This window comes from Amblyomma americanum, chromosome 8 (assembly GCF_052857255.1).
Source record: "Amblyomma americanum isolate KBUSLIRL-KWMA chromosome 8, ASM5285725v1, whole genome shotgun sequence".
In the NCBI taxonomy this organism is placed as follows: domain Eukaryota; kingdom Metazoa; phylum Arthropoda; class Arachnida; order Ixodida; family Ixodidae; genus Amblyomma; species Amblyomma americanum.
In genome coordinates this window covers 42,511,197-42,655,375 of record NC_135504.1, presented here as the reverse complement: position 1 = coordinate 42,655,375, position 144,179 = coordinate 42,511,197, and the positions used below count along the sequence as shown (strand labels likewise).

General features: G+C 47.9%; 1 protein-coding gene and 1 long non-coding RNA gene across 3 annotated transcripts; one reads left to right on the top strand and one right to left on the bottom strand.

Annotated features, from left to right (window-relative positions):
• Positions 1-28,224: 28,224 nt before the first annotated feature.
• On the top strand, positions 28,225-41,840 carry LOC144100251 (uncharacterized). 2 transcript variants are annotated; one of them, XR_013307572.1, is made up of 6 exons: positions 28,225-28,377; positions 30,676-30,781; positions 35,272-35,412; positions 37,892-38,011; positions 40,262-40,415; positions 41,256-41,840. It is a non-coding gene; the product is annotated as an uncharacterized LOC144100251 (long non-coding RNA). The 2 variants fall into 2 exon arrangements; XR_013307571.1 differs by having other exon boundaries at positions 40,262-40,445.
• Positions 41,841-54,471: 12,631 nt separating this feature from the next.
• LOC144100250 (protein 5NUC-like) lies at positions 54,472-139,661 on the bottom strand. The gene is made up of 9 exons (XM_077633259.1): positions 139,426-139,661; positions 119,051-119,188; positions 103,756-103,981; positions 72,007-72,192; positions 69,331-69,531; positions 68,183-68,443; positions 63,264-63,422; positions 60,260-60,457; positions 54,472-54,725 (listed from the first exon to the last, which is right to left on the bottom strand). Exons 1-9 carry the CDS (start codon positions 139,642-139,644, stop codon positions 54,523-54,525), a joined length of 1,791 nt encoding a protein of 596 aa, XP_077489385.1. The 5' UTR covers positions 139,645-139,661; the 3' UTR covers positions 54,472-54,522.
• Positions 139,662-144,179: the final 4,518 nt, after the last annotated feature.

Here is a 144,179-nt window from a genome sequence, read left to right as displayed (position 1 = left end):
ACGCACGGCCCCACTGCGCCCCGAACGAGAAATGCGGCAGACGCGTCACTTCCTTTCCCTAAAATCAATAAAATGAGACGAAAATCAATTTTCGTCTGATTTTCGCTCCCTTGCGGCGCGGTCCGGCTTGTCCTCCGAAACATTTGACAGGCGTCCCTTCCTTTCCTTGCGCTGCCATCGCGCGCTATCTGTTACAGTGGCGTATATTGCGTGGAGGAGGAGGAGAAATTTTCCGCTCACGGCCGAAGCCGACGACACTGGCTTTTCTGTGACACGAGCTCCTTAACGCTGTGGCGTTAAAATAAATTGGTTTTGGGGAAAACGAAATGACGCAGTGTCTGTCACTTATCGGTGGACACCTGAAACGCGCCTGAAGGGAAGGGATAAAGGAGAAAATAAGAGAAGAAAGGAAGAAAGAGGTACCGCAGTTGAGGGCTCCGGAAAAATTGTGACCACCAGGGGATCTTTAACGTGCACTGACATCGCACAGCACACGGACGCCTTAGCGTTTTTCCTCCATAAAAACGCAGCTGCCGCTGTGGTAGTTTTTTTTATTAAAGTAATAGAAGGAAGAAAAAAATGGCCTGGCTTAGCTTATGGTTAAGCCTAGGATGCGAAGCATACGTTGCATGGCAAGCCGTACTTCTCGTTCTTCTCCCGTTTCCGTGGCTCTTTGTAACTTGCGCTTTGCGGTCTGGCGAGCCGCCCTCTCCCTGGCCGACATCTCGCTGCTCAACTGACTCAACGAGTGCGTCGCCTTTTATTGCGTGACGTCAGTATCTCCTAGCGGTAGGAGCGGGAGTTAGGCCGCCGGCGGAGGCTGCGCGTCCGCAAGCGAGTGCACGAGTTGAGCCCCAGCTTTCACAGCTGTTGTGACGTCATATCACGTGGTGCGCCGATGTAGGTCAAGTGGTAGCTACGCGACCGCGCGCGGCGCAGCAAGAAAGAGCTCGATTGTGCGGCTAGTATGCTTCGCATAAAAGACTTGCTAGCCCCGGCATCTGCCATCGATACTGAAGCACCTGAGCTGGGGCAGAGGAAGTAAAGGATAGCAGGCAGAATAAAGAAATGAAATGAAAGAAGTGCGGACACAGGATGAGAGGATAGAGGGAGAAGTAATATGTACAAACTATAGGGTTCGAACCCGGGAACACCGGATCAGTAGCCGAGCGCCCTCACCACTGAGCCACCGCGGCGGGGTACACGATAAATTTAATAATAATAATAGTTGGTTTTGGGAGGAAAGGAAATGGCGCAGTATTTGTCTCATATATTTGTTGGACACCTGGACCGCGCCGTAAAGAAAAAGATAAAGGAGGGATTGAAAAAGAAAGGAAGAGAGAGGTGCCATAGTGGAGGGCTAGGGAATAATTTCGACCACCTGGGGATCTTTAACGTGCGCTGACATCGCGCAGAACACGAGCGCCTTAGCGTTTTTCCTCCATAAAAACGCAGCCGCCACGGTCGGGTTCGAACCCGAGAACTCCGGATCAGTAGTGGAGCGCCCTAACCACTGTGCCACCGCGGAGGGTAACACGATAAATTTAAAAATTGGTTTTGATGAACGGAAAACGGCGCAGTAACCGTCTAACGCATCTCGGTGGACACCCGATCTACGATGTAAGGAAGGAATAAACGAGGGAGTGAAAGAAGAAAGAGGTGCTGTAGTGGAGGGCTGCGGAATAATTTTGACCACCTGCGGATCTTTAGCGTGAGCAGACATCAGACATCGCAGAAAAGATCCACAGGTGGTCGAAGTCATTCCGGAGCCCTCCACTACGGCACCTCTTTTTCTTTCACTCCTTCGTTCATCCTCTCCTTACAGCGTGGATCGGGTGTCCACTGAGATGCATGAGACAGTTACTGCGCTATTTTCCTTCCCTCTAACATCGCAGAGTACACGAAAAATTGTGTTTATGGGAAAGGAAATGGTGTCTGCCTTACACCTCGGCCGACACCTGAACCACGCCGTAAAGAAGGAATAAAGAAGGGACTAAGAGAAGGAGGGAAGAAAGATATGCGGTGGTGGAGCTCTCCAGAATATTTGCTGGGGAAAATTTGGGCGACATCTTGTAAGGGTTCACCTTCAATCCCCAGCGTGTCGAGTATTCTCCTGCCAGCGGGAGTGCTGCCAGGCGTCTTATTTCCTCTCCTCCGATATATGAACACACACGCGCACCGATGCCGAGGAGAAGCAAGAGCGAAGAGCCTGCACAAGACCCTGAGCCAGCTGCAGGATGTCCTCTCCTTCGACGCCGCAGAAGGCGCAGAGAACCAGAAAAAGTACTCTGAATTCGAAGTAACACACCCCGGCAATCAATCAGAAAGACTGGCTATGGCAGGGACGGTTTTAACCTCTATACCGCTAGTCACGGAAGAGGCCGCCATCGCCACGGCCATCGTCTTTATAGACGCTACTACGACCGAAAACGACTCGAAGTTGGCGATCAGCAACTTCGCTAGAGGTAGGGTCTCTTGTCCCGCCGCGGAAATACTCACAGAAATAAGAGACTCGTCTCTTGAGAGATATTGAACTCATATGAACCCTAACTCACGCGGGGAATCCGGGAAATGGTGTGCCCACCAACGCGCTCCAGAATTAGCCGGCCGAGCAGTGGCGCAAAATCAGGAACCATAACATTTCGGTGAGCCACTCATATCATACCACGAGCTCACAGCACATTACAAATAAGAATACTCCCACCACCCGAGAAAACACTGCCCAGACAACAACAGGTCATGTGGAGACAACTAGAGGCGGGGACCTTCCCTAAACCAAACTTCATGTCTAAATTCATAAAAAGATATCAATTGTTCCTGCCACTTTTGTGGTGAGAAAAATAACTTCGACCACGATCTGGGCGGACCAAGTCCGTCTGCTTCCCCCAGAATTCTTGCCTGTTCCCTCCAAAGATGCATGGGATCAGCTGAGGTGCAGCGATGACCCCGACGTTCAGTCCAAGGACGCCGAATGGTCGGCGTCGCCAAAGGTCTCCACGGCCTGCGGCGAGCCAGCTAACGTACCCTAATCCCCTACGCGTATCAGCAAGGTAGGTAGATGAAAACTTTGTTGATGAGCCTTATGGATGAGTTACTGCCTACGGCTGGCCTGGCTCTTGATCCCGGGTGGTGGCCAACGGTCCATAACGTGCAGCGACCTGTCCATCCCAGTCTACCAGCCGCCTGTGTGAGGCCGGTTTGGAGCTGGAGACCGCAATCTCCCAACCCTCTTTGTCCGTGAGGTTCCAGCGATGCGGTGGTTGGAATTCTCGGCAGAGATATAAAATGTAGTCAAAGCTGGCTCTCGGAGCCCCACAAAGAGAGCATTCGGGTGAGTACTGGCCTGGTTGGATTAGAGCTTACAAAGCCGGTGAAGGGAATGTGCGAGCCTGGAGCTGTCTCCGGGTAGTTAGTTGTTTTTTTGAGAGGCAGATGTCTGGTTGGGGACAGTCTAGTCTTTGGTCCCTGTAATAGGGGGTTATTTCATGATAAGTGACGAGCCGCCGCCTAGCGCTACCCTGGTCTGCGGAGTGCCCTCCTCGGTTGACGTACGCTCGAGCAAGAGTGTTGGCCACTTTATTGCCGAAGTTACCTGCGTGTACTGGCACCTAAACATTTTGAACTGGTAAGGGTTCTGTTGAGCAAGAATTGAGAATTTTTCGCGTGGTAGAATGAATCTGTCCCCGTGCACAATTCGTGATTGCTGTTTTAGAGTCACTCAGAATGAGTGTGGCAGCTGAAGAGGAAATGGCAAGCGCTACGGCTTCTTCTTCGGCTTCAAGTGAGGTTGTTGTCTTGATCGAGCATGAGGCTATGTGTTTGAGGTCATGTAATGCTACAATCATGGCGTATGCCGAATTGTGGATGTACTCTGCCGCGTCCACGTAGGCCGCGTCTTTGTCGTATGCATGAGCCTTATGTAAAGCCTTGGCACGAGCTTCGCTTCTGGCCTGGTTGTTAACTGTGTGTACATTTTTGGGTAAAGGGTGAACAATGAGTCTGTCCCTGATGTGTGTTTGGATAGCGTGAGTGTTGTTGGGGGTGGACCTGTTGGCTGAATCTTTAGAGAGGCGATAATGTGTCTACCTGTATTTGTGGATGAGAGTCTGTAAATCTGAGCCGTGCGATGAGCTTCAGTTCTTGTAGTGCATTGTGTACTCCCAAACTTAGTAGATGGGAGGTGGAAACTCGTTGTGGGAGATTGAAGGCTGACTTGTATGACTGTCTTATTAGTGCATCTACCATCTCCTCTTCCACCTTTGTGAGGTAGAGGTAGAGAAGGGAGTAAACCATCCGACTAATCATGAAAGCCTGCACCAGCCGCCTCAAGACATGTTCACGCATGCCTCGGTGCTTGTTGGATATTCTTCTAATCAGTCGCAAGGTTTGATATGTCGTCATTGTAAGTTCAGAGATGGTCTCCGTGTTGCGTCATTGTTTTTTAAGAACATGCTGTTGCAAATGGGTCGCAAGCCCGAAGGGTAGCGTTGGCTTGGCGGCCTGGGGCACAGCTGGAAACATCCGAAGGTCCTGGCAAAGGATGAGTCGACTGCCAACAGAACAACTTGTTTATTCTAGCATCGCAAAAGAGAAGCCGGTCAGGTCGACCGAAGTGGAGAAATGGTTGACCACGTTACTCGACTGAAGAAATCGAAGCCTCTGTCTTGGAGTCCGGGGCAGCTGCCTTTATACTCTCGGAGTCGACAGCAAGAAGGAACGGCTCGGGATGAGGCGCACGAGACGGCGACGCACGGACACGTTGAGACGAGAAGTGACGCGTCCGCCGGGCTGGCGCCGGTCAGACCTCCTCGCCTCCGAGTTGGGGAGCTCCTCTCCCCGGCTGACGCGCTTTGACAAGCGTGGGCACCAACATGCACACACACACACGCACACAAGAAGACACGTGGCATTGAAACCTGCCTGGACGCGCTTGGCGGGAGGCGTTGCGGCAGCACTGAACGGGCCAAAATGACCCCACTTTGAACGAAGCCCCGGCGTCCGTTGCATCCGCGCCGGCTATACCGCGCGTCGTAGGCGAAACGTAACAATGCGCAGGTTGAGTATCTTTTCAACCTGTGGCACTCGTAGACCTTCACCTCGACGTGTATGGAGGGGTTTTCTTTCCTGTTGCGGTTCGGGGTCGGGTGGAGTAGCCAGAATTCAGACTTAGCAGCGGAGCACGCGAGGCCTATAGAGGCTGCGCACTGCACTACCGCGTTCGCACCTGCTTGAAGGGTTTCTTCCATGGTCCCAACATTTCTCATTGTCGTACATAAGTTAATGTTTTCTGCATAGAACGAGTGGGAGAGGTTTGAGATGCGCTCTATCTTGCAACCCATGGAAATGAGAGTGATGTTGAAGAGTAGGGGAGATAAGACTTACCCCTGGGGTGTCCCCCTGCAGCTTTGTCAGCCCCAGCTGGAATAATTTCGACCACCTGGGGATTTTTAACGTGCACTGACATCGTAAAGCACTCGGGTGCCTATGCGTTTCGCGTCCATCGAAACGCGGCCGCCGCGTTCGGGTTCGAACCCGAGTACTCTGGCTCAGTAACCGAGTGCCCTACTGATCCGGAGTGCCCGGGTTCGAACCCGACCGCGGCGGCCGCATTTCGATAGAGTTGAAACGCAAAGGCACCCACAGTACACCAGAAGTTTAAAAATTGGTTTTGAGGACAGAAAATTTAGCATTAACAACCTCACATACCTCTGTGGACACCTGATACACGCTGTAAGAAACGAGTGAAGGAGGGAGTAAAGAAAAAAAGAGGTGCCGCAGTGGAGGGCTCAGGAATAATTTCGGCCACCTGGGGATCATCGCACCGCACACGTGCATCTTTTTGCGTTTTGCCCCCACCGAAACGTGGCCGCCGCTGTCGGGTTCGAAACCGGGTACTCCGGCTCAGTAGGTGTGTAGGCCGCCACGGTGTCTCAGTGGTTATGGCACACGGCTGCTGACCCAAAAGACGCGGGTTCAATCTCGGCGGCGGTGGTTCAATTTCGAAGAAGTCGAAATTCAAGAAGCCCATGTACTGTTCTATATCAGTGCACGTTAAAGAACCTCAGTTTGTTGTCACAATTTCCGGAGCCCTTCCCTATGGCCCAGTCCTCATAGCCTGACTCACTTTGGGACGTTAAACAAAAAAAAATGAAAATTGGTTTTGGGAGGAAGAAAGTGGCGCAGCATCTATCTCACAACTCGGTGGACACCTTTATAGCGCCGCGAGTTGGACGATGTTTACTTAGCTGAGGCTAGCGTAAGTAAAATGACAGGGAAAAGAGAGCGAAGGGAAAAGAATCAGGCGAGTCATAGACTGAAATGATAGCAGGTGGGCGGCAAAAAACACAATTTTAAAGTCGAAAATATGACAAAATAACCTGCCGTAAGGAAACGGGCGCCATTTTTTTCGCCACCAGGGGGAGCGTGCAGCCTGGCGTCGATAGCCAAAGGGGTCAATGAGAGAGGGAAGGCTGCTCACGTGTCCAATGCGCCTTGAGCTAATGAGAGTACAGGTGGCTTGGCGTGAGCGCGTGCCTCGAGACGAGCCGGACAAAACCTTTCGATGCTGACGTGTGCGAGCAGTGTTCGAAGAGATCTGGAGGCGAACGTTAGGTTGCGGCAGCGCCGCGCTGTGCTCTGGTGGTAGGACGTTTTCACCCTACCGAAGCTGAGGTTTTTACCACGGAAAATCCTGCTCCGCACCGGACCTGGGAATCTCCTCTCTTAAGTACGTTTTACCTGCGGACCGTAGGCTCCGGCCACAACGCACCAGGCAGGTCGTCCGTCTTCATCGACTTCGAGGCTTGGCCGTGGCTCAACCCATCGGGCCGGGAGCAACGCTGCACTCCAGGTTCGACCTCTTTTTTGTGCATTTAATTCCCTGTTACTGCGCCCGTAATCATGCAAACGGCCATTACGCCGATTCTCTTAAGGCCCCAACAAAGGTATTTTTACAGCGTAAACTCAGTCCTGGGTTTTTCCTCGCGGCGTCCCTACCATCGTTCTGTGCTACCTCCTACACCACGTAGCCGCGCGTCGACAAGGCAGCTGGCCTTCTTGTTTTCGGTCAATAACACAGCTGCGGTCGTGGCGTTCGCAGTCAGAAGACAGTACAGAATGATCCTGCCTTTTTATGAACTTGCGCCGACCCCGTGGTGCAGAGAAGGTTGCTTCCATGACTGACCCTAGCCTGTCCCCGATATCCCACAAGGATGAGGTGGATTTGGGATGAGAGAGACACGAATCGGAGCCAACGCACGTGACCGTGCAAGCGAGGGCTCATTCTGCGTTCGATGCGAGGTAATGCACGTGATGGCGTCTCGCATTTGAGCGTTCGGTGCTGTCGCGGACGTTGCACCAGTCGCCTGTTTTCTGGTTCGGCACTTCCAGCTGGGCGTTCGTGGCCGGCTTGCGAGCTGCGGCTAAATATTTACGCCCAGGAATCATCGAGCTATTAACACTGGCCACAGAGGACCACCCTCTTCTTTTGAGGCTGCACCACCAGCCAGCGTCCCTGTTCCAGAGCCGCACTTCTCCTGCATCGTCAGAGCGAGGCAAGCCGCTAGTCGAGCCAGCAGTTTAACCCCGTACCGGCCGCAACCGAAATATAGGACGTGTTTTCCTGCGAAAGCTATATTGTTTTCGTTATAAGCCACCTAAGAGCTACGACGCAGCCGTAGCGCATAACGTTACGCGGGCTGCTTTTGCATTTTTTAGCCGCCGCGGTGGCTCATTGATTTTGACGCTCTGCCGCTCACCCAAAAGACGCGGGTTCGATCGCAGCTGCGGTGGTCGAATTTCTATCGAGGCGAAATTCTAGAGCCCCGTGCAATGCGCGATATCGGCGCAGTTTAAAGGACTCCAGGTGGTAGAAATTTCCGGAGCCCTTCACTACGTCGGCCTCATAGCCTGGGTCGGATTGGGACGTTAAACAAAAAAAAAGGATATTTGGTTTTGAGGGAAAGAAAATGGTGCAGTATCAGTCTCACGTCTCCGCTGACACATTTACAACGCCACGAGTAAGATGTTTCCTTAGCTCAGGCTAGATTAACTAAAAGAACAGGGAAAAGAGAGCGGAAGGAAAACAAAATAGGCGAGCGATAGATAGAAAGGATAGGAGGAGGGCGGCAAAATACGCTATTTGCAAGAAGAAAATATGATAAAAGAAGTCGCCGTAAGGGAAGAGGCGCCATTTGAGTTTCGCCTTCATGGGGAACGTGCAGCTTGGCGTCGATACTCGTCATCAATGAGAGAGGGAAGGCTGCTCACATGTCCAATTTACCTTGAGCCAATGAGAGCATAGGTGGCTTGGCGTGAACGCGTGCCTCGAGACGAGCAGGACAAAACCTTTCGATGCTGACGTGTGCGAGCAGTGTTCGAAGAGATCTGGAGGCGAACAGGTAGCTTGCGGCAGCGCCGCGCTGTGCTCTGTGGTAGTTTTGACCCTACCGATGCTGATGTTTTACCAGGGAAAATCCTGCTTCACAGCGGACCTGAGAATCTTCTCTCTTAAGTACCTTTTACCTGCGGACCGTAGGCTCCGACCACAACGCGCCAGGCCAGGCGTTCTGTCTTCATCGATTTCGAGGCTTGGCCGTGGTTCAACCCACCGGTCCGGGAGCAATGCTGCACTCCAGGTACGACCTCTTTTTTGTGCATTTAATTCCATGTTACTGCGCCCGTAATCATGCAAACGGCCATTACGCCGATTCTCTTAAGGACCCAACAAAGGTATTTTTACAGCGTAGACTCAGCCTTGGGTTTTCCTCGCGGCGTCCCTACCGTCGTTCTGTGCTACCTCCTACACCTCGTAGTCGCGCGTCGAAAAGGCAGCTGACCTTGTTTTCGGTCAATAACACAGCTACGGTCGTGGCGTTCGCAGTCAGAGGAGAGTACGGAATGATCCTGCCTTTTCTATGATCTTGCGCCGACCCCGTGGTGCAGAGAAGAGTGTTTCCATGACTGACCCTAGCATGTCCCCGATATCCCACTAGGATGAGGTGGATTGGGGATGAGGCAGGCACGAAGCGGAGCCAGCATACGTGACCGTGCAAGCGTGGGCGCATTCGGCGTTCTATGCGATGTAATGCATCTGATGGCGTCTCGCATTTGAGCGTTCGGTGCTGTCGCGGACGTTGCACCGGTCGCTTCTTTTTCGTTGCGGCATTTCAAGCTGGGCGCACGTAGCCGGCGTGCGAGATTCGGCTTAATATTGAGTTCCTAGGATCATCGAGGTCTTTAGAGTGGCCAAAGAGGACCACCCTCTTCTTTTGACGCTGCACCACCAGCCAGCGTCCCTCTTACAGACCAGCACTTCTGCATCGTGACAGCGAGGCACGCCGCCAGTCGAACCAGCAGTCTATCCCCGTACCGGCCGCAACCGAAATGTAGGACGCGTTTTCCAGTGAAAGCAGTATGTTTTCATCATAAGTTACTTAGGATCTACGACACAACCGTAATGCGCAATGTTACGTGGGCTGCTTTTGCATTTTTTAGCCGCCGCAGTGGCTCAGTTATTATGGCCCTCGGCTGCTGACCTGAAAAACACGGGTTCCCAGCCGCGCTGGTCAAATTTCGATGGAGGTGAAATTCTAAAGACCCGTGTACTGTGCGATATCCGCTCACATTAAAGAACCCCAGTTGGTCGAAATTTCCGGTCCCCTTCACTGCCGCGCCCCTCCACTCCCCACCTTCATTGAAGTGACATTAGAGATAGACTGAGTCGCATTGGGACTATAATTCCCATAATCATTTTTTCTCACTGCGTGGATCAATTCTCCCTCCAAAGAGTGAGTCATCAGTGCGCCTTTGATCAAAACCAAGGGAGTGATTCCCAGTCAAGCTCATTTCCAATCTAAACGTTCTAGATTTGAGTAAAGGCGAAACGCTCAGGTGCCCTCGTGGTCTGCGACGTGTGTGCCCGTCAGATATCACCATGTTGTCAAAATTATTGCGGAGCCCTCCTCTACGGCACATCAGCTTCTCTTTCTTGCTCCCTCATCCTTCCCTTACCTCAGTTAGGTATCAACCGATATGTGAGACATTTACTGCGCCTTTTAAAGCGAAATGTTTACTACGCCTTGTTCCCTGAGTTTCGCCAACTCTGGCTTTGAGCGTCAACTCTCACCCGCTCTCGAGCTGTGCCGAAACCACCCAAGAGCAGCCCTTCGAAAGCAAAGGAAAGGAGCATAACTGGGCCCCTGGTACTGTAGACACCTCAAGCGCGCTTTAAGCTATGTGGCGGCAGTGACAGATGTGCGCTGCATGCGTTGGCACTGACTGCGTTGTGATAGAAACGCGGCACTGAAGCTATAGGCTTCGGCGTTCATTGGTGTTGGCGTTGACAACGATCTAGACTCCGACGGCTTCTAGGAAAGGAAGGGCGCATAACTGTCTCCCTGGATCAGTGGACAACTCAATCGCGCTTTGAGGTACGTGGCGATGGTGACAGATGTGCGCTGTATGCGTTAGCGGTGAAACCGTTGTGGCAGACACACGGCTCTGCACCAGTAGGCCGTAGCGTTCATTGGGTTAACAACCTCCGGCGATCAACCATTCAATTGCCACCTTCCAAATTTTCAGGGTGAGCGCGCTGCCTATCCAGTATCCGAAACGCACTCAACGTTACAGACGCCAGAACTCTTTGGGAGAGCGACGCCGCCTCATTAAGTGAACGCAGTCACGGGCATAATCACATGACCACATCTGGAGAAGCGGCGGTCGTCGGCGCTCGTGATAAACTTTATAAAGCCAATGGTTTCCACTTTCGAAAAAATTTCTAGAATTTTAGTCGGAATTCAAACATTGACCCCCTGAGCTTCAAGACACACTACCCTGCGCCATGCAGGCATGCTTGCACGGCTGCTGTACAAGCGGAGATTTGAATGTGTCATGTAGTCTTTCACTTAAAGTGGTATTATAAACTGTATTCTAATGAGTGTGGGTATAGGTAGAAATAAGACTCTATTTTAATGAGTGAGCGTAAAGTTAGAGGGGTTCTAATTGAGGAAGTAGAAATAAGGCCAATAGCAAAGTGTATGTTGGCGCACCATATTGGCGCCGGCATGCCTCAGCAATCAAAATACCCCTCAATCTATTATGCCCCGCTCCCCCAGAAGATGGTGAGCGAGCAGTACGAAGTCTTCGTCTGTGGAACTTTTGTCGCAAAGAAGTGTTCGTGTTTGTAAAGTGATACATAAAGGGGACCGCAGGCCACTGAAAGGAAATTTGTTTTTGAGGAAAGGAAACTGCGCAGTCAGTCTCGCATATCTCGGTGGACACCCGGACCGCGCCGTAAGAGAAGGGATAGAGGAGAGGGTTAAATAAGGAAGAGAGACACTGAACCATTAAAGCTATTACGCCCTACCTTTTTTTTTCTCTCGGCGTGACTAAGGTGTCCACCGAGAAACAAACCATTTACTAAGCATTTTCTACCCTGAAACCAAGCAGAGCCTCGACTGCCAGTATGACTGTACAGGTAACTAGGTGGCCGATTTTGCTTCATCAAGCCGGCCCTGCAGCAGATCTCGATAATCACTCTTACAACTAGTTGCTGCACGAAAGCCTGGTACAGCAGATATGCTGAAGGTACCACGAGTGACGTTGGGGTCGCCATTTCGGCTTGTCTCGGCTTTTGCGGCTCAGCAGCAGAATGTTCAGCCATTGGTGACTGACTGCAGATCATCTGCCTGAAGTAAAGACGTACAGTCTAATGCAATTTGAAGGTGATCGCTTCATTCTTAGCCTACTGGAATTAAACTTCTTTAACAGGGTTTTGCACGAACGCTGAAATGAATACGTGAGCGTTAGCGAAGCATTCCATTAATCTGTTTGTTACCGACTAAATTACTGTCGTGTAAAGAAATAATTCGTGGTCCGTTTCAGGGGAAATGAATGGGATTAACTTAAAATCGCGTTAGACTATACGTGTTTCGCCCATCAATTGGGTACACTTTTGAGCAGCGCAATCAAAACTTCTCAAAGAGCAGACAGCCGTATTTCAAAAGATCCCCAGTGGGCCGAAATTATTCCGGAGCCCTCCACTACGGCACCTATTTCTTATTTCACTCTCTCCTTCCCTCCGTCTCTTACGGCGTGGTCTCCGGCATTTCCAATTCCAATTACTCCGCCATTTCCTTTCCCAAAAAAATTCAATGTATGCGAAATTCAAAAACCTGGTACGTATCCTGTGCGACCGCAAAGTCCCTTAACGAAGAGCGGTTGCTGAAAATATTTCTCAAATACTCCACATCATCCTCCCTCTTAATCCACATGCACCTCTGTAATGTGAAACCCGGCACTCCGCAACGAATGCCAACAGGGTTTCTGCCCAAGTGCTTTATTGGCCACAGGCAGGACGACAATGCCGGCACCCTCCCTTTGAAATTCTAGAAGACAGGGAAAGCTGTGCTAGCCTATCGGCGTACGCTTGTGACGTATGAAAATTCGTCGTTCAACGCCCGCCGAGTTCATAAGCACAGATGGGACTTCCGTAAACTCCGGAAGATCGGTGGATAAGAGCTAGGTCTTGCTATGCGTTGCCGACGTCATGTCCCAGGTTTAGAGTGGTCTGAAGCTCAAAATTCAAACTTTACCACAAGCTCTTGGCCAGGACACCAGCTTGGCCATGTTGGTTATTCATTTGTCACGGAACATCGCAGTACAACGCGACAAAACACAAGCACTGACTTGCAACTCATTCTATTTTGAACGACACAAGGCTTCTTCGAATAAAAAGAGTTGCCAGTCAACGCTTGTCTTTTCTGCCATTGTTCTGGGCTTTTCCGTCACAAACAAGCGCGCTGCGATGGTGCAAAGTTCATGCCTTCTAGCGAGGAGCTGTGTCTGCTGCCTTAGCACCAAGGTCTTCACGCCCAACAATTCTGGACAGAAGCATTTTTCAGCAAAAAATAGTTTATGAGCGCAGTTTTTTTTTCATATATTGCAAGATTTCACTGTAAGAATGAACATATCCGCAGATCTCTCGTCGGCAGGCTTGAATTTTTGCTATTAACGCTTTTGCTGTCAAAAGCGTTCCCCATTAGTTTTGCAAGAGATGCGAGAGATGAGTGCAATACGAAGGAAACATTTTGCTGCATATCAGTAAAATGGACGATTACTTACAAACTTCTGCACCTCTAGCTTACAGTTTTCGAATATTCAAAAAGTTTCACCAAGAATTTTGGACATGCTCGCGCTTTTACTATAGGTTTCGCGCCGGTTTTCTTTCAACTCAACATTGGCGCTGGTGTCGAGATGACGGCGCGACATTTTTTTTCTTTTCAGGCCAATAGCGAGCACCAATCAGCACCGCAGCCTTTCGGCCAACAGCACCTGCTCCTGAAAATGACTGTGGGTTCACGGCTGCACCTGCGCCAATAGAGCCTCAAGCCTTAAAAGGGTAAGTAATCTATTTCGGATCAAACAGCTTTTGTCTCGTCTACTTGCTTTAGAATAAGTTCGGAAAAGTTATCTCTGAAAAGGAAAGGGACGTGAATTCTGATGTGCCGGTGTATTTTATAAATGCGTCGATGTGCTGCAAGACATTCCGTACTTCGGGACATCTTTAATCAACAGACACCACGCCTCGTAAATTTTCAGCTGCGCCGTACTTCTGTTTTTTGCCCAATTTGTACACGCTCGGCAGCCACAGATGTTCAAATTCCACTCACTTTAGGTAAGCACTGAATGAGGTGTTTTCAGAGGTTAGTCTCAGCCAGTGTTTAGACAACAACGTGGAGCAACCGGAGGAGGCCATGAGGAGATGACAGACGCCCTTGCCAGATAAGAACAAGTCGTTTTTCTATCTTCATAGTCTGTAGAGACTAACGCTAGAATCATCCGCGACATGTGTGTAAGATCGCAACCCGTCGCTTAATTTCTTCAGGCTACAATTAGCGTACAGTGTCAACGCAACTGTACCCATTTTGCAAATTTGTAATCTTGGATTCCGCAGGCAGCATTCGGCGCCTTGGATGTGGATGGATGTCTTCATTGTGGTCTACTTCAAGGCTGTATACTTGAATAAACGCCCAGGGCACGGCATACGCCGACCAAGTGCCCTGGGCGGAAGAAGAGGAGGCGCGGGGAGCGCGCGGATGAAGAAAAAGATTCGGGGCCACCGGCTGTGTTCCTTGGAATCTCTCCGACTTTGTGTGGTTTTCTTTGGGGGGAACCGCCGTCCCATTGCAATGTGTCGTCTTTCCTGTCCTGAGCTTGCCAAGCACTACACTCCGTGTTGACCCTGAAGCAAGCTGGCGTGAGAGGCGACCTGCTTCTTCTGGCGACACGGGTTAGTATTCATGCGGACTTCTGTACTGAGTGCCTGCTTAATGTGACATAATATAACTACGTAGTCTGTGTGGCACCTCCGGCCGCTTTAGTAATTGTTGAACAAACGGACATCGAACTTTGATTCGCTACCGTCGTTAGACGCGGACTTTGGGCAAGCGCCCCTACTTAATTCACTAAGTTATCTACAAACGCGCCTGGCAGTGATGAACACTGTCGCACCTTATCTCCTGAACAGGCAAGAAGAACGAAAAACTCCGGATACCCAGCACTATACAGACCATATACTATAGACAGAATAAAATATTTTACTTTCAATAAAAAGTGAGTGAGTGAAACCATGCTTCCGTGAAGTAGTGGCTTTTAGGCCCATAAGCAGAAGGGCGGAACAAGGTGGGTTAAATGTGGTGCTGAGGGTCAAAAGGCAAAAGGCATCACTGGGACTCAGCAGTCCTAAAAATAAAAATTGGCTCCAATGTGACTTCAAGCCTGAGTCCAACAATTCCTTTCTGAAATGAGGCATTAGTTACAGTCTTCGGGCTTCGAGATGGTTCACTGTCATCGACTTCGTCTTTGACTCAGCTCCAACTAGTTGCCTAATTGCTGTTTCATGTGAACAATCTTACATCTCCAATTTGGCAGTGCTGTCAAAAATATCGAAATATCTTTTGAAAGCGCTTACGATGTTTAGTGTGGAGGTACTGAATTTTTCATCACTTCCTTTGTAATGCAAGCATTAAAAGGCTACGACGCGCTAAACAAGCAGGGAAGAAAAAATTCAGAGTGAATGTTAAATTCGTTACATTTAAGAGCACATGAAGCCAGCACCTGATGTTGTAGGAGGCCAGGTTACAAACTGCACGAAATGCTCAGAGATGTTTTCGTAGCCAACACTATTAGTGAAAAAAACTCTCCTTTTTTGAATAAATTCTTTTAAGTACCACTATTCTCTTTCCTCGGCTGGCTTACGTCAGCAATGGGGAAGCACCCGGCTCATTCGATACATTTCATGGGAGGCAGATTCCACTGACGCATGATGTGCAACACAGCTTTTACCTGACAGGCAGCTTTTTTTTCAGCATTGGTTAGTAAAACACCAGAGCGTAGCGGTGTTGCATGAGCCATAGATTACGCTCAACGCCATGAACACCCAACGATGCAGACGGCTGGGTCAAGTATGAAAAGCATGTCCCTGCATCAAAGCGGAGCAGTTGGGCTCCGACAGCAGTGGCCCTGTGCGACGGGCAGTCGGCGTCACCCATCACGTGCGTGGTCTGGCAGCAGGTTACGGCTTCGTGACACTGGCTGCCCTGCAGGCCCCACGTGGCGGCGGCGATCGAGGTTCGAGTGCAAGATTCTCGTCGGGCTCGGCACCAAAGGTACGCATGCGTGTCAACTACTCACTAAGGCAATGCACAGTTCCTCCGGCACTTGCATTAAGCCATCATGAGGTTTTGCATATATTGGCATGCATTGTGCGAGAGCAGTTGTGTTACTGGCCTACCTGGAATTCTCTACAGCACGCCTGTAGTCTGGATGAAGTGGAAATCGACTAATGCGTTCTGCCAATGCCACTCGGGGCATTTGTGATCCCCAGGAAGTCGACACGGCCCAGAGTGCGACAAACCGCAACGTAAACACTCCGCAAAGATTGAGGAAATCGGAGTTTTATCAGTTCCTTTTGCCACAGGAGTTCCCAAGGCGTTGATTGCAGGCAAAAAAAAGCGACCCAGCCAGCGTAGAATATATTGTAACGGTACCCATCAGTATGATGTTATCTTCACAGGGCTCGTTGTGACGGTTGGAAAATAAATATTCAGGCAGGCGTATATTTTGTTTCTCAGAACTTGGAAGTGCATATTTTGGGTTTCATTGATCGTGCACATTCGCGAATGCTTCCACCCGTGGCTCTCGCAGAAATCTCGACGTGTACCCTGATTCTCGACGAAAGCATTTTTATGCAGCAAAGAATATGGTCAATTTTTTTTCAAATATTACAAGATTTAAGAATTACCAATACCTCTGCAGACTTCCCGACGGCAGCATCAATATTTTTATACTAACGTTACTGCTATCATCCGAAGCGTTCCCTTTTCCTTTTTTATAGGAGTATTGAATGGCTTGAAGGGGTTTTTTTGGTTTCAGCTGTTAACCATTTTCCTATCGCCAAACGCGTTCTCATTTGGTTTTCTACAGCAGTCTTCACCGCTGTATGCGAGCGATGGAAACACTGTAACAGGAATATTTAACTACATATATGAAGAATTGACCATTACATATAATATTTTCGTACCACTACACACAGTTAATCAATACTGAAAATTTTTGCCCAAGAATGTCGAATAAGCTCGCATTTTTAGTTTCGTTTCGCACCGGCTCGGATTATTTTTTTCGGCTATATTTGGCGAAGGTGTCACAATAAGGGCGTTTTTTTTTTTTTTTCAGACCATTCGCCAGCACCGGTAGGCACCGCGGCCTTAAGAGCAAGAGCACTTTCCTTTCCTCATGCAGATGACTGTGGGATGACGAAAGCACCTGCAGCAATCCAAGCTCAAGTCCAAGCTAGGTAAGTGATGTGTGCTGAAGCAAAGAGTTAAAGAAGAGAGATTCGGGTGTCGTCTAGTTACTTTACAATGAAGTTTGCAAAAGTTATCTCTGAAAATATATAGAACATGAAGTGTGATGCGCAGCTCTGATATATCGAAGCGACGATCTGCTGAGAAACATTTCGTAATTAAGGACCAACTTAAGCGACAGACACAATGCGTCACAAATTTTCAGCTGCGTCATACCTCTGTTTCCTGCACAATTTATACACGCGCCGCAGTCACAGACATCATTGAAATTCCAAATACTGGAGATAAGCTTTCTATGAGATGTTTTCAGAGGTGAGTCACAGCCAGTGCAGCAGTTAACCATGTGGAGCAACCGGAGACCATGAGGACATAAACAACGCACATGCCAGATAAGAACTAGTCATTTTTCTATCTTCCAACAGTGCACAAACTTAAAATGGTAGAATAATCCGTGACATGGGTGTTAGTAAGGTCGCAACCTATCGCTTAATATCTTCAGGCTACCATCAGCGTAAAATGTTACCACAACTGTACCCTTATTACAAACTTGTAATCTTATTGTCCGCAGGCACCTTTCGGCGCTTTGGATGTGGATGGATGCCTTCATTGTGATCCCCTTCATGGCGCTATATGTCGTCTTCCGTGCCCTGAACTTGGCAAACAGCCTCCGTGTTCACTGAGAAGTAAGTTGGCTAGAAATGCGACCTGCTACAGTTCAAATTTATTCTATTGGCGACCCGAGTGAATGGCCACGCTTTATTTTGAGTGCCTGCTTTGTGTGACATAATATAAGTAGGCAGTCTCTTTGGCACCTCCGGCCGCTTTAGTAGTTGTTGAACAAACGAACATTGAACTCTGATTCACTAGTGTCGTACACGCAGTCTTTCGACAACCGCCCCCGTTAACTTATCTACAAATGCGTCGACAATGTTGAACCCTGTATCACCTTATCTCCTGAGCAGGCAAGAGGAACAGAAAACTCCGAACATACCCACCACCATATATAGAATATACTATAAATAACAGAACAAAATATTTTACTTTGAAGCTACCTTTATGTAAAGTGCTGGCTTCTAGGCGTGAAGGCAGAAAGATGGGAAGAGGTGGCTTAAAGCTGGTGCAAAAGGCCCGATTCCGTGGCGGAAGTCTGAAGCGAGTCTAGCAGCGTCCTTGAAGAGTTAGACAGTCCGCCCGGTGACCGAATCAAGGCCTGTTGGTGCGGTCGAGGTGGGTCTTCCTAGGTCTGGCGTCCGACTTTCAGAGGCTTCGTATCGCTTCCTGTTTAACCCTTTACAGCCACGCTTTGTCAATTCTCGACATACGTGTTGTATGCGGTGTACTCGTCAATATGTGGCACTTGTTTACTAAGTTTCATGTCAAAATATTCTCAGCAGCTAGTGTTTCCGGTCAAAATCTTTGGCATTACTGCCAATAAGCTGTACGAAGAAAGAAAACGGCGCCAGTGTTCGACTTAAAGCCCGAGTGCAACAATTCCTTTCTAAAATGAGGCATTTTTTGGACAACAAATAATTACTCCCTTTTGGGTTTTGCAGTGGTTCATTGCCTGCGACTTGGTCATTCACTTAGCATGATCTAGTTGCGCAATTGCTTCTTAATGTGAACATTCTTTCTTCTCTACTTTGGCAGCGCTATCCAAAATAATATTTATCTTTTCTGAGCGGGCACTATGGGAAGCCTATTGTGGAGGTAGTGATTTTTTCGTCACTTCCTTTCTAATGCAGGCATTAAAAGGCTAAGACGCACGAAGCAAGCTGGGACGAAAAAATTCAGAGTGAATGTTAAATTTAAGAGCACATCAAGACAGCACCTGGTGGTGCTGTAGAAGACCAGCTTGCAAACTACACAAAATGGAGTCGCAACTTTTTGTTGCCATCATTATGAGTCAACTAACTATGCTTTTTTTAACAAACTCCTTTTAATACTACAATTCCCTTGGCTAGGCTGGCTTACAGTAGCAGTGGGCAAGCTCCAGGCTCATTCCATACATTGAATTAATGAAGATGCCATTGATGCATGATGCGCAAAACAGCTTTTCTCTGAAAGGCAGCTTTTTTTACAGCATTAGTTCGTAAAACACCAGAGCGCGGCGGTGTCTCAAGAGTCATTGATTATGCTCAATGCTGTGAACAACCAACGATCTGTTTCTGCAGACGGCTGGGCCGAATATGAGAAGCATGTCCCCGCATCGAAGTGATCACAAGGAATCCCCCAGCGAGACTCCGCGCCTCGGGCAGTCGGCGTCACCCACCACGTGCGTGGTCTGGCAGCGCTCGGCTACCATGAAGGCACTACGTGGTGGCCGCATTTCGACTGGAATGTAGCGGTCGGACTTAACACGCGAGGTATACATGCGTGTGAATTTCTCGCCAAGCCAATGCATAGTTACTCCCGCACGTGCATTAAACCGGTGTCAGGCTGTGCGTATTATTCTCCCGCGCTATGCGAAACTAGTTGGGTCACTCCCTTTCCACCTGGCCTTGAATTTGCGACCGCGTTTCGGCCGCTCCTGTATGCAATGAAAATCTACCATGGGTTCGCTGGCCATTTTCGGGCCCTGTGAAGTCGACACGTAATTGCAACGGGAACACTCCGGACAGCTTCAGGAAATCGGAGTTGTACAAATTCATTTTTCCTCAGGATTTGCAAGTCGCAGATTGCCTGCAGAAAAAGCCCACCAAGCCATTGTAATGTTAACCAGCAGTATGATATCTCCACGAGGCGCGTTGTTCTTTCGAGAAAGCAAAATTTCCAGTCATGTGCATATTCTGTTCCTCAGATCTTGGGAGTGCATATTCTTAGTTTCATAGATCGAACAGAATCGCAAACACTTCCGCGCATGGCTCTCACAGGAATCTTTCGCCAGTTTGGAATTAGACCCTTAATCTGGACGAAAAATTTTTTTAAACGGAAGATTGAAGTATAGCAGTCAGTATATCCGCAGATCACCCGACGGCAGTCTTGTAGTTTTTTTTTGTTATTAATGTTATCCCTATCGTCCAAAGCGTTCTTCCCATTTGGATTTTTTTAGGAGTCTTAACTTCTGGATGCGGTCGATGGAAACACGTCAAAAAAGAAATCTTGTGCGACACACCTGAAGAATGCCTTGAATTTTTTTATGCTGTTTACCTTTTTTGCTATCGCCAAAAACGTTCCCTATTGCTTTATTACGCCAGTCTTAAACGCACGATGCGAGCGATGGAAATACTCTAACACAGTGAATTAGCTAAATGTACGAAGAATTGGCCATTACCTACAATCATCTTACACAATTACCTCACAGGCTTTCAATATTCATAATGTTTTTCCAAAATTAGGATATGCTCACGTTTTTGGCTTAGGTTTGTCGCCGGTTCGGTTTCGGTTCAGCTCAACTGAGCGTCGGTATCACAATGACGGCATGATATTTTTTTTAATTTTAGGACGTTGGCGAGCACCGGTCGGCACCGCCGCCTTCCCAGCAAGAACACCTTCCTCCTGGATATAACTGTGGGATGATGGCTCCACCTGCGCCAATCCAAGCTCAAGCCCAAGCCGAGTAAGTTATGTGTGTTTAAGAAAACAGTTAAAGGAAAGAGATTCGAGTGTCGTCTAGTTGCTTAAGATCGAAGTTCACGAAAGTTATCTGAGAATAGATATGGATTATGAAAATTAATGCGCCGGTTTGTGATAACAAAGCGTCTATCTGCTGCAAGACATATTCGTACTTCGGGACTGTGTCATAACTCTGTTTTCTGGAGAATTAATGCACGTACCGCCAGTCGCAGATGTCGTTGTATATCCGATTACGGCACGAAAGCATTCTATGAGGTGTTTTCAGAGCTGAGTCACAGCCAGTGCAGCACTTACTCACGTGGAGTAACCAGAGACCATGAGGACATGACCGACGCACGTATCAGATAAAAGCGACTCGTCTTTTTTTCTGTCTTCCTACTGTGTACTGGCCGAAATGCTAGAATAATCCGTGACATGGGTGTATGTAAGATCGCAACCCAACCCTTAGTATCTTCAGGCTACCATCAGCATGCAAAGTCACCGAGACTGAACTCATGTTGCAAATTTTTATTCTTGGTTTTCGCAGGTAGCATTCTGCGTCTTGGATGTGGATGCTTGCGCTGTGAAGCACTTCATGCCTGTATTTGTCGTCTTCCCTGTTCTGAACTTGGCAAGCAGCCTCCGTGTTGTCCCACAAGCACGCTGGCATGAGAGGCGACCTGCTTCTTGAGGCGAACCGGGTGAATATTCATGCAGAGTTCTGCATTGGGTGCCTGCTTATTCTTACATAATATAACTAGGTAGTTTGTCCGGCACCTCCGGCTGCTTTAGTAATTGTTGATCAAACGGACATCGAACTATGATTCGCTACCGTCGTTAGACGCAGACTTTGGACAAATGCTCCTACTTAATACAATATCTTATCTACAAACGCGTCTGTCAGGGATGAATGCTATGGCGCGTTATCTCCTCAACATGATTTCGACCATGATTATGGATTTTTATGGCGCAAGGGCATCTTAGTCCAAAGAACGCCATGGCAAAGGTATTTTGATTTCAAAGACTCATTTCCCAAGCATTTTAACCTAAAGCAGCCGAGCACCAGGCAGGGGAAAGCTTGTACCCATTGTATCACCGGTGGGTACCCGGTGGCACTGGGGATCGAACCCCGCACCTCCCGCATGTGAGGCCGATGCTACACCAGTTGGCCACCGCTGCAGTCCTTAAATCCTGAAAAGGCAAGAAGTACGGAAAACTCGAACGTACCGAGCTCTACACGGATCATATATTATAGATAGATGAATAAAACATTTTACTTAATAACAAAACATAATAAAAAGTGAGTGAGTGAAGCTATGCTTTTGTAAAGTGGTGGCTTCTAGGCCTAAAGGCGGAAGGATGGGAAGACATGGGTTAAAGGTGGTGTAAAAGGTCAAAAGGCGAAGGGCATCATTAAAAGTAAGCTGTCCGAAAAACACAAATTGGTGCCAATGTGCGACTTCGTCTGATTTCAACAATTCCTTTCTAAAATTTGTTGTACAGAAATTAGTCTTTTGGGCTTCGAGGTGGTTCATTGAATTCCACTTGGTCTTTGACTCATCTCTAACTCGTTTGGTAATTGCTGCTTAATGTGAATACTCTTGCATCTCAAACTTGGCAGCGCTTTCAAAAATTTTTAATTGTCGTTATGAAAGTGGGCACGATGGAAAGCTAAGTGTGGAGATGCTGATTTTGTTCATGACTTCCTTTCTAATGCAGGCATTAAAAGGCTACAACGCGCCAAGCAAGCGTTGACGAAAAAATTAATATTGAATGTTTAATTTAAGAGCGTATGAAGCCAGCACCTGATGCTTAAGGAGACCAGCTTGCAAACTGCACAAATTATACAGAGTTGTTTTCTGTGCCATTATTATTAGTCGATAAGCTCTATTATTTTCATAATCTCTTCAAGTGCCACTATTCCCTTTGCTAGGCTGGCTTACGTCAGCAATGTGCAAACACCGGGCTCATTCCATACATGGAATGGAAGGGATATGCCACTGACGCATGATGTGCAACACAGCTTTTGTCTGACAGTTTTTTTGCAGCTTTGGTTAGTAAAGCACCGGAGTGCAGCGGTGTTTCAAGAATAATTGATTATGCTCAAAGCCATGAACACGCAACGATCTCTCTCTGCAGACGGCTGGGCCAAGTATGAAAAGCATGTCCCTGCATCAAAGCAGAGCCGATGAAACCCGACAGCGCCGACTCCGTGCGACGGGCAGTCGGCGTCACTCATCACGTGCGTGGTCTGGCAGCAGGTTACGGCTTCGTGACACTGGCTGCCCTGCAGGCCCCACGTGGTGGCGGCGATCGAGATTCGAGTGCAAGATTCTCGTCGGGCTCGGCACCAAAGGTACGCATGCGTGTCAACTACTCACTAAGCCATTGCAAAGTTCCTCCGGCACTTGCGAAAATGTAGGATGAGGTTTTGCGTATAATAGCACGCATTATGCGAAAGCAGTTGTGTCACTGAACTGCCGCCTGGAATAGAATCCGCTACCGCACGCCGGACGCGTCTGGATGGAGTGGAAATCGACTGAAGCGTTCTATCAACGCTACTCGGTGCATTTGTGATCCCCTGGATGTCGACACGGCCCAGAGTGCGACAAACCGCAACGTAAACACTCCGGATATTTTGAGGAAATCGGAGTTTATCAGTTCATTTCGCCACAGGAGTTTCCAAGGCGCTGATTGCAGGCAAAAAAAAAGTGACGCAGCCAATGTAGAATATATTGTAACGGTACCCAGCAGTATGATGTTATCCTCACAGGGCTTGTTGTTATGGTTAGAAACAAAATATTCAGGCATACGTAATTTTGTTTCTCAGAGCTTGGAAGTGCATATTTTGGGTTTCATTGATCGTGCACATTCGCGAATGCTTCCGCCCGTGGCACTCGTAGAAATTTGAACGTGTACCCTGATTCTCCACAAAAGCATTTATATGAGGAAAAATGTTTATGGTGTCAATTTTATTTTTCATATAAAACATGATTTAAAAAATTACCAAAACCTCTCCAGGCCACCCGACTGCAGTCTTACAATATTTTTCTATTAACGTTACTGCTATGATCAAAAGCGTTTCCTTTTGATTTTTAATAGGCGCCTTAATTGCTCGATGCTGTCGATGGAAACCCTTTAAAAGAAAGGCTGCATTACACACCTGAAGAATGGCATGTTTTCTTTTTTTCTGTTAACTATTTTTCTATCGCCAAAAGCGATAGAAAAGCCAGTCTTAACGGCTTGATGTGAGCGATGGAAACACTAACAGAAAGATTTAGCTACATATCAGAAGAATTGACCGTAACTTACAACAATTTTATACCACTACCGTACAGTTTTTCAACATTCTAAATTTTGACCAAGAATCTCGAAAAAGCTCGCGTTTTTAGTTCAGTTTCACGCCGGTTCGGTTTTGTTTCAGCGTAACTTGGCGCCGATGTCACAATGAGTGCGCAAACTTTTTTTTTTCAGACCGATCATGCGCAGCGGTAGGCACCGTAACCTTCCCTTCAAGAGCACCTTCCTCCTTCAGAAGACTGTAGGATGATGGGAACACCTGCACCAATCCAAGCTCAAGCCCAAGCTAGGTAAGTGATGTGTGTTGAAGCAAAGAGTAAAAGCAAAGAGATTCGGGCGTCGTCTAGTTAATTTTGAATGAAGATAGCAAAAGTTATCTCTCAAAACAAATAGAACATGAAGTGTGATGCGCAGGTCTGATATATCGATGCGTCGATCTGCTCCAAGACATTCCGAAATTCAGGACATCTTTAGGCAACAGACACCACGCCTCACAAATTTTGAGCTCCGTCATACCTCTGTTTTCTGCACTACTTATACAACCGCAGCAGTTACACACGTCGTTGAAATTCAACTTACTGGAAATAAGCATTCTATTAGATGTTTTCAGAGGTCAGTCACAGCCAGTGTATTAGACAGCTACGTGGAGAAACCAAAGACCATGACGAGATTAACGGCGCACAAGCCAGATTATAACTAGTCGTTTTTCTATCTACCCACCGTGTACAGACTAAAACAGCTAGTATAATCCGCGACATGGGTGTAAGCAAGATCGCTACCCATCGCTTAAATTCTTCAGCCTACCATTAGCGTACAGTGTCACCAGAACTGTACCCATATTACAAGTTTGTAATTTTGGTTTCTGCAGGCAGCATTCGGCGCCTTGGATGTGGATGCTAGTGCTGTGAACCACTTCATGGCGCTATATGTCGTCTTCCGGGCCCTGAACTTGGCAAACAGCCTCCGTGTTGACTCAGAAGTAAGTTGGCGAGAAATGCGATCTGCTACAGTTCAAATTTATTCTTTGGGCGACGCGGGTTAATAGCCATGCTTTCTTTTGTGTGCCTGCTTATTGTGGCATAATATAACTAGGTAATCTGTTTGGCACCTCCGGCTGCTTTATTAATTGTTGAACAATCGGACATCGAACTCTGATCGACAAACGTCGTTAGACGCAGACTTTCGACAACCGCCCCCATTAACTTACCTACAAACGCGTCGACAATGTTGAAAGCTGTAGCACCTTATCTCCTGAACAGGCAAAAGGAACAGAAAACTCCGAACATATCCACCACTATATGGAGAATATATTATAGGTAACACAATAAAATATTTTACTTCAAATAAAAAGTGAGTGAGTGAAGCTATGTTTATGTAAAGTGCTGGCCTCTAGGCGTGAAAGCAGAGGGACGGGAAGAGGTGGGTTAAAGGTGGTGTAAAAAACACGATTCCTTGGCGGAAGTCTGAAGTGAGTCGAGCAGCGCCCTTGAATGCTAAGGTGGTCCGCCCGGTGGTCAAATCCAGGCCTCGTTTGTGCTGTCGAGGTAGGTCTTCCTAGGTCTGGCGTCCGACTTTGAGAGGCTTCGTATCGATTACTGTTTAACCATTTACAGGGAACTTATGTCAATCAGCGACATTCTTGTTCCGCGCCTTGTAGTAATCAATATGTGCCACTTCGTCGCTATATTTCATGTCACTATGTTCTCAGCACCCAGAGGTTTCCAGTAAAAATCTTTGGAGTAACTGTGAATAAGCTCTAAAAAGAAACAGGCGGCTAGAATGTATTGCTTGAAGCCCGAGTCTAAAAACTCCTTTCTAAAATGACGCATGACATTTGTTGGACAAGAAATAATTACTGCTTGGGCTTTGAGGGGCATCATTGCCTTTGACATGGTCTTTCACTCAGCTCCAACTAGTTGCGTAACTGCTGTTTATTTTGAACACACTTGCTTCTCTAATTTGGCAGCACTGTCAAAAATTTCTAAAAATCTTTTAAAACAGACACGATAGGAAGCTTAGTGTGCAGGTACTGACTTTGTCACTACCTTTGTAATGCAGGCATCAAAAGGCTACGATGCGCGAAGCAAGCTGGGATGAAAAAATTTGGCGTGAATGTAATTGAGAGCACATCAAGCCAGCACCTCGTGCTGCAGGCGACCAGGTTACAAACTACACAAACTATACTGACCTCTTTTAGGTGCCATTATTTTGATGTAATGAACACTTCTTTTATTCGTCAACTCCTTTCAGTACTACAATTCCCATGGCTAGGCTGGCTTCCGTTAGCAATGGCAAGCACTGGGCTCATTCCATATATTGAACTGAAGGGAGATGCTATTGACCCATGATGTGCAAACAGCTCTTGTGTCACAGGCAGCTGTTTTACGTCATTGGATCCTAAAATACCTTAGCGCTGCGGTATTTCAAGAAGCGTTGATTATGGTCAACGCCATGAACGTCCAACGATATTTCTGCAGAACGCTGGGCCAAGTGTGAGAAGCATGTCCCCGCATCGCACTGGCGTAACACGAATCCCCCAGCGGAGAATTCTTGCCTCGGGCAGTAGGCGTCACTGATCATGTGCACGGTGTGGCTGCGATTGGCTGCCATGAAGGCCCCACCAGGTGGTCGCCTTCGAGTGGAGGCCTCTGGTCCGACTCGACACCCAAGGTACGCATGCGTGTCAACATCTCGCTGAGTTAATGCACAAGTCCTCTCACTCGTGCAGCAAGCCAGTATGAAGTTGTGCCTATATTGGCCCGCAATAAGCGAAAGCAGTTGTGTCACTGCCATGCCTCGTTGCTTTTAATTCCCTACCGCATGCCGGCAGCGTGTTGATGCGGGGCAAATCGACCAATGCGTTCTTCCAAGGGTTCGCGATGCATTTGACAGCTCGAGGAAGTCGACACGGCACGCAGTGCGACCAACCGCACCGTAAACACTCCGCAGAGATTAAGGAAATTGGAGTTGTCTCAATTTGTTTTGCCACAGAAGATCCTAAGGCGCTCATTTCAGTCATAATAGACGCGATCCAGCCAACGTAGAAGCCATTGTAACGGTACCAAGCAGTATGATATTATCTTCACTTGGGCGTGTTTTTATTGCTAAAAAGTACATTTTTCAGGGATGAGTGCATATATTGTTTCTCAGAACTTGGAAGTGCATATTCAGTTTCAATGATCGTACACATATGCGAATACTCCCGCTCGTGGCTTTCGCAGAAATCTTTCGGCTATTTGGATGTGTACCCCGATTCTGGACAAAAGCATTTGAGCCCGAAAGAGTTTATGAAAGCAATATTTTAAGTAATGTAAAGTAAGATTTAGGTATAGCAATTAACATATCCACAAACCAACCAACGGCAGTCTTCCAATTTTTTTGCTATTACCGTTACTCCTATCGTCAAAAGCGCCCCCCTTTGTTTTTTAAGCAGTCTTAAGTGCAGGATGCGATCACTAGAAACAAGTTAAAAGGAAGATTGTGTTAGAACTAAAGAACTGTAAGTTCTTTTGTTGTTGTTGTTGACCTTTTTGGTATGGCCGAAAGCATTCCCCATTGGTTTTTTAGGCAGTCTTACCGCACGATTCGAGCGACTGAAACACTATAACAGAAAGATTTAGCCCCATATCAGAAGAATTGACCATTGCCGTCTACATTTTTATGCCAATACCTTACAGTTTTTCAGTATTCAAAATTTTTGTTCAAAAATGTCGCACATGTCCACGTTCTTAGTTTCATGCCAGTTCGCTTTTGTTTCAGCACAACTTGGTGCCGGTGTCACAAAGAGGTCGCGACATTTTTTTTCTTTTTCAGACCAATCGCGACCACCAGCCAGCACTGCAGACTTCCAAGCAAGAAAAGTTTCCTCCTACTGAAGATGACTCTGGGATAATGGCTGCACCTGCACCACAGCTCAAGCTGAAGTCCAGAGCAAGTAGGTGAAGTGTGTTGAAGCACAGAGTTAAAGCAAACACATTCGATTGCCGTCTAGTTGCTTTATAGTGAAGTTCGCAAATGTTATCCGTGAAAACGTATGGCACATGTAGTGTGATGCGCCGGTTTGTTAAATCGAAGCTTCGATCTGCTGCAAGACATTCCGTACTTTGGGACATCTTTCAGTGACAGACACCACACGTCATAAATATTCACCTGCGTCATACCTCTATTTCTGCACAATTTATAAACGCGCGCCAGTCACAGATGTCGTTGAAATTCCGCTTACTGGAGACAAGTACTCAATGAGGTGTTTTCATAGGGAAATCACTGCCAGTGCATTAGACAGCCACGTGGAGCAACCGGAGGAGGCCATGACCAGACGAGCGAAGTGCAGGCCAGATAACGAATTGTTTTTCTACCTTCATACTGTGTACAGACTTCAATCATCCACTACATGGGTGTAAGAAAAATCGAAACCAATCGCTTAATTTCTTCAGACTGCCATCAGCGTACAAAATCAGTGAAATTGTTCCCAATTTACAAATCCGTCTTCTTGGTTTTCGCAGGCAGCATTCGGCGTCTTGGATGTGGATGGATGCTTTCATTCGGATCTTCTTCATGGCAGTAGATGTCGTCTTCCATGACCTGAACTTGGCAAACAGCCTCCGTGTTGACCCAGAAGCAAGTTGGAGAGAAAGGCGACGTGCTTCTTGAGGCGGCACGGGTGAATAGTCATGCAGAGTTCTTTCGTGTGCCTCATTAATGTGGCATAATATGAGTAGGTAGTCTCACTAGCACCTCCGGCAGTTTTTGTAAATATTGAACAAAAGGACATTGAAATCTGATTAACCAGTGTCGTTCAACGCAGACTTTCGACAACCGCCCCTATTAACTCATCTATAAACACGCCTGACAATGATGAACGCTGTCGCACCTTGTATGCTGAACTGGCAAGGGGAACAGAAAACTCTGAACATATCCAGCATTTTACAGAGCGTATATTGTAGATAGGAGAATAAAAAAATTATATTAAAGAAAAAGTGAGTGAGTGAAGCTATGTTTACGTATGGGGGTCACTTCTTGGCTTAAAGGCAGAAGGTTGGTAAGAGGTCGGTTAAAGATGGCGCAAAAGGCCTGGTTCTTCGCAGAAGTCTGAAGCGAGCCTAGCAGCGCCCTTGAAGAGTTAGACGTTGAGCCCGGTGTCCGAATCCAGGTATCGTAGGTGCGGTAGAGGAGGCGCTTCAAAGGTGCGGCGCCGATCAGAGAGAGGCTTCGTATCGCACGCTGTTTAACCCTTTCCAGCTAAGTTACACCAGCTCGCGACATACTTGTTGGACGCCATGTACTCGTCAGTATGTGGTGCCTGGTCACAGAGCTTCATGTAAATGTGTTCTGAACACCAATTGCTTTCCAGTCAAAACCTTTAGCATCGCTGGGAGTGAGCGGTGGGGTAAAAAAAGCCGGCGATAATGTGCGACTTGAAGCCCGGGTCCTACATTTGGCGCATTTTTTGAACAAAAATAATTACTCTCTTTTGCGCTTGGAGGTGGTTCACTGCCTTCGACTTGGTCTTTATATCAGCTCGATCTAATTGCCTAAACTTGACCATAGGCTTATTGCTTCTTGGCTAAAAGGCAGAAGGTTGGTAAGAGGTAGGTTAAAGCTAGGTTACACACATGTGGCAGATGATTCTCTGTAATCTGGCAGCGCTATCACAAAATTTCAACTTATCTTTTGAATGCGGGCACGATAGGAAGCATAAAGTGGAGGTACTGATTTTTCATCCCTTCCTTTCTAATCCAAGCATTAAAAGGCTAAGATGCAAGAAGCAAAATGGGACCACAAAATTCATAGTGAATGCTAACTGCGGAGGTCAACATTCGTGAGGGGAACACGGTTGTATGTAAGGTTTCATAAGCATGGGCGCCAAAGAGTCCCCTGTTGCAAAAAAAGCAGAAATCTAGTTCCCTTTGAATCATTCACTCTTGTCATTTTCTCTAAAGAACGAAATATTGAAATTTGCTTTTAAAGTTCCCTTTTCTGACTGAAAAAAACCTCTACACTCGCGATTTCCTTGACCACACAAAGCAAACCACGAGGTGATAACTGAATAATGTGTCGGGTTATTCTTTTCCACCAACAGAAGTCAAATCATTCAGACCCAGGGTACTTTTAGAGAGAGAGCTTTGCACAGGGTGCAACTTGCGATTTCGATGTGAATGAGAATATGATCTTCAATGCCTCACAACGACAAACCAAGCTTCACTTTGTGTTGGTATGACACTAGCTATGGTAGTATGACCACGTGTTTATGACTATGAGCATTAAGTACCTGACCTTGACATTTGACCCTGACATTTGAGACAATGGGCACTACATCCACAGTGACCTCCAACGCCTCACAAGGTCCAACCGTACTGAACTGCGTGGCGTTACGGCCCGTACCAAGTGTCCATGTATTGGTCCGTACCAAGTGTCGAAATAAGCTCGTTTTGCGCACGTCCTGTAATGCCAGTGACTGGTCAGGCAGATTGGAACACATTTTGGTTGAATGTGTCACCTTTCCTCCCCAGCACAAGATGGAGGATTCGTTTACCGAATGGCAGAAACATTTTACTACAGGTTAGATTAAGCATTTTAAGAGTGCCGAGTGTTCGCAGTGCGTTAGGGAGCCAACGTGTGCCTCCCTGAAGATTTATTTATTCTGAAAAGGAGGCAACAATCTGTTGTCAGCCCTGTGGGGAGTGAAGTAGTTTAGCCGTTACCCACACCATGCGACTAAGAAATTAACATCAGCGAGGAGGTGCAGCAGCTGTTTCCAACATAATTTTAAAGTGAAAATTTTACTACTCCCCGCCCTAGCTTCGCCGCGTGCGCGCCACTCAATGTTATAAAGGCAAAGCCGCGCCTACTTGCCCGATACACCACAGCTTTCGCTCTCTAACCACGTTCAGCAGCAGTTGAAGCGCAACAAATTTTTTTTCACTCCACGAAAGGTCATGTCTATGCATGGTCTTTGCAGGAAGCTGTTGGCAGTAGAGGTGTGCAACATTACACGGAGTCAGTTGTGTCGCCTCGTCTGCTCTGAACTTGGCGAGCTTTGAGGTGCTTCATCTGCTGGCAGCCCAGTAAGTGATAGAAAAAGTTACGTTCATGATTGACTGAGCTAGAAAATTCTTTCATTGCTTAATGGCTTTCTGTGCGGCTTGTTCCCGAATACACGTCATATTTTTTGCCACACTTTTTTGCTGGCAGACAGCCTTTCCTGGACAACAAACAAAATCACACAAAGGTTACCGCTCTGTACCGCTTGATCCAGCGAAGACCACTTGAGCTGATGAATGCAATATCGTTTACTTCTAATTATTAATGCGAAAGCATTATATGCCACATGCAAAGAAAAATTCGTCGCCAGAAGTCTGCAGAAGGCGTCCACAAAATGTATATGCAGGATGTCGTACCTCCCACGTGACGTCATTCCAAAAATGAAATTCGAAGCATTGGGGTTCGAACTCAGGCTCCTCTGAGTTCCAGGTACCCATGCAACACACATGACATGATGATGCTTTTTATTCTGTATTGCATGGAAATCAATCCCGCTGTGCCACCAAATTCTTTACGTACACACACAGTATTTCGCAATGCAGACATACATTCTCACGTGTTCGCACACTGCACTCGGATCCACCTGCACATCAAAATTCACACACACCCATGCGTAAAGAGCCGGCAACCATTCAGGCGGTTCGTCCTGCGCAGAATAAACAACCCGCACCAAGGCGCACTGTTTACTGAACAGAGACTTAAATGAATGAGGAGGTTCTGCATGTCGATCCATCATGCGGCTCTGGACTCCTTTTGGAGAGGCAAGAACCTTATGGTGTACGGCACTATCTCAATGTCCTTTTTGATTGTCTGCAGAAGAATGTCGGGAAAAACAGTGCATCACGGCACCTTACAAAGAAATGATGGATAGTCTCTTGTTTGCCGCACATGCGACAGTTCACCGTCCATGGCACAAAGTTCCCTTTGGTGCGAAGCTAGGCCCTTAAGGGTAGTGTCAAAGCATGGAGCACAAAAAACAAAGATTTTTCCAGCTGACTCAACATATATTCGCTGAAATCGAAACGAATGGAAGGCTGCCAATTCACAGGCACAGGGAATAGAAATTCTGTTATTACTTTTGTTATCTGTTTTCTTGACAGGTCGAATAAATACTGGCAATCGAATTATGATTGAGGTGGAATTCTAGAGGCCCGTGTACTTTGCGACGTCAGTGCACGTTTAAAACGTCAGGTGGTCGAAATTTCTGGAGCCCGTCACTACGGTGTCCCTCATAGCCTGAATCACTTTGGCACGTTAAACGCCCATAAACCCAACTAAAGGTATCAGCAACTTTTTTCGGTAAACCCCACAAAGCACCCTTACAACCATGACCAGTCAAAGCAAACAGTTAAGCAGGTGACAACTCCGTCGCCTTCTAAGCACCGCTAGTAGAAAGGGATGGTTTGCAGCTTGGAATAAGGAACACCGTGAAACGAGCTGCTGAACAATCAAATGAACAAGGCCAACACCTTGAGCCTGGAGAAAAAGAAAAAAAAAGTGTCTTTATCCATAGGCTCCCACTGAGAGTGCCAAAGGTCGCGAATAGTCTGCGCAGCGGTTGTACCTTCTTCCTCGTACAGTGCATTACTTGCAACCCGTAGACATGATTTGTAACCAGGAAGGTATTTTAAATTTGTGCCCGAGCAAAAATCAAGAGCTCCAGACCCATCCGTGCCGACGTTTTTGCGCATCACAAATAGAATTTGTGACTCTCAATAAAGCCCTTTAATTCCTGACCTGATGAATGGGAACTCCAAGCTAGTGTAGGGAATCAGAGTTCCATATTATGCCGCCAAAACGATTCGGTTTTGTACCCCAGTAGCCCAACGAGAATTCTTTAGGTTTTTTAAAATTTACAGCCGCGACGGGGACGTCACAGAACTGCACTCCTAAATGCAAAGCTTCAAGAGCACCCTCAAGTGCACTCTTTGGAACATTGAAATATTGGGGATGTCTTGCTTAAGGGCATTAGACTATGCTACATAAAATCCCGTACAAGGATGAGCGTAAATCATCAACTTAAAAACTGATTCCACTGATCACGTCGGTCCGGCAGAGTTGCCCGTTATCACCTTTGTTATTAAGGCGCAAGCCTGTTTTGTCTCATAAGTGGCGTGGATGGATGTTGCAGGCGGAAGTTATAGACGGACGTTGCAGACGAACGTTGTAGATGGAAGTTTGTGGTCATAAGTTTGTGGATGGAAGTTGTCTGCACGAACTGTCCATAAACAGTTGATCAGCGGCATATATATTATAAAACATAATCAAAATCAATGAAAAATAATAAATTTGAAATGAATAATGAGCAAAATAAATAAAAATTGCAGTAAGGAATTAAACATGTAAAACAAATTTATTAAAATATAAAATAAAAAATACAATAAAAACAACGAACGCAAATAAAATTTTCAAAAAAGGGTGGAGAAATAGAGGACAGAGAAAAGCTTTCGCATTTCCGCTCATAAGCAGACGAGTGTGAACGTTTGCTTTGTACCTCGAACCTTTTTGCCTTAGTATCATCAGATCCCAAGTTATTCGACTATTCTCACTTAATCAAACGGAAATTATGATTTCAGCCTATGCCGACAACGTCGCCCTTTCCAGTTCTGCGATTTTTATGTTTCGCGAGGTTCTTATGAGCCCGGTAAGAATCTTGCTCGGCCCAGGTGAAGAATATTTGCAAAGTGTGATTTACATCTGCGATTTTGTCGTGAAGAAATGAATACAGCTGATTACAGTGGTATGGTCACTTCGCCCACAGCCGATATTCTTACAGGAAAACTCTGCTTAGTATCACACAATGCTACGGTGAGCATGTCTAACAATAATGACATGCGAAGCACAGATCTGGCAACAGAAACGCCACAAACAAGTCATGCAGCACCAACCTATTCAGCATATTTTTGCAGAACGAAGGATTTCCATATGCTTATATACTGAAAATCTAAGACCATCCTTTTGAAGACAGATCTCTTTCACGTTAAGCAATATTATTTCATTCAGTTCTGAATCTGTGAAGACCCAATGAAATGAAAATGAGCGGACCATATTGCAGATAAAGATTCCACCTTGAAATCTTCGTCGCGAACTTTATGTAGACCTAATGAGACGTGATAGAACTAAATGCTTGTAATATCATCCAAACGGTATATTCAAGAGATGCTGGACACCTCTAGAGAAAGAATATGCATACCAAGTTAATGTTCGTACTATATCACTCAAACAGTATTTCCACCGGATAACGTATCAGGACGTCTAAAACAAGGATTCGCCATGAACATCTCTCGAAAGTACTCAAAGGTATTAAGATATATGGCTATGATTTGGATATCCCTGGTACCTGGTGTTGTCACTGAGCCGCCAAAAAAATGAATAAGGCAAGAACTGCATTGATTCAATAGATATGAAGGTTACAGTAGAACTGTACAGAAAATAGAAAAGGCATATCAGGATGGAATGTTCCTATGATAACTGAAGAGACAGCGCTCCACTATTTGATGCTAGTTCACGGTGGCTGGAACGTAAAGCAACAGGACGAAATTTAAGCAAGAAGATCACACATGTGAAGAAGTGGTAAATGTCAGAAAAATATCTGACATCTTATACTAGAACGTGGCGGCATCCATCTGGATGTTGTTGCAGGCGCAGTCGCTCTCCCTGTGTTCCTAGGGTTTAGAGAAAACAAATCCCTCTTCCCCAGTGCAGGGTAGGGCACCAGGACACACTTCTGGTTAACATCCCTGCATTCCCTCTTAACCTTCATCTCCCTTTAGAGGTCATGTGAATGAATTTGCTCTAGAACTCAGCAAAAACCGATAGGAGGATTGGTGGCTCAAACACATGGCGATGACGAAGCTCACAAGTTCAAGATTAGCAAATCCAATTTTAGAGAACATTTCGAATTTGTAAATAGCACCGTTATGTCTGACAGATTGTTTAAGAATTATAAAGAGTAAAAAAGCAGTGTATGGAGGCAACTGGCACCACCCCGTTTCAAAGGAGGCGCTCCTATCTCACATCGAGCGTGACGACTCGCTGCCCAGCGGTACGACACCCTTATTTTCTCCTGTCTTTCCTCCTAAGACGTCCGGATGCGAAATTTGGAGGTCGTGGGTTGTGATTCCAAAGACTCCGTGTGCTTGTTTTTTTTCTTGTAATTCTAATCAGCCGTCTGTAAGCGAGAAAATAACTGCACTATTAATCTTCCATTCATCAACACCCCAAATTTATAAAACAATCATCCCCCTAGCTGTGCTCCTTGGTTTCAGTGACTGATGGTTTCCATCATGCATGTCATAACGAGCTACTCTTACCCCTTCCCTTGACTGGTCAGCATCACGCACATGCCAGTTATCTTGACAGCGCTCATGTGCACTCTTCTGCCTCATGTTTCTACAGAAATTCACAGTAGGCTCCTATGAGACTAGGCACGGCTTAGAGCGTGCCGTTCAGCTCATGCGCAGCTCTAGTCACCACGGCGTAATGGCGATCACTATTGGCCTCTATCTTGCAGACCGATCAACCTCGCCACGATTCTAGAAGGAGACAAAGCAGCCAGTCCACAGCGCCGTCGTGTGAAATACTTGCGTCGCGTTCTCCAAGTTGCTGCTACGCTTCAGCAGCGTCACTGTCCTCATCACACTACAAAAGCCAGGTGAGTGATTGCTGATCTATGAGATGGCTTTCATGGCCAAGGCAACGCTGAGCCCACACTTTCATTCACCACTTTTGTTGTACTGTGCGAAACGAGTATTCTTCGCCTCATTATCCTGACCATGCCTTTCAAATTGATTAGCTAGGTTGGCGATTCTCAGCAGGAAACGTCTCATCCTCTTCCTGTATGTACAAGTGAAAGTGAAGCAAAACAGCACATCTGTTCTTCCCTAAAGTATCGAATTTTTGTTATTTATATGCTCAATTAACCTGGGTTTCATCCCCCGGTTGGAAAGTTCCTTACAAAAATTTTAAATGGGCAACTTACCTCGCTTGCGGTGCGATGACTGAAGTAATCATTATCAACATAAATTGCAGCACATGGTTAAGGGAGTAGGCACTCATTAGCATTAATCCAGGCACAGCCATATAGCTAAAAAAATGCCATACAGCTTTCATATATAATTCATAGTTGAATAAAAGTTAGTCTTTATCCGGGCGCGGGCTTTCGGACCCAGAACGAATATTCTTTCAAATACGAGCTTCCTGTGAGTGCTGCACAGCATTCCTTTGTAGCCGAATGCCTACCCTTGGGTGGATTCTAGTAAAAAATTGTACCTTCAGGCAAATTTACACCCCATTTGAGTGTTCCCCAAAACATTGCGCCTCCATTCGAGCACATAGGAAACCTCCTTGATTTTTACGCCACCTATGCCAAAGAGCTTAGTGCTATAAATATAACAGATGCCAAGGCAGGCCGTGTAGAGAGGTTATGGAGAGAATCTCTGTCGTTCAGCAATGTGATTTCAATAGCCATACAATAGCCAGTAACATGCATTGGTCGTGTCGTCATAGAGTGCCGCGGCATATTTTTAATCCCTGGCTAAAGTTAGCTGGGACGCCCTGTATTGGGTTTAACGTCCCAAAGCGGCTCAGGCTATGAGATACGCCGTAGTGAAGGGCTCCGGAAGTTTCGACCACCTGAGGCTCTTCAACGTGCACAGACATCGCATAGCACAAGGGCCTCTAGAATTTCGCCTCCATCGAAATTCAGCCGCCGCGGCCAGGTTCAAACCCGGGAACTACTGCTCACTGGTCGGGTGCTCTAACCTCTGAGTTACCGCGGTATATATATATATATATATATATATATATATATATATATATATATATATATATATATATATATATATATATATATATATATATATATATACCAAAAGTGATTTGTGGCAGCTGATTTGGTCAATATAATATAAAATCACCAAAAATTGAAGAAACATAGCAGGATTTAATTCACGACGTTTCGGCTGGAGGACCAGCCTTTTTCGAAAAAGGCTGGTCCTCCAGCCTGTTATGTTTCTTCAATTTTTGGTGATTTTATATATATATATATATATATATATATATATATATATATATATATATATATATATATATATATATATATATTGTAAGCGCAGTGATGGCCTGTTGGTTGAGCATCCGCCCTGGCATGCGGGAGGTGTGGTGTTCCATCCCCAGTGCCGCGGGGTACCCACCGGTGATACAATGGGAACAAGCTTCCCCTGGCCTGTTGCTCAGTTTAATCAGAGAGAGAGGGTGGGAAATGGGTGTTAGACCCCAACTTGAGTAGAAGTCTAAACCGTGTGCCATGGCGCTCTTTTGCCACAGATGCCCTTGCGCCATTAAAGTTTACCATCACTATACATTCATTGTGTTCATAATGTCTGGATAGCCGAGGCAAAAGGCGTGTTCTAAAGCCTCACGAGGCCTCGGAACCTATAATGCACGCAGCGTTTCATGCAATGGAGTGACTGTCACAGATACACTGTACTGATAGTATCAAATAAAAATCGTAAAATGATGAATTGCACCGGTTATATAAAGTTACAATTGATATCGTACACACACTCAGGAAGACAAAGTGACCAAAAATAAGGACACATGCATATGTGATATGCACGCAGAGAATACAGTGATGTGTGATTTACAATGATATCTCAAAATCACACAATACTTCATGCAATGCTACGACAGTCACAAATGCTGAGGGGGAAAATTAAAGAAGTGAAAAGATTGAATTGCACCGATTTCATACAGTAGTAAATTATAATGGCAAAAAAACGCCGTATACTACGCGTAACCGAGTCTGCAATTTAAAAACTTCCCCTGCGGAAACATATCTATGGCCTCACCCATTTCCACAGCCTTCTCTGGAATATCAGTAATCCTGCGTGAATAAAACCGATAAGTTGTGATGACCTCGAGCATCGCAAACCATATGAAGAAAGGGAGGAACACGAATGCATGGTTTGAAGGAAAGAACACGATTTGTTATTTCTGCATTTATGGTCAAACTTTCTTGTTAGCTATATTCTCAACAGCGAAAGTACTTACAGAAACTTGCAGAAGCAGCTGCAGTCTCACCGTAATTAAGGCAATATTCTCATGAGTAACTGTGTACACGGTGTCCGCAGGACTGCATCGCCATTTTCTTGGTGGACCTCAGCCAGAGCTCGGTGCGATGCAGTGAATATCGCCGTGTATGCCCTGAACTTGTGTGCCAACTGCACCACCAGATGTTCCAAAACAAAGTGGTAAGTTTGACGAGTGGCACTTTTGGTCGCACAAACTTTATTCAGATTTTCTTGTGAACTTCATAAACAATAGGGTGCAGTTATGTACCCGTGAAAAGTAATGATCAGTACGGGACAACAGCCACTGGTGTGCGCAAGAATTATCGTCGAGCCAAGCTCCTGCAACGCGCCCTCATTCGATAGCCGCTGCTGCTCGATTTATAGATTCGATGTGAAGTAAATTATTCGCATACAGCATTTTGTCTGGTCCTCCAAAAGCTCTTACTCGCTGAATAGGCAAAATGAAATGGACACAGGAAAAGAGCATATAAAAAACCTTGCATAACACCCAGGCCGTTTCTGTTGCTCGTAGCCATTGTGCGAATCCGTGGCCCTGTCATTTAAAAAACATAAAATCGGAAGCTTCATTCTCAACCTCCTTCTATAAATCAGTTTGAATTCGAAGTAATTAGGCATGGTGGTTACGGATAATTTTCAGCGGTGACTAATGTTGTACAACTTGCGAACCGGTCAGCCTGCCAGCCTAGTCGACATCTGTAATGTGTGCGTCACGTCTGCGCGAAACTGACTCCACCAGCAAAATGGTGTTCCTCTCCATATATTGTCTTGTTAGTGATTTCTGCTCGCTGTTATAGTACTGCCGTATTATTCACAAGTGGCAGACTGATACGCAATCAAGAACTTAAAAAATTTGATGTAGATTGCACCATAACATCAGTTCGCACAAATGGGAAGCTGGAATTAAAGCCAGTTTGAATTAGGAGCATCCAACAGCCAGTTAAAAAATTAAGAAATACTCCCTAATAAGGAAATCTGAGCGCAGCTCTGTCTGCTTTGGCAACGCGAACGGCAGGGTCCTCTCGGCTACGGTACGCACTTCTGGATTGCGGCGTTTCGCTGGCCTTCTCCTCGGGTACCTCATTTAGCGGCAGCGGCAGACGAACCATTTCCACCGGTTTCATCGCTCATTATTCAGAAATAACTGACTGAGACTATTTTGTATTGTATTATTTAAGCACATGGTTTATACTATAAAGACAGCACTGTGAGTGGCGTGGCCGACGCGGACAATCTCGTGAGCAGCATATTTCTCAGCATCGCCCGCCAACGGAGTGGAGCCTGGCGCGACTTTGAGGAGGCAGCGCGTGGGCGCGAGCCGCCGCAGACCTCCACTACTTTAGCAGCGATGGAGGACGGCGCGCACCACTCTAGCGCCATCTATGAGCGAGACTTACTACTCTCGTTCACTCGGTTACACCGGCGGCGGCGACGCGGCTCAACCCAGGAACGGGCGCTTAAGCATTGCGCTCTAAAATTGCGAGACGACCACGATAGTCAGTAATACGAAAAATGAGCGCAGCTCTACACGCGACCTGCCAGAGCTGGCAGGTGCTGTGTTATGCTGCTAGCCACCTTCCGTAATCTTCCCGTGGCAGCAACCTTGCAGGTGGTGATTCGCGCTGCTACTTGGAAAAGAGGTTACTCCTTCAACGCCGACGCGGAACATAGGGACAGGCACCGAAGAGCTGCGCTGTAAGAAATATGCGACAATGTACTCTCACAGTAGTATTGTTCACACGTTCATTCATCAGCACCATCATTAAATGCCTCTTCCATATCTCTCCAACTTTCATGGCCCTGTGGCCACAGCTACCAGCTTATTCCCAACTGATTTTCTGCCGCACACTGCTAAAGCACATAGCCTCTGAGAACTATAACAGGACCACCGTTCGCAACTTTCCAAAAGAGTGCATCGTCAGTGGAGGAGCGCGCTTCAAACTCCTATACTATGCTTGATAAGCTATCCGCGCACTTCTTCAGAAAGCAGGCGGCCCGGGAGAATTCTGCTATATGGAGTATTCCGGAATACGACCAACCTCAGCGTCCAGTTGAAACATGTATAACAGAACATTTTGCTGGTCTAGTTGGTGGAGCATTGTCTCATGGCGACCATTCCGCCTGTCTTTCTGTGTTGTGTGCGTTTAATTAGTACTGTTTGTACGTTTGCGGAACGTGTATGCTGACTGAAACAATTGAAAAAGAAATGTTCATTATTTTCTTTCAGTAGTACATGTATAACAATAACGCAGCAACTTTGTGTCTGTCTGCTGGCATACCCTCCGAAAACAACTTCTCCGTAATACTGCTTATCCAGCTTTTCAAAAATCCGTTCAGTCTGATTTATAACACCCTGTATATGCGAGTGAATGACGATGTGGTTTTCATAAAGATTCGTTTTGTCGTTCCCAGGTACAGAGACCTGCAACTCCTCCACGGCGTGCAGAGCCGGACACCCATATACAGCACCCGAGTCCCCCGACTCCCTTTGCCATCTTCGACTCTCCACCGAGCGTTGGAGTCCTGGCAGAACGTGACGAGTGGCTATCGCACGTGAAAACAGCAAGTATGAAAGACGGAATATCAATCCTTTTCCGTGGGTATAAATTTATTGAACCTTTTTTTTGCGGGGGGGGGGGGGGGGGGGGGGCATTGTCTCGCTGGTCACGTAGCCCCGGTGCCCCACGAAAGGAAAAGCGAATTTTGAAGTGCAATCAGGCTTTCTCAATGGATATCCAGCTTGACATGCGCAGCTGCATTTCAGAGCTGAGAAATTGGCTGCATGAACGGCTGCATGAACTCTCCTTGCTGTCTGTATAACTCTATGCGCTTCCCACAATTCCACAGGTCGTCTCCGGGATTGTTAACTCTCGTGCGGTAGCATCAATGATAACCAACTACCATATTATTTTCCCTTTAAAAGCATCTTTTTTCTTCGCGACTCACAGGCCGTGAGTATGTGGTGCGGCAAGCAAAAACAACAAAACTGCCAAAAATGTCGTAGCACTGCAATGGGTCATCACCGAAGGCACGAATGAGCACACTTTGTACACTGCCCTGTTGCTCCGATGGTGCGAGTTACTGGCGCTACTGCTGCGAACGTTGGCAATTTTTGTTCGCAGTCGCCGCAAGTGAAGAGATTTCAAATGTTGCCGAATTAAGCAAGTATCCCATTCAAACCTACAGTGAATATAAACTGGCTACCAAATGCCGATTGGGCGCGAAATATGAGACTGAACAAGGGAGGAACAAAGCCGAGATAATTCTTTTTGTCGATTGTCTTTGAGCGGCTGTTCGTGACACATTGTTGAGCAGTGTGTTTGTTGCAGTGCATTGCCTACTTACATGCTGCAGTGTGTTTACTTACAAGCATTAACTCGTGCACTCGGTTGTTTCGCGTTTGCAGGTGCATCATCTACGTAGATGAAACCGGGGTCAACGCAGGGCACACAAAAAAATGCGTCTGGCAGGACAAGACTGTGAAGTCATCTCAGGATGCCTTCCTGAAAGGTTTAACAATTGGAGTGGCTGTGCCTTTGGGCAAAGGGGCCCATTTGATTCTTGTACATGCTGGTAGCAGTGAAACAGGATTCGTGCAAGGCGCTGCCGCCTTCTTCAGAGCAGAAAAGGGAAACCACGCTGACTACCACTCTGAAATGGATGGCAACTACTTTGAGAAGTGGTTTACCGACAAGCTTTTGCCAAACATTCCGGCCAATAGCTCTGCCGTCATGGACAGTGCTCTAGGTCATAGCGTGGCTCTTGAAATAGCGCCTACCAAGACTACACGCAACGCTGATATTCAGCTTTGGCTCACAAAGAAAGGTGCTCCGTGGTCACAGGACATGGTGAGGGCAGAACTGCTGGAGCTTTCTCAAGAGGTAAACGCACCCAGCATTGTGTACCTCATTGACACCCTGGCAGCTACCCATGGCCACGAAGTGCTTCGTTTACCACCGTACCACTGCGCGTTCAATCCCATTGAACTTGTTTGGAGCCAGGTGAAAGGATACAGCAAAAGTCGAAAAGTGGAAAACCTCTTGCCAGAAGCACTGGCGTCTGTAAGCCAGGAAATCTGGCAAAACTGTTGTGTTCATGTGGAGCAATTAAGCATGGCAACGCGGTATGATTGCTTACGCTGTAATTGAACCGGTTGTCTTCAGCATTTGTGACTCGTTCAACTCCTCTTCTGAAGATTAGAGCACTCATTTCAGTGATGAAGATTTAAGTGTCATTCAAGAACTTGTTTGACTCGGAATGGATACACAAGCTACTGAGAGGAGAGATCTGACTCATCGGCATGCTGTCATCGCCTTTGTGCGTGTGTGGGAGGAAACGTGAAAACGTGTGCATGTGGCTGTGTGTGTTGATCAGTCTACCGAGGAAAAAGAGAGGACTCGTCGGCATGCTGTGATAACTCTTGTTTGTGCATGCGCGTAAAAGCGCATGCTCAGTAGCATGGAATTGTATCAGGCAATAACTTGTAGGGTAGGTGGTGAGGTGGATGTGAAGGGCGTGGTGGTCGCGGCGGAGGAGGAAGTGGTGCTGGTGGCGGTGGTGGTGGTTCGTGGTCGTTTTAATTGTGTCTGTATAGAAGTAGAATTTGTAAGGGAGTGCAAATAGTACTTTTTTCAAATTAGAATATGAATAGTGGTACACGCCGTCAATGTGTGCAGTTTTTGGAAGATTCATGGCTGAAGAATACACTGGAGCTTAATGAAGCTCTGTATAGTGTATTCATAAAGTGTCTGAAAATTTGAGAGCAAATTCGATTTGCTAAAAATTTTAAACATGTAATTTTTATTCGTTCGACTAATTTAACAGGAATTCATTCAATTTGCTACCCAGAAATTACGAACATTTACATGCCCCTAGGAATGGGCCTCATTTTGTGTGCGAGGGTTGGGAATGGTATGCGTGGGTGTCCTATCTTCATGTACTCAAAAGAGCGTCCTGGTTTGGTGATGTCTTGCATTATTGTCAATCTCTGGTCGTTATGACATGTTATGCAGTGCTGCAGTGCCTGTGTTTAGGTAGCCCGTACTGTATGTTTTGTTCTTAATTTTTTGGGGGGCGTGGATGATTTTAAGCTGTCTCTTGCTCAGTTCAGTGTGAATTTGTTTCCAGCCATGTCTTTGATAGTACAAATGCACTGCTTTTTTAACCCTGTCCAGACATTGGTCAGGTTCACATTGTATCAAATAATGTTGTTGAATTGACTGCACAATTTTTTCCAGTTTTGAAGAACTTGACTGATTGTTGGTGTACCTCCACTGGACGTGTCGTTTAATTTCAATACACTGTGAACCGCGTCACTGGCTGTTTCCAGAATAATACATTTCTGGAAAACACTGCGGGGTCAACATTATTTACGGTCCTGTCTGATTTATTGTTTGCACTTTCGAAATATATCTTCATAGCGTTGTACAACTTTTTCTCCATTCTTACTTGACGCTCCCACAGCTCGAACCGTTTCTGCTTGGCAGTACTATTTTCTGTCACTGTCTGAATCAAGACTATGTTCTAAATTTAACACGTAACAAGGGTAAACAGGCCATATCTGGTTGGTGTGTGCAAGGACAATTTGACACATCAGTTTAAATGTACTGCTCTTATACCGAATATAACAGGCCAGTTATAGAGCTCCCTTTTCAATGACAACAAAAAACGCGCCTTGCTGACAAATGAAAAATATCTTAATAAAAACAAAATGTTAGCAGATATGTGCAAGAATGTTACATATATACAGTCGAAAAATAGGCGATTAATCAGTCTGTTTTCTGCGCCTATGTATGACAAACCAGCTTTTTAAATTACCAGACCATCTTCCTTCTTAACTCTACGATCAGTAAAAAATACCTGCTCTCGCCAGGTACTTTAGACTACATCAGAGCACAAAATTCGGTCCCAGACTGTCTTGGCGAAGACTGCATCCGCCGCTAACCGGTTGCACAGAACAATTCATAACATGACCGGTACCTTAAGAGAGGCCGACAAAGGAATGGGGTTCCTCGGCAACGGCGAAATTGAAAGTTGCTGACGCAATCGGGCAACGGCGCAGAATTCACTAATGTGCTAATTAATAAATCCAGACGAATTGACCTCATCCTTTCACACAAATCTCTCACTTGCATCTAAAGAGTGTAGTCACAATGCTGCAGAATCGGGAAGAAAATCGCCACTGCTGACCAAAACCGCTGCGAGCTCATTGACCACGTATTTCGGACAGCTCACATTAACGCGGTATGCATCAAATGAACAGATGCATGCAGTTCATCCCATAACACGTCATAGCATTCAAGCGATTCTGAACAAAACGAGATTTCCCCTTCAAATCACGCGAAATGCAACTTGGGATGAAAAAAAAGTGCCTAAAAAAGTTTCACCAAGCGCGATTTGAACCCACGCACCCCCAGTTGCCTGTAATAATAATCATTGGTTTTCGGGGAAAGGAAATGGCGCAGTATCTGTCTCATATCGTTGGACAACTGAACCGCGCCGTAAGAGAAGGATAAAGGAGGGAGTGAAAGAAGAAAGGAAGAAAGAGGTGTCGTAGTGGAGGGCTCCCGAATAATTTCGACCACCTGGGGATCTTTAACGTGCACTGACATCGCACAGCACACGGGCGCCTTGGCGTTTTTCCTCTATAAAAATGCAGCCGCCGCGGTCGGCTTCCAGTTGCCTGTCGACTCTCCGGAGCGACGCGTTAGTACACTCGGCCACAGAACAGTGTGTAGTGATACTACTCTATTTTTTCTTTGCGTACTACTTCCGCAGCGTTCACAGCGTTGCACTTGATGTTTGAAACGGTTTTTTTTATAGGTAAAGCCTAGTTCATGACGGCTGACGTTCCAGTAAGCCAGAGGTCAAGTGTGGCTGTAGGTCTTATATGTGGTCGACCATGGTGTCGCACCACATGAGTTTTAACCTTTCGATTCGCTGGTAGAGACCGGTAGAATTGGACCCAGCGTTAATTGGTTCGCCAACCTCTCGCGATCGACCATTTATTTAACTGCCACCAGCCAGGATCGTAGGTTGGGCGCGCTGCCTATCCAGTGCGCGGAACGCTTTCAACGTTACAGACGCCAAGCAGCGTCTACTTGCCCGATACACCCCAGCTTTCGCTCTTAAACCAGGCTCAGCAGTAGTTAAAGCGCAGCTAAATTTTTGCCACGGTTTCTTGCTCTAAACAAAACAATCTCACTCGCACTTAATATGCATACGTGTGCTTTGTTTAAAATAATGCGATGTAAGTGCACGTTAAAGAACCCCAGGCGGCTGAACTTTTCGGAGCCCTTCAGTGAGCCTCAGCCGTTTCGGGACGTCAAACCCCCCATAAACCATCGAATAACCGTAAATCAATATCCCTGCGAACTGCTGAGAGCTTCCCAGTCCGAGATAAGGAAACCCGTGTCTCCGTTTTATTTTTATTTTATTTTCCACCCAGCTCTGCAAGGTAAAGAACGGGGCACGAGACGTGACATTCGGCATCGTCGCCTACGACGTCGACTCCGACGACTACGCCGACCAGTGTGGGTCCTTGAACAAGTTCGGCAAGCACAGCCGGCTCAAAGCACTCCGCGAAATCGCCGACTATTACAAAAGACTAACCGACAGACTAACCGACAGAAGGTCGTGTGAAGAGGCTGCGATGCTGGCCCCTTCCGACCAAAGCAGCACAAAAAGTTATGGACATGTCTCCCTGATCCCCCTGTAATGGACCAATTATGGTACACTTAATAAGCTGTGACAGCGTGGACTGAATACGTAGCAGTTCCGGATGAAATAACGTAGCCCAAATCACTTCATCGATTCGTCTTTCATCAGAATATGCAATACAGCAATCATCAATTACAAAAATGAAGAAAAGCAAGACAATAAATTTTGACTGCGCTGAAGTGAGTTTGCGTGTATAATTCAAAATCGCTATTCTTAATTACGGCACTGTGGACGGCCCACCGTCTCAGCATCTAATTGTGCCCGCCAGCTAACCAGCAATCGCGTGCTGCGACGCGGCACGATGAGCTTCAATTACTTTTGCTAATGCAGTATGTGGTCTGAGTATTGGAGCTTCAAGTTGATGACTCAGAACTCGTGTGAGGTGAAGATTGTCTGTTTTCATGGTTTCAACAGCAATGTATGTAGTAACAGGATGCTCTCCAGTGACAAGAAGAGTGTCTGCTTTTGAGGCACATTTAGGCAGTCAAAGGCAGATTCGTAGAGCTTGCGCTTGAACACTTTGAAGTGCCTGGATGTTTGTCTTTCTAATATTGCCTAAATTAAGAAAGCTGTACCCCATGTATCCCAGGAACAGCGAACGGTACAGTTGAAGCAACGAGTGCAGAGATGCGGCCCAGGACTTTCCCCCGAGGAAGGATAGGATACGAACAATCGCTGTCAATCTCTTTCTCGTGTCGTAGAGATGGGGCTCCACGAGAGGTTCCTATCGATAATAATGCCAAGGAAGCGGTGGCTTCTGTCTTAGATAATCGCGTTTCCATAATATATATGGGGCAGCTTGTCATTTTTTTGCGTGTGAACGCCATGAGGGAACACTTCTTGGTCGAAATATTTAGGCGTGCTGACGAAGGTATGACGTCAATATCGTTGCCGCCTTTTGAAGTCTCGCACGAACTTGGGGCCGGGTCAAACTTGATGCCCAAATACAGATATCATCGGCATGTATTGAGATCTGAACAGATGGTGGCAATGAGTCAACCAGGCCGATGAGAGCAAGGTTGAAGAGAGTGGGGCTCAGCACTCCAACCTGTGGTACTCCGCGCGAATTAAGACCTAAAGAGGTTGGTCCGTCCTTAGTCTGGACAAAACACGACCTATCCGCCAAATAGCTGCATATCCATCTGAACATGCGGCCTTCAATCTCACCAGCTTCTAATGCGTACAAAATGGCCTGATATGTTGCGTGGTCGTTGGCGCCCCTGATGTCCATATCCAAGAAGAGCGCCACTGTCAATCTTTTCAGATATTTTTGGTGCTGGACGGACGTTAAAAGGCCAACAACATGTCGATAGAAGAGCGGCCACGTCGAATCCCAGACATAAATCCTGGGTACATTTGGTGTCGCTCGAGGTACCATTCTACGCGTGTTAGCAACATTCTTTTCATGAATTTCCCGACACGGCTGTAGAGTGCATTTGGGCGTCATGCTGCAATGACGAGAGCTGATTTTCCCGGTTTAAAAAGTGGTACCAGGCGACTGGTCTTCCATTCATTACGAACTATGTCATCACACCATGACATGTTGCATATTGTCACGGAGTTCTCACGGAGAGACGCTTCAACAGCTGGAGTCGGCAAGAGGAGACGGTAATGGCGGCCGATCCGCGATAGCACGATCGCAACCTCATCGTCTTCGCGGACAGCTTGCGCCACCTGGCAACACTAGGTGGCATTATTCCCCCCTCCGAAAAAGAAGGGCATCGCAGTGGGTCCGCCAGCAGCGTAGGCGCGCTAAGGTTGAGAAGGGAAGAAACTTCGGCACTTAATGAGAGGCGTCAAAGAGCAGCTGTTCGCAGGCCTCGTGCGCAGCCCACCATCTACAGTTGCTGCATTTCTTTCGGAAACCACAACGATGGAGAAGGTCCTGCAACAGCGTTGCGCCAGTTACGACCGGCCCGTGCATGCTGCTGCAGTCACATCATCGTTTGCCACCATCGGACAGCATCCTGATGATTTGCGGGAACTTATTCGCACAATCGTGCGTGAGGAGCTTCACAAATTTTGTAGCCCTTCGCAGCCTGCGCTCGGTTCCATCTCCACTCTTGTACGAGAGGAGGTGCAACAGGCGTTCCGGGGCCCTGTTCCTGTGGTCGACGTACCACCTCTGCCTGGGGACTACCACCGTCCGACGGACGCCGAAGTTGCAAGGCGTCCGGCTCCCGCTTCGCCGCCACCAATTCACGCCACGCCTCAAGCCCCGCGGCCCTCTGTGCAACCGGTGCAGTACTTCGAGGATCGTCGAGCACCCCTCCGAAAGGCCGACGTTTGGCGTACACCTAACCGACGACCGCTCTGTTTTCACTGCGGAGAGCCAGGTCATCTTTATCGAAATTGTTATTACCGACGCATCGGCATCCAAGGCTTCCGCACCGACTCACCGAGACCCCGTCAAGGTGAACGACCCCCTGAAATTGAAGAATTCCTTGCGGACCAGCGCAATCCATCCCGAGCGCAGCGGCAGTCGCGCTCACCCTCACCGAGGCGCTCTTCCCCGACACCTCCCGGCTTCTCGCGAGCGGCACCGGGCCGATCGCCAAGTCCTCGTCGGGAAAACTGAAACCCGCGACCTTCGGGGGCGAGGTCGCTGGTGGGCGCTGTGCTGAAGACCTCCCGTCGTCGCCGCTACAATCCGACAAAAACCCGCCGACGCCATCACCAGAGTTAAAAAACCGCGTTTCTTTAGAAATACCCGTTCTTATCGATGGTCGCAGAGTAAGCGCATTAGTTGATACCGGGGCCGATTATTCAATCTTAAGTGGACAACTGGCGACCATTCTGAAAAAAGTGATTACCCCTTGGCCTGGCGCGCACCTTCGAACTGCCGGCGGTCATCTGGTTACGCCCAAGGGTATGTGCACTGCTCGCGTTCAGATCAGCAAGTCCACGTTCGTCGTCAGCTGCATCGTCCTGGGCGAGTGTTCTCGGGACCTAATCCTCGGCATCGACTTTCTGCGGGAGTATGGAGCAATTATCGATCTGCGCAACCGAATCGTCATGTTTTCCACAGAGCAAGCCGCCGAACTCGACAACTCCTGCCAACGCAGTGCCGCACTTCGCGTTTTCGCCGACAGCGTCACACTTCCGCCCCGTAGCAGTGTTTTGATTGAAGTCGCCTGTGCTGAGTTGCACGACGCTGAAGCAGTCGCCGAGGCTAATCATTCGCTCCTCCTGACTCAAGGCATCTGCGCCGCTCGAAGCTTACTAACAATTCGCGCTGGCCGGTCTGCGATCCTTGTTACAAATTTTTCTCCAGAGCACCGGCACCTTTTCTCTGGAACTGCGATCGCTACCGCTGAAGCGGTTGTGGATGTTCCGGTCTGCTTTGCGTTCGCGGCAGCGGCCCCTGACGACCAATCATCGCGCGCCACTGACGACCAATCTGTTCCGAATGTCGACATCAACTGCAACCTCCCCGAAGGAAAGCGCCTGGCCTTAGAGCACTTGCTATTGGAGTATAAACAGTGTTTCGCTTCTTCGTCGAAAGTTCGTCAAACGCCCCTAACGCAACACCGGATCATTACGTATGACGACGCTCGCCCTATCCGCCAGCAGCCTTATCGTGTTTCCGCCAAAGAACGGGAAGTAATCCAAAAGCAAGTTCAGGAGATGATTGACGATGGTGTAGTTCAACCTTCCCAAAGCCCGTGGTCTTCGCCTGTTGTCCTTGTTAAAAAGAAGGATGGAACACTTCGATTCTGCGTGGACTACCGTAAATTAAACAATGTGACTAAAAAGGACGTCTACCCGTTGCCCCGCATTGATGACTCCCTGGACAGATTACGGCGTGCTAAGTACTTTTCATCCATTGACCTGAAGAGCGGTTATTGGCAAATTGAAGTGGACGAACGGGACCGCGAAAAAACTGCCTTCGTTACACCAGATGGCCTCTATGAATTCAAAGTGCTGCCTTTTGGCTTGTGCTCTGCGCCAGCGACGTTTTAACGGATGATGGACACTGTCCTCACCGGCCTCAAGTGGCAAAGTTGTCTTGTATACCTGGACGACGTTGTCGTTTTTTCAGAAACTTTTGAACAGCATCTCGTGCGCCTGCGAACTGTCCTCAGAGCCCTCCATTCCGCTGACCTTACGCTGAAGCCCCAGAAGTGCCACTTCGGTTACACAGAGCTCAGGTTCCTCGGTCACGTTGTGAGCGCCGACGGAGTTCGACCCGACCCCGACAAGACAGCCGCCGTCGCCAATTTTCCTACTCCGACTGACAAGAAAGCTGTCCAGCGTTTTCTGGGTCTCTGTGCATATTACCGACGGTTTATTGCGGACTTCGCAAAGATTGCAGAGCCGTTGACGCGCCTCACCAGGATCAACACCTCCTTCGTTTGGACAATAGACCAAGAGACGGCTTTCTCTTCGCTCCGCCAACGCCTTCAGACATCTCCCGTTCTTGCACACTTCGACGAAGAGGCCGACACCGAGATCCACACCGACGCCAGCAATATCGGTCTTGGAGCTGTCCTTGTCCAACACCAAGAGGAGACGGTAATGGCGGCCGATCCGCGATAGCACGATCGCAACCTCATCGTCTTCGCGGACAGCTTGCGCCACCTGGCAACACTAGGTGGCAATATATATCTAAAAGAAGCCGTCGAGCCTCTTGGCCAAAGTTGGCGAGTACGGACTATGTCGCACCATCATGCCCTGGTGATGATGACCTTCTACAACAAGCCAGGGCAACCTTAAGTTCCTCCATGGAAAACAGGAGATTCATTCGTGAATCCCGCGAGGGTAGAACATCACTGCAGTGCATTGTTGTGAGTGGGTTCGGTTGGCATATTCTCCTTGCACAAAATCCTTCGGCTACCGCGATCTCGCTGCGTTTTGGATGGAGCGCGAAGGATTTGAACTGGTGGCGCTGTTGGAGGGACGTGCGAAGGCCACGGATTACATTCCAGACGCGTGACAAAGGCTTCCGTGGGTCAAGTGTCTTGTAAAATGACCTTCAACGTTGTGTCTGCAGGCCGTCAATTCTTCTGAATTTTCTTCTGTAGGCGTCTTGCACCTCTGAGGTCTAAGCGCGACTTTGTGCGTCGGTACCTGCGCTCTGCCCTGCGCCATGGTGTCCGCAGTCATTGTAATTCGATATCAAAGTCGATGTATTTTGCGATAGGGTTTTAACAGCACGTTGCGTTCTCCATGGCCTCCTTAATGTTTGTTCAAGACCTGTCCAGAATCCTTCTATACAAGCATCCTCAATATGTGCTTGAAAAGCTGTCTAATAAATGCGCCGCATATGTGTGGCTGAACGGGACGTGGATTGGCATGTAATAATAAGGTAGGTTGGGATATGATCTGCCATGGGCTTTTACATCCGAAAACCATCGGACGTTGTCAAGGCATCGCGAAACGAAAGTCAAATCGAGGCAGCTGCTAAAAGTCACCCCTCGAATATATGCCGGAGTTCCGTCATTAAGGCAGTGGAGGTCATGGTCAGAGATTTACCCTAACGCCTCCCCACATGGTATGGTGAGCATTGAAGTCACCTATAATCACCTATGGACCGGAGGTGGCTCGTATCCAATCACCCAAACTTTAGTCGTCAAAGCGGCTTGACGGCGCCATGTACGCTGCCACAAGCGTAAACATGAGGTCATGGCTCTTCATTGTTAGGCAAACGTACTTTTTGTCGTTGTGTGGGGGAACCAAATGGAGCACATGTGTAATTTCAATTTCACGTCGAATGTAGACGATGTCTTTGCGGGTTCTGTTGCGCTTTGGGGAAGCAAATGCTTAGTAACCGCATAATCATAAAATGTTGGGTAGATTCAGTTCACAGAGAACAAGAATGGGGAAGGGGTTTTCATAAACATTATGCAGAATATCTCCAAATCCGGGACTGGGGCCCGCGGGCATTCCACTGAAAAATAAAAGCTTGCTTGAGTTTCTTCGGAAAATAAAATTCCGGGGGAGCCAGGGTGTCTTCTACTATTGAGCTGCAAGAACTGGATGTAGCGCGTCCACTGCTTGCAATGCGTTATGTGCTTCTGGCGTGCGCAAGCTGGAAAGCAGAGCACGCATGACATTCATCAGTGACGTGAGCATTGCAATGACTTGTATATCTTGGCCATGGCCCGAATCGTGCCTTTTGCCCGGATTAGTCGTAGGTGTTGCAGACATGGGATGAGGAAACATACCTGATGCAGTGTGCGCTGTATGCTTTGGTTGTGGTGGCCACGTTGTATCTGAGGCAGCAGGTCGAGTGTCACCAGACGCCGGGCTTTCCTGATTTGTTGTTGGTGGAGGCGGACAAACTGCAGTGCCACTTGCGGTCTTCTTTTCAAAAGTCGTTGCTTCCTTCAACGATCTTCGGCGGCGGCGCAAACGTCATCATCGCACCATTGTTGCGGCTTCTCTGTGGGTCGAATGGTCACGCACCATTTGCTTCAGTACCGCCCTCTCAGTCTTTAGGCGAGGGCAGTCCTTCGAGGAAGAGTCATGAGGGCCGCAACAGGTGGCGCAATTCAAGGCAGTCGCGCGCCAACTGTCGCCGCTGTGTGGATTGGAGCATCTTGGGCACCCGATGGAGTTGTGACAGACGCCACTCATATGACCAATCCTCATGCATTTCCTGCACTGTAGCGGCTTAGGTACGAATGGCCGAAATTGGTGACGAAAGTTCCCCACCTGCACGTATGATGGAATGCAGTCACCCTAGAACGTCAGCTTGATGCATGTAGACTTTCCAAGGCGCTGAGCTTGTAATATGGAAATGCTGTTGGTTGCCGGCTTGATTAAGATGGTCGAGTCGGCATCTGAGATGGCGATGTCGACGTTGTAAATTGCGCCAGCCGTGGTTTCACTCTCTTGTAGAGTAAGAGGGCGTACACTGATGTTCTGCCTGCACTTGCCACCTGGCAGGTGGCAAGAGCCATCTGCTACCGGCCTTGGTAGGTACACGGAAGAGCTACCTCTCACGGTTGCAAGGAGGACGCCTTCTGCTAAGGCACTGTCATCACATAATTATAAAAAGCGCATTTTTAACCTTTTACTTCATTCTCAATTCATGAGCTGTAGCGAAATGGTAGACGTGTACAGGACGCAAACCGACAGGATGGCATCTCGTATTGCGGTGTTCAGTCTTCTGCTATTTCCCTTGTAATAATGGATTGAGAAACCCACTTCACACTGGGCCAACTAAACGCTTTAACGCTCACTGTCGCAGACGCGCATCCTTTATTCACCGGCGAAGGGAGTAATGATCCCATCGTTATCGTGATCTTCTGGGTTGAGATCTTCTGCCGATCTCTTCATATCCTTCGCAATGGATGAGAAAGTAGCGCTGAGAAATAAATGAAACCAGTCAGGCTGGTGATGATGATAAGCTGTCGCCTGTGTTCTTCCTTTAGCAGCCACCTTTCGGCGGTTCCCTCCTCTCCCCTACAAATGTAGAGCAGGATTGCACTCTCTCCACACTGCCGCCCGCGAAGCGTTTCATGTGACGTGAGGGGGTGGTAGAGGCTTCAGGACATGGCAGATAATTTTTTTGGGAAATGGGGGTTCTCAAGGGGGCTGTATTGCTATCGTATTAAGAGCATCCATGCTTCTTTCCCGCAGTGGCGCCAGCATTGCAGAGTGCAGAAACCGGGCATTTCTGCCGTATAAGCTCCCTGGCGCTCTTAGTGCGCTACCCTGAGCATAAGGTGAGGGGTTTTATTTGGGGGATAAATACGCCCCCCCCCCCCCCTAATCGCGGCAGACACAGTTCAAAACCGCCCGGACCCCACCCCGTGATCGCGTACGCTACCGAGCGCACGCTGACCACGGCGTGCCTTGTTCTTTGGGAAACAGGAACTACACTCTTGCTGACACAAACAAGGCATTTATTGCTACAGAAACATTAACGCCGGCTAGTAACAAAATACGCTAAGGAATCGAGGTCATCCCACTCACCAGCAATGTTACGAGCGAATGTTCGCCCACGCTAGGGCACGCGATACTCCGCGTCCGGACCGGACGAGAGGCGGGAGAAAGTTCCTCCCCACGAGGCCTCGCCCCGCTGGCCAACCTACTCGGCCCCTCCCCTACCCCCGCTGACTGTGGCGCGCGCGGAGTGGCCGCGGCCGAGGTAGCGCGTGACGTCTTGGAGAATTTGGCGCTGTAAACCAATGATATCCCCCACCTGCTGACGTCACTTGCACGGCGTGACGCTGTATGCCAGGTTTTCGCGCGAAAGCCCGGCACCGCGCGTCGCCGCGAGGTGTGAAAGCGAAAATTTTAAAAAATATCTTGTAAATTTCCCGCTCACTTTTGAGGTCTCGTACGCGGCATGGACGCTCGGTGGCCTGTACTCCACATAGTGCAAGCATTTTAAAGCCAAGCTCAAACACCACTTTCTGTGGCCCTTTAAAATATGCGGTGTGCGAGGCCACACGTTGTAAAACACACCTCTACAGGCTGCCACGATGACCGATAGGTCTACGCCATCGCGAAATAAAGCTTTTCTGCTCAAGCTGGTACTGGTTCGAACCTCGCCGAGATCTATGGTATGCAGATGCTTCTGCTGCTGAATGTCATTCGGAAGGAATATTTTGGAACAGCTTGAGATGTTTGGCCTCAGGTAGGTCTTAATGTTCCGCTTTAAGTTCAGCATCCTGTTTTGCTTCAGGCTTGCCACGGTTTCCACACGATGCTCTGCTGAGTTTCCCGAGAATGCAAACTAAAAGCATATTATGGGGAAAAAGGACATGTTTTGGTTTCTATCTATAGAATTTTGTTCTAAGCAACAAGATGCCAAAGATCGGTTTAATTCAGAGGAGTAGTTTACTTCTTAAATAGCTAAGGCCTCAAATGGCGAAGCAAGTGACGTGATCTATTGCGTTAACTCCCGCGAAGCTTGGTATCTTATAACATCAACCAGTGCAAGAGCATTGTGTGAGTTTGTACCGTAATGCGGAGATTTATTCCAGGCAGGCGCTTCGCGATCACCAAACGAAATTCCGCCGCATAGCCCTCCAATCGTAGCGGGCTATTACCGACGGTGTAACCGTGGTTGTTGTTGGAGCAGGCGTGGTTGTGATGTTTGGGCGCTCTGGAAGTTCTTGTACGACTACTCTGTCTTCCTCAGGAGTTTTAATTGGAGAAATCTTGGTTACGTATTTAGTGAACACGTCAAAGGCGCTGACACCTGTAAAAAGAGGGAAATGGGACCGTTTTAGAATAGAATAATATAAGAGTTTGATACCTGTCGAAATTAGTGTGAGAACAATGCATTCGCGAGCTGTTGGAAACATCCTCTTTAGCGAAGTGGATACGGAACCAGTGGTGTGCGAAAACTGTTTTAATAATTCCAGTGCTGCCGACACAAAACCACATTGTTATTGATGGAGGCGTTGTTTATAGCTAATGCCTTTTCACGTACGCATGTCGTATAATTTCATGTGAAGTAGCTGAGTAATTGAGCCGTTATTTATATCTCTGAGTGCACTGTAAGCAGCAGAGTGTTACAATTAGATGAGAGCATTATTGTTTGCTTATAAACAGTGCAGCCAATCGTAGTTAGAGTGTTAGATGTAGGGTGAAACTTTCCCTCAGCGTCTTAGTACGCCTCTTTTAAAAACTGCATCGTCCACGCGCTGTCCAAAGAGTGTTTTCCGGCTGCGCCTGAGTTATAACGAAGTAAGCAACAAAATGCGGCCGCAGTGAGTAAACGCAATTGATAAGGAATGCTGTAGAATATGCCGCTAGTGCATGGAGAGCTCAAGGTGGTAAAAAAAGAGCCCAGATGGGCTGTGGGCCCTCGGGAACAAGAAGGCAGCATCCACGCACATCCGCGCACAAGTGATGTGCAGAACGCGCGTAACGCACAAGCTATGCAAGTCAGACTAGATCGAGGAAAAACAATTTTCTAAGATCATGGCAGCTGTCTTGCCGGTAGCATGAATCGCAGTTTGTGTTGTGGTGACGGGAGCTGCGGTTGGTCAGCTGGCGGTCAGTAGTCAGCCAGGGAAGGGGGAGAGTTCTGGTTGAGGTTGTTGCAAGCTAATGGTGGGGTTAGCCTTGCGAATTCTGCCGGCAACTGCTCCACCGCAGCGACACTAAAATGCTAAATAAGGTCCACAAATCAGGCACACACCCAAGGCATGACTGATCTACATAGCTGTAAACACAATCACTTAAAACAGGTAATAGTCAACTCCTGTTGTCTCCATCTAGAGTTTAAATCCTAGTCATGGAGGAACTCTAAAAGAATGCACGAAGCCTCCTTTCTACACGACTGTTTCCGCGCGGGTAGACAATGTCCTGAAGGGAACTGTGAGGGGCGCCTTTATTCTTGAGGGAAGCCAACAACACATACCTTTCCGCGTTGCACACTAGACATCACATAAGAAAATGTTTTATATCAACGCACACACCACATGTGGACAACAGTGACGGTGCCAGACCCGTCTCATTCATCCACGCAGGGTTACGAGCAGAGTCCGTGCGAATGCGACGTAGTAATGTGGCCTTCGACCTTTTAGCCCCTTGGTCACACATGGCTTGTTGGGCAAACTCCACAGGGTATAAAAATGGCCGAGCACCGTTTCTCTGAAGCATCTTGAAGGAGTTTACTTGGTGGATTACGCTTTATGGTCGAGACTGTCCACCACCTCGTTACCTATGACACTTGTATGTGAGGGCACCCTTTGGAAACATATAGAGAAACTTCTGCTGTCCATATTATGCACCATGCGTAGAAAGCTGAGACAATGCATCAGAAGGGAACCTGAAAGTGCAGATTTTGAATTCGTCAGGAACAAACCAGGTTGACCCGGACAATTGACCCTAGCTTCCGTAAAGCCGCCTCAATTGCAAAGCTTTCGGCCGTTGTGGAGGGCGCGGCTTCAGTTCAGCGTACAGACCGGGCAGTATTCAAAGATGGAACGTGAAAAGCTGCTGCGCTAGCTGCTCTGGCCTTATGCGCAGAACCATCAGTGAAAATTTGAAGATGGCGGACATACTCTATTCCTAAATGTTTGAGTACGAGAGAACGCGCTGCCGCCAAAGGAGAACGGCGCTTAGCGCGCACAGGAGGAATAGAGACCGTGCAGTCGAGGCTCGCAAATGACCATGCTGGTTTCAACCGCTTGCTTTGTCTTTGAGCATCAAGGCTTAGGGCACTAAATATTTATGGGAAAGAAGTAACAGCGCTTTTTGAACACGATACACAGAGCGAGACAGACACCTGCGCTGACCAACAAGCATAATGATTTGTTATGAAAATTGCGCCAACTTCTGTGAAGCTACAACGCTAACCGGTTTCGACAGTGACTCATGAAGAATGGCATTGTTCGCTGTCGCCTGCAGAACTCCAAGGGCGCTTCTTCGGACCTTTCTGTACAAACTTTGAAGACGGTTAATCTGAGATACAGAAAAGGAAATTAAAGGCAGTTGGTACATTATGGGACTACTCAGCAGTGCTTTCTGAATTCTGACCATTGAGGAAGGGTGGTTTCTCTATTGCTCACTTGCAAATCTAGAGACCACATTCAGACGCGAAGGTAGAGACGAGACACCTCCTTTAAACACCTTCACCTCTATAAAAACCGTGTCGCATGTGTGAAGCCTCGGCTTAGCGTAAAATTGTTCATTATATTGAAAGCAACAAAGTAATCATCGAGGGCAAATCCAACTGCCGTCGCTGAATTGCCGCATGAGATATTTAATCGTATCGTAAATTTTTTTTTACCCTATTGGTGTCGGCGACCATCCATGCTGAATGGGTCATGCTGCGCTGGGATTTAGATGGGGTCGAAACCGCATATGTTCGGTGAGTGACACCAAATCTAACATATGTTCATGGAGAACTCGCGGGAAAATGATATTTTGGCGTATGTGTCGGGGTACTAGGGCATCGTGGTAGGCGTAGAGAAAGAGGATAGAAAGGATAGGTACGAGAAAGAGATTATTTACATTACCCAGAGGGGGCAGTTTTTTTCCGAGGTATTCGGGTGTGAGATGGGAGATAGAGACGTCGGATTTCTCGTAAAGCATCGTGGACACGCCTTGAAAGAGAAAAATTCTGCCTCGGCTGTACATTGCTGTCGCCGTTTCGGTTGCATTGTTTTTCTATGAGGACACGGCGACAGGATTCTCAGGCCAGCATATGAGCACACTCATTAGAAATTATTCCTGTCCAGGGATCTAAACCAAGGGAAAACCTAAAGGCTCTTGCTGTTGAAGTGTTTTCTCGAGCAGTTGTGCAGTGAATGGGTGTTGGCGGTTGAGTAGTATATTTCTGCATGTCGTCTGTAAAGCCGTTAATGCGGTTACTTCCCCTCATGTTGGGCGGGGGGGGGGGGGGGGGGGCTATCCGATTAGTGCGAATAGTAAGATGACCCCGTCCCGAGTATGTGACAGTGAGGTCCGGTGGCCGCGCGGATGATTCTAGTCACAAATTCGCGGCGCAGTGCTGTGGATGGTAAGAACAGGGCGTAACAAGATCGTGAATCACCAACTCGCCCAACAGGCGTCACTTCTAGTCCTGTGGAGCTACCCCCTTCCTGCTTGGTCTCGGGGCATGGTGGTGAATATGCGAGCTTCTAGTAGTGAGTTGAAAATATTTGAAGCGTTGTTGCATGATCATGTATATCTTTGCGTAAGGGGTATGCGCAAAGATTACCGCACGCATCGTTCTGGAATGATTTTTCTCATTCAAAAGCTTCTCGCGAGTTTATTTAAAGCTAAGGCGAATTCAGGGCAGTATCGCATATTACACAGACTAGCATGGCTCGTTTTTTGAACAGATCAACTAGTTTCAGTAGCCAACCCTTCCAAGCAAGCCCTGAATAGCTTGTATAATGTGCGGGCATGGAAAATTTTAATTCGGTTATTTTCGGAAGTTTCAAAACGCTCAAACGAAATATCTGCCACTGTAATAACGGCTCCCGTTTTATAGCGAAAGCGGCGAAACGGAGTCCAGCCCGGAAGACGCTTTACGCTGGACACAACATTTCGCACCCTCTGCGCTCCACTCCCCGCCACCCGCACCCCCCGAAAGCTCCATGTATATATACACTAAACTGCTGACATCATGATCCAAGCAGAATAGGCAGGGAACTATACGCAAGCAGTATTCGTAACGCCAAGAGGCAACAATTCAATTTAATAACGTACAGTGGGTGGTCCCAAAATCTAGAGATAGGCAGAGTACGGAAACATGAAGAGAAAGATAGATTTAATTACACAAAGTTGGCCAGGGCATTTCCTAAATTTTTATTTTCGCATATCTCTCTAGGCGCTGAAGAAGTCTTTGATTGTTTGATAGTTCGCGGGAAATATGAATAATTATCTTGGTTTGTCCGGGCACACTAGGGGGCCGAGGTGTAATTAATTTTCGTCCCTCCTATGTAAAATTAATCGCCATGCTGTTATGAGCACCTCGACACAGACTGGCTGGCGGCAGTGGGGCGGAGCCACTGCTGATCTCTGTGGTACCCCCAGCCGCTTCAAAGCTTTCACCCAGTCCGCGCTCTAGGAGGGCATGGCTGGTTCTTGAATGAGCGCCTACTGCTTCGCGAAATCCTGGCAGGGAATCTCGACATCGAGAGCATTAGTCGGAAACATTGAACCCAAAGAGACACTCCGGAGCGTCGGGAGCGCGAAGCTGAGGGATGCGCCTTGCTTTCGCTCAGTATAGCGCGAAACGCAACAGCGCGTAAACAATCAATTTTTTTCCCAAGTGCTCGTCTAGATAAAGTAATTGGCGAGCTCTTTTTAGGCAGAAAGTGGCAAGCAAGAATGCGGGACATGAGACTAGAAGTGGTAGACAACTCGTAACGCTGTCACAGAGCTGTCAGGATTGGTTTCAATCAGCTGGGGGTCTTCGACGTGTCTTACACATCCCCTGCACAAGAGCTTTTTTTTTTCATTTTCGCGCTGCCCATATGTGGCTGTTTCTGCCCGGTTCGCAGCCACGGCTTCCAGCTCTGTAGCGGTACAACACTCTAGCGAATCACCGCGGTGCATTGCAGGAGAGCTTGTTTCGACCAATGTTTTGCTTCCGTGAAGTTATCGAGTTTCTCTCAGCGTCTTTTGCCTATACGCTTTACCTATACGCTTAGCTGGCACGTTAAAAATTTGAGGGTTCTTTTTCTTCGGCAGTTCCCTATGCTAACAATCTCACAATCTATTTTAATAGCTTCGAGTGACGCCCTAGTGGATGGCTCCCGATAATTTCTAGTACCTGGGGTTTTTTAACGTGCACTGTCATCCCACAGTACTCGGGCCACATCAGTTCTCCTGCATCGAAAAATTCTGAATCGAATAGTGTCGGAACAAAGCGTTCAGGTTTTCATTTCTAAGCGTTTTAATTTCCGCCTTTAACATTTCCGAACAACGCTATTTCGTCCTTCTGTGCAGCCGTGTTTTATTGAGCGGATTGTCGGCTTGATTAGCTGCGCGCAGCTCCTTAGTGTGCCGCTGTTACACAAGCATTTATTTTTTTTTTTGCCGAACATCCATGACGCTTCACTAAAGATAGGGAAGTGGATTCTGTTAACCGAGGAAGGTCGATATTCATTTAGTCGGTAACTCATGTGAGGCGCCCAAATGGCAGACTCAGCAGAGGTTGAACGTAACGATACGAGCAAGGTGATTTTTTTAAAGACAGGATAAGGTGTACATTAATGATAACGGTAACGTCGTGTGGGAAAAAAAGTAGGGTAAAAAGCTGTTTACCTTCAGTGCGTTTGGTCACAGATTCATGGAAGGTGAATCCGTCGCCTCCGTTTGCGATGAACATGGTGGTGACAATGCTGTAGGTCTTGTTGTCGCTCACGTCCTCGTACACTGGCACGCTGCAGTTGGCGCAGAGAACTTTGAGCGACACGACCCGGCACCAGTTGGGCAGGCTGAAGTTGTAGACCACACGCGCTCCTGTAGGGGAGAAAGGGGGGGGGGGGGGGATAGAACGGGCTGTCTCAGAAAGCACGGTCAAACAACAGGGAAAGCATCGGGTAAAATTATCCACGAGGGTTCTACGCATTTTATTCGACAATGACGGAAACAAATGATTGTTCGTCAGGAAAAAAAATGGCGCAGTACCTGTCTCACCTCTCGGTGGACACCTCAAACGCGCAAGAAAAGAAGGTAGGAGTGAAAGAAGAAAGAGAAAAAGAGGTGCCGAAGTGGACGTCTCCGGAAAAATTTCGACCACCTGCGGATCTTTAACGTTCACTGACATCGCACAGCACACGGGTGCCTATTGTGTTTCACCTCCATCGAAACGCAACCTCCGTGGTCGCGAGTTCGAACCCCGATACTCCGGCGGAGCGAAGGGCGAAAAGAGTACGAATGCAGTGGAATGAGAACGAAATCTTTATACACCCCGTTCTCTTCTTTCTTAGATAACAAAGCACGACATTCGATCACATAGGAGTGATAAGATCTGTCACCACCGAGACAGTCATGCAAAAGACTGTTCGCGCTTTATATATGCCCGTTAGTCATCTGTGCCTAAGGAAGCTTGTTTATGAACCGTGCCTCGTATTTAGTCAGTGCCTTCTTGTCAGGGAAAATCTTCCTCCTCTAAATTGGCTTAGTGGATGATAAGAACTGCGGGGCCATGGTGCGTGCAACTACTTTGAATTTTTACTTTGGAAAGGTACTTGCATATATGGTTTTAGGACGCTGTAGTGAGAGTAACTTGATTAGCATCTTGTTTTTTGGTGGAAAATTCAGCGCGGCGTGTGAGAAGCTCTTTTCCACGGTAAAGGCTGGTCGTTCTGGTAACGCTAGGGGCGGTGAGGAGGCAGAGCAAAGGAAAAAGAAGAAAACCGTGGCAATTCCGCATGTCCATCGCATGTCGCACAACCCGAGGAACGTTGGAGTGGACGTCGTGTGCACAAGCACCGTTCAAAGTGCAACGCCTTAGTACCATATCAAAAAGTCAAGTAGAACGGCCCGTTCGTGTAACGTCAGCCGGTTCGTGTGCACAGTGCTTCACCGCTCTCAGTTTTTGAGTTATGTTTTGCGGCGTCATGTATGAGGTACTGCTTGCATGCAAAAAAGTGTATGTTGGCCAAACGGGGCGCTGCCTGAACGCTGGGCTCATGGAACATGATAACCTTTCTTCAGATACCATTCGTTCAAGCATCGCTCAACACTGTGCGGAGGGCATCAAGAAGAATACAAAAACGTGCAAAGCTTTTTTCGAAGATACCACTGTTTTATACCGGCATAGTGATCAGTGCACTCGAGAGATTATGGAGGTGTGTTTTATCGGGAAGAAAAAAGATGTCTGTATTAGCACTCCTTCCGTCACGTTGTATGAAAAAGAGATTGTATTTTTAGACGGCTCATGATGTATCACCTGTTGATCTGTGGCGCAAAGGTACTTCGGTTAGTTCTTTTAGTGCACGTTGAAGTTGGTAGTGCTCTCTACGCTATCTATGCACTGTGTGCCTTTCGCACCTACGGCGTTTATCTGTGTGTATATATTTCGTTCCTTCACAATAAAATTTAATTTCGAGACAGTGCTTGTTTTCTTCCCTTCCATTGTCTTGTCCCTCCGCGCTGAATTTTCCACCAAAATGAACTACATCCCGCTCGCCCAACTCACCATTCTTCTGCCTCTTGTTTTCCTGGCATTCAAAGAAATATCAGCACACCACACTTTTGGCCCAGGGCCATTTATTGCATCCCGCGTGCACAGTTTCGCCGCCTCCGCTATCGAAACTGAACGCGCAACTTCGCGTTCATTTTAAGGGCGCGTTAGTTGCTGAGCCACCACGGCACCGTGGCTGCGCAAAAGAAGATATGCCTGTGCAAGGTGCCTGTTCACTATTCGACATATTTTCCACGTGAGCTCTGCTTCGTCAGCGGTGCGGGCGAGGTTTTCTTCTACCGAACTCCACCTATGACCTCTACTCCACTTAACTGTGTACAAACGGACGAAGTGCTAGGGCAACTCGCTGCTTGCAGAGTACCCATGCGCAGAAGGAAGGAACCTAGGAACCTAGGGCAGGTCATGAGCTACTATGACAACCCGTAACTTTTTTTATCCATTTAGAACATTTCGCTAATTAAGGCCCCATTACTGCGCGTGCTTGCCCTGATCGCTGCTCGAGGCGACCCAGTGTTCCGAAAAGTGAAGGCAGCGCTCAATGTGGCACTGATAATGAAGCTGAATATTTGACGAGTTCTCCCTCGAAACAAATTAAACTGAAGCGATCTGTGGCATACCACGTATAGTCTCGATGAAAGTTCTGAACTTTTCCCATTTTTTTCCCTAAGCTATCTGCGTCGCTGGAAGCAACAAGTGAGGCTATGGCACTTGCAGGTTTTCTTAAATTCCTACTCAAAAAGAGGTCTTCTAAATTTGCTTTCACCGCGAAACTGTAACAAAAACAAACTGAGGTGCCTGCGAACCCCTCCCGAAACAGTGTAAACGATTCGGTTAACGCGATTCCACGAGCGCAGATCCTCTATGAACGAGTTGACGGCGCTGCGCTCAGAGATTTAATGTAAACTGCCAGTAGGAACAGACGGGCCAAGACCTTCTCCCAAACACTGGCTGCAGTGGCTGGCTTGTGCGGCTAAGGTCGGCCAGTTCGCGCGGGCCCCCTTTACGGAAGAGCGTCGCCAGGACTTCAATTTAACCTAATAACCTCTTCTTTCTCTTTTTTGCGCGTTTTTTTGCCTTCGCTATTCCCACTTTTTTTTAATAAAATGGCGTACGTACCCGATACTTGCAGAAATTTTCCATTGAGGTCCGGCCACCACGTAAAATTGACCACGCTGTACTCGAACATTCGTTGCAAATGGTAGCCGCTTATATTCATGATCGCAAGGTCGCTGTCGTAAGGCATGGCCCCCAAGAGGTCGCCAAGTGTGACGTTCGCTATGCGAAGGAAAAGCATCTGCAAGTTATTCATGCTGGCTTTACGAATCGCAGGCGTAGAAAAATTAATGGCACAAAAATTGACGTCTGTGAACATCCCGACCCCGATCACTGTTTTTGCACTATAGGCCTCGCGTAAACTGCTGAGAGGACTTAAACACAATCAAATCAAAGTGGTCAGCTATGTAATGTAACCACGGGCAACACTGACTGTAGTGGGCTGATTTGTAGTCTACTGCATATATTCTCACATTAAATATCGTGGTGACTTGTGGTGACAATGTGGCCCTCGCTATCATCTCGATCCAAGATCTGTCTATATCTATCTAGCTATCTATCCTCCGGATGGTGTCCACAGTGGGTGCGAAATGGGTCAGTTCGTGGTGGGCTTGACGGTGATGCAGTGGTCATTGCAGGTCGGTGGTTAGTGGCGGAAGTATTTCCTTTTCTTTAATTAAAATTGTTACCACGACAACGATCTAAGCTTTATTACTAACCTCTGCTGCAGCTGCATTCGCATTGACTTCGTTTTCTCTGAACTCGAGGATATCTGCGATACACACTGTGCTTACCTTGAAACGTGCATTTATTCTCCTAAATTGTAACAAAGTATGCCCTCGTTTCTTCTAATCTGGACTCCCACACGAATCATAATTTTGGGCGCATATCTTTTTATAGCTGCGCATTCTAAGGCATCCTGGTCACGTTCTATCAACTAAGGCATCCTGGTCACGTTATATCAATAGGGCGCCGACTTTCTAATTATTATAGAACGCTTGCTTAGTGATGACTCTTTTCTCCTGTGGGCTCACAGCCTGCTTTGTTTTCATCGAACTGACCCAGTTCGCACCCTCTGTCGACACCATTCAGAGGGTAGATAGCTAGATAGATATAGACGGATCTTACTAGCGTCCCTTTTGGATCGGGATGATAGCGAGGGCCACCTTGTCTAGTAAATTAAAGTGGCTGTTATATTTCTTCCATGCTTTGTTTGAAACGTATGGTCCTAATCTGGTTCTTTGTCATTCCAAGATATTTTATTCCTATCTTCTAAGCTTTATTATTTCTAGATTAGTAATATTTTGTATAAATGTTGTATTTCTTGCTTTCACTTCAGTTTTACCGTATTTTCCAGTGCACAAGTCCCGTTTTTTCTGTGTTTTCCGTCAGTACGTATTGCGCAATCCTGTGGCTAATATGAGGCCACAAGCGCCACCACACGCCATCTTTGGCCGTCGCCAGTAACAATGTCTTAAAAAATTATCTACGTTAAAAGCGATAAAAAATGGAGTTATTGCAGAGCTATAGAACAGCGCCACCCGATACTGTGATCCGCTTCCGCGGGGACACAGCTGCGGCTGCGCAGTGGCAGATGTAGGCTTCTCGGGATCACCTGTGCAGGCGCGGTTAGCTCTCCGTGGAAGCGAATCACTGTAGCGGATCGCGGATCTATGCTAAAACTGCACTTTTTAAAATTCCATTGTACGGGTACAATCAGATAGCTCGCAACAACGGGACTGAACGTGGCACGAAGCGCGCGCCGCTGCCGCATTCAGTCTCTTGCTTTTGAATATGCACGTGACCTAGGTCACGTGACCAAAATGTAACGGACGGACACGAGTGTGAGCAATTAAAGGCTATCGCCTTAAAAGAGACAGGAAGAAGGCAAGAAGGCATTGCCGCACGTGTGCTTTCGTCGCGCTGTCCCATCAAGAGATCCTCAGCGCATTTTTACAGCGCTTACTGAAGGAACAGAAGTGTCGTGTTTAGGTGGCCCTTATGCATCCTTGCGTAAAGATGCAAGATGCTCCTTATCCTTGTGCGACTTATGTGTGACTCTTGGGGAAAAACTGCCGTTTGCAAGGGGCTGCGATATGAGGCATATGGACCGGAAAATACCATACTCGAGCCTTCTCTTCTGCTGATATGTCAATTTTACTTTCACCATCTCTAAATACCAGAGCTTCTGGAAGGCTGGCCGTGGGCACTTTGATGTCTGAATGTACGCCTTTACATATTGCAAAGCAATTAGCGCAAAAACAGAGACAACGGACATGGAAGGAGGCAGATATGACAGTTAACTAGCGCTTCTTTTTTTTTAACTAGCCAACATCAACCATCTACCCGACAGCACGCCCTTCTGAACAGGTTTACAGTCTACCAGAAAATGTCTATTCTTTTCTAAACTACTCCCCCCGGCTACACGAATATCGCCTACCTGTTGTGAAGAAGGAAGCACAAAAAGCGGACGAGGGACGGAGTAGGGGACGCAAAAACACGTTCACGAGCGCTAACTACCAAATGTTTATTCATGCTGTAGTACAGGTGATATATAAGAACGGAATGTCGAGCATGCGCATAGAGAATGCACAAAGGTCGCACATCAGTCAAGCGCACAAGTTAACCAAAAAAACGAATCTAAAAAAGCACATTCAGATGAATATACGTGTACAGACGTCTCACTGATGCAATGATCGGACAGCTTTCTGATATAATAGGACTCTAGAAAGAGCCTACCCTTATCATTACCGCTCTTGCCAAGAGTCGTGAAAAAACTCAGAATAACGATGGGGCGGATTTAGCCTTTTCCATTGATATACAGGACTTGTTTTATTATGTTCCACATGCTGAGCTTAAGCTTCGGTCAGAGAAAGCATTGAAGGCTCGGGGGCTGTGGCCTTCCAGAACTCAGCTGAAATCTCGGTAGATAATTTTTTAAGATTACTAGAATACTACTTGCAGGTAACTTTTATCTCTCATAACAACCAGTTTTTTCTGCAGCGTAAAGGCATCTGTATTGGCTCATGTGTAGCTCCCATTTTATGTGACATATTTTTATCTTCAATTGACCGTCTTCTTGCACAGACTTTTCAAGGGGGGCCAGTTTTTAAAGTTTTAGATATGTTGATGCCTTCTTAACTATTTTAAGGTCCGGGAGTTTTACATCCCTTGATCATATTGTTTCACTTGTTTTAACTACTTTTAATCAACTCGGGAAAGGTTTAGTTTTTACCCATGAACTACCTTAAAGTCAGGCGTTGCGTTTTTTAGACCTCAAGCTTATGTTCAGCAGAGACCATATTTGCTGGATGTGCTCCCCTCGAGTCAACAAAGAGCTGCTCAGCTATGACTCGGCTCATTCCGAGGTGGTAAGACGAGCTATTGCGTCGCTTTGCCTCGAATCTGCGATTCAAAAATCTTGCCCACATAAAATGCAACAAACTTTGAATGATCAGGTTTCACGACATTTAACAGCAGCCTTCCCTGGCCCGGTTGCTTCAGCTGTCGCTGAAACTCTCCTGCAGAACCATAAAGGCGCCCAGAGAAGATCTCAACCCCCTTCTTCAAAGCCGGTGGTGGTCCCTTATGTACACCAACTCTCCCACAACCTGAAAAAAGTGGCTGGCAGGCACCATGTGCCCGTGGTGTTCTCAGCACCAAACAAGCTGTCTAAGCTACGCCCTCGCATCACTGGTTGTGCCGGCGGGGGCTGCAACAAAAAACGTGGGATCGCCTGCGCTGAATGTGCAACAGCTATGGTGTACAGCATACCCCTCTAATGTTGGGCTTCATACGTTGGCCAAACTGGCCTCTGTATTAATGACCGGCTACGAGAGCATGCCAGAAACATTGAAAATAATGATACTAGTGCTGATTTCGTGCGGCATCTTGCTTCGTGCACGTGTAGGGCAAGATTGGAGAAGACCACGACTCTTGGCAAGAGCGGTAATGATAAAGGTTGGCTCGTTCTAGAATGTCATTATATCAAAAAGCTGTCCGAACGTTGTGTCAGTGACACGTCTGTACACGTGTATTCATCTGAATGTGCTTTTTTAGATTCATTTCTTGGTTAACTTGTGCGCTTGTCTGATGTGCGGCCTTTGTGCATTCTGTATGCGCATGCTCGATATTCTATTCTTAAATATCACCTGTAGTACAGATGGTAGTTAAACAGTTGGTAGTTACCGCTCGTGAACGTGTTTTTGTGTCCCCTACTCCGTCCCTCGTCTGTTTTTTGCGCTTCCTTCTAAACAACATGCATCACCAACTAGCCGGGCAGCTTGCTCTCCCGAATCGCCTACCTGTTATGCTTACTTTGTATGCTTAGTCGTTGTGAGGCAATCTGGTGTTATTTTCCTAATTTAAAATTCTGTAAAGTGTATTTTTATTTCAAATAACGAGATTTGTTTTAAATGCTATATTCATTTTAAAAGTTTAAATAAATTTGCAATTAAACTCAATTTTTAAATAAAAGTAAGTTAATATTGCACTAAACTTCAGAAAGTTTCAGCTGTATTTAAATGTTGAAACGAATTTAAAATTGAGACGGCAAATAACCAAAGTGGCACACACTCTCATGAATTCGGCTTCAACGGGTTAGGGAGGCTCCCAATAACAACTTTCGCCGTAAAAGGCACACCGCACTATCACCATTCAGCCGGCTCGGAATGCCTGCGTGCGCCCATGCCGAGGCACATCGACCGCTGCGCCCTGCATTAAGTAGCCCGTCCTTCCTACTCAGAACCGCCCTGGTACACCTTGCCTCCACCAATCGTGTTTTTCTACGGCGCCGGCAGAATACACGGCAGGTATTATGCAGCACTTGAACGTTCAATTCTAAGGGAGGAACCGTTACATGCGCGCACATTTTGTTGCCAAGCGGTCTACGGTGTCTTATGCACCGGTCAATGCACAGCGGAGGTGTCCATGTCGCCTGCAACAGCGAGTCATGCAAAACGACGTCGCCGAAGCGCACTCACGTTTTTGTCTGATGGAGTCCCTCGCGATGCCCCCGTTGATGATAGCGGCATTCACAATGGACCATGCGTCCTTTACTGGGCTATTTCTGTCCGTATAGTAATCGAGGAATGAGTCGGCCATGAGGTTGGCTGAATTGCACTCCTTGTACCGGCACAGTTTTTCGTTAGCCTCCAAAAGGACTTTCGACGAGCCCACGACTCTATTCACTGCAGCCTGCACGATTTCCTTGTACGGCTCCAGGGCTTGCAGCATTACTTGGTCTGTCAAATATTCCCGAGAAAAATGAACATTTCTGAGTAATTCGGCTTTCTGCGAGCATGTTTTTGGTAAACCGGGTAGTTCAAATGGGCTGTCGTTCTTGATAACACGCTGTGCAATACAAAAACGAAGGCAAATGAATTGATCTCGTTCTTGCCGCAGGGCATCTCGTAACAGGGTTACGACGAATAGCACTGGACAGCTTGAGTTAGTTTACATGTTACACACGAAAACATTACAAGAACTATTGAATGTCGGCTGCTTAAGGCGGCCCACACTTAAGTTGTGCAATACAAGGTGTAAAGTTTGCCTAAACTAAATTCAAATCGCATTGCAGCTTCTGATGACGTATGCGTAAAAACAAAGCAAATTGGAAGTTTGGGCATGTTGGTAAGACATGATTTGGAGGGAGGCTTAGCTCGGGAGAAACAAGGACATGAGGCGGACACAGGATAGGACGCAGGATTCCTCGAGCACGTCATTTTGTTTTCAATTATTTCAGATGCAGGTTAGGTCTCGTCCTGTCGCTCTCATATCCTTGTTTCTTTCGCGCTAGACCCCTCCAAATCATGCGTAGAAACAAGCTACAGATCCTTTAAATGCCAGAAATGGGTACTGAAAGACATGTATCCGCAGCAACAGTAATTATTGCTGCTACGCCGCTATTCAAATGCAATCTAACATAACTTTAAACAGTATTTGTAGCAAAACTATTGCAAAGGTACTATTTTATGAAAAACTTTAGCAGTTCTCTCAACAACTGATTGCTCAAATAGCAAGAACCAAAGTGCTTGCAATAAGTGAAATTTTCATAAGTGCATACGATTGATAGAGCAGCACGACAGCCCCAAACAGGCACCGCAAGTGCAAATATGGCAAAAATCATTACCTTCCGGCCAAGACTGGTTGAGCAAGATGGGATTTCCGGACCATCCAACTATAACTCCTTTTCGTGTGATCTCGAGTTCAAGATACCCGAGGTATTTCCCGAAGCGGAAATCTTGAACTATCAGGCAGGAAGTGTTTCCATTCGTCCTGTTGTAAATGTAAGGGTACGGCCCTTCGGGTGAGTCTCCCACAGGTGGCTTCCCTGCAAGATTGACAGAGAAACGCGGATGCAGTTAGCTTTGCACGATGAACACTGGTAACATGATGATGACGGTGGTAGCACTAGCTCATGAACGCAGGTTTTCAATGAAGTTGAATTAAAAGCCTCATCGCCAAAACAAGATGGGTCAGCGTCCGGCGTCGTCGTCATAAAATTCTCTGATTGGTCGACGGGGTGTCTGAATTCATGAGACCACATAACGTAGCCAAGATGGCAGGTGGCTTGGCAGTCGGCAGTTTGGCAGGTGCGCTGGTCACATAACATGATCGAGCCCGGTGGCGGACTGGCCACAAATTGTGAGGTATGCTTGGTTGCGTGCAGGCGTGTCGAGACAGCTCCGCGTATCAGGTTGGAATGGAGCCATAATGAACGCCTTGTGCGTCTCTCCAAGTGGAAAATTCTCGCAAGCAGAGAGGGTTACGGCAAATGTGTGTCGTTGAAGATGGAGTATGGGCGGCTGCACAGACTCAACGCATGCGGCGAGCAGCAGTGACAGAGGAGGAGAAGCAGTTCATTTTAAACTCGTAACTTAATTAGGTGTCCGATATACTTTCCCTTGAAAGGCGGTATTTACTAATAAAGGTGGGAAGTTAATTTAATAACACTGGGACAATTGGGCCAGTGGAGAACGCAGTTTTAGCTCAGCCAGATTTAATTCTTATTTATTACATTACCAACAGCGCCACTTGTGCCATTACAGTGGGGGTGGTACGGTTGTACGAACACAAGAAAATGTGCATGAAAGACAACGTACAGTAACAATGTAAACATTTTCTTGTCAGCAATATCAACGAGAGATGACAATAAGGCTTTCAGTTCTTGAAGTGTGGGAAAAAGCGATGATTTGAACAAATTTGTTCTAGCCCTGAATTCACGCACATTGTTATTGTGATCAACAAGTTCAGATCTATAATGTGGGAGAATAATACGCTTTCCTATTCGAATAAGAAATACGTTGTAATAGATATTATGGAGAAATTTTAGCTTTAATTTCCTTCTCCTGTCTTCAAGAAGTGCCGATTCTCATTTCTTTTTCACGCTTGTCATATTGGCTTGTTTGCTATAATTTACAGAAACACCCATATTTTGGAAGTACCCATATACACAGTGCCAGAAATTCTAGGGGACCAGTGGCAATCTTCTTCTTGACAATAGCCCAGGGAGGCAAGGAGAAAATATGCTTGGGACCTACGGGGACGTCCGAAAAGGGGGGTCGTAGTGTGGCTTGAGGTACTCGCCATTAACCATGCGAAGCCCGCGGCATTCCCGGCGCTATTCATTCTTTAGAAGTCTCCAGGTTAATAAATTTACAATTTCTTCGAAATTGTTATCTTTTGTTGTTTTCTAGCCATGATGATTGTGGCAGTGACGTCTGTATAGTTCAGGGTTCGACGGAAACCTGTCTGGCGAGGAAAATTCTCCATGCCAAGAAACAAACACTCGTTTTTAGGTTTTTTTTTTCATTTTAGCTTCACGAGTATTAGTTTCTGTGAATGCAATGAAGCCTTTGTTTAGAGCTGTGGTATGCGCATTGCCTCGTGTGTTTTAAATGAACGTTTATTTATCCCGTGTTAACGGCAAAAATTCCTTCGCGGAGTGAGAACACTTTTGCTGTTAAGATCTTTAGAAGTGTTGAGCAGACGTTCTTGTGTTGTTGAAAAGGGAAGAAAGCCTGGGGGAAGATAGGAGTGTAGTGTGGAACCCTTCTTTCTCAATGCAAGCTCGTGCTATTGATCCCCGCATGAACCCGCTATTCAGCTGTGTGGGACGGGGACGTCGATCTGCAGCCGACTCTGCCTACACGTGACGCTCAACTAAGGAATGGAAAGAAGCTGCAGCCCCTTAGCGGCGCCCACCGGCTGTTTCAAGAGAACCGAGTGTTACGTAATCTCTAGAGCCTTACGGAAACAAAGCAGTCCAGATGATTTAAAAGGAGTTTGTCGTTGGCAGCTACTTTATATCATGCAGCTGATTGCTGGTTCCGATTTGTAATAACAGCCGAAAGTATTTACTGGTAGCACCCCAAGCGTATATGACTATTTGAACTAAGGGGCTAATTGCTCATTAGCACCCACCCAAACGCAGCCATCCGACCACAAATCAAAGCTATGCAGCTTTAACAGACAGCTCGTAGTTGAAGAAAACTTAGAATTTTGCTTGAGATAAAAGGTATCGTTGATGGCTGCATAGCTAATGCAAAATTGCGCCCCTACTTCAGATTCATAGTGATCGACGTCTACCCCGTAGTGGAGGCCCCCGAAGTAAATTGTACCACCCTTGTGGATGCAATGTGCGCTGATTTAGCACAGCACACCAGCCTGTCTACATTGCACCTCTACAGAAATGGGGTCGCCACAGATGGCAGTCGATCTCACGACCATGGGCTCACCAGGCGAGTGTCATAGCCACATGGATCACAGTTGCCAATGGCTGTTAAATGAGAATTAAAATGGTCACCTGTGTAAAGGAATGTGTTGGTGTGCCCACCAACAATGAGGTCCAATTCTGGACACTCCTCCGCAAGCTGTTGGTCAACGTCGAAGCCAACATGGCTCACGAGAATAAAAACACTAATGTTTTTCTTCTTGAGTACTTCGATCTCGGCGTTGATGCTGTACGCCTCGGGCAATATCTGGACTTTCCCTGAAAAAAAAAAAATATGTTTCGTAAGAGTATAGTGTTCTTTGGAAATCAGCGCGTACCGGAAACATGCAAATAACTTTACTTAGCCTCAGGTACATTGAACCGAGTAGGATCCTTCATAAAGGACCAAGCTTATTAATGAAGTATTTATTTATTTTTATTTCTTTAACAAAATACTGACATCCGAGGGACAAATAGAGTGTGGATGATAACAAGAACATCCTAGGAAAAAACAAATATGTCAAATAAAGAAAAATTGGTCAAAAAGAACCACCCATGAGCGTTAAGGTCATGAAGGCGCTCAGGTGTTAAAGGATTGCTCGAAAACATCTTTTTCCAGGAATTAAAAGTGAAAGAAAGAAAAACAGAGAAATTGAAGGTGCAGGTAGGCAAGTTCAAAAAATACATTTTCGTGAGACAGCCCAGTATAAGAAAAATAATAAACGAAAACAACAGATTGGCGGGTAATAACGATTTGAAGAATTTACATAGCAGTACATTCCATGAACAAACAATGAGAAAGAAAGAAGAGAATATTGACTCAAATGAGCGGAAACACGCTCCCTTGAAAATAACGCCTTAACTGATTTACCCAGTGCAGAACACCAAAAAGAGTTTCGCAGAAAGTGGGGCAAAGAGCATAAATTTCATAACCATTAGAAAGACGGCAAAACATTTTACCAGATCGAAACGTACCAAAGCATGCGAAAATAAGTTTATGAAGTTTTAATTATGTCTGTGCTCCGCAAAGCCCTCTTGTAAGCTGCTGCTGTGCATTCTGGGGGTCTGTCTCCTCACGTGCTAAGAAACTGCATAGACAAAATTAAACGGCGATCGCGCCCGTCGTAACTACGGGTGCTCGGCGATAGCTGCTCCACACGTGGATATGCAGTTCCTATATTTGCTTTGAAATTGCGTTTCTGTATTAGGAGGGCTTGGACGACTGCTTTATGGTGTGAGAAAAAAAATTAGGCACGCATACTTAAGACTTTTAGGTGCGGGAATGCGAAGCCGCAGATGGTTCACTTTTCATTGCACGAGTACAATACACATTACTGTACGACGAACGGTTGCATCATGATTTTGATTGGAAAGTCTGGAAAGGCATACAATTCAAGGCGCATCTGTCGTCAGTTCGAATCCTTGTCGCAAGCTAGCGTTCAACTTTACTAGCACATGTTAGCTATATGCAACGAGAAACAATATCACACAACCCGGAACGCTGTAAGACAAACGACTGAATCAATATTTTGATACAAATGTCTGGAAATCTTGCGCCACATGGAGGTCTGCCAGTGGCGAGTATATATATATATATATATATATATATATAGAAGACGATTGACGTGCATAGGGCTGCCTGAAGTGGCGGTGCTTGGCTTGCTGTGGGCTTCATATGGCTGCTTGATGACGTCACCCTGTTTTTCTTGCCATTGCTGGGATTTTTCTGTACCATCTGGCAAGTACAAACACACATGCCGCCGGCTTTTCTCCTAATGGGACTAATTAATGTTTTAGCATTAAAGTATGTTGGCACGAACTTGAGCATCTTTTCACGCAGCGCTTTTACGGGCAGCGTCTCGAAAGCATCGGTCCTGTGCTGTGGCCGCCGCACGTTTTTGGCTCCGATCTCCCTGATACGTGCAACGTGTATGAGCACGACGCTCCGCCTCCGCTGCATTCGTGGTCCTCCCGCTTCGAGTCTGTCGTGACAAGTCGCCGCTAGCCGTGGTTACATGAATGCAACAGAGGTCGACTGCAGTCCAGTTTTTGAGGGAAAAAGCAGGTTTTGAGAAGGAAAATAGTGGCTTGCTCGAAGTTTTTTATCTTTAATTTCCCTCAAAAAATGGCCTGGAGTCGACTTCTGTTGCATTCATGTACCCAAGGCTGCAAGCAGCTTTATCGTAACTACTGAGGCTGCCACCGCGCAGGCATATTGGATAACCGGCCTTTCAGTGCCTTCAGGGTGCTTTCTTGGTAGGTGCTTGAAACGATTTTTCGGTGTCGTGCTGCGACTGCGCGCCCCACCTGACGACGATCAATGTAGTCGAGGTTTTGACGGCATACCGTCTGGTCAGGAATCATGGTGATGCAGATTGCTGGTCACTGGCCAAATTCAAAACAAGAAAAGACGTTTCGGGAGCATTACGGCTCCCTTGTTCACTATGAAGCAATCGGCGCACGGATCCGTTCTTTTGTAGCACCCAGTAGCGTTTTGAATGATTTAGCATAGATGGGATGTAGAGTTCCGTCATTCCTGTTTAATGTGTTAGACGATGTCTGTATGATAAGGGACTCGAGATTCTGCCATGCTGATGTGTTCTTTTCTGTTGTCAATATCTTTACTTGATCCCAGTTAAACTCGTGGCCGGACTCTTGCACATGCTCTGCGATGGCGTTAGATGCTGCTTTCTGGTTTCGGACGTCGTTCTGGTTCTCTCTCAGGCGTCTGCTGAAGTCGTTTGTTTCACCGATATATATATTGATGAGCAATCGGCGCAGTCAATCTCATACACAACACCTGGAAATCTTTCCCGAGGGAGCTTCTCCTTCACATTCACCAGTTCTGTTCGCACCTTGCCAGCGGGGACGTGAGCGATGTTGACGCTATGCTTGCGGAAAATACGTGCAAGCGCTTCGCTAATTCCCGCTACGTATATGGGACAGCAGCTCGTTTTTCTTTTTCTTTTTCTGTGCTCTCGCGTTCTTCGGAGGCAGGCTTCAACTCCCGCTGCCGGCCGGGTACCCACCGGTTTCCTCAAAATGGGTACAAGCTGTGACCCGGCCTGGTGCTCGGCTTACTTGGGTTACATGGCTTTGAAAAGGAGCCTGCGCCTTCAAATCCCGTCGTTGTGAGCTTGGTTCAAAAAAAGGGCTACAAATTGGTTTCTACCGCACGAGGCGGATTTAACGTTGTTGACGGCGGAACTTATCGCTGATCCGTCAGAGCAACTGTGGTCAAGACCCTTTTCCCAAGCATTTCACCCCGAAGAGCCGAGCACCAGGCCGGGGGAACTCATGTACCTAGTAAAAACCAGTGGGTACCCGGCGGCACCGGGGATCGAACCCAGCACCTCCCGAATTCGAGGTCGATGCTCTACCACAAGGCCACGCTTCGGTTTTTTGATGGCGCAGCATGCTGAACTTCTTCGAGCACATTCTCATCTGCTGAACTCCTTTAGAGCGAGCTCATTTAAACTTAATCGAACACCAAGATCAACTCATTGCCTCATCTGAATCATGAACCCCCTTTGAAGGCTGTGTGTTCGAAACTGGTTTTGCCCCCCGTGGGGTGCGGCGGGGTTTGCGGAGCCTCTTCCAAGCACACACCCCTGAGGAAGCCGGGCGCTGAGCCGGGGTACGCTTGTGCCCATTTTTGCCGGTGGGTGGCCGGCGGTGGGTTTCGAGCCAACCACCTGACGACGATCAAGTTACATCAAGGCACGAGGCATGGGCTATGCGCACGGGGTAGTCACGTGATCGTGGACACACTATGTCGACAGCTGCCGCCGTTCTACGGATCGCCAAGGCTGCTTCGCTAAACAGCTAACGATGTGCAAACTTTTAGACACACATAGCGGGCACACTGAAATCTTTCCCTTTATTAGGTGCAGAGGCAGGTGGTTTGTTTTGAGCTAATTTAAAAATTGTCATGCTCTACAGCAGGTGCACTTTAAAACAGTAACGCACGAGCGTCGACAGGACGGCGGGTGGACACTAAGAGCATCCTTTGAAACGATGTGGTTGTCGGTGCCACTCGGTCTCGTGTTTTCTTCCTTTTTTAATGATTTCTTTCCTAAAACAGCCATCTTCAAATTAGCCTATTTTCAGATGCAAATTATAATTACAAGCAAGCTATTCCGATTCTTAATGTAAACTTTTCTTAGGTACCTGCCCTCAACATTACTACAGCCGTTACATCTATTGTAAATATGATTTATAATTCCTTACATAACAGAGAAACAGTTATTGGCATATTCTTAGACCTGAAGAAAGCATTTGATACGGTTTACGATAAATCTTTGCTGAGCAAGCTGGCTTCCTATGGATTTCGAGACGTATCATGAAAATTTTTTCGTAGCTATCTTTCATACCGACAGCAAAAAGTACATATAGAAGCAAGCACTTCTATTTTTTCTCCAGCCTCACATGGGGCAGCACAAGCATATGTGTTAGGACCAGTATTGTTTTCCTTGTGCATAAAAGATTACCCAAAGAGCATAGAAGATGGCGATGCCATTATATATGTTGATGACACGGCTGTTCTCATTGCAGACAAAGACAGTGATCGAACAGAAGAAACTGCTAGTAAACGACCATGTAATATATAGCTATATGGTTTAATGCGAATAAATTGGCGTTAGGCTGCAAAAAAAAATTCATAATCTTTTCACAAGCAGGCATCAAAAATTAATGTTCTACAACTTAAAGATTCGGTGACGAAGAAATGGTCCAAGTAGAATCGTGCCCATACCTTGGCATTACCCTGGACTCGTCATTGCATTTCAAAGAAGTTATTAATGTCTGCGAGAAACTAAGTTACGCATGTATTGTACCCGTATCAAGCTCGTCAGTACTTCCCTCTTAAAACATTAGAATGGATTACTGAACATTTTAATGCCATATGTTATACAATGTCGAATCATAAGGCTATACTCATCCTGCCTATCTGGAACCACTGATCATTTTGCAGAAACGTGCTCTGCGCAGTTTAAACAATTGAAACTACAACTATAGAGAACATACAGCACCACTTTTTCACGAACTTTAGATTATGCCATCAACAGTCGCATGGAATTACAAAACAGCATGTGCTGTGCACACTGTTTTCAAATACGACCCTATTCCTTCCGCCATCTTTATACCCCGCAAAAGGCACACACGAAGCGAAGTTAAATATAATTTTACCATTCTGAGTGTTCCCAACTTATACAGCCGGCAATAATTAGCATAAACTGACACAAAAATATAGAACTTTTCCAGCAGCAGTAAAAAGAAGGCAGTTTTTCTCGCTCACGGAAGTACATCATTAAGGAATCAACTTTCTCTTTGTTGCCGAAATATATTGCTGCGCGGGAAATATGCTTTGTTGCACAATGAATCTGGTTTAAACCTCTGTTTATGTATTTTTTTCAATGCTTGTAAACATTGCCATGTGTCGGCATTTCGTTTCTTTCGTTGTGTGCATACCACGTGATGTATACTTCAGTTCAGGGCTATTTTTATGCAACCTATCCTTACGCTTGTAAAGAAAGGTGTACACATTTTAATATTATTTGTTACTGGCCCCAGGGTACAGCATCTTGTGCACTTATTGCATGGGCCCAAGCTAGCAACTTGCTAAGGGCCTAGACGCTTCTGTCACCTGCTTTTGTATGTGTTCCAAAGTAAATAAAATTCAGTTTGAATTGGATTGAATTTTAGCTACCAGTCCCCCATCCAGTCACGGCTCTATAGTTCCTATACTTCCAGTTCACCACGTATTATAGACGCTAGCCCCAATTCCTCCTGCAGTCACATTCCTAGCTGCTAGAGTACGCAATTACGCGTATTAATTTCCATGACAACGGGCGACTGAAACGGAGGAGGCGAGGGATGTTGGTATTATGACAGACTGGCCCAAAGCGGGGCCCGATACGGAGGTGGAGGGATGTATTGTTGTCCGTCTGGAGTGCGCGCGGCCACGCGCTGCTATACGTCCATGAGTAGCGTGGAGGTGGGTGCAATGAGTACAGGAGGTGGTGTATGCATGCTCCCGGGTGGATGCCGGAGAGCTATAGGGGTAGGGAACAGTGCGGGTCTGAAGGCAGCGCCTTAATATTTGGGGATAATTGTCAAGAGATTGATGGAGTAGGGGGTAAAGCTGGCGTTCGGCGCGATATGCCTGGCTCTGCTCGCTGAAGAAGTGCATGCGCTCCCGGGAAGAGCCCGACTCCGACTCCGTCGCCGCCTAGTTGATAAGACCTCGGGTGTGGTCATTGGTCGAATCGTTGCCGGGGTTCCCAGAGTGCAGGCACCCAGATCAGCTCCACACGGCGGGGCGGCTGTATGCGGGGTGAGTTGAGGATGCGGAATGCGGTCTCATGGACTCGCTCTCGTGCAAATTTAACAGTGCAGCTTTTGAGTCGGTAAAGACGGGTAAGAGCGATTGCGCGATTGGTTTTCGCTTGACTTGACTTTTCGCAATCTTTTCTGGGCAGTTGTGGCATGTTTGCATAGCTCGCGAAGTTGATGATGGTAGTAATTTTTATGGCGCAAAGGCATCTGCGGCCAAAGAGCACCATGTCACAAGGTATTTTCGTTTGCTAAAGGTGGAGTCAAAGACTCATTTCTCAAGCATTTCGCCCTGAATAAGCCGAGAACCAGGCAAGGGGTAGCTTGTACCCATCGTATCACCGGTGGGTACCCGGCGGTACTGGGGATCGAGGCCCGCACTTCCCGCATGCGAGGCGGATGTTCAGGACACTAGGCCACCGCTGCGGTGCTCTCGCACTGACAGTTAACGATGTTAACCGCAGCGCTGGGTCGAAGATCAAAGAACATATTCTGCACGATTTTTTTGACATCCTTCTCGCCCGTATCAAAGTTGTTTTCAGTCGAAAAGAGATGTTCCTGCACAAAAGTTACTGTTTACTATGTTATGATATTCCGTACCAATCAAATCTAAATGCACGATGCATGAGGTCAAATCTAAATGAGTGTCTATCAATGCGAGACGTTAAATCGAGCTCATACGATCGTTAAGGGTAACGGACTGGACATTGAGTGAAGGTAAGCGTAGCAACGGGCGAAAGAAAGTTAGTTGAGCCGATGAGATAAAATTTGCGGGGGTAAGGTGGCCGCAGCTGGCACAGGAGAGTCCTAATTGGAGAGGTATGGGAAATGTCTTTGTCGTATACAGTGGGCGTATAGTCAGGCTGGTGATGATGACAACGGGCATATTGAGAACACTCAATACGTGAGCGATCATTTCGGGCTTACTGAGTGCACGCACGCAATTAAATACATGCACGATCTACCTGAAAGTCGTAGTTAGATGGAATGATTGTTTAGTATTTGTGGGAACACATGCAAACAAACCATTATCACGCAACAGCCCTAACTGTCCATGTTAACATCTGCGACACCAAGAGCTAACATACAGTTCCATTATCTGTTCCCAAGCAAGATGACTGGTAGGTGGACAGCTGTGAAAAGGTCTGAAGGTTTTAATCCAGGAATGCATTTAACGGCCATATTTTCGACGCTGTTTGTCAGCAAGTTTTGTACGTCCGGTTCTCGTCCGTCCAAAGCTGGACGTCCATAGGACCTGCATAAGGGCACAAGGTGCTTCTTAAATGAGGTTCATGGTCATTGTTTCCTGTGTTTCTTGTGTTTGTTCACGATATCGTAGATTTGTGCCAGGCCAACTACGCCTGGTTTAAAGTATCACCTACAGAAACGACGCTTCGAATTCAGACACGCACGGCATCCCAAAAAGAATTGTTCCTAGGGGAAAAAACTACTGGGTCCCCTCGGGGTTTCCAGTTGGACTCTGTTCGACGGCACAGTTGGTTACAATTGTGTATTTGGAACTAACTGGATTGTCCAATTGTTGCCAATTGTTTATTTACAACCAATTGAAAGCGCCACTAGAGACCTTTCAATTGGAACCAATTTCTTTCAAGTGGACATTCCAATCTTTCCGATTGGAACCATTTGATTCCAAATACACAACTGGAAACATTTCGACATTTCCAGTTGGAAAACCTAATCGAGTGAAATGGCATTTTTTAGCGTGAGTGTAACACCAGGCAGCTGCAGTACAAAGGATCTTTCAGTGCGTACCTGCGCACAGGTGGTGAGCGGAACGCGGCCCAGTGATTCTGGGCTCTCTACTCAAGAATCGCCATGAGAGCACCAGGTGACGCCACGTGTTGGCAAGGTGGGTGCACGCCTGCTGGGTCGGGACGATAAGCCGGTGCGCACTGGCGGCGAGAAGATACGAAAGTCTCACCCGGCGTTCTAGATAGAACGGCCATTTTAACTTGCTTCTGAAAATTTCCCGCGTTGTGTTCCCATGACTTAAAGCAAAGGTGCTGGCATCGGCAGAACCTTCCACACTGTTCCCAATCGCCGAGAACGCAAAAGCCTTCGGAAGTGACAGGCGAGACCTTCACCGCGGAAGAAAGCGACAGCACGATCGTCTAGAGAAGCATCAGGAATGACCTTTGACCAGAGAAGATGACCGGGAGCAAGACCGCCTTCGGCAGCGGAATCACGGGTCAGCATGCATGAATTGCTACTGTGTGGGAGTTTACACATAGCATGGATTACACCACTACTTTTTTCAGTAAGGTGTTACAAAGAAAGCTTTAAAAAAAGGTATATAAACAGCATATTCATAGTTACAACATTATCTAAGGCTTTCATATGAACGGCGGCGCCCGAGAAAACGTACTGAGGTAGTGGTGCTCTGTCGTATCCGTACGGGTCTCGCTGCACTGTTCGCCATTTCGAAGGTCACGAGCACAAAACACTGTCATAATCACATGAAGAAACACGTCGCCGAAGTGACAGGTGCCGCAAAGCCTGCGAGAGCGCCCGAGGCAACGCTTCCAACACAGCTCACGAAACAAGCAAAAGCCAAATGCGACATCGGCCCACTAGCACTAGTTGTGCTTAGTTTAACTCGGGCCTCTAATCTCCGCCTTAAGGGTATGACGTGATAGCGTTAATGGGCGAATCCCGTTATATGCGGAATTGGTCATTCACTACATTCATAGGTCTCTGGGAGCCCTCCCTTACAAAAGTTTCTTTAGATAGTCTACAGGCTATCCATAAACTTCTGTCTATAAAGTCTTTAGACTCTCTATAGACAAAGCCTAGAGAAATAGACAATCTATAGATATTTGGCCATACACCTTTAGTACACTTTTTTCTATACACTGTCTATAGACTACGAATAGACAAAAATAAATATCTACAGGAAGGCAATAGAGTCTATAAAAAGTCTATAGACTGCCTATAGACCATCTCTGTAAGGAAAGTTTATACAGCTCCTGGCGCAGTGGTGCAGCGGTTAAGCGATGTGCTCTTCCGGAGCAACCTCTCAAGAATAATCATTATTTAAATTTCCACCTGCCACTGTGGGCAGTTTGCTCACAATCCGGTGGGCAGATTGTGATGACATCCCAACGTCACGTGGCCAAGGTGGCGCCGACTTGGCACCATCTTCAGGGGAGTGGGAGCAAGAGACACGCATTTTAACGTTATAACTTGATTTAGAGCGAAACCTCTACTCATCGGCGAACAACTTTCGATTTCGATGCGGATGAGACAACTTTCAATGCCTCACAATGACAAACCGAACACGATCATGTTTCCAACATGATCGTTAATCAACAAGCCCAACTCTCTACTCTTCCGAGTCAAACCGAACTTAGCTGCATGGCGGTATAGCCCAAGCTGTGGTAGTATGATCACGTGATCATATGACTATGACCATTGGATACCTCACCTTCGCCGTTGATCTTGAACGTGACCCTGATTTTGACCTCGACATTTGATTTGAGACACTAGGCATCACGTGTTTATGATGTCAGTGTCTCACGTGATGTTGGCTGCGTGTATAAAATCCGACATCCCGCGGCTGTGCTCTCACTCGCCAAGGACAAGGAGCGAGCAGGTCCGCTGGGGCTACGTTGCATCAGAGGCGTCAAGCTGACTCGGATAATCCTGCTGATATAGGTCGTCGGCAAAGAAACGTGCTCAGCCTCGCGATGAAGCCCTTGATCTGCAACAATAAAACATTCAAACCAAGCGAACCGTGTCTCACCATGCTTAAGAGAGCTTTCGCTCGTATACATAACTGGGCTCAAGACACTTTAAACCCAAGCCGTTTTTGGTCCACCAGCTGTCACTGTTGAGGTATAGGGGGTGGGCGCTGCGTACGTCCCATGGGTAGGGTGGGGACAATGGTATATGGCGTGTTGGCGGATGCGAAATTTGTGATGTCGCGAATGCTGTGTACATACAGTGACGGAAGGGAGCCTTGGACTGATTTACATTTGTGGGTGTGTTTTGTACGTGACAATCCCATAAGCTGTCACGGGAGTCAGTGCTGTGCCGAACTGTTCGCGTTTCAATCGAAACAAGAAAAGGCAGCCAACAGGCGGCGGTTCCAACGGCAACGAGCTACGCGGGTCAGAAATTAAAATTGTAAACAAAGGGAAAGCGCACATCCCTCCTTGCACTCTCAAGTGAAAGAGGCACGCGAATTTGCTGGGACGGAATTTACGGAAGTGGTGACTCGCGTCTTCCTGGCCCTGGTTCAGCCTCAGAAGAGTTCGCACATTAACGCTCTCGGTCTGTCGACTTCGGGCGCGCCGAGCTGTTGCGACGCTTGTCTTATGGATATCGTGCTTTGAGCTCTGTCTCCGGCCTCACCCTGCGGTCCTCCGCAGCTCCGCTCCTCACTTCCGGTGCACGCAGACGCATCGGAATTCTTCCCCTTCGCCCTCAAGACAGATCGTCACTTTCTTCGTCCTCGGTCTACCTTCGCGTCAAGCTTTCTCGAGCCTTCCTAGTCAAGACGCCTTGCCGGCACTTCTCCTGCGAGTCCAGCGCACCCCTGACTCTTCACTCCACAGTCGCCTGTGAACCGCTGCTTCCTGAACCTGGCACTGCGGGGACATTGAACTGTGATCAATAATTCCTTCCAGTGCACGTCCCCTTTGAACAAATCCTTTGAACAAATCAGAAGGTGCTTGGTAGGTATACCTACCGGTTTTCGAACCAGTACAAGGTTTCCTCCGGCATGGTTCTCGGCTTCTCTGGGGTAAAATGCTTGGGAAAGGGCCTTGGACCAAGCTGTTCCGTTGACGGGTGAGTAGCTTGTTCAGATGTAAAACAACGTAAATCCACCTGGTGCAGTAAGTTTCACCTGTGACCATTTTGGGTGGATCGCCGGCACTTAAGCCGTCGATCCGACGATTGCTAATTCTGGTAAATGTCCGGCGCTGCTGGGGCCACTTCATAGAGTTGCCAAGACCAATGTTCAGCTTGGAATATTGAAATGCTGGAAGCATCTTGGAATGACGCTGCAACTTTAGCTGTTTTACAAAGCAATAACCGACTTTTCTTGGAGTAGAAATGATTTGTAACAGCAGTTTACAGGACGCTATTTGTATTTTAATTGTTTTTGTCATTGCGAAACAGAACGTAATAGTCATTTTAGGTATTGTACATAACTTGACAGAGAAAAAATGTTTGCCTGGATGGTTGGATGAACGGTTGCCTGGATGGCTCAAGCACTGTTAAGCTGCTGCGGTGCAGCTTTTTCTCCTCTTCCTTGATTTCGCCAAATATGACTTCTTTGATTAAAAACAAAATAAGTTGACTGATTCCTGCTAACACCCCCAAGAGACCGATATTGTCCTCGCGTCTACTTTAAGTGCAACCAAACTCTCACCACCCCCTTGCACACACCGGCCTAGCGAGAACGCATGGGTTACAGTGTGCACCAAAACCATACCTCCTCTGCACAAGCGGGTCCTGTCTGCAGCAGTCTCTTTTTTTCAGAACAGGCGCACCTACATCATGCCGTGAAACAGGACAACATCTCCTTTGTTTACGCAAAGCCTCATGTTTCCCAGGAGCGCGCAAACATACAGCGGCATGTCATCGCTGCAGACTTTTCATGCTCATAGGCTCCGCAGAGGACGAGGACCTGTAGGAAGCCGCAGGAGAAGCCTCCAAAGCTTCTGCTATCCTTGTCCTTGGGATCAAATACAGGAATCACATCTTCCGACCAGGGTCCTTGCAATACAGGACAGGTGGAAGGTACAACCACAGAAGTTACCTCTGTCATCCCGTACTCCCACGCTGTCTGAAATGCAGCGCCACCGCCAAACGAAGCAACCGCCCGGCCAAAGACCCTGGTTGTCTTCACTGCCAGGGACGTCACCAGAAACTAGTAACCATTGCACAAAGCGACAACATGAAAGGAAACTCGCTGCTGCTCCCTGCGCCACAGCTGCGCCCCGAGAGCGAGAGCAGAATTTCACCACCTTCCTCCAAAAGGCTACGCATCGCGCAGGCAACACTACTTCTAATCCTTCCACTTCGCCTGCCACGAGAACCTCCTCGAGCAACACCTCCGCTGGCTATCCCCGAAACGATCGCCACTAAGTGACATAGGCCACCTCCAACAAAGAGGATGAGGTTCTTTTTCTTGAACTCCAACTAACAGGTGCCCCCCCCCCCCGCTCTCTATCTCGGCAATAGTAACGAAGGAACAGTATGACTCATTCTGAAAGCCATCTGTGAAACTTTACCTTCCGGCTTTCCCGTCTGCCAACTCGTCTCCTCGCAACTGCTGCAATCCGGCCTCTTTTCACCAACAAGGCGAACAAAAATTAGAAACCCACTCTCCCTCGCATACTGCAGTGCAAAGTTACCTGTTTTCAACGAATTACTCCGTCGGAACAAATAGGAAGTTACTTCCTTCCTTTCTAAGAACCCTACATTCCTTTGTACTATCCCTTCTCTATGGCTACATTCCGTACCTCTGTTGCACAGAGTGCACCCGCACTGGCTGCTACACAGTACCATGTTGCGACGACGCTCACCCCTAAGGCCCACCTCGTGCTGCACTTTTCGGTCTGAGGCAGAGAGTTTCTTACAGTTAACTAGAGGGAAAGCTTGTGGCGCTGCACCTCAGCCACCATGGACGCTCAAAGCATCATGGGCCGGTGAGCTACTTGGTGCGGGACAGTCAGATTTTTTCGGGAACACAGAGTGGCGTTACTTCCGTGCACGGCGCGCACCACGCGTAAACGACTTTGGCGAGAACGTAGTGCGCAAAAGCCATAGTGGTGAAAACGTAAGAGCACACGATGCCAATAAAAGGCTTTTGTTTTCCGAAATGCCATTATGAAACCCCTTAAAGTGTGTAAGAAACATCATTTTTTTAAACATATTTCTTTTTAAAAGTGCGCCTGTCAAGCACGAGATGTTGGCTTTTGTGGTCTGGAATACCCGGCCAATAGGAGAGCAAGTCATCGCTTATTTTGAGCAGACATGCTTCGTTTTTTTTTGGGCAGGCATTTACATGCTTTTCTGTTGGTTTGTTGCAATTTACAGACAGGCATTACACGCTAGGGCATTGTTGATTATGGAACAACGTTTATTTTTTCATTATTTTTTGGCCAAAAGTTATGGTTCTGCAGTCGGTAGCTCTCCGCCCCATGATGCTTAGAGCACCCATGATGGCCGAAGTGGTCTCGAGGAAGCTCCATGCAAACTCCCATAGTAGGGGCGCCAGCTTTCCCTCTAGGTAATAGTAAGAAGCTATGGTCTGAGGGACCTGCAGCTCTCGCTCATGGACACTTGCACCACGCTCAGCAAACAGCCTAAATCTCCCCGATATTGGGGCATTTTTCATTACTGAAGTTCCTACCTCCTGGTACTCCCCATTGCGGTCGTTAGGAGCATCACCATCTCGCAGCTTGCTGAGGTTCTTCAGTACCAGTACCACCTGTACTTTCCTTAGAAGCAATCACTACTCCCTGAAACTCACACCTTCCTCCGCCTCAGAGGCTCATTGGCCTTTATTGGGTTACCTCAACACCTGGCGATCTTTACAGGGCACCCAGAAGAGGTAAATTAAGGCGCTCACCAGGCTTATAAAGAATCAGCTATCCAGTCCTACAAGACCTGAACTGCCGTGGGCGCTAGCGCCTTGCTTCTCACTGACACTGGGGGGTAATAGCAGGCGTTCCCGTCCTAACGCCAATGAAACAAGCCAAAAACCCTCTGAGCTTCCACCTTGTCTCTCTCATGTCAGCACCTTGCGAGGCCATGTGGGATGTGGTTCTACTCAGCCTCACCTGGATAGGACCAGCCCTAAACTTCTCCCACAAAAACAGAAGGGATTCAGACAATTCCGGTGCACAACAGACGTCATCATCGAATTAGTCTCAACCATTGAGCAGCCCGTCAGAATTCGCCAGCCCTTTTGTCCTCCTAGATATGAAGAGTGCATTTGACCTACTACCACGCGGCGCAATCTTCACCGCTCTCTGTCAGCAAGAAATATCTTGCCATCACTTCCATTTCATCCCCACTTTCCTCTTTGAGCTGGTCATCATCATCAGCAGTAGCACGACTACGCCCACGGCAGGGCAAAGACCTCTTCCATGTCTCTCCAATTAACCCTGTCCTTTGCCAGCTGCGGCCACCGTATCCATGCATTCTTAATCTCATCCGCCCACCTAACTTTCTGCCACCCCGCCTGCGCTTGCCTTCTCTTAGAATCCACACCGTTACTCTTATGTACCAGCGGTTAGCTAGCCTTCGGATTACATTACCTGCCAAAGGCCATTTCTTCCTCTTGATTTCGACTGGGATGTCATAAGCCTGCGTTTGTTCCGTCACCCATTCTGCCTGCTTCCGGTCTCTTAACGTTAAACCTATCATTTTTCTTTCCATAGCTCGCTGCGTTGTTCTTAACTTCAGATGAATCCTTTTCGTTAGCCTCTACGTTTCTGCCCCGTAGGTGAGTACCGGTATGATACAGCTGTTTCTTGAGGGATAATGGTAAACTAACATTCATGATCTGAGGGAACTTGTCATATGCGCTCCATCCCATTCCTATATTTCTTGATATTTCCCTCTTATGATCGGATCAACAGTCACAACCTGCCCTAAGTATCCGTTTACCACTTAAAGCACCTCAATACCAATACTGAACTGCTGTTCCCTTGCGAGACTGTTGAACATTACTTTGGTTTTCTGCATGTTAATTTTTTGACCGACCATTCTGCTCTGCCTGTCAAACTCACTGATTATGCTTTCCAGCTCATTTCCTTAGTAAATTAGCAAGGAAATGTCATCAGCAAATCGCAAACTACTTAGGTATTCTCCGCTAACTCTTATCCCCAAATGTTCCCAATCCTGGCCTCAAAATGCCTCCTGTAAACAGGCGGTGAATAGCACTGGCGAGATCTACCTGCCTGGCATCCTTCCTTATTGAAATTTTATTGCTGACTTTATGGAGGACAATGGTAGCTGTGCGTTTGTTGCAGATATCTTCCAGTGTTTTCACATAAGGCTCTTCTACACCCTGATTCTGCAGTACCTGCATGACTGCCGAAGTTTCCACTGAGTCAAATGCTTTCTAGTAATCAATGAAGACTATATTGAGAGTTTGGTTTTATTCCGCGGATTTCTCTTTCACCTCATTGATAGTGTGAACACAGTATATTGTCGAATATCCTTTACGAAGGCCTGTCTGGTCATTTAGTTGATTGAAGTCTAAGGTCATCCTGATTCCATTTGCGATTTCCTTAGTAAATACCTTGCAAGTAACGGACAGTGATCTGGCCGGTCTTTATTTGTTCTAGTCATTGAGGTCTCCTTTCTTATGAATTAAGATCATATTAGCATTCTTCCAACTTTCTGGTACCCTCGAGATCATGAGACATTGCGTATACAGGGTTGCTACGTTTTTTAGCACAATCTCCCCTCCGTCCTATAAGAGATCTGCGGTTACGTGATCCTCACCAGCTGCTTTCCCTTTTCCATTGCTCGCCAAGGCTTTCCTTAGTTCCTCTTTCATTAATGGGGGGATGTGCCATTGCAGTGCTCTATTTCCTCTCTCATTAACGTACTGATTACGTTGGCTAGTGTACAGATTTCTGTAGAACTCTTCGGCTACTGCATCTATTTTATCTATATTGCTAATGACATATTACCAAACACTTTGCCTAGTCTGGATTTTTTGTATGTATTGGATGAAATTTTTAATTTCAGTCTTTTTTGTTTTCTTCTTTTGGTCTGCTCTCAGTTGTTCCGCCTGCCTCAGCCATCCAATGGTCACTGACTTCACTTATTAACGTGATAGCGTTAAATGCCTCGTTACACAGAAAATCCAGTGTCGGCGTTGTGAGCAAAAAATCACGAGCAAGGCTCTGGCAGGTGATGTCCAGAAAGCAACCTAGGAGGCAGATGGGCCATCTAGGTATTATGATCTTACGGCCACAGCCTGGCCAGCGGAGAGAGAGCAAACTGCCCACCGTAGGAGGCAGAATTTAAATGAATGATTGAATGATTGGTGGCTCTAGAAGAGCAACTTGGGCAGCGCTCACCGCTGGGAACACTTGCCATCGTAGGGCAGTTGTGCAACGCTTAACGGCTGCACCGCTGTGCCAGGAGGTGTGTGAGGGCTCCTAGGCGTGTACGAATGTAATGTAGAGAATGACTTTCTGCATATATGGGAATTAACCCGTTACACTATCGCGATGTAGCCTTAAGGCGGAGGTTAAGTGTCCCCGCCATTTCTTTTTTCTGTAGCGATAGCTACATTACGGTAGCATTTCGAGCCATCAGCGTGGCGGCGCCGCCACGCTGTCACGTGGTGCGGAGCAGCAGCCCGCGGCACGGCGCCATGCCTGATCACGTGGTTCGCCACATGGTTTGTTACGTTCCCAGCCACGTGGTGTGGAGCAGCTGCTGCTGCCGGCGGCGCGGCGCGCCGGCGACACCGAGCCGCCACAGCTGTGCGCATGCGCCGTGTCAAGTGGGGCGAAGATGAACAAGGAAAGCGAAACGGAGCGGCGAAAGACTAACTTCGCAATTCAGCCGAGCAAGTTCCACTCGGCCAGCTGTAGCTAACGCGTCACTCCAGGTTTAACCAGAGCTAAACCACCGCCATTTTTGTTCACTGTGAACAAGGATAAGTGCATTCAATTTCATCTGCCTGTCTCATTATAAATGTCTGTATAGTTCAGCTTGGGAAAGCCGCAAAGAAGAAAGCTGTAAGAAGAAAGAAAGAAGCTCAGCGTGCGCTCAAAGGCGTTCATTTTTCATTGATGGTTTTCTTAATTTCTTTTTTCCATCAGTATCGTGCCGTTCATTATCCTTTCCAGCGGTTTGTCTGCTTTACTTTCTTATTTTTCTTCCCAGGATTCAATGAACTGTAATCATTTCAGGGCATTGCATACTGTGCCGTGAAATTAAAACACTAATGATGTCCATATCTTAATTGCGTTACGGACCGGTGCACTAAACAAAAAATGGTTTTAGATCGCCAAAATGCAAATACATGCCCTTTTCATGTCGTCGCGCCTGACCACTAGCCTCTTAAAGTGTCAAGAATGCTTCATTAGCCCCGGTTACCTCGTATAATTACCTCGGTTTACATCTGACATTAAACTTATCCTCGAACCAGTGTATCACCTACATTACTGGCAACGCTTACCGCAAGCTCGGTTACCTAAACGAACTTTTCTAGTGCATCCACTTCAGTCAAACTCCTTCTTTGTAAAACACTGGCTCGTTGAAAGGTTGAATACGCAGCGTCAATATGAGACCCTCAAACTAAGTCGCTTACATCTGTTTTGGAAGCTGTTGAGAACCGTGCTCCTGGTTTTATCCTTTACAACTATGACCACGCATTAGGCGTCACACAAATGAAAAATACATAGTCACTACCATTACTTTCACTGCGTCGAAAAATATTATGACTGCCTTTTTTGAACACGTACAACCTCAATCATGTTTTTAAAAACGCTTTGCTCATTCAGCCCACCTATGTTTCATCGCGCGTTGACCATCCACGCAAAGCGGCGTTGCACCGTGTCAGACTACGGCTCGCCTAAATTGTTTCTTTCCAACTACATCATCCAAGTGGAATCACTTGCCAGCAGATGTGGCCCTCACCGACAGTCTAGAGCATTTTGAGGACAAGTTGAGTGCTTGCTTTTTTTGCTCACGATTTGCGTGCTCGTCGGTTTGTACTGCCACATGAATGCTCTGTCTTGCTGATTTGTAGTTTGTTTTGTTAGTTTTTGTTTTGTTTCTTCTAGTTTTCCAGGCAGGTGCACAATTGCTAAAATGTGTAATACTCAGTGCAGTTAGCCATACGTACTGTTGTAATCCGTGAACGTATTCCCATTCTTACCATCTGTGGTATTGTACGCCTTTTATCACTGCCCTCAATAATGCTCGCAGGGCCATTAGTGTATTTGAAATAAATAAATAAATAAAAAATCAATCCTTGATCGAGGACACCTCTGTTTTGCCAGTGATTGCGGTTAGAGTGTTTGTGGTTTGTCGTCGCCTAGGGTACACTAGGCTATTATGATGCAATTTTGAACCCTAGCTAGTCAGTAGCGGCGCCTGCTGCTGGCACAACGCGGCATTTTTTTCAGAGGAGGCCACTGGAAGGGCCGTTTCTTCTCCCGCATTGTTTTCTCAGCTGATGCCACTGGCGAGAATGACGGTAATGATCACACGTAGCCTTACACGTAAGCGTATACTCTTTGAAGCAAAAAAAAGAAAAACAAAACAACCCTGGGCATTGCTTTTTACTTCCACGCTCATCCCAGAGAATCTTCTTCAGCCTACGGCAAATAATTCAAAAATCATTCAATACACAGCGCTGTGTTTCTCTTTCTCAGTCCCGTCTTTCGTGCGCTGTGCCTTCATTTAGTACCATTCAAAAAGAATTTTACTCCTTCGCAGTGGTCACGCCGAGTGCCAGTGCTTAGCAGAGTAGCAGGTGCGAAAGCTGTTTAGGAGTGCGGGAAGAGAAGTTCTGCAACTTTTTTAAGATCGTGCTAGAGTACAGGCCTGCTGTGAAAGTGAGTGATATGAGTGTATCCGCGGTGTTCAAATTTCCTTTCGTGGCTAGAGTTCTACGTTTTTCTTGTATGGTAACTTAGTTCTACTTCAATAAGGATCACTGAATTCTCTGTGGTTGCTCTCAAATACAATAAGATGACGGTTCAGGCTAATTGATGGTTCATGGATAAAGTTTTAATGTTTTGCACGACACAGGAAGTCTGTGTCGTCCCTTGTGTTCTGCGCTGTAGACCATTTGTCGTGATCGTAAATCGTATATCGACTAAAGAGGGGAGCGAAATGGTTTGGAGAATGTTTGACGACATCAAAAAGCCGCGCCGAGATCTTATGTGCTGCCTACGGAGCATAAACAATGCTCTCGTGGGCCCCGGAGGTCGTAACACCACTTCTGAGGCTATCGCTGGAAAGTAAGCCACGGAGTTCCCCTTTTGCATCCTTCATTGACCGCATTACAGGCGATGTGTAAACATTGTTCCACAAAAATGACTCCCGCATAGCGCGGCAAACATAGCCCTTCATAGGAGGTGTGAGAAAGTAATGATCACAAGGGGTGCAAGGCAAAAAATATCTAATTTGTTATTAACTGCTTGCCTTCTAGCTACCGTAACAAGGTTGCTCAGCTGCCATGACAGGTTTTTTCCGCAAAAAAGACGACACATGTGAGCTTTTTTTTTTGCGCAAAAACCTGTCATGGCGAATGAAGAATCTGGCCAACTAGCCCGAGAACATTAGTCAAGAATGTTGAGCTCCAACGAGCTAGGCGTAAGAATTAACGGAGGAAACATTTGTAATTGCAGAGTAGCTGATGACATAGCTGTGCAAACAAATGACAGGATATGTGTGGCAAGACATGGCAGGCAAAGTACAGCGGAGTCTTAGCAGTTTGGCCAGGGAGAAGAAGGTTAAGATAGATAGCGATGTATTACTAGTGCCTGGACCAAGTACGGCCGACCGATTAAGACCATGAGAAAGAAATTACAAAGAAGATATTTATAGATCGGAGCGCAGGGGCTCTCAAGCTATGATAAGCTACTTGGCGATGTCTCTCCCGTTTGACACGAAGTATGTGTTTGATAGGCGCAACTCCAGGAGGCGGCACACATCATTTACACTCTGCGGGGTTCGTGCGCTGAGTGTGTCGTCGCGTTGTAGGGCGTCACACACTCAGTGCACGAACCCCGCTGAGTGTAAATGATGTGTGCCGCCTCCTGGAGTTGTGCCTATCAAACGCATACTTCTTGTCAAACGGGGAATTTTACCGACAAGCGAAAGGAACACCAATGGGATCATCCATCTCTGTCGTCATGGCCAATTTAACAATGAAACACTTCGAACAGCGAGCCCTCAATTTATTCCACCCGAAACCAAAGATTTTCCTCAGGTATGTCGACGACTGCTTCGCCGTCATCAAAAAATCTGAGACCCAAAATTTCCTTCGTCATTTAAACTCCGTAGAACATGACATTCAGTTCACGCTAGAGGCGGAACAAGAAAACTCCCTGCCGTTTTTGGACGTCCTCGTGTCCCGAAACGACAATACCCTTCAATTCTCCGTATACCGCAAACCAACCCACTCAGGCCGGTATCTCCACTTCTCTTCGAACCACCCGACAGTCCATAAAGCATCAGTGGTGAACACGCTGTTCAGAAGAATTGACACACTGCAGCACAGAACTTGACAGAAAAAAAGAACAACGCACGATATTCAAAGAACTCATCATGAACGGCTACCCAAAAGGCTTTATTCGAAAAACCATTCGACGTCAAAAACACCAAATTGTTCGAGAAATCAACGCACAATGACCAACGCCACCACCAAAATACGTCACTTTACCTTATGTCGGAGGTGTCAGCGAAACCATCGCCCGAATCCTGAAAAAATCGGGTCTCCAGGTTGCGCACAAGCGCACAAACACTGTTGCGCTTTGCCTACCTGTTCACTAAGACCGGCCGCAGAGAGAAAGAGCCGAAGGCATTGTCTACCAAATTCCATGCGCCGACTGCGACGCAGGCTACATCGGCGAAACCAAAAATTTCAAAGAAAGAGTTAGGCAACATAAGAACGACGTCCGCAAGTTCACAGGAGAGCGCAATCCAGTAGTCGAACATTCCGAGGACTCCAACCATAGAATCAACTTTGCAGAGACCCGCATCCTCGGAACCGAAACAAATTACCACAAGAGGCTCCTTCTGGAATCCTGGCATATCCAAACCACCCCGAACAATATCAACTGCACAAAAGGAAACCTGCCCTCAGTATATGCCCAGCGGCTTCGCTCTTCAACGCAACGAAAAAAAGTCGCCATTAAGCACCTCCCTGCAGTGCGCCAGCGTGACTAACAGCCTAAAACTCCTCCCCCTCCCCCGCGCCTTGCGCGACACAGCTGTCGTTCTTTTCGCACCCCCCCCCCCTCCCCTCCATACTTAAAAGACGCTAGCTACTGCCCTCAGTCACCCCTGAAGAAGGAGCCGAGTCGGCTTCGAAACGTTGGGTTAAAGTTAACATTTTTGGTTGGAGATGTGCAGTTTATTATAAGTAAGACATCTAGTAATAACTTTAATATTTTGTGGGACAGACCTTAAATTCAGGATGATTGAAATAAAAGCGCTGAATAAAACACACCTTGAAACAAATGGGAAAACGTTCCAAAATATAAGAAAAACCATTGTTGCACTCCTACCTTAGCAAAAACTATAATTCAGATTCTTCAAGGAAATAAATTCTACATCAGTACTTTTGTCCTCCATGTAATAATTTATCAATGTCTGCAATTTAAATTTTAACATGTTTTTCATGATCAGAACGGCATTCAGGGTAGATAGAGAGAAGTGGGATGTGTTACTTGACCGCGCAATCAAGGTGAACAAAAGGAGGAGGAGCTTATGATTCTTGACCAACGTTTCGAGAAGAGAACTGGTCTTCCTCTGGCAAGACATGTCCTCTTGTTGAAGTATTGAATAAGCACTCTGAGGCTCTCTCCTCTCTTTTTCACACGTTTTTTTGTGCAGTACGGCATTTGTTAGCTATATATAATTCTTCGTTTCGCGTCGGGTATGTAGAGAATTGTTGTTCCAATCTAGCCAGTAATTCTGAGGATTAATATTTGGGATATAAGGGGAAGCAAACCGTAGGCTTGGTCTGCCGAAAGTAAAGCCTATAGATGGAAATGATCACCGAGAAAAGGTGGCGGTGTCTGGCACAACACAGGAATGATTGGAGATCATTAGGAGGGGTCTTTGTCCTGGAGGGGATGCAGCTAGCTGCTGCTGACGATGATGACGACGCTAATGCCTCCTTTTTACCCTCTTGAGAACTTCTGTAGTGAGGATGCCTCACACTGTCATATATGCAAAATATGGACATCCATAAGAGTTAATTGGAGAGGATTGGTAGAGGCTCTTGCTCTGTAGTGAGCGTAGTCAGGCTGATAATGATGATGACGGCCTGCAACCCAGTTTGCCTTCAGAGCCCTTCTATTATACCCATGTTTCTTTGGTGCAGCAGTGTCTTCCGAATCGTTAGGCTCTTGCGATAGCAGTGAACCACTGATCACGTGCGCCGTTTCTAAACTTCCTGTGCCAAACCGTTATCTCTACTGCGCGAGCTGCATGACCGCACAGGTGAATCACCGCCAAGCATTCAAGTTGTTGCCGGCTAAAAAGATGCGTGACGTGTACTATCTGAAGTGGTAATCGTGGAGCCTTAGCCAGGGACTAAAAGCCTTGTGGTTACTTGTTGCGCCAGTTCAATTCTATTTTTCTCTGCTTTTGCATTCATCAAGGTATAGCTGGGGCGATGTTGGGTCTTGATAAGAATGTTTTAGGGATGGTATTTCGTGTTATAATACATAAATATCGTGCAAAAACTAAACAAGTGTTTTCAATTCGTCACGTAGCTTCATGTAGCGGTCTTCGTACTCCCGTCCTCCTCGCGTACCTTGGTCGTTGTCGGTGGAGCGCGTTCGTCCACTATCAATCCGCCTATTTCACGACGCGACTGCGCATGCGCCCATCCCCTGGCGGCGGTGTCGCGAAACATATTGGAAGGGTCGCGCGCCACTCGAGACCGGCCGTGGAAGTGTAAACAAACCGGCTTCCTACGCGGGGTGCGTTGCTGCAGCCGTCGGGCGTTCAGTGCGACGCATTTGGCAATGCCTACGACATGTGTTGCATACAGCTGCATTGCCCAATATGTAAAGGGAAGCAAACTCGGATTTTTTCGCTTTCCGAATGCTTCCCGGGACCGCCTTCGACGTGAAGCGTGGATAAAAGCCGTTCGCCGGCTCGACGATCGTGGCCGCCATTGGGCACCGTCAAGACTGTGCGGGAATCACTTTGTGACAGGTGCGGACGAGGTACTGTGGCTAAATGAGTGTGCAGTCGATCACGAAATGTTTTATTGATGGGCAGGAAGGCCTCGAATGTCACCGCGGCACCCAGACTTCTTTCCGACGCTTTTAGCTTTCCCAAGCAAGAATGCCAAATGGGCAAGTGCTGTGAGCCGCTTTCAACGCGCGGTGGAGCGGACAACGAAAAAGAGGCTACGAGAGCATTCACGCATGGTGCTACAATTTTGTCGTAATCTCCTAAGGAAATTTCCTTGTTTATGCCACTACATCTTGGCCAATACCACCATGTGGATACGTGCCATATATTAAGAGGCAGAAGAAGCAGAAGGTCCGTTATGCGTGTATTCGCATCATATCCATGATGAAAAGCTAGCTCTGCGTGGTTTCGTCGGAATGGCTCAATGTGCGCTTCTCGCGTACGTCTTTATGGACGCGCATGCTTGTTTAACCTATGCAGCGGTGTGCTGTGGGAAAATAAATTAAAATGCGAGTACGCTTGTGCTTTTATCGCTCGTGTAGCTATTCGGAAGCGTTTGAGCACAACGATTGCTTGTGAAAACTTGGTTTGGTTTGGTTTAGTGGGGTTTAACGTCCCAAAGCGACTCAGGCTATGAGGGCCGCCGTAGTGAAGGGCTCCGGAAATTTCGACCACCTGGGGTTCTTTAACGTCCACTGACATCGCACAGTACACGGGCCTCTAGAATTTCGCCTCCATCGAAATTCTGCCGCCGCGGCCGGGATCGAACCCGCGTCTTTCGGGCCAGCAGCCGAGCGCCATAACCACTCAGCCACCGCGGCGGGATTGTGAAAACTGTTGTCCCCAGTCGTTTTCTGTGCTACGGCGTGCATGATGTAGTATCCACCTTTCATGGATGGCAGGCATATACAGCTGAAAACGCCATTCTCACTGATCGGGGATATTTCATTGAACATTATGTTCCGAATGTAGCCTTCATCTCTGAAGTGGCGGCCCTTGCTCAGCTGGCGATCGCATCGCATGCCGCATGATCGAATATACTGAAGAATTTGCTCTTCGGTGGGCTCAGCAGCCTGCCTCGGACTTCGCACACAGCCACCAGTCAATCCTAGAAATCCTCCAGGCACCAGGTGCTGCCCAGGACACGCCATCGTTGACAGATTCCTAGAAAACGTGCTCCGCAGCGGCACTCACTCCGGCCGGGTTGGGCGCACAGTACCCTACCAGTGAGCTTCCAGCGTTGTACGCGAGGTGGCAGCACAGGAACATGAAAAAGGCGGATTGACCGCCGCGTGCACGCACATCCCATGCCTATCGGCGCCTTCGCCACGATCAGTCGGGGCACGCGGCCGCAGCAAGGCTGTGCCAGGTGCGTCGAAATAGCTCTCAGAAAAACATCCCCGACAAAGGAAAGAAGGAGGCCGAACGCACTTGAAAATGAGGCTGAAGGTACGCTTGCGAATGCCGCCCTAAACATCTTGCCGCACGACATATTTCAAGGGTCATCTATCTCTGACCTCTCTTTTAGTCTGCTACGTCGGTTGCGCAAAGCATCTGTTGCTGGCGCCTACTTCCAGGGAGCAGACAGAGATCAAAAATGTTTTAAAGCAAATCATAGCTGACCACACCGCAAACACACTTTAGCGTGCTATGATTTGAAATATGTTGCCAAAGTTCGCGCAAATCGCAGTGAAACAATAATTATTGCTGACGCTTTATATGCCAAAGCAAAGTGCTCAGCGCTAGGAGGCATAGTGGAGGGCACCGCAATGATTTCGACCAGCTGGCGTGCGCCGAAATCGCAGAGCACATTGGAGTCTTTAGCTTTTCGTTTCCATCGGAATGCGGCCGCCGCTGTTTGGAATCGAACCGGCGTACTCGGGCTCAACAGCCCATAGAAATAATAAGAATGAGTAAGCGTATCATTAGATAGAAAAAATAAAAACAATGCAAATGGAAATAGAAATGAAAAACAATGTTTTCTCATTCAAAAGCACGGAAGAGAGAGAGAAAGCATTTTTTTGCACCCGTCAGAGAGTATGGGTGATGGGTGAGACGCAGCTCCCCTTTCACCGTCTGCCTCCCCCACTAGACGTCAGCCGGAATCAGTTGACTTCCGGCGGCGGCCTGGGCATGACCGATGACTTGTCGCTGTACTTGTTCTTCCTGGCTATGGAGGGAGGATTCCCATGACTCTGTGTTTCCATGTCGACCATTTAGCGCTGGGCAAGCCCACAGCATGTGATTTAGGGTCGCTATGTCTTCACAGTTTTTGCAAATTGAAGAGTACACCTCGGGATGCCATTTGTGTAGGACATACGGGTTTGGAAAAGTACCCGTCTGCAGTTTTCGCCAGGTTACTTCTTCCTTCTTTGTGAGAGATGTATGGGGGGGGAGGCAGTGTTCTCCTCCCCATTCTGTAGTGTTCTAGAATTTCACTGTAAGTGATTAAGTGTCGCTTTTTGGACAGGGAGTATTCTGCGTGCGCTGGGGCCCGGTGTGTGAGTGCTCGGGCGACCTCGTTGGCGATCTCGTTCCCTGTGAGTCCACTATGGGCGGGTGCCTATATTATGCTAACTAGGTCGTTAGGTACGTTCTCCTTGCCTGCTTGCAGAATTTTGCCGGCCTCTTTGGACACTTGACCGTTGTCATAGGCTTTGATTACAGTTTTAGAATTGGTGATGATAATTCTAGTTGATGGGTTTGTGATTGCCAGGGCAATCGCCGCCATCTCTGCCTCCTCTGGTGAAGAGTGTCTTACGCTACAGCCTGAGATTAGCTCGCCTTTGTCGCTCACTACTACTGCAGCGTAGTGGCCTTCTAGGTACTCTACCGCATCGGTGTACACAACCCCTTGTTTTTGGAGGAGGGAGCTTTGGAGTCTTTAAACTCTGCTTCTCCTGCGTTCCTCGTTGTGTATGGGGTGCATGTTTCTAGGGATGGGGGGTATTCTTAATTTGTTGGCAATCTCTTTGGGGATGGTGGTTATCCTCTCTCGTGATTCTGGGTTTTGGTAGCCCAGTTTCCTAAGGATGGATCTGCCCGTTTTGCTGCCAGTTAGTCTGACATATTGTGCCGTGAGTTTAGCCTCGCACATTTCCTCTAGTGTGTTCGACACTCCTAGGTGGAGGATCGTCTCGGTTGATGTGCACGCTGGTAAACCTAGGGCAGTTTTTACCCCTTTCCTGATGAGAATGTCTACCTTGTCTCTCTCTGCTTTAGTTGTCTTTAGGTACGGGATAGCGTAGGTGATTCGGCTAATAATGAAAGAATGAACAAGCCTAAGTAGGTTCGCCTCCTTCATCCCCGCGTTTTTGTTTGCTATCCTCTTGAGAAGCCTGCATGTTTGGTTGGTCGTGGCTTCAAGTCGGTTTATTGTTTCGGTGTTTCTCCCATTTTGTTGTATCCACATACCCAGTATCCTGATCTTGTTCACCCTTGGGACCGGGGTGTTGTTGACCAGGAGCTGGATATTAACCTGCTGCTGGCTCATGATTAGCATCTCCGACTTTTCCGGTGAGCATTTTAGCCCTATGGGTCTCAGATAGCTTTCCGTTTCCCATATTTCCCTTTGTAGGGTGTCTTCTATTTTCCCATCGCTCCCCCCTCTGTCAACCCAAAGGGTGAGTTCATCAGCGTAGAGAGTGTGGCAGAGGCCCTCTAGCTTTCTGAGTCGTTCTGGCAGCCCGATCATTGCAATGTTAAAAAGAATAGGAGAGAGCACCGATCCCTGCGGTGTTCCCTTGTTGCCTAGCATAATGTTTTTTCTTATTGTGCCCCCGATTTTTATGTTTACCGTTCGGTCCGTGAGGAAGCTTTTGATACAGTTGTATAGCTTGAGTCCTACATTTAGGTGATTGAGGTGCGACAGGATCGCTTGGTGTTTGACGTTGTCAAACGCTTTGCTAACGTCAAGCCCCACTATGACTCTCGAGTCGCTAGTCTTCCTTTCCAATACTTGTTCTTTGAATTGTAGCATGACATCGTTTCTGGACAGTTATTGTCTGAATCCGACCATGCTGTCTGGGTAGAGTTCCTTACCTTCCAAGTATCCGTTGAGCCTATTCTGTATGACGTGCTCCATGAGCTTGCCTACACAGGAGGTTAACGATATTGGCCTAAGGTTCTCAAGTTTGAGTTCTTTTCCAGGTTTGGGGATGAGGACTAGATTTGCTGTTTTCCACTCCCCGGGTATCTATCCCTGTTCCCAACACTTTTGAATGAATGCTGTTAGTTGCTGGAAGGAGTCGTCATCGAGATTTCTAAGCATCTTATTGCTGATCCCATCTGGGCCAGCCGCAGTTTTTCCGCGGAGCTTGTTTAAGGCCGCTTGGACTTCTCTTATGGAGATTGGTTGGTCTAGCTCCTCGTTGTTTTCGCCGCTATAGTCGGGCAATGTTTCGGTGTTTGTTTCCCCTATGTACCTCTCTTTTATCTGGTTGATCATCTCCTCCTCCGATCCTTGGAAATTGTGGGCTAGTCTTTGCATTTTTCTCCTGGTCTCAGCTTTGGCGCTGCCTGGGTCCAGGAGGTGTCGCAATAGTTTCCAGGTGGTGACGGAGCTTAATTGGCCGTCTAGTCTATCGCAGATGTCGTTTCAGTGTTTTCTATTTAGTGTTTGGGCATGGCTCTCAATTTCCTTGTTGAGAGCAGCTATTCTCCTTCTCAGGTTACGGTTGCCCCTTTTTTGGGCGAGCTCGGTTTCTGCCTCTTTTTTCTTTTGCCACAGTTGTCTCATGTGGCTGTCAACCCAGTTTTGTTCCTCATCAAATTCCACTTCCTCCTCAGCTGCTTTGCACGGCTACTTAATGCCATTGGCCCATTCAGCTATGTCGGTGATCTCCCCGCAACCCCCTCCGTTGGCGCGGAAGGACTGCCAATTGATGGATTTGAGGGTTTTCCTTTCCCGTTTGATGTTGACCCCGTTTTGGATATCTATGATTCTGTGATCACTGCCTAGGTTTTCTCTCGTGTTGTGCCATGTAGCCTCAACGTCCACTCCTATCATGGCCAGGTCGGGGGAGGTGTCGTATGAAACGCTGTTCCCCTGCCTCGTCGGTGCGAGCGGATCGTTAAGGAGGGTTAAATTGCACTGTGTCATGGCGTCCCATACTTCCCTCCCTTTTATCTGGGAGTGGTTGTATCCCCATGCTTGGTGTGGCGCATTAAAATCTTCTACTATTACGAGACGCTGCTGACCTTGTGCCAGTGCTTGCGCTTTGACAAAGACCTCCCTGAAGCCGCAGCCTTTCCTAAATTTAGGAGAGCTGTAGACGTTCAAGACTAGCAAGCTGCGTTCTTTCCGCCTCTGCGGTATAATCTCCGTTAACACATAGTCAATCTGCGTGCATCCTACCTCATGCTGCATGACAGTGATATTTCTCTTCACCAGGGCAGCAGTCTGCGTGTTTGGCGACTGGCCTGGGTACGTTTTTGTATCCGCTCAGTTTAGCATTTTTCCCACATTCTTGCAACGCGATGATGTCGGGACCATCGCGTCCCGCAAGGTAGGCTTGGAGAACGTTTATTTTTTTTTTTGTAAAGCCCCTACAGTTCCATTGCCATATTGTGTTTGCCCTAGTGTTGAGTCTGGCCATGATTCAACCGCAGAAGGATTTGTTTTTGCTGTTCTGCCAGTTGGTCAATTCTAGTTCCCATTGGAATAACTAGTTGGCTGAGCTGGACGGAAAGTTGGTCTATCCTCTCCGCGTTACGCTGGGTAGCTATGGCCGCCTGTTGTACTACCTCTTTTAGTTGCTGCATGTCTGCCTCAAGTTTGTCTGCCCTGCCCTCGGTCTTCGTAAGGCCCGAATCGGTCTTTTTAACTCGTTTCTTTGGCGGTGGCGGTACCTCTGGCTCGGATTCGGACGACTTATCTTCCATGGCCTCCTGATGCGCTTCCGGTTGTCTGAGTTGAGCTTTGAGCTCAGTGTTCTCCCTTTGCAACTCGATAATGTGATTACGGAGCTCCTGCATCTGAGCCTGTGTTTGCTCCTGGTAAAGTTTCCATTGCTCCTGTTGCTGTTTCATCATTTCGTGTTCTTGTTTCATTTGCACTTTGAGCTCCCTCACTATGTCTGAGTCATGGGAATTCCCCGCTTCCCAGCCTACCTTTTTGGTGGGTGGTGCCCCTTGCTTCTTGGGCGGGGTTGGGGTGGCCTGCTGCGGTAGCCTCGGAAAGGATGTAGACCGGCGTCGCTCCTTGCTCGTGGTCCGCGTCTTGCTCGCGTCCCCCCTGCTGCGATGCTCTGGTAGTTTCTTCTCCTCCTCCTCCTGCTGCTGGAGCTTCTCCCATTGTCGTTCCTTAACGATGTATGGGGTTCTGAAGATCTCCTTGCAGGTTCTGTCGCCGGTGGGGTGCGGCTGGCCACAAAGCTTGCAGGTGGGGTTGCAGTCGTGTCCCTCGGTTGTGTTGGGGATGCCGCAGCCTCTGCACGTCTCCTCGTTGCTCTCGCATACGTCGGATCGGTGTCCCAGGTCTCCGCACTTATAACATACGTCGTACTTTTTCTTGTACAAACAACAGTTCAAGATGGCACCTAGACACTTGATTTTCCTCGGTACCTCCTTGGTGGTGAATCTGAGCATGATGGTCTTGCTCTGTCCTAGTCGTCTGATCTCCAGCACCTGGGGGTTCTCCTCATGTTCTGCTATCCCCTGCTTGATCTTTTGCAGTGAGGTCGTGAGTACTATTCCGTGGATGACTCATCTCGAGAAGTCGTCGGGTACTGCCAGGTGAACGGTCACCTCGTGCATTTTTCCTTCAATGTCCAGATGTGTGAGGCGTAGGAGCTTGTCTCTTGCCTCCGTGTTGGGCGTGAAGAAGACCAAAATGCCTTGCTTCTCGTTCTTGACGAGCTGGCACGCTTTGTTCCATTCAATCTTCGCACTTACATGTATGGCTTCGGTCAGGGTTGATCCATCGTACTTTTTGACTACCATGCCTCCCTTGGGGCGGAAAATGATTCTCCAGCCATTCTCGGGAAGCTTGACTTGGTTCGAGGCGATCGATTTCTCCGCTTGCTGTTTGACGTTGCGTTTCGCTGATGGTGGTGGGGTGTCTATCAATTTCATTTCTTCTGAGACGAGCTTGGTTTTCCGTGCCCATTTCTCCTCGAGGTTGCATTTGTTGAGTACAGTGATCAAATCTAGGGCGTCGAGCTCGCCCTTTTCGGCGCTGTGACCTTCCACGGCGATATTCATACCTCCTGTTGGCTGCCGCACAGCTGACGCGGCGGCACCGGGGGCCTCGGTAAGCCTTAGCCCTCGTTAGGCCTAGTGGCCGGCGTTCGGGTTAGCGCGTCGGCACACGGCTGGCAGACGTTTGGTTCCAAAATGGCGAAAAATCCACTTACGGAAAAAACGCTGGTGTCCGCAGAGTCCTCTAAACTCCCGATTGGCGATTTTAACCAGCTCTGGTCGATCCGACAACATTTGCCGCTAGAAATCACTGCAGGAAGACAGAGCCGACGTGACATACGTCCGCTCGCCTCGGCCCCCTAGCGGCCATCCTCAAAAGCACGAAGAAATCTCAAGTGCCCTCCGTAATTTTGTGCTATCAGCTTCCAGACAGTCTGGATTTCGTGTTTTGCTTGTTTCTGCTTTGCACAACAAAATAACAGATAATGGGTTCGATTCAGGCAGACAAACTAAGATGAAGCACAAAGAATAGCACTAGCCCTGCCCACTCCCCGATGTAGCTCAGTGGTTACGGCGTTCTGCTACTCTGCTTATTCGAACTACGACTACATTTCGAAGGAGGCAAGATGTAAAAGACGACTCTGTACTGTACGACGTCAGTTCGGGTGCAGAACCCCCGGTGAAGGACACTAATCCGGAGGCCTCCACCACGGCTTCTCTCGCAGCAACTTGCAGTGTTTCCGCAAATAAAAATACAGTAATCAAATATGACAATGCCACAGAGGACGACAGAGGTCGCAGACCTTTTGCGATTGAAGAAATCAGCGTATAAAGAGGGCTCCGTTTTTGCAGATTGAAGCAGCTGATAAACACCGCACAGAATATCATGTTTAGCGAAAGCAAGCGTAAAGAGGAAGCAAAACGACGCTTTTTTTGGAGCGGTTTTCATGGATTTTTTGGAGAATTTTGGAGAATGAGAATTTTTTGGAGCGGTTTTGATGGATTGTCGCGCAGGGTTGATTTGCCTTCTTTTCCTCTCCTTCCCCTCTTCGTACGCACGTGTGCACACTGCCTATAAAAGCGGCACTGAATCTAATCAACACCAGTTGATAGTTTGCGCTCTTTGAGTTTCCCTCGTGCTTTTTCCTGTGTGTGTCTTTTGTGCGCAATTCGTACCTACAACAAAACGAGGTTCACTGGGAACATTTTTCACCGCGATGAATATGTGAGGTCTTAAATACTTTCGCAAAGCTGCAGTTTTATGGATACTTGGTAGGCAGGAAAAATGAGTTTTCTTTTTGCTGGAAGTTCCGTTGCCTGTCTCGTGACACCACATTTGGCAATATCCCTTCATTGTTGTCGGCACGCGTTGCAAATAGTGCTCTAATGGCTCTTCAGTGGTCGTTACGGGACGATGAGTCACGTGGAAAAAAATTAATTCGCCCGTCTCACCAATGAGTAAGGTCTTACCTGGCCTAGCAATGGTATTGGTTTCCGTGGTGACGACTCCCAGCAAAGCCACTTGCGTCCCTGATATGTTGTACACTATGTGCTTAGGCAGGGTGATGTTCTCGAAGAGGGGTTCCATGGAAGTGTTCAGGTTAGTCCCTAGAACAGTGACGTTCGCTTCCTTCATTTTGAGGAGGAACGGTGCCAATCCTTCCGGTCCATCGTCAAATTCGTGATTTCCAAGGCACTGTAGAAGGCAAGTATTCACTCATTTAAAGGGAGAACGTTTACACGGTACGATGCGGAAATAAGCAGGTGAGGGTGAGAAGTAAGATGATGATGAAGAATATGCTTGGGGCTGTGCAGTGTTCCTTTTTTTCTCGCCTCGCTATACCACGTGTGGTCCAATTGTTCACGTGGTAAATATTCAGCTCTCGAGAAGGAAAGGTTAGAGCTTTCAGCGCGCTGTCGTCGTGACAAAGGAAAGAGACCGTTTGTGGCTAGCGCGCTATTATTATTTATTAATGCAGGACAGGAGGAATAGGAAGTGGCGCATAATCAAAATTTCTTTCAGACTTTTCAAAATGGAACGTGACATGCACAAGCTGCTCGCCGATTATGGCCTCCACAGTATTCTCCTCCTGGTACTAGGAAAGGTTTGCATTAGTCCCCCCACCCCCGAGTTTTTGTTAACACCTGGCTGGCTCTCGACATGAGGCTTCTGGACATGCGACTAGCATCCCGAAACCTTCAGGTATATATTTTTTTTCATTGATTAATGTAGCGAACATAGAACAAAATGTTCACATCATGTTCAATGAAGTCTGAGGCTTAAATTATTAAGAGACAATACAGTTCTTACTCGTAGAACCTATACTTAGTTGATCTTTGAAATGTGCTCATTGAAATAAATTATGGAGCCCGTCTACGCTGCACAAGGATATCCGATTTATGAATAAAAAAACTGGAATACTAAAATAAGAAAGAACATGCTGGCATATCTCTGCAATGATCTAGCACAAAGTTGCTTGCAGCCTAAATCTTAAACCGCCTTAAAAGGTTCCAAAGTTATAAGCAGCAGATGGTTGAACTTAGGACTGCAATGTAGAGGTCTCAATCGAAGCCAAGTTTCCTCCGAGAACATGAAGCTTTAGCACCTTGCTGTGCAGTTAAACATTGTGGCTCGGTTCAATTTAAAAAAAATGAAATTCTAAGTACCCATTCCAATGCCACGGAAAATCACAAAGACCGCAGCGGTGGCCAAGTGGTTGAGCATCCGCCTCGCATGCGGGAGGTGCGGGGCTCGATCCCCAGTGCCTCCGGGTACCCATCGGTGATACAATAGGTACAAGCTTTCCCCTGCCTTGGTGCTTGGCATATTTGGGGTGAAATGCTTGGGAAATGGGTCTTCAACCGCACGTTGAGTAGTCGAAAATACTTTGTGCCATAGCGCTATTTGGCCGTAGATGCCCTTGCACCATAAAAAATTCATCATCGTCATCAAAAATCACAAAGCATTATGAAGTGATGATCAGCATCATCACCAGCCAGACTATGCCCACTGCAGGGCGAAGGCCTGCGGCCACCGTAGCATGCGAATTTCTTAATTTCACCCACGCATCTAACTGTTTGCCACTCCCTGCTACGCTTGCCTTCTCTTGGAATCCTCTCTGTTACCCTTCAGGACCATCGGTTATCTTGCCTTCGCATTAAATGCCCTGCCCAAGCCCATTTCTTCCTCTTGATATCAACTAGGGTATCACTAACCCGCGTTTGTTCCCTCACCCACTCTCTCCGCTTCTGGTCTCTACACGTTACACCTATCATTTTTCTTTCCATAGCTGGCTGCGCTGTCCTTAAGTTTAACCGTTTTCGTTAGCCTCCACGTTTCTGTCCCATAAGTGAGTACCGGTAAGGGTACCGGCTGTTGCACACTTTTCTTTTCAGGGATATCGGTAAACTGTCATTCATGATCACAGAGAACCGGCCAAATGCACTCTGCCCCATTCTTTTGCTTCCAGCAATATCAATGACACGGATCTGCGGTCACTACCTGCCATAAGTAGACGTATTCCCCTGCCACTTCTAGCTCCGTGCTACCAATTGTAAACTGCTGCTCCCTTCGGAGACTTTGAACAATACTTTGGTTTTCTGAATATTAATTAATTAATTAAACGTGGTTAATTACATCCAGGTCGAAATCAAGAGGAAGAAATGGGCTTGGGCAGGGCATGCATTTCGGAGGCAAGGCAACCACTGGTCCTTAAGGGTGACGGAGGGGATTGCAAGAGAAGGCAAGCTTACCAGGAGGCAGCAGAAAGGTGGCGGATGAGATTAAGTTGTCGGGGATACGGTGGGTGCAGCTGGCAAAGGGCAGGGTTAGTTTAGTTAAGTTTACACGGGTTTAACGTCCCAAAGCGACTCAGGCAATGAGAGACGCCGTAGTGAAGGGCTCCAGAAATTTCGACCACCTGGGGTTCTTTAGCGTGCACTGATATCACACGGGCCTCTAAAATTTCGCCTCCATCGAAATTCGTCCGTCGCGGCCGGGATCGAACCTGCGTCTTTCGGGCCAGCAGCCGAGCGCTATAACCACTCAGCCAGCGCGGCGGCAAAGGGCAGCGGTAATTATAGAGTCATAGGAGAGGCCTTTTCCCTGCATTGGGCTTAGTTAGGCTGTAGTTGATAAGGATGGTAATGATGATGATGACAATAATTTGCAGACCCGACGTTCTGGTCTATCTCTCTAGCTCATTGATTGATCATGCTTTGAAGTTCAAAACCTTAGTGACTTAGCAACGCGATGTCATCAGCGATTCGCAGATTACTAAAGTATTTTCTATTAACTCTTATCCCCTACTGTTCTCAAAATTGAATGTACCCATTCGAATTCAATGCCACGCAAAATCACAAGAGGTTTTAAAGTGATATACGTGGAAATTTTTTTAGCACGTACTGTTGGGCGAATGCGTTCACCAATTTACACGAAAAGGCACCGATGTAATTGTTGCGTGTGTCTCATGTCTGTGTGAAATTTATTTTTTGGGCGCCTTTTCGTGGAGAACGAGAAAACGAGGCAGCGATACTTGCGGTGACTTACACAACTTGAATCGATGGTTTTTGCAAATGGGCTGCTTCTAATGCTTCCGCGTTGACGCTTTTCCACCGGTGACCATAGGGTGACCCATAACGGATTACCCTTCCTTTGTTGAGCATCAGAGAGTTTCGTAAGCATGTATATATTCTTAGAACTTTAAATCAATAATTGTTAGTGGTGCTAAAAGCGCGCCCCCTGTTCCCTTCTGAAGCCATATTAACGCTCAATTTAGTTACTGGACAAGCTTCAATCGACCGAATTTCTAAATCGTGAGTCTGAAAATGCCTCAAAAAGTTCTATAAGGATGGTTGGTTAGGAGAACCGTCTGAGGCGCTTGGAGTGAATATGCCGTTGCCCTGTAGCTCATACTGCGGGAGCTGCACAAAACACACCTGGAGAAGCTTCGTTACCTTGTGTGAATAACCTGCGGACATCGAGGACGTAGGCACCTGCTGCCCCCTTGAATATCAATGGCATTCGAAAGGCACGCAGGGCTAGCCGGCCGGGTCTGACATATGCGTAGGTAGCTGATTGCCCGATTTAGAGTATGAGCTAGGTGTTGGAGTGTTTCAAGGGCAGGAATAAATTGCAGAGGCTGTCGATCAAGGTTTACAAGTTTTCGCTCGAATATTGGGTTTGAGGTCAATAGCTTCTACGGTGCGCTGCCTGCGAAAATTGACGTGTTTTGGCATTGAAGCCATTATCATTGTCAAAAGCACACTTCCATAGACACCTAAAGCACACTGTTCTTTCTTTTTCGAATCAGCAATTGTATAAATGAATTTCATCTTGTGTGAGGCGGCGAGAGGGCTCTACGGTACGCCGTTGCACCGCCTGGTCTACACCGTTTAGTCGGACTGAGTACAGATTTCAATCAAGCGCCTATAAACTTCCCTGTTACCTTAGCACACTTGAACGTAATAACATCTCAGTGGAAGAAATATCCAGAAATAAGTTAATTAGTGTTTTGCCGCTCCTGCATTAATGTATGGTGTCAATTTTGTCAATTGTCAATTTTGTCTGTTGTCAATTTTGTGCGTATATTTTCTTACTTATGCCTACTGTATTTTTGCCCTTGTACGTTCACGAAACTCGCAATGTATTCCAATGTTTCCAGTATTTCTCTGCATTTGTCATGAATAAGCTGTTTCCTCGTCATACTGTCATGTGGGGCGTAATGGGGCTTTTTCAAGCCGCTGCATGCGGCTTTTACCCTTACGTCCGCTCTCATTCTGTATTCTGTGGAAAGAGAGAAATAAAGATTATTATTATAGTCTTGCTGGCATGCATATATATATATATATATATATATATATATATATATATATATATATATATATATATATATATATATATATATATATATATATATATATATATATATATATATATATATATATATATATATATATATATAACCAAGAACTGCAGCATTCATGTGCTCCACATGACAGCGACCTCTCTATGGGCCTCGTAAATGGGGTGTCAGTTGGAACGCGTATGGTCTAGGTGTGAGAAGAGACGGAGTGGCAGACCTATCTTTCTTATATTTCCAACGCGGGGAAATGGGAAAAGTGGAGAAGCGTTTGTTTTTGACCACGCGCGTGGCGCGTTCGCTGTCGACATATTTTGCCGCTCATGAAGAGAACTTGAGATCCCAAAAAAGTTGAACGCTTAAGTTCAGATTTTCAGCTCGCCTTGTTTACATATCAGTTACAACAGGGAAGCTAACTTTTCTGCAGCTTCTCAGAACGCAACGCTGCAAGAGAGCATAGCTAACTCTTCTCCCGAGGAGCCCTAGTTTCAAGGAGACGACAATCATCGAGCCACACGCCGCAAAAAGCAGTACTTCCTGGAGAAACGCAAAAGCAGTCCGCCAAAGCCAGTTCCACTGTTCCTTCTCTATGGTCCGGCAAACTTGCGTCACTTTCGTTTGTCGCGAGGGCCCATGATTGTCTGCGCTTTGTGTCGCTTCGCGCACGTCCCAACGTCCTCCCCTCTCATTCCTTGTCCCTCATTCGGTACGACACATTCGGCAGGAACAGAAAAAAATTGCTTCCCTGCGCACTGTACTCCGACTAAATCCTTCGGAAACGTGGCCACTCCGCCTGTCTCGTCACTGGTGCGCGTTCAAAGCATTCAAACGTACTGCCTATGTGCCGGAGTTCCCGGGTTCGAACCCGACCGCGGCGGCTGCGTTTTTACGGAGGAAAAACGCTAAGGCGCCCGTGTGCAGTACGATGTCATTGCACGTTAAAGATCCCCAGGTGGTCGAAATTATTCCGGAGCCCACCGCTACGGCACCTCTCTCTTCCTTTCTTCTTTCACTTCGTCCTTTATCCCTTTTCTTACGGCGCGGTTCAGGTGTCCAACGATATATGGGACAGACACTGCGCCATTTACTTTCACCAAAAAACAATTATTATTATTACTTCCTATGTGCCCGGACCTCTAACTCCGCCTCCTTCACATCTCGTGCCTCCCTTTTATCACCGTGGAAGAACCCAGCGCAAGTAAACGTGACGGAACCAACTCGCCCAGCAACGTACTTCGATGCAGTTCCTCCTTATCCTCTCACGTGGGTGCGGTGGACCGGTGCAGCAAGCTCTCTACATCCATTTCGCTGGACTCATCCTCCACATTCGGCAGCTGCAAGAGAGACGCATCACTACGCCGCCCCTACCACTACCCAACACCCATCAAACGGGCGACTAAGTAGCTAAGGCCTGAGCCGGAAAATAAAAGTTATCTCTCTCTCTCTATTACAAACCACCACACGCCGAGCTCGTGCTTGTGTGTTCTTTGCAGAACACAACGTTGCACAAGGGTTCAGTAGTTCCTGGTATATCTTAAGGATAAAAAAAATGCGCGGCTACCCACCACCGAACCTCCCACTTCAAGGGAAGAAAACTTGTGAAATGCATCGCTACATTTTTCACCTGTGAATGAAGCAACGTCCATTGTGTGTAGAAACGAAAAGTTGTCGGGTGGATTTATGCTCTCTGCGAGCATTATGCCACGAAGTAAAAAAAAAACATTACAGCCCTGACACGACTCTGATGCTCTTTCACTTCAGCCCTCCTTCAAATGAATATGAGTGCTGCGGCTTCGAATGTTTATCTAAAATATTTTCACACTGCCAGTGTTGCTCCTCGATGCAGATGACTGAGTTTATTAAAGCCTATAAGGTTTATTATGGTATCCTATAGGCCAACACCGACCTGTGACTTTAGCAACATGTTGTGGCGCTGCCGTAGCCTACTGAACCTACTGGACCAACTGTGGTTACACTAACCCATAGTAATTCATGTAAACAAAAGCTTTCAAGCTAGGTTTCTGATTTCACTCCGAGCATACAACGTCGCCCTCTGGAAAAGAAAATCCGGGTACATCTTACAACAAAGCGTTGAAGTATCAACGTCATTTAAAGGCGATGTATTTATAAAGCGCAACGATATGTGCGTACGGGAGTCACCCCGCTCCCCTGTATGGACAAATTCTGCCGCATTCTGAAGTGGGCGGTTCGCATTCGTTTGGTTATCATGCTGTTTGAGAACCGCTTTTAACGTACATATGTCTAGGCTTTCTAGATTGACTGACTGCATTAGTGAGCGAATGAAGATCACGCGCCAGCATTTCGGACTCCACGAGAAGCTTGCGCGATTTGGAGAGATATCCAGCGGATAGACTGCCTTTTGGCGGCAAGTCCGGCTTCACAATGCATATATATCGTAGCATTTTAAAAATAGAACTTCGAAATGAGCATAGTTCCTTGCACTTATTTTTAAAGTACTCGCCCAATTAACTAACAGATGTATGCGCTGTGAAAGGAGAAAAAAAAGCGCGAAAGCTTTCCTTGCAACCGTTTTTATGGGCCGCGTTCGCACCCTGTGCACCCCACCAGGAAAGAACTCCTACGGTCAAGTACCAGAGTGCTTGAAAGATGCGTATCCTTGAAAATGATGTTTCATACTTTAACGTTCTGCACTGGGATGTTCCCGGTTACGCTTCACGAAGGGACAATATCACAGCTGCACGTGAAATCATAAAACTGCTTTGAGAACTTTTTTACATGTATTCCCAGGGCCGTAAACTTGAGAATACATGGTTTACGTGTATTCCCGGGTCGCAACCCTAGCTTTTACCCCCTGTTGGCTCCGGCGTCCTGGAGCGCCCGCTTTTTTTGTAAGGCTGTGTTGGTCTTTAAACGAATCCAGAAAAATTTCCAGAAAAAAGGCGCGGTATACATTCGATGCAAGAGAATGTGTTATGAATCTCCTGCAGGCAGAATGTTTTCAACCCGTGTGGTGTAAGCACACTTATCGTACTCTTATTCTAATTCCTACATCTATCGAAGCTGTGCACCTCTCCAAAGAGTGAAACGTCATTTTTGATGTAATTATATTCGTCGGTTGTTCTGTAACTTTTATTTGTCGCTCGGGGCGCAATGTTCCACAGATGGCCCACGTGATTGGCCAGCCCTTACAAAAATGGTCTAGAAAGTCTAGATTTCTTATAGACTCTATTGCCCTCCTATAGACATTAATTTTTGTCTACTCACAGTCCATAAACTATAGACAACTATAGGCCTATAGACAAAAGTCTAATAAAAGTGTATGGTCATAAACCTATAGATTGTCTATAGACTGTCAATAGGATTAGTATTGCCTAGAGACTGCTCTCTGGAGTTTGTCAATAAAGAATCTATAGACTTTATAGACAGAAGTCTGCGGACAGTCTATAGACTCTCTAAAGAAATTTTTGTAAGGGAGGCCGCCTACGCTGCGCGAACGCACTGTCTCCTGGTTGCTTTAGACTCCCCTCCGCTGAAAGTCCAGTGGGGCGTTAATGTTACACCTCCCGGAGTTATGACGGATAACCTATGGGATGATATGGATGGTACGCGGAGGCAACGCCACCGGCTATGAGAGACGTCGTAGTGGGGGACTTTACTACGGCGCCGCGGTCCTGCAGTTGACGACAGTTGGCTGCTCCGTCGATGAGGATAACGATGATGCAGCGGCTACAGTTTGCCCCAAGCACCTGCATATGCTACGCAAGAAGATATTGACCGCTATCGCTACGGCATGAAGAGCAACTTCATTGTTTTATCGGTGCTGAATCGTTTTAACGAAATACTTGGTCCGGGTTCTTTCCTGCTCATTTATTACACATTTCGGGCAGTTGTGTGGTTTCCTGCTCGAGAAAAAATAGGTTTTCGAACTCATTTTGTTATCTCAGCTAAGTAATTTATGTGTGCAACACTGCGCTTATTACGTCCCAAATGTTATCAACACTTACAAAACTTTTTGTTTTTGAAGGCGTTTTTGCAGGCTAGTCGGTGCACTACTGGAATTTGTTTTAGGCGCAAGCCCGCACAGGCAGGAACGAAGGAGCGAGCGCGGCAGCGCTGTGTCCTGTCAGCTTCCTTCTTCCCTGTGCTATCCGTCTGCGCTTAAAACCGATTCCAGTTTTTGCCGGTGTTTGGTCATTTCGTACGTTTCATGGAGGGTGGCATTGCTTACAGGACAAAATTTAGGGGTTTTTTTGCTTATCTTTACGTCATTCGAAGCATCTCTATCGGCAGCGAGTTTGCTTCCAGAGTCATGGAAGCGGTGGCAATCGATTCTAGCGGAGCAGTTGCGCGCTACTTATTTCAGACCAGCACACAGAAAGACATGACCGGACGGGCGCTCTCCTCGTCTATAGAAGCAATCCAACGCCAACGAGCCCCTCAATATTTTTTTGTTTAAGTGGCAATCGACTACGCTCACAAGGGGCTAGGAGGCGTCACCATAAGGGACACTACCTGTATTGAAGCCGAGGGGACAGCTATTTGTCTATCAGTAGCTGAATGGAGCAGAAAAGGAGAATCCCTCGTAAAAATCCCAGAGTCGCAGACGGTCAGCCAGAACGTCCTGAAAGGCAGGCTCCGCAGGAAAGCTCTTCGCGTTCTATGGCAAGGTGGCGCAAGCCAAGAGAACCATTAGATGATGTCGGCACCGGGACACGCCGGCCTAGCCTGGAGCAGCGCCGCGGACGCCATCGGTCGAGGACAGACTAACCAAGCGATGGGTGATGAGTTGGAACTCGAGCCAGTTACCCAGACGTACGGCGATATACTGCAGCACCTTAGGGGACTAAGGAGAGCATATAACCCATCGCATAGTGCGCTAAATAAAGAGTATTTTGTAAAGTGGAGGGAACTTCAGACACATATCTATGCGTATTTATCAAAAATAAGATACCCCCACAACACACAGGCCGCATGCTCCCAGTATGGAGACGACCACTCTGCATCACATCACATCACACAATGCCACGCCGGAGCAGTGGGATTAAGCGATGTCCAGCTGGCAACGCTATCAGCTTTTGCTGGTCGAACGGGCCCAAGCTGCCGCAGTTTCTGTAGGAGTAATCTGTACTAAGGAAACCACCCATAAAGACTCGGAATACTTTTGTCTCGCTCTGAAGCTTCACGTCGCCAATAAAATTCCAATAAGGTGTCATGCAGGGTGACACGATCTCGCCAGTGCCATTCACCGCCTGTTTGCAGGAGGTGTTCCGAGGCCTGAGTTGGGAACAGTTGAGGATACGAGTTAATGGAGAACACCAAAGTAACCTGCGATTCGCTGGTGGCATTGCATTGCTGAGTCAATGAGGAGATGAGCTGCAAATCATGATCAATGAGTTAGACAAGCACAGCATGACAGTAGGTCTTCAATTACCATGCAAAAAAACATAAGTAACGTTCAAAAGTCTCGCAAGGGAACAGCAGGTCGCAATTGGTAGCGAGGTGCTGCAAGTGGTAAAGGGAATGCGTCTTCTTATGATAGGTAGTGGCCGCTGATTGGGACCAAGAGAGGGAAATAACTAGAAGAACAAGATTGCGGTGGAGCGCTTTAGCAGGCTTTCTGAGACCATGAATGGCAGCTCATGGTCGCAGCTAACAAAACGTGTTCAGCTTAAGGACAACGCAGTGAGCCATGGAAAGAAAAATCACAGGAGTAACGTTAAAGGTTGGTTCACACGAGCGGACAGGACCGCGGATGGTCCGGGCGCATCAGCGCTGTCCGCGGGCCGTACACGTGACGTGAACGTCACTGCTCTCAGCGACGTTGAGCGGGTGGTGTGGTCTTTTCTGGGCCCGGACCGCGGGCCGAATGAAAAAGGCGAGCGCCTTTTTCAGTCCGCGGGCTTGGCGGCGGACCGGGATGGTTCTTGCTCTTTTTTTCCTTCTAGGTCAGTCAACGTTGGCTCGAGCGCTCGTTGGCTAGCTACCCGGAATGAAGTCGGCTCTGCTCGATGCTGGCGCCTTTCGTTCTGGCGCGCTTTTCGCCGTATTTGTCCTCATTTCCGTGTTTCGTTCACTGAGTTGTTCACTCCGTATTTGCTGCACTACGTCGTTACTGCGTGTTTGAGCGTGCGCGCGAGCGTGAACGCCTGCTTTGATTTGTTGTTTCTGCTAATATCAGTGAAGTTGGAAAGAAGGCGCTCAGTGACGAAGCGGCCAACACGTTTTCAGCGCTCGTTGAGAGCTGCCTACATATAGAATATTGAACACGCTGGCCACCTCAGCATGGCGCTATGGAATAGGCCGTGGCAAAAGATCGCCACGAAAATGGATGTGAGACATCACGAGTCGGCCCCGTACACAGTTGGTATGCAATGATTAATTTTTTTTTTACTGAAACCTTCTAGCAAAGTGGGCTTTCGAACTTGAGCCTGCGATGCATTTTACTTTGTTACGATTCCCTACGCAGGATTCTTGAAGGCTCTGTTTGGAAATAAGCGCCGGAAGTTTCGAAACGAACGTAAAAAATTGAGGGCGACGAAGAGCGCCCAGGGAGCCACGCAAAGAGCGCAAGCACGCTGGGGGAGAGAGTACGCGAGGATTGTCCGCTGCATTCTTGCGAATTCTCGACGTCCGGACCGACTCGCGGATGCTTGGTCACGTGTCACGATAACCGCGCTGAGACCGGAAGCGGGCAGAGTGGGCGAGGGAACAAACGCGGGTTAATGGCATCATAGTCTAAATCAATAGAAAGAAGTGGGCTTGGGCAGGGCATGTAATGCGAAGGCGAGGTAACCGCTGGTCCTTAATGGTAACGGAGTGGATTCCAAGAGTACGCAACCGTAACAGGGGTGGCAGAAGGTTAGGTGGGAGGATGTTATTAGGAAATTTGCGGGGATACGGTGGCCCCAGCTGGCAAAGGACAGGATGTATTTGGAGAGACATGGGAGAGGCCTTTGCCCTGCAGTGGGCGTAGTCAGGCTGATGATGATGATGATGATGATGATGATGATGATGATGATGTATTCAAATACGTTTTTTCATTATCAGAAAAACAAGATTACTACAACGAAGAGAAGGAAATACGAGAGCAAAGTATGTAATGTCACCGGCTACCCAAATAAAAAAAATAAATCCTCGTTATTTCTCTTTAAGAGGTAATCAGCATATATTTACGCACCACGCCCATGGCTACTGTTGAAACACTTCTAGCCTAGCTATAGGGGACCATCACATTCTTACAGAAGGTATTGATCACACTTGCGCACAGGACGTACTTAGTAGCGATTTCACCGCTAAAAAGAGAAAACAGGACCGGCGAAGAAAGGATGAAGACGAGCACTGACTTCAACAGGTTCATAGTGAACGGTCGATGTGAATACATGTGCTATTCGACGCAAAGGCACCAACTGCACATGCGCAGAAAGGTAGCTCGTTACCTCAGAGAGCAATGAAGCTGTGCTCGCGCAGTCTTCCTTCCGTCTAGCGGTGCGTTCAGGTGCAACGAATTCTCGCGTGACGAGTCCTTTGCATCTCTTAATGACTACAGCGTTCTCAAGACTAGGGGTGCACTTTTGGCCACCGGCAAGTGAGGAAACCTTCGCAACTTTGCCTTCGCGAGCGTTTTCTTACATTCTTGGCATGCTCCCTCATCCCTTCATTTACGCATCTCCAGGTTTATCCAATATAGCACTTAGCGGAAGGCAAGGACATTTACCGAAGAACACCTTCTGCGCATATTACAAGCAGCCACTTCTGCTTCGTTAATCCCTTTTGATAGCCACTAACCTCAGGGTCAGTCCGTTTGCACAACTCCGACAGCTTATGCGGTGCAGAGAACGCAACTTTCACGTCGTAACGGAGGACAGCCTTTCTCATACTGCGGGACAACTTGTGAATCTATGGTACGAATGCTACCTTCTGCCTGCGTTACGCGCATGCGTCACAGTTTTGCAATTGTTGGAGGTATCGGGGTCGTCGTCTTCCACCCCGCTCTTCCATTCCGCGGATGCAGCGCCCTCGCCCGCTGACCGCGGAGGGGTCTGTGCTTGAGGAAACGGGGGGGGGGGGGGGGGGGGGGGACGTGTGCACAGCAATGCTATGTGTTTCTCTGCAAATAGTACAATGCGGGCAAGCTTGCCACAAAGCATCCATCGGAAGCAGAAGGGCTTCCTACATACCGGCTGGTGCAACTTCAGCCGTATCGGCCGACAGCTGCGGCATTGCGCGACGAGTATTCCCGTGTGCGCCGCGTCATTGGAGCACAGCCATCCACGGGCATTTGTCAGGGTAGGCGACACGAGCGTGCTTTTTCTCAACTTGCTTCGCTGTCCAGAACCAGAAGCTACGTGCCCCGTCCCACTCTTTCCAAATCGCATCTTCCTCCGAGCGCACTCCTAGGAGCGAAAGTCTTATAGAACTTTTCCCAATGATAAATGCTTTTTCCCAGACGAGGACAAGCCCACTTGTCGAAATGTTTGCTAAACCGACGTTGCTCACCTGCTGACCTTTGCTAACTTTGTTTCGTGTATTCAGGTAGAAGGTTATACACTATTAGAAATTTAATTAGCAGTCCTACCACACTGATCAGCTTCCCTAGGGCAGGACTTCAAAAGTCTTATCCAGGAATGAATATTTCTTCATCGTTCATCAGCCTAGATCTCGGATATACCTATAACATCGATTACAAACTAATATTCAGATAGACATGATAACAGTGGCTTTTTTTTCGGACACTGCGGATGCTGCAATGAAATATTGAGAAGTGGACTAATTTATTATATCCATCGTTTACTTGTCTAGCCGTTGAAACCATGAACAGTTAGGAGACATTATGAAACTAATGAGTAAAATACGTTCCGACCACTACAGTCAGGCCCGAATAGATCGATCCCAAATATATTGATCTCGGTTGTATATAATTCTTATTCATATATTCATCTGGTGGTGACGGCAGTACGACGCTTCGGAACACAGAGAAAAGTGCTTCCAAAAGAAACTGTTTTTTCGGGCGGTCCTGAACCCACAAAGAACTGAATGTCTCGGCGGCGGCAATAGCGACAAGCGTGCTAGGCTGTCGTTCAACAGAATGTCCGCCGCTCTCGTCCGCGCTGAATTTAAAGCTGACAACGAACTTACGAGATACGGCGTGCAAAGTAACCACAGCAGCCTCGAAACACTTTAGAATCAGTTCCGCATGGGTCCGTCCATCCAAGATAAAACTTTGTCGTATCTCGCGCAACATAGTGATAAAGGCGCGTGCCAGCGGTCTTGAGCATGACCAAAGCTTTGCGGCAAAATCGAACAAGTAGAACCTCCCTTTGAAAATCTCTTGCAGAAGTTTAACACTATTGTTCACGTGTATCGAACTCGCGTTCATTCGGGCAGGGCGGCTCTGACACCATCTGTCCGTCATCTGTGGCGTGCCAAAGATCTGCCAGTACTTGACAGGTGCCCTCACTGTAGCGCTGCACCGGACATTTGTGATGTGCGGCACTTGTGCACGTGCCCAGCGACGGCTGCTCTCAGAAAACGGCTCCTCAGGGAGGTGGGCCTGCGGTGGAACCGCGAAAGTGACTACGTGAAGTGGACTATGGACAACCGTTTCATTAACAACCTCTGCGACTACCTCAGCGCAACGGTTCTTCACTCCTTCTTCTAACTTTCAATCCCGTGCATTCCTTCCCCCCCTTTCCTTTTTCAACTTATGCCTCATGGCACACTTCTCGAATAAAAAAAAAAACTCGCGTTCATCAGAAGTGCCGCTTCTTCTGAAAGAACCCTTTTCACACGTGTAGAGGAATGACTGCGCAGCCTTGCGCAGCTGTTGGCAGTGCTTGCGCTGTGAAACAGCGTGGGGAGGTGATCGTACGGAGTATACTTGCGGTCTGTTGTAGCCATTCTCCACGCCGCATCGCTGCCTTGCAGTGAAGCAAACCTAGCCAAGTCTTTGTGGTATATAACCCATAATCTGCTTTACAGTACTCATATCAATCACCTTCTGACTAACACACATAAGACTCTAGGTTTTATTTAATTGCCGGTCACGTTGTCACAAAGACACACGACTAGCTGCATATACCCCGCTGCTCAGATCGAAGCTTGAATGTGCGTCATTCATTTTTTTTTTTTGTCCTCAACACTGCACCTAATTAACAAATGAGAGGCACTGCAAACCAGGGCCAAATTCGATTCATCGCACGCCAGTACACGCGTTACTCAAGGAACACTGGAATAAAAGCGAACCTTAACCTCTCAACGTTCGAAAGCGGACGTAAGATATCACGTCTTGCCTTTTTTTCACAAATGATACCTTAATCGCACAGACTACTCCGAACTGCTAATTAGGCCTGCCATACGTACATTTCATCGACTTGACCACAATAAAAAAATTTAACCTCCATTTTCGTGAACAGACGCAGTCATATTTTCGTTTTGACACCTGTAGATTCTGTTGTTTACACTGCCGATTGTGATAAATTTTTTTCAGTACTAAAACATGCCTTTTGACTGGTTTGTCTTGTAATCTTTGCGCTTTAGTTGCTTTCTTTGTTTTCTCTTAAGCCTTTGAGTGTGTTGTATTCCATGCTTTTAAGCTTCAATTCTGGAATACTGTATTCATAATGTTGAATGCTTATACCTCTTGTTACGACGTATTCTAGCACGCTGTTTAAGTGCCGTTATATTACTGTTGTATTTTGTTCCCAGTTCTCTTGCGTGATGCCCCCCCTCCCCTCCTAATCTAATGCCCACATGGGCCTTTAGGTTAAATAAATTAAACAAAAAAAATGAAGACAGAAAAAACGCAAAACCGCCAATGATAAAACATGCTCCCTCCAACGTGTTACACACTTTCTAGTCGCTTTATCAGCCGTGAAAGTAAACATATTTGTCTCGTATGCTTCCCTGAAGGCAGCAGTACTCACCACCGAGTCGTATGACATATTGGCCATTACAGCCGAGACAATGTTGTACTTAAGTATTGAGTACCATAGCGTTCCTTGGTAGAAGTCTCCGGCGTTGAGGAACAGAGGGTTCGTAGTGTTGCATTTCAGCTGTCTCACCTGTAGGTGAGGGAGAATAGGTAGCGTTAGCGTTATGCAGACACGAAAGATAACCGCTTAAAAACTACACAGCGTTTGGAGGAAAAATATGGATATTTTAACAATCTTCAAATCATCTGTTTAACCATGAGAGAATTATTACAGTTTTTTAATAACTTTGCATGTTGCGGTGGTCACAACAGGCTGAAGGACGGATGAAGAATCTGGGAGCGAATTGTGTTCGAATTTAAAAGAAAATCTTATCAAAGAAAAAAAAAGCTTAGTCTCCACTAGGGTTCATGAAGCTTTTCAGCAGCACTTTTGCTTGTGCTAGTTTCTCTTTAGTACTTTTTCCCTGACTTCTTTTAGCCATTCTTTATTCCGTTAACGAGAGTGGAAATGCGGGCGAGTTGATTGTTCAAGGTAGCGTGGTTACAGCGTGAAAACGACACCACGAAAGGGAGAACAGCGCTGTGTATGTCCTGTCCTCCCATTTCGTGAGGTCGTTTCCCCGCTTTGACCACGCTGCCTTTGTTCCGTGTTTCCTTTAGAGCATTAGCTCTATTTGTGGCGTTCCGAGCCTCTCAATTCTGCTGATTCCACGATTACAATCCAAGATGGCGGCCGCCATAGCAACGGCATTGCATTAAAGTGTTAAGCTCTACTTCTCGCGTTTCGGGTCAAAGCGTTATGGGTTATAACGCAAATCGTGACCCAGTGGTTGCCATGGTAACCGAGGTGGCTACATAATAGAAAATTACAGGACTGCACTTGTCTGCTTAAGAGCGCAAATCCAAGAGCCTGTCCCTTTCCTCGCTTCTCCTACCACTTTTAATTTTTTTTTATTTTTAACATTTCAATTTTGTTGTTTTTATTAAATTTCTTTTATTCCTTATCTTTATATAACAAATTTCCGAAATTTAATCAGAAATGCTGATTATCGGGTAGCACAAAACAGAATTTTGGTTGTACCACGTCTCCGTAAAAAAAAATGGACATGTAAAGTTGCAATGGCAAGATTTAAGCAATGCCGATATGTCATCCTTTTTTGAATCTATTGACCTCGCATTCAAAACAGCAGTTTTAACACATTTGGCTATGTTGTTTTGATTGCTAAGTTTAGCGATGTCTTCGGGAGAAGTGAAAGCACTGGCCATTTCTGATATGGAGATCGATAAGTATCGGAAGACCTTCCTACGCAGAAGCATCGCTGTTTGGGACGACTGCTGGTGACACAGTGTCCTGCGCGTCGCTGCTGATCTTGTCTAGATCACTTTCTCGAGTAATCGCAATGACTGGGGATGACGCAGTGCCCGCGAAGAGGTGCACGGCCGCCACATAAGACAGTAATTTCAGCTTGAAATCGCACAAGGTCTAAACTTATGTTCGCCCTTTGCTTAAGAAGAAAGCCAAGGAAAGCACAAGTGAATTTATTTTAGCGTGTGGTGTCGATCAAAAGGAAACTAACAGGGCAGTTACTTTATGGCTGGAAGAAATTAGAAATAGAAACAACCACATGTTGCCGGTGGGATCAAACCCAGGACTTTCACGTACGGTGTTCTATCAAAAGAGCTACGGTGGCGGCGGTCCTGTCTTCTACTTTCGGGGGTGTTTATGTGTAGTGTAACCGAACCATGAGAGTGTTCACCAGCGCCACTCTCGTCGATAGCGGTGGACTTAGTACGTCCTGGACTACCGCGAATGTCGTGTGGTACGTGGTCGAACGTGGAAGCTGTGCGAGAACACTCTTGCGCTTCGTATGGCATCAAGACTGCCAGATTCGAGGCGCTCCTTAAGCAATTGTGCAGACAAGGGAAGGTAAATGAAGGGCTCGTTATGCTTACTATAAAAGAAAATTCACACGTACACGTGGCAACTCAAGTAAGGTCTGGAAAGTGGTGCATGAGCTTGCTTCAGGAAAACAGAAGGCAAGCATTCAAAACGTTATCATCGAAGACGTATCTTTTTCTGGTGAATCCGTGGCAAACAAATTCAATGAACATTTCTTAAAGGCCGGTGCTCCAGGGTCCTCTAATATATGTGATTCTGATTCCATGTCACATATTACTTACAAAGTAGAAGTCTTGATTTTGCAGCAACTGAGATATATAGTCCGCTCCGAATCTAAACAACAGCAGCGCTTGCGGTATAGATGAATTGAAACCCAAACCCATCAAAGAGGTGTGACCTCATTTTCAGCTCTTGAATATTCCCTGAAATACTAAATTATCGCGTAGGTATCTGCTATCTTTAAAAGCGGTAACAGAGAAGGACGTGAATAATTACAGGCAAATTTCTGTTCTCCCAATATTTTCTAAAGTTGTCGAAGAAGGCATAAATATGCGGTTCTAAAACGTTTTCAAAAAACAAAATGTTTTTAAAAAAGAACACTACAGCTTCCAAAGCACAAGTCCAAAGAAATGGCATTGCTAAATATTGAAGACAAAATACTTGAATAATTTGAGCGCAAACTGATTCCAATAGTTGTTCTACCGACATCAAGAAAGTTTCGATTCTGCTAAGAATTACATTCTAATTCAGAAACTTTAGTCATATAGAATTAGGGGAGTACCATGGCATCTGATAAAGGGTTGATGTAAAATCGCCTTCAGTACACTAACGTTAACAATTGCATGCCGAGCACATCCGAAACCATGCACGGCGTCCTGCAAGGCTCCACACTTGGCCCGCTTCTTTTTCTGATCTACATTAATGACATCACTCACACCAGATATAATATTGTACGCCAACGACACAAACCAATTTTCTCAGGAGCTGAACTACATCATCTCCAACATCGCGTGAAAATATGGTTGGAAAACCTATCTCACTGGCTGAGAACAAACAAATTGGAGTTGAATGCGAATAAAACAAAGTATTTTATTTTTCGGCCTCGTAACAAGCAAATTACAGATGAAAAACCTATTTACTTTGGGGGGCATGTCATTGATCGCGTGATGTCTGAAAAATTTCTTTGAGTTCATTTCACGAAAGTATTGATTTATCTATTCATACTAACCATGTATGGAGTAAAATACCGCGTTCTATTGATATCTTTCTTAATTAAGACAATTAATACCGATTTAGCTAAAAACAGCTTTATTGCGCATTACTAAAATCGCATATTCAATACTCCTTGCTTCTATGGAGGACTACAACAAAAACCAACTTAGCATTCATAGGCTAGAGAAGAGGGCATTGAGGCTTACAGAAGGAAGTCCTGGCTTTGTCATACTACACCGATTTTTACGAGAGATCAGCTCCTAACCATTCGGAATATTGCTACGGACGCTGGGAGGACGACGAAGTGGTTGGTAACGAAGACGACGCTGAGGTGCGCGCTTGTGTGCTGAGAGTCGACTCCAAGCCATCGGTTCCTTGCGTAGCAGGTTACCTCTGCTCTTTCTACTGCTGCTTCTAGCCGCCACGTATCATTTGGTGGAGGTTGCTAAATTCGATCCCCGATCTCAAGCTGGCTCTCCGTCGTGGCCGCCGTCTCGCCAACATGTCTACCGAGTCCGAGCCATCTCCCTCTCCATCGCCAGCGGTCGTCGTCGCCCACCACCGCGAACCGGGCACGTTCTGCGGCACAGACGACGTTGATGTGGACGACTGGCTGGCCCTTTACGAACGCGTCAGCACGCACAACAGGTGGGATCCAACGCTGATGCTCGCTAATGTGATATTTTACCTGACCGGCACCGCGAGAGTGTGGTTCGAAACCCACGAAGATGACTTGACCGCATGGGACATATGTAAGCAGAAGCTCCGCGACCTCTTCGGAAAACCCATCGGCCGCCAACTCGCCGCCAAGAAGGCACTCGCGTCCCGCGCCCAAACTTCCTCCGAGCCATACATAGCCTACATACAAGACGTCCTCGCCTTGTGCCGTAAAGTTGATAAAGACATGTCCGAAGCAGATCGAGTTGGCCACATACTGAAAGGCGTTGCCGACGATGCCTTTAATCTGCTTCTATGCAAAGACTGTTCCACGGTCGCTTCTGTTCTTGAGGTGTGCCGCCGTTTCGAGCAAGCCAAACACCGGCGCATTTCTCACCGTTTTGACCGGCTGCCGAACACTGCTGCTAGCTCCTCCTGTGAAGATCTGCCAACATTGCGGCAGCCTTCCGACCCGGCTAACTTAACCCGTATAGTGCGCCGCGAACTGGAGGTGATGACGCCCGCTGTTTCTTCCTTGCCACTGCCGGACAACACCTTGGCCCTCATCCAAGCCGTCGTTCGCCAGGAGGTTGCGAACTTGGCCGTCCCTTCTCCTCGCGTCGTGGACAACGCTCATGCCAGCCCGGACCCTCCGGTGATCACAGCTGCCACTTACAGTCGCAGCTTCTCGCCTCGGTACCGATATCGCAATCCTGCCGAATGGCGTACCTCTGATGACAGGCCGATCTGTTTTACCTGCTCTCGCGTCGTACACATCTCCCGTCACTGCCGCAGCCGTTGGTCCCCGCCACCTCGCCCCTACTCCTTCGTCGACCGCCGCAACGACTACGGCCCGCACCGCTTCACACCACGACCCGATCCGCTTTCTGACGAGCCCGCTCCGCACGCTCGTGGGTCCAGCCGCTCACCTTCCCCATTAGGCTGCCGCTCCCGTTTTCCTCCCACACGCCGCAGCCCTTCTACTTCGACCTCCCGCCATTTCTCGGAAAACTAGCCGATGCAGCCCCCGGAGGTGACGCTGCATCATTGACCCGGCCTGAAAATCCTCTCTTGACCCCCGCTGTCCAACGTAATCTCTTGAATGTTCTCGTGGATGGTGTCCCGGTCCTTGCCCTCATTGATACTGGCGCCCAAGTGTCTGTCCTGAGCTCTTCTTTGCGCCGCCGTCTGAAGAAAGTTTTAACGCCTGCCTCCATGTCCACGGTTCGCGTCGCCGATGGCAGCCCTGCTGCCGTGATTGGAATGTGCACTGCGAGAGTCAGCATTGCCGGGCGTCATATGCCCGTTCTGTTCACCGTCCTGACCCGGTGCCCTCAGGACATAATCATTGGCCTTGACTTTTTAACCGCCCATTCAGCGCTTATTGACTGTTCCTCAGGCCTTCTTCGATTGGATCTGCCCGTGTGCAATGACGACTCCACCAGCTCACCTCGCCTTCAATCCACCGAGTTTGCTCGTCTCCCGCCACAAACTGCTGTCTACATCCCTCTGTCGCCTTCTCCTCCCGTCCCTGATGGAGACTACGTCGCCCGCCCTATCACCGCTGTGATTCTGAATCGTAATGTCCTCTTTCCCCACACCATTGTCCACATCACCAACAACTGCACCTGCCTCCCTGTCCTCAACTTCAGCCTGTCCCCTCAGGTACTTCCGACCGGCATTTCCCTTGCTGATCTGTCCCCATTGAGCGATTGCACAGTTTCTGTCCTGGCTCCTGACCCAACGACTGCCGTCTCCAATGTCCCTACATCGCAACCCTCCCGTGAGGACTCTATTTCCCGGATGATCGCGGCTGATCTGCCCTCTGCTGATTCTACAGCTCTTCACAGCCTTTTGTCCTCCTACAATGATATTTTTGACTTTGGGGACCGTCCCTTGGGTCAAACCTCTGTTGTCACCCACCACATTGACACCGGCGAAGCCCGCCCTATTCACAAACGGCCCTATAGGGTCTCCCTCGCAGAGCGCCGTGTTATTCAGGCAGAGGTGGACAAGATGCTGGCCTGCAACATCATCGAGCCTTCGAGTAGTCCTTGGGCGTCCCCTGTCGTGCTTGTTAAAAAGAAAGATCAAACCTGGCGATTCTGCGTCGATTACCGCCATCTAAATGCCGTCACAAAGAAAGACGTCTACCCTTTGCCCCGAATTGACGATGCTCTCGACTGTTTGCACGGTGCCAGTTCCTTTTCCTCCATCGATCTTCGCTCAGGGTACTGGCAGATCGCTGTCGATGAACGGGATCGGGAGAAAACCGCCTTTGTCACACCGGACGGCCTGTACCAATTTAAAGTTATGCCTTTCGGCCTGTGCAATGCCCCTGCGACCTTCGAGCGCATGATGGACTCCCTCCTGCGCGGTTTTAAGTGGACGACATGTCTCTGCTACTTAGATGACGTGATTGTTTTTTCGTCCACATTCCAAAGCCACCTGCATCGCCTTTCAGCCATCCTTGCCGTCTTCCGCCGCGCTGGTCTTCAGCTGAACTCGAAGAAATGTACCTTCGGCCACCGTCAGCTCAAGGTCCTTGGCCACTTGGTCGATTCTGCTGGGATCCAACCCGACCCCGACAAAGTCCGCGCCGTGCGTTCATTTCCTACTCCGCGCTCCTCCGGTGATGTGCGCAGCTTTCTCGGCCTATGTTCCTATTTCCGCCGGTTCATCCAGAACTTTGCGGAAATAGCCCCACCTCTTACCACGCTCCTTAAGAAGGACATCCCGTTCTCTTGGGACCACCCCCCCCCCCCAAGCTGACGCCTTCAGAGCCCTTATCAGTGCCCTCACTGCTCCACCTGTGTTGGCGCACTTTGATCCTTCAGCCCCTACGGAACTTCGGACCGATGCGAGCGGCCATGGCATTGGTGCCCTACTTGCTCAGCGGCAGCGCAACAAGCTTCGCGTTATTGCGTACGCCAGCCGTCTCCTTTCTGTGTCAGAGCGCAACTATTCTATCACCGAGCGGGAATGCCTCGCTCTGGTTTGGGCTATTGCAAAATTCCGCCCTTACTTGTTTGGGCACCCTTTCTCTGTTATCACGGATCACCACGCCTTATGCTGGCTTTCTTCGCTCAAAGACCCTACCGGCCGGCTGGGGCGCTGGGCTCTTCGCCTTCAAGAGTACACATTTTGTGTCGTCCACAAGTACGGCCGCTTGCACCAGGACGCGGATTGCTTGTCCCGTTACCCTGTCAATCCGCCTTCCTCCAACGAATGCGAGGCTGACGCCTGCATCTTATCCATCTCGGCCTTCCGCAACATTGCGCAAGAACAGCGCTTGGATTCGTCGCTACGTTCCCTCATCGACCGCCTCACTGCCAACCGCTGTGATGCGTCCCTCGCCCCGTTTGTGCTCCATGAGAATGTCCTCTACCGGCGCAATATGCGGCCTGACGGCGCTGACCTCTTGCTCGTGGTCCCTCAACACCTGCGCACCAGCGTCCTTGAACAGCTTCATGACGTTCCCACGGCCGGTCATCTTGGAGTCTCCCGCACCTACGACAGCGTGCGCCGCCGCTTCTTTTGGCCCGGTCTATACCGTTCTGTCCGCCGTTATGTGGCCGCTTGCGAACTGTGCCAACGGCGGAAGACGCCCTCGGTTCTCCCTCCCGGGCACCTTCAGCCGATTCCCATCCCCGTAGACCCGTTTTCCCGCGTCGGCCTCGACCTGCTCGGCCCTTTTCCGGTGTCTGCTATGGGAAACAAATGGATCGCGGTCGCGACGGACTACTCCACGCGCTACGCTATTACTCGAGCGATCCCAACCAGCTGCGCAACTGATGTCGCTGACTTTCTCCTGCACGACGTCATACTCCACCACGGTGCTCCCCGTCACCTGCTCACCGATCGCGGTCGCTGCTTTCTTTCCAAAGTGGTCGCCGAACTCCTCCGCTCCTGCTCCGTCCGTCATCAATTCGCCACGGCCTACCAACCGCAGACGAACGGCCTCACTGAACGTCTGAACCGTACCCTCACCTACATGATTTCCATGTACGTCTCCGACAATCACCGCGACTGGGATATTAGCCTCCCATTTGTTACATTCGCCTACAATTCTACGCGTCACGATACAGCCGGTTTCTCCCCTTTTTACCTTCTCTTTGGCCGCGATCCTTTGCTGCCCTTCGACAGTGTACTGCCCGCCACCGCCTCCACGAGTCCTTACGCTCGGGACGCCATCGCTCGCGCCGATGCTGCCCGTCTTGTCGCCCGCCAGCAGCTGTCGGCCTCCCAAGTCAACCCGAAACGACATCATGACTGACGCCGTCGTGAAGTCACCTACTCTCCTGGCTCCCTTGTGTTACTCTGGATCCCTTCCCGCCGTGTGGGCCTTTGTGAAAAACTGCTCCCCCGATATACAGGCCCTTATCGGGTCGTACGTCCGGTGACCGCGGTGACGTACGAGATCACCCCGCTACATCCGTCATCTCCGGCCGCTGCACCCCGCACCGACATCGTCCATGTGTCCCGCCTCAAACCTTACAACTCGCCGTCTAGCTGGCCTGTGTAGTGCGCACCGGGACGGTGCTTTTGCCGCGAGGGGGGGTCATGCTACGGACGCTGGGAGGACGACGAAGTGGTTGGTAACGAAGACGACGCTGAGGTGCGCGCTTGTGTGCTGAGAGTCTACTCCAAACCATCGGTTCCTTGCGTAGCAGGTTACCTCTGCTCTTTCTACTGCTGCTTCTAGCCGCCACGTATCAATATCTTGCATAGAAAACTAGCCGTTACAATGCATAAAGAAATGAAAATCAACCCTGAAGCCCTCTTCAAGAAATACGTTGATAAATGCCGCACTAATGACTTGCGAAATAATACATGTAGGAAAAAAAACTGCGAAGAAATTATGGCATCTTAACAAACCCCCACGTTCTTAAAAGCAAACATCCTTACGTCAGACGACAACCAGAAAATAAGAACATCTAGCATTGGTTTTAAGACCAATTTTTCTTTGTTAAATACTGTCGTTGAAAATATAAAGATTTTCATAGAGTTAAATAAATGGTTTACGGTTAATGGTGGTTTAACTTCCCAAAGCGACTCAGGCTAAAAGGGACGCCGTAGTGAAGGGCTCCGGAAATTTCGACCACCGGGGGTCCTTTAACGCGCACTGGCATCGCACAGTACACGGGCCGCTAGAATTCCGATTGCATCGAAATTCTACCGCCGCAGCCGGGATCGAACCCGCGCCTTTTGGGTCAACATCCGAGCGCCATAACCACTGAACCACCGCGGCGAATATTATATAAATTATGTAATTTCTCTTGTTTATATTGTTTCTTTTAATTCAGAGGTGCTTATGCTAACATTATCTGCTCTTTGAAGTGACATGCTGAACATCTTTGATGAAGTGTTCTTTGTGTGCTGTACTGATGCTGCTTCTGCACTGCCACCCATTTTGGGCAAGTGTCAAATTTTGCGAGTGGGAAGGGGGCAGGCGCATTGTCAGGCAGTTCACTGCCTTTTCGCCGATCTCCCAGACATTTCCCCTTGTCTGAATAAACTTGCATTGTATTGTACCTGAACATGAGGAAGCCAACAGTCACCGAAATCAAAGAGCGTATGAGAAAGTTACTATTAATGTGCAAACATTATCTCCCGCACTTAGATTAAGGTCATTTGTCCATAAAACGTGCCCGCAGAAAAAGGCACCATGTGACGTCATGACGTCACGAGTCAACGTCATGCCAAGTCACGTGATAACGATGTAATATGACGTCATGCCAAGTCCCGTGACAATTTAATACGGTGCCATACGAAGTCACATGGCAACCATGTAATGTTAGGTCATACAAAGCCACGTGACAACGATGTAATATGACGCCATACCAAGTCGATAATTGCAAAACGTTCAGGCCACGTGACAATAAGCTGTGTAGAAAAAGTTTGTTTACATATTTACAATTGAAACTGCAACGCGATACATGAACTTTAACACTAAATAGAGATTTTTAGAATAAGGGGCCCCAATCTTTAGGGACCCCAAGAAGTTGGGGGCGTCGAAGTGCGCATGCGCAGAACGCAAGGCCCACCTTGCGTCTTGGATTAACGTTAGTGGCGAACGCTATTTTGCCGAAATAGAGTACGCCCCAACGCCGCTTTCCGTTCGGTCAACATGGCGGCGCCCGACGAAGCGGGGCCTCTAGCTTCACCACCGATTCTATGTCGCCGCTACTCAGTGTATTAAGTTCACGGCAAACAAAAGGCACACGAAGCTTTCGCTTTGTCTGAAGATGCCCGCACCACAAAATCTTTGTGGCGAAATGCGCCAAATTTTCATGTTGCTTCCGTGTTTACAGAGCTGCTAGGCTTGGCGAGTACGCATCGTTTGGTCGCCATGGGGATGCCTTGGCTAACCGATTTCGCATAGACTTTAAAACAAAATGGTTGTTTAAAAACATTCACGTGTTATCATTTTTATTCTTAAATTGTATTTCTGCAATAACAGTTTGTGATGAAAAAAATAAACGCATATTTTAAACTCTTCTTAACAGCACTTTTTGGTTTTCCACAGTGCCGCTGGAATCGATGTGGCCCCGCTGCGTAGCGGAGGCCCCTATTTTAAAACTCGCCGGTGCACTCCTACGTATCGCTGGGGCCCGCTAATTCTTTGGGGCCCGAAAGCCTTGGGGTCCCTTATTCTAAAACTCCCTAATATTCACATGAACTTTCAGACTAGACCAGTGAAGTGGGCAAAGAAAAAAGTACATGAGGACAGCGGAATAACATAAGAGAATAGTGCGGCAGGCACACCCGGAAGAGAACATAAGAGAGCGCACTACATGGCGCTGAGGATTAAACCTTCAACGCCAGTTCGGCAAGAACGAGCCGGTTGTCGCGCACAGAAGTAAAAGAGAGGATAAACACTGCTGATTGGAGGGCCGAGCGATAGCTCCTGTGATATAAGACACAGTAACAGTAACTGGTTTCAGTGTTTTATTATTACCTTGCCCGGCCGGGAGCCTTGGCTATGGGAGACCGGGTGTTGCACGGAGCACATCAAAGTGCACCGGCGTTCTATTCAGAGCCCACTTCCATGCCCTGCGTTTGCGATGCCGGCAGACACTTTGCAGCTCCACTCGGTCAACGTGTGTGACGTCACGAAGGGAGCACACAGAACACTTGGGATGCCTCCTTTCCTCAAGCGGCGACTGCGGCGACGGCGACGGAACGCACATCTGCCGGAGCTCTCCGCGGGGGCGCGCGCGTGCGCAGTGCAGCGAATATCCTCCTCTCTGCGGCGGTACGCACATCTGCTGGGATGCCGCTACCCACCTCCCGCGGCGTACGTCCCTACCCTCTCAACTCCTCTCTACAGCAGCTGGCACGCGCGGCGTACGTTACTAGGAACACGTGTGGCTCTTTAGAGGACAAACTGTGGAGCCAGAGGTCATAGGCTGAAGCTCGCCGGAGGAGGTCATGATAGGTGTAGAGCTATCGCTCTAAAATGGGCACGACCATTGTGGAAGAAGCTCCTCTTCCCCCACGAAAAAGAGAGAGGGAATAAACTTTATTAATGCAAAGTAATTAGGCAGGTTGTTTACCCAGGTGCAGGAAAAATTGGCGAATACGGCCCTCCAGGCCTGATCGCGCAATACGCAACAAAGGCATGCCCGGCTTGCGGAGGATTTCCCCCAAGAAAAGGAGCTCCTCTAACAGATAACTTGCATGTGCTCTACGTAGACGACCTAGTCTTGGCCACACGGCACGGCGCCGACCACCACCATCGACCCACTGCGCTACGACTTCGCCATAGAGTGAACATGCCAGCCATAATTTAGAGGCTTGCGAAGCTGCCACCGTGAAAACATCCACGTGAAACGAATGAAGAAATGCCCTGCCCACGGAATAACGCGTGATCAACACGCCAGAAGACAAGCACCAAAACGCAGGTGACAATTGCGTGATTAGACTGCGCGAGCGGGCAATTCGGGCGTGTACTGGTGCTCAGAACTCTATACCGCTCTAGGCTGTCGCGAGCGCCTAGCACAGCCCAACCGAGCCGCCAGTCTTCTAGGTGATCCGGTAGTGGGGGCGACGCTATGCGTGCCCACCGGACGCGACGCATCGGCGAACGCAGAATAAAGGCGGGGACACATGTCCGGTGAGCGCTCCGAATCCAGTCCGGTTGGCCGGAACGTCGAGCGCCGGATTCATCACACCACGTAGATACGTGCGGCGCACCGCGTCCGGCAAAGGTCCGGCGAGCCGTTCCGGCGGGCAGCGGCAGCCATAGCGAGTGCGGAGAGCGCCAACGTCACGATGACGTAGGGGCGCTTCTCTCGGGGCGGGCAGGCTGGTCTGCCAGCTTGGATGCCGCCCGCCAGCGCTTGAAAAATGCGCTAGTATTGTTTGCTAACGTTCTTAACACGCCCTGGGATAGAGGAATGTTAAAAATAAGTCATTTTCGACAATCTTTTGTTAATACCTGGGCTGGTAGAAGTGATAACTTCGATACAAGCTGGTTTATTCCTATAGCTGCTTTGTTGTTGCTGCTCGCCTGGCGCACTGCTAGCTCCTCTGCTGAAGGCGGTGCGGAAATCGAGCATGTCTTTGTTTTATTATGAGACGGGATTCGCAATAGAGCGGTGACAATAGAAATACCTTTATAGTAAAGTGCTGGCCATTTCTGTAAAGCCCTCAACGGCGGCATCGATGTGAAACTGGCTAAAGGAATAGCGACGGCCAGGGCCGTCAGGCAGCAGACAAGTTCGTCGCCCGCGGGCGTCGTCGTTGCCGAAAGCTCGGCTCTTGCTCAGGGCATGGTGCCGTTGCTAGAACATAGTAGGCAGTCTTTGTGATTTCCTTTTTCCTTCCTCCATGACTCACAACAGCTTTGCAGCGGCCGCTGCCCGCCGTGGAGGTGCGGCTCGCCTGGCGTTCGTTAGCGCCGCTGCTGAAACCGACCATGTTTTAATTTATTAAGAGATAATGCTGTGAACAGCTAGAGCGATGTCAACAGTAAGCCTTTTATTATAGCACAGACGACTCCCGAAGCGCCGTCCGGTGCGGCTTCGATGCGAAACAGGCTACAGGCCTAGCGACGACCAAGGCCGCCACGCAGCAGCGCCGTTCGTTGCCCGACGGCCCCGCGGGCAGCGCCTTTGCCGAAACCTCGCCACTTGCGCAGGCATGCTTTGTCGCTGCTGGAATATAGCTGTCTTTCTGATAGCAGAGCTGTTTTGTCTTTTCTGAGCAGACGTGCAGTGTATACGCCGAGACATTGCTGTCCGGCGACCGGAGAGGCGCGCCGGACATGCTGCCGGACATGTGTCGCCTGCTTTACCCGTACAACAGGCAGAAATAGCGAGCCCATCATACCGGTTTTAAGAACGTACTCAAAATCCCACACCCTAATCCATGAAGGTCTTATTGCGACTTCAGCAAGCATGAAAAGAAAAGTGCACGGGCTTGCCCACTGGCTCAAGCTGAGCCACAATCGCTGCCACGTGCACACAGTAGGAGAGTTGAAAGAGATGTGAGGAAAGACTGAAAGGAAAGGACGCGCGTAGCAACAACCGCGTCATCCGAAGAGATGACGACGGATAAGCAACAGATACCCCCGCTGACAATGAGCCCTCGCCTCATGTGCGAGAGCCTAGATCCCAGCCACGTAAGGCGAGGAAGCCACTCTTCCGAAGGTGTAGCTGCTGCTGCTGTCAGGAAGAATGAAAAGGAAAGTGCACACGCCTGCTCACTGGCTCAAGCTGAGCCACAATCGCTGCCACGTGCAGACAGTAGGAGAGTTGAAAGATGGGAGAGCAAAGATAAGAAAAGACGCGGGCTATTATGTTCCAGGCCGATCCCGGAGGCAGTGAAATGCCGGGCCAACCCGTACCGGAGTGCTTCAAGCACTGCGCCCTATTTTCAAAAATAAGTTTAATATCTTGTGTCCAAATGGGACTTGTAGCAGATATGTGATTGGAAAAAATTTTATTTACATATGTACACATGCCAAGCTTACCGGATACATTGACATTCACAAGTAGACATGACACTAAGCATGTAAGGCGAACCATTTAAAGAGGTACCATAAGCATCTTTGAGCAACTAACAGGAATTGCTTGCGAGCGATTTAAGGCGGCATAGCATACCTATTCACAGAATAGTGCAACAGTAATAATCTGACACGGAGAAAAAAAAAAGGGGGGGGGGGGGGTGACCTTTGCGCCAGTTTGGTTTAAAGACCAGAACAAGACGATCGACGACCACTGCCGGAGAAACTCATCCTCTCTCAAAAAAATAGTTTCTTTGACAAGAAACTGATCAGCTCCCTTCGGAGACGGCCAAGTATTGGCCACTCAGCGCGGCGTCGAAAGCCACCAGCGACCGCGGCGCATCGATTGCGCCATAAACTAAAAAGACCCGCTACAATAAACAGGCGAGAAAAACGGCCGCTGGGGAAGCGGCCGCGGGAGACAAAGCTCGAAATGTCCTGCCCACGGAATCCCGCATGAACCGCGCGCCAAAAGACACGCGCAACCACACAGGTGACTGCAGCGTGGCGATGAGATTCCGGAAGCGGGCGATTTGGACAGTACTGGAGCGTAAAACACCCTACCGCTCTAGCCATTCACAAGTAGGCAGCACTGCCCAACCACGTTTCCTAACAAACTCGCGTAGATGGTCTGGGAGAGGTGTCGACGCTATGCGCGCCCATTGAACTCGGCGCATCGGTGAGCGGCGAGCCGCCGGCACAACAGGAAACAACAGCGAGCCCATAATGTCCTCCCCACGGTCTGCAACGATGCTATTAGGTGCTGCGGCGCTTACATGTTTGAAAAATGCCACTTACGTAGCATAGAAAGCGGTAGGCTGCCCTGTTTGTGGTCCATGGGCCGAGGGATTCAAAAAGCGCGAAAGGGCCCAAAAAGTACCGCGCTATGGTTCGCGCCGGAGACGCGTCCCCCAGCAGTATACGCAAAATGCACTTCACAGCTAACAACGAGAATGTGATGGACAAAGTTGGAAAGGCAAAACCGCCTCTATCCCGTGGTTGTCCAAGAACAGCACGAGCCAGAAGCTCGGCTCCGCCTGACCCAAAAAAAAAAGAAGAAAAAACTGTAGTCTGCACCCGCCTTATGACGCGCAGGGGTGGTTTAACAATGTGACAAAGGTACCAGAAGGCACAAAGAACGACCGACTGAACCAGGTAGCGTCTCTCAAGCAGAGGCAAGTCAAATGTCTGCGCCCTCAGCACATGAGCTGTAATGCCCTCTACGACCGAAGGCCACATACTATCCCATATTCCAGCACAGTCGTAGGCCACGCCTAAAATGCGCATCTGCGCACACCGCTGCAAAGGTATCGCACTTGTCATACGCCTCTGAGGAGACCCCACAAAAAGTAATGACTCTTCGAATAATTAAGAGCAGCCCCCGACAAGGAGGCGTACTCACGAAAAACGTTTTAAGCTTCGAGCAGGCTGCGTACATCAGCTAAGTAGATGGTGATGCCATTTGCATAAGCAGTGACGCGTACTGCCTCACTGCCTGGCAACGCCAGACCTCTAATGAGAGAGTGGTGGTTGACTGCCAGGAGGAAAGTCTCTAAGGCTAAGGCGAACAAAAGAGGGCGAGCGGACAACCTTTACGGACGCCACGGCCAACACCAAATGCGGTACTTTCCCAGCCATCGTGGAACAGAGTGCTTGAAATGTCTCTGTACATATCTTTAATAAGAAGCGCGAAAGAAGCTCGGAAACTGAAAGCATTCAGCGTACCGTAAATATACTCATGCTCTAAAAAGTCGAACGCCTTCTCTTGGTCGAGGGAAACAAGAAGACCCTGTGCGCGCCACCGTATAGTATATTTGTGCCAATACTAAACCTCGCTGACGAAGGAGACGCCGACGGCGGCCTCGGCTTCTGCTCGGGCACGATGACAGTCTCGTCAATGACGAGGTTGACTGAAGAAGATGAGGACGACAAGCTGCTCTCGTCACTATCGGTCTCAGATATGTTGGCGGTGTTGCTCAAAACCGCAACTCTGGCTGCGGGCTGCCACGCGTCCTCTGAGAGCGGCTTGCCCCCACCATCATGCAGGGGCGCAATGGGCTCCGTAGCGGCAGAGACTGAGACTGAGGCTGACGGAGCAGGGACATTTAATTCAATTTCAATTTAATTCTTTATTTCCCATGTACACATGGAGAGGGTCGAGGGAAAAAAGCCAGTAAGATGTGGCTTGACGTGCCCCTCGGCCCCTACACACAGGGCAGCATGCAACATGAAGAGCAACATATGCAATCAAGATAGGGGATGAAACAGCAATAATAGCAAACAAAAGAACAGAAATAAAATATCGCGAACAAAGCGCGTCTGAGGTTACTTCAAGAACGCCGTTTCATGAAAAGAATTCGAAAGAAGCAGTGAAATATGCATGTTACAATATAAAATGTAGCACATACACTCTATATCTTTTCGGCATACTCGGGACACGTCAACATTTGCAGCATGAAACTTGTTTAAAAGACGGGGTAACGTGTTTGCTAGGCTATGGGTACCATACATTGGTGCGGCATGTTGGAACGTGCCACAATTCGCCATGTCTGTGTGGGCAAGTTTGTACTTTTAGCGAAAGGTGCGCCATGTCGCTCATGTGATTTAAATTTTGTTTATTTCCTTTTTGTATCTTTCAGCCAGCCTAACATGATACATTTTAAATATTTTTACAGCACTGAGTAGGTTGAATAGATCGCATGTTTGTACTTCATAACCGACGTTAAGTACTGCACGCAGAGCCTTTTTGTGTAGAATATATATTTTATTTTTAATTGCAACTGTAGTTGTTCCCCAAACTAGGTGACCATAGTTCACGTGGGACATAAATAGGGATTTATATAGGAGAAGCTTAACTTTGTATGGAAGCATGTGACTATGCCTGTTGATGATACCCGTGACACGAGAAAGTTGACTAATGACAGCGTCAACATGATCGTCCCAACTGAGCTGACAATTAAAATATACCCCTAATATCTTAATATTTTCTACAACCTCAATTTTTTCCAAACCAAGCATAAGATCACGTGGTGCCGTAATGCATTTATTTCTTGGTCTGAAGATAACAGCTTTTGTCTTAGTTGCATTAATTTTTAACTGATTTGCAAGTGAACATTCGTGCAGTCGGCTTGCTAGGTGCATCACTGTACGCCTCAGCCGCAGGCACCGGTTCTTCCACACAGACACTCTGAGACGCAGAAGAACCACCCGCAACCGCGTCGGTGTCGGAAACGCTGGGCTCCTTGAGGGCTTCATCGGTTGCCTGTGCGGCCGGCGGAGGTGCAGGTCGGGCCGCAGCCTCGGAGTACGAGGGCTTGATCGTGCATGCCACGGTAGCGTGTGGATCACCACAACGTCGACACGGCAGCACACAACCTTGGTGCCCAAAGACCCCGCAGCGGGAGCAGAACGGAGCCGTGCACTGTGCTCTGAAGTGTGCAGTCGACAAACAGCGCCGAAAAACACGCTGCATGCCTTTGTAATCGCATGTCACGCGGTGGCCAGCGACCTTGATGTAGTTAGGCACGGGCGACTCGGGATTTATTTCGAATTGGACGTACCGCGTCCCGGTGGCGACAGTGGGACGCGACCCCATGGTGCCGCGACTTACGTGCAGCACCTTGCCATAAAGGGAAAAAGCCTTGGCAAGGGCATCACTTGGTACACGGGCGGGCAGAAAACGAACAGTCAACTGAGTCACCTGCGGGCTCAGGGGAACGATGGCGACGCGTTCCTTGCCGATGATGAGGCAGGACGCATCAACGATTGCAGCCTTGGCGGCTTCACTCTGCACGGTTACTTGGTAATTGCGCCCACCGAAGTGCTGGACACAGTGAACTTCTTCCAACCCAACTACGGAGGCTGTCGCATCGACTGGCTCACCATATTGAGGCGCCCGCCAGCCGAAGGACACCCAAACAACAGATGACGACCAGAGGTTTAACACCGGCCACCGACGCAAGCCGGCGGCTGGAACACAGTAAACAAATTGCACTACACTTTCATCTTCCTTCGAAGCGACGACGGAGGTTTGGGACAGAAGCTATGTCTCAGACTCAATAGATCAGATGTCCAGAACCGCCCCCGCCACCGAAGGTGTAGTCTGTCTGTCTTTCTGTTGTTGCCAGGAAGAAAGAAAAGGAAAGTGCACAGGCCTGCCCACTGGCTCAAGCCGAGCCACAATCGCTACCACGTGCAGATAGTAGGAGAGTTCAAAGGTGGGATAGGAAGACAGGAAAGAAAAGACGCGCGGTATAATGACCCAGGCCGATCCCGGAGGCAGTGCAGTACCGGGCCAACCGGTGGCGGAAGTGAAGCAACCTTCAAGCACTCCGCCACATTTCCAAAAATATCAGATATTCTACGGGGTCTCCAGTGTCCATCGAACGTGAAGATGAAGTCCCAGCGATGGCATCCCTGGCTGACCTCAGTGTAGTGGCGGCATTCCCGACTACATTCGCATCGAAATTTTGAGAAACCGTTCGTTGTACAGCATTCTGGGCGTCTCATAGCATTTCTCTTTGACTATAACTTGCATGGCTTAGTCAAGTTGCAGGCTAGCTTGAGACAGGAGTTCGGAGCGATGACATATGCACCTTCAGTTGCATGCTTTAAGGCTCGGTAGAAGTGTGTACCGACATGTCGAGATGTGAGACCTATACGCTGTGGCCTTTCGTTTCCTCGAAAGAAATGCTTTCGCACTCTCCCACGCAAGCAGACAAGCTCCCTCAGAATTTTTTTTTAATTTCTAGTGCTGCTCAACGGCAAGTTAACAAGGCAATTATTTTATCCCTGAAAGTTAACTATGACAGACAAGAAAAAAATTATCACATGCCGCCGGTGCGATCCACACCCACGAAATCCGAATTTCGCGTGTGGTGTTTTAGCAACTAAGCTACAACGGCGGCTATTCATTCAACTTTCGGGAGTATTTAAGCTGAGTGTAACGTTACCTTGACAGTGCTCACCAGCGCCACCCTCGCCCATAGCGTGGACGTAGTCGGTCCTGTTTTACCGTGAATGCCACGTCGGACAAGATAGAATGGTGAGAGCAGAATCTGTGCGAGAACCCTCTCATTCTACCTACGGCATCAGGACTGCCAGAACCGAGGCCTTGTTAAGCTATTAAGAACATTTATCGGTGGCATTATTTTTTAGAGCATTTTCCGAATTGCTTGGTTACTGTTTTTGCATGTATGCACCAAAAATCCTTACATATGCGCATCCAGCTCGTTACATCCTCCTTGAGACAAGGGCATATTTTGTCCTTTTCGTGTCGAATATGATTCAGTTTCTTTTTGTTTTGTCGCCTCACGGATTTCTGAGGATCATGGCCTCCTATATTTCAACTCGCTTCGACTCAATATGAACGTAAAAAAATAATGCTCATATAGCAAGAAAGAAAATCATTCAGTGACACTGGCTTGCTCGACACTATGGAAATGCGTGTGCGCTCACCATTACGAACTATGCTCAATGACCACACACCAAACTCTTTTTAATTTATTTTATTTTTCGTTCTTGGCGTAATCGTTCTCGCTATGTTCTTTGGGCGCCACGATATCGGTCATTTTGTGCTGAACATTCATATATCCTGGGAGTCCTCATAACAGTCATTGTAAGATGTTGCAGCGGTTAAGCGATGCGACACTGCCCTGCAACGGTAGGTGCTACCATTGGTGTTGCTTGTGCGATCCAGGTTGCTCTACCCAGGCAACCTTTCGCGGCCAATCATTAACTGAACTGCCACCTGCCAAGGAGGGAAGTTTACTCACAATCTGGTGGACAGAGCTTCACTTTGTCTGATACATACTCCCTGTAATGCTCATGTATTAAAAAAATCTGCGTTATATCTGTTCGAAACACGCACATCGATAAGTGTTCTTTATATGCAAAGTAACTGCAGACATTTTTTTATGTTTCTCGGTGCCCCTACTTTCTTAAGCCACTGTGCCAATTGCTTGGTTATTGTTTGTTCTGTAGCGTAAGCTACACTGGCCGAGGTTGAGCAGTTTTGCGTGGCTCCTGGAGAGCCGTGCTGCGCATGCGCGAGGAGCAGTGATGTCATACGGCACGGCGCACAGCTGGCGCGCCGGAACCGCCGCGCGCGCGCCTCGCCTCTGGAAACCGCCCCACGTGACCAACCACTCGACTGGTCACGTGAACAACCGCGTGACGAACCACGTGACCAACCACGGCGCCGCGCCGCTGGCAGCTGCTCCGCACGAGGTGACCGACCACGTGGCCAACCACGTGTCGCTGCGCTTACGCCACGTATATTATGGCCTAACAGGGCTAGGCCATCATCAGTTTTTGGATAGGCGGCTCACTGGATTTCGAGTCCATATTTTCTACGCTAGCACTTGCTTAGGCCACTGGCTGAGAAGTTATTTGCTTACATTATCGTTCCATTTTCTCAACAAAAAGTTCCGCTGAATTCTGTAGAGCCCACTAGATTTTATTGTTTATACGTGAAAGGTACCTTTTTCTGCTGTTTTTTGAATTTTTGTGAAAAAGCTAGACTGCCAGATTTAGATGTGCGGATAAGATAGCAATACACAGCATCACACACTGCACGTGCACTCACTGTTTCGGTAATTCTGGCGACGCCACCGTAACACTTGCTTTCGTTGCGCTTTTTCTCGGTGCACTCGAAGCCCCTCTTGTCACTCTCGAGGATCCTGGAGTGGATGTCGTTGGTGTGCAGTATGGTCAGGTTGAAGGTTTCCTCATGCTGCTGCCCTTCGGCGCTGCTTGGATGCATCCATGATGTGACAGCAAGTGCGATGTACACGAGAAGCACCATGACAATGCCCGCACGAAAGACGTCTTGGCGAGAGCCACGTACTAAATCACAGTTTTCGCCTTCTGCTGTCGTCTTTTATCCGCTCTTGGTGAGACCTAAGCTGCGCAAAGCGTGATATTTAAAATGTTTTCAAGTGGCCACCGCAATTCAAAAAATAATATATAATTCTTGAAAACGGCAACAATAAACTCGAAACGAAATGAAGTCGTAGTCTGCTCGCCTCTTCTCGTAGCTCGTAGCGTGCCTCATGTATAATGCACGACTCGGCTGTTCATTTTTGACATCGTCTGACGCAGGCCGGCCACCCACTTTGAACGCTTGACCTTTTCACCGCGACGACTCGCGAATAACTTGTACGATTGTCCGCGTCGTTGACGATTCATTTTATTTGCCATGCCTTGAAGAATAACTTCGGGAATACCACGTCTATCGGCTAAGGCTCCTGTCGTTAACAAAAACATGCACGAAAATAACAAAGGCTTATTTTTTGCACCCTTCATTAATAGTCTCAAGCCTTTGAGCGGTTCTGAAAGGATCGCTCGAATAAGGTTCTCTATTCCTGAGATGTTAAAGGGCACCACTTCAAGAATGCGCTTCCAGGAAGAATTCTTTAATGCGTTTCGTAGAAGCTTAGTTATCTGTTGTCAAAATTCGAATTTCACCGTCTTCGCTCCTTCCCACTCCTCTCTTTGCTTTTTGCTTGCTCGAAGGTCGGCGCTCCTCCGCCGGCCCCGCCCACTCGGCCCCACCGGCGGCTGTCCGCACGCGCGGCAATCCGGAGTTCCCTAACCCACTCAAGCGACTGGGCGGACTAGCCGCGGCCATAATATCTGCTTGACGTCTTAAAAAATGGGACCAACAGAAAGCGTGAAACGGAGGAGGGGGCAAGCAAGAAGACGTCCCTGGAAACTTTCCCATGCTATTGTGAGTTCTCTGCTGCACGCAGACGGGCATTATTTGGCTCAGTTTTTCTTGACGACAGAATGCAGTGATTGAGCGAGTTTATGTCTACGGCGATGGAAAAAAACGGGAATAATGAGCCACCTACGCGTTCAGCGGTTCGAATTTCTTTTCGTCGCGCTTTTACCTGAATGATAAGAAGACGTTAGAGTCGTCCTAGAATGTCTCACGGACGACTCCAGCGTCTTTTTGCCACCGCCGAAGTAAAAGCGTGTTCCAAGGAACTGGGAACAGCGGAGCACCTAGGCTCCGCTCCGTTCGTGTTTCTTTCAATCGGTCCTGTATGCTCCTCAGAGCTTTACTGCCAAATGTCGCGAATTCATAGCATTCGGTTTGCACGCCGTGTGCTCCTTACTAGATGACGCTTGCATGCATACTTTAATCTCAAAATGTTCTTACAGTAGCTGACAGAGGCAGGCAGGCAGGCTCACTGTGTCGTTTTAGCGCATCTTTCGAACTCGGGCTAAGAAAGCTCACACCGGTCGAAGTTATTCCTTCACAGTTCCTTCACAGAACTGCAAGCGAACTGTCACTCCTCCATACAGCTCTTGCTTCTTGAAAGGAAAGCTTCTGTACTCTAAGCAAAGCCGATTTCGTCGTGCGTTGCCGCTAGAAGTTCAAGTCAGCCAGAGGTCGTGGGGCTATAGAATTCCGCTTTAGAGTGGACAGCCAAAGTGTTGTGAAACGAAAGTGCCAAAATCAGACTCGTGTCGCTTAAAACGACTTTTGTCCTCGTATAATACACGCGTTTCACTGGCGGATCCTTGGGATATCGGCAGTACAGGTCCTACGGTCGTCGTGCTCATGGATGACCAAAAACGAAGCAAGTGCCAACTTGGCGCATGCAACCATTGCGATGTCTGCGCCTTCGCGACCTTCAAGTTGGCTCAAGCACCTGTTACTACCATTCAGGAGTCCGGACGTGCAAAAATTGTACAAAAAGGTTAAGTTCACCGTGCGAGAAAATAATGCAGCACGCAGCCGAAGTACTGCCTCTCTTTCAATCAAACCTTTCTACTCACCGCAGTTGAAACGGATGGCTACGAGAGCACCTGTACATACAAAGCTTCCTAACTGCTCAAGCGACCAAACTTGTTTTAAAACAGCAGCACTCTATTCAAGGCGCGGCGTAATATTGTTAACGCAATATGAATCGCTAATCGCCCCTAACCAAGAAAGCATCCATAATCATCTTGCCTTTCACGGTCTGTTTTCTACATTTACCTCGCACTGACATCCTCTTTGTCAGCCGGCTGAATCGTCGGATATCGAATAAACTTAAAAAAATTAGAGGACGCTTAAGCTTCACCTTTAAGGGCAGGATGCGCGACAGCGTGTTGCAGCACTGCCAGGGAGTCCACGGAACGCCATCGCCCGTTCGGCGCTACGCCTTGCCCGTTAGATAAACCGCTGTGCTACGTACGGTGAAACGGACGCGCGGAGCCGCTAAACCACGTAAAAGCGCTGCCATGGAGACGCCTTGCCGAAACGCGCGCGACTCAAGTTGCAGTCCTAGTTCGTCGGCACATCGTTCTTGCAAAACCCGATGCCACGAACGCCAGCATAGCTTCCGCGCCGAACGAACGGGGAGCAAGCCGCAAGCTTCGTGGTGAACGCGCTTTGGATGTGCGCTGCGTTGTTCGCCGCTCACCGCGTGATTCCTGTGTGCCCGCACGGCACCACTGCGCCCGAACGAGAGATACGTCAGACACGTCACTTCCTTTAAATAAAATCAATTTTGGTTTCATTTTCTTTTTCTTACGGCGGAGTTCGGGTGTCCACAGAGATATGTGAGACAGGCCTCACTTCCCTTCTTTGTAACCAATTTTCATTTCATTTTCCTTCCCTCGCGGCGCGGTCCGGGTTGTCCTCAGAAATATGAGACAGGCGTCCCTTCCTTTCCTTGGATCCCGAGGCGGTCGGGGCATGCATCGCATGCGTCGCATGGCCTCCGCGATTTTCGAAGATGTTGAGCGAAAAAAGACATCGGACCACCGAAATTTTCAGCTGAATCGGTGAAGTTTGGAGGATCAAGTGGATATTAACATCGGACCGGTAGGACCATTTTTTGGACTATTATCGGGATCAGCAGATTCTACGCGGTCCGGCGCCACTACGCCTAATCTAGGCCTAGCGCCAACAAGGCCTCGGCGGACGCTCCGCGGCACTACTGGGCAACGGCACGGTCGCGATGGAGATCCGAGTCATTCATGACCTTACTCCATGCACACGGAACACTGATTTAGTTCGAAGTTGGGCGGAAAACCAGGAGCTGGAGGCAGAACCGGCCACAAGGTGGCGAGCCCCCGAGGAACGGGAACTCCAGGGCACGGCCGAGGCGATGGAAGAGAACGATAGAGACCCGGGCAGATGGCAGACGGCGGGACCGAGACGAAATAAAGGCAGGAAAGCCGCGGCGAGGAACGAATTCAAGGAATCCCAACAAATCGAGGGAAACATAACAGCGACCGACAGGAAGACGTACGGGCGGACGGATGAGTGGAAGAGGCCGAAGATGCCGCCACTGCCCAAGGGCGACTACAAGATAATCCTACGGCCTAGGGGAAGACTAAGGATCCGTGAACTAGAACTCTTTCAAGTCACGAGAGCAATCGTACATGAAAGGAAAATCAAGGCTAAGGATTTCATAACAAGAATCTGATCAGGATCTAACATCGTAATTGCAAGCGTTCCGTACGAAGAGAAGGCCAAGACAATCGCAAAAATAGAGAAGCTGCAATTTGTAGAAAAGGGCTACGAAGTACTCTCGTACGCAGCCGCAGGAGGAGACTACAAAAGAGCCGTGATTCACGGAATTCCGGCCGGAATAACGACGGAAGAGTTGCAAGCGAACCTGCGAGTATGAACAAAAGGTGTAACCATCATGTCTGCTTGAGCCCTGGGGAAGTACAAGACGGCGCTCTTAGTCTTTCACGGACCCATCGTGCCAAAATGGGTGATACATGAAGGCGTCGAGCTCAGGACGCACCCATACAGACCAGCCAGGCAGGTCTGCAACAACTGCGGAGAACTTGGGCACCGCTCGGACGTATGTCCCACGCCCAAGGCCAAGGCCTGCAGAACTTGCGGACAGAAAAACCCGGAGGAGCAGCACGAAAGCACAGCCAAGTGCCTGACCTGCAGCGGGGACCACGTCACAGGAACGAGAGAGTGCACCATGAAACTCAAGAAAGTAGAAGAGCTGCGAGGCCGCAACGAAGAAAAGAAAGGAGCGTGGAACAGATGCCGAAGTCAAAGCCGAGGACGACCGGGGCAAGGGCAAGGCGATTCCGGAGGAGATCAAGGCAAGCAGCCAGGGGATCAGCGCGGTAGAAGCAAGTCCAGGACCAGGAGCCAGAGCAGGGGCAGGGAGGAGTCGTTCCCATCACTGGAGGCCAAGGCACCGGAGGCGCAGGCGGGCCAGGCAAAAACGAAGAACAGCAAAGACAAGGTGAGCTGGGAAGCGGGAACTCCAAAAAAACTGCAGCCCGACACGGCTAAAATTAAAGAGATATAGGAGAAATTCGAGAAACAGAATAGATGGCTCGGGGAACAAATCGAACAAGCCAATGAGC

Excerpts from the sequence above, each read along its gene's own strand:
- LOC144100250 (XM_077633259.1), bottom strand. The coding sequence starts at position 139,644 with ATGGTGCTTCTCGTGTACATCGCACTTGCTGTCACATCATGGATGCAT. Across the intron at positions 103,982-119,050 it reads ATATGTCATACGACTCGGTG|TGCCTTGGAAATCACGAATT; the intron begins GTGAGTACTGCT and ends TGCCTTCTACAG. Across the intron at positions 54,726-60,259 it reads TGTGACCAAACGCACTGAAG|GTGTCAGCGCCTTTGACGTG; the intron begins GTAAACAGCTTT and ends CTCTTTTTACAG.